This window comes from Grus americana, chromosome 6 (assembly GCF_028858705.1).
Source record: "Grus americana isolate bGruAme1 chromosome 6, bGruAme1.mat, whole genome shotgun sequence".
In the NCBI taxonomy this organism is placed as follows: Eukaryota; Metazoa; Chordata; class Aves; order Gruiformes; family Gruidae; genus Grus; species Grus americana.
This window is the reverse complement of record NC_072857.1, coordinates 18,651,130-18,762,600: the sequence shown is the minus strand read 5'-3', so window position 1 is coordinate 18,762,600 and position 111,471 is coordinate 18,651,130. Positions and strand designations below refer to the sequence as shown.

At 40.7% G+C, this 111,471-nt stretch overlaps 2 protein-coding genes across 6 annotated transcripts; both read left to right on the top strand.

Moving 5' to 3' along the window:
- Nucleotides 1-2,508: 2,508 nt before the first annotated feature.
- Nucleotides 2,509-39,164, top strand: ITGB6 (integrin subunit beta 6). Of its 5 annotated transcripts, XM_054830588.1 has the most exons (17): nucleotides 2,509-2,556; nucleotides 3,653-3,717; nucleotides 4,167-4,243; nucleotides 4,966-5,045; nucleotides 7,778-7,982; nucleotides 8,919-9,165; nucleotides 10,033-10,198; nucleotides 10,741-10,902; nucleotides 11,663-11,758; nucleotides 16,707-16,796; nucleotides 21,715-21,849; nucleotides 22,060-22,477; nucleotides 23,414-23,636; nucleotides 26,064-26,161; nucleotides 31,259-31,378; nucleotides 33,258-33,424; nucleotides 33,743-35,545. In XM_054830588.1, exons 3-17 carry the CDS (start codon nucleotides 4,183-4,185, stop codon nucleotides 33,860-33,862), a joined length of 2,388 nt encoding a protein of 795 aa, XP_054686563.1. In that variant the 5' UTR covers nucleotides 2,509-2,556; nucleotides 3,653-3,717; nucleotides 4,167-4,182; the 3' UTR covers nucleotides 33,863-35,545. The 5 variants fall into 5 exon arrangements, with proteins under 5 accessions (XP_054686563.1, XP_054686565.1, XP_054686564.1 ...); XM_054830590.1 differs by lacking the exons at nucleotides 2,509-2,556; nucleotides 3,653-3,717; nucleotides 33,743-35,545 and adding exons at nucleotides 3,946-4,062; nucleotides 35,556-39,164; XM_054830589.1 differs by lacking the exons at nucleotides 2,509-2,556; nucleotides 3,653-3,717 and adding an exon at nucleotides 3,946-4,062.
- Nucleotides 39,165-47,000: 7,836 nt separating this feature from the next.
- On the top strand, nucleotides 47,001-90,844 carry PLA2R1 (phospholipase A2 receptor 1). The gene is made up of 30 exons (XM_054829945.1): nucleotides 47,001-47,203; nucleotides 50,693-51,076; nucleotides 53,300-53,467; nucleotides 54,571-54,744; nucleotides 55,856-55,969; nucleotides 56,612-56,755; nucleotides 57,730-57,918; nucleotides 59,397-59,554; nucleotides 60,964-61,071; nucleotides 66,097-66,209; nucleotides 68,291-68,460; nucleotides 69,605-69,807; nucleotides 70,106-70,251; nucleotides 70,747-70,831; nucleotides 71,764-71,896; nucleotides 72,361-72,396; nucleotides 72,903-73,060; nucleotides 75,833-75,897; nucleotides 76,274-76,377; nucleotides 77,738-77,880; nucleotides 78,523-78,640; nucleotides 79,536-79,666; nucleotides 80,242-80,386; nucleotides 83,343-83,581; nucleotides 84,102-84,270; nucleotides 85,623-85,763; nucleotides 86,181-86,297; nucleotides 86,719-86,895; nucleotides 87,602-87,631; nucleotides 87,859-90,844. Exons 1-30 carry the CDS (start codon nucleotides 47,095-47,097, stop codon nucleotides 88,074-88,076), a joined length of 4,389 nt encoding a protein of 1,462 aa, XP_054685920.1. The 5' UTR covers nucleotides 47,001-47,094; the 3' UTR covers nucleotides 88,077-90,844.
- Nucleotides 90,845-111,471: the final 20,627 nt, after the last annotated feature.

Below are 111,471 nucleotides of genomic sequence, written 5' to 3'. Positions count from 1 at the left end.
AATATTCTGAGAAGCGTCTCAGCCTGTGGGACATTTAGACTTTAAATTGCTCCATATTTTTCCAGGCTGTCAGGGTGAGAGTGTGTATGAGAAGAGCATTGGGAATTAAGAGCTGGATCGTGTGTGAGGCCGAGAGATTGCTTACAAGAATTTCTCCTCCATATGGATAGCTCTCCAGCTTCTAATTAAAAGATATTTTCCTTGCTCTGATGAGCTTGGGACACACTGATCTCTTCTGTTGACTGATAAGCTTTCACTGGAGCTAACATGCCTCCTCTTCCAGGTTTTGTTTAGCAAAAAAGGAACTAATTGTTGTTTTCTCTTGGGCTGGTCTCCCTGTATGTGTAATTATGCTACACCAGTTCATACCCTATTTGCAGGAGAGGTTGGTATTTTTTCTAAAATGAAGTCATTTTTAGATTTGACTGAACCAATGGTAAGGCATGCTTCTGTGGGCAAACACTTCCCATTCTGGAACCTTTACAGACCCGTCACCAGGCTGACTTGTGGATTCCGCTTGGTGCGCTAGAAAAGATAACACCATTGTTCTAGAGAAAACAAGCCCACTGCTATTAAGGAAATGTAATTTGAGTCTAATGGGTTTTAGTTTATTTCTTATTCCCTGTCCCCAACATTAGTTTTCTTTCTTTCTGTACCTCTATATTCAACGTTTGTTACTTGCCAGTGGATTTGTTAAAAGTCGATTGGATGAACGGAATATCTTTCTGTGCTATCTTCATGTATTATGAGTGCCAGGTATGGAGGGAAATGCACTAAAGATTTTATACTATACAAAATTGTATTATCTTCTAAAGAACCACAGACTTACATTGTTCAGCATTGCCCATACTGAAAGATAAACAGCTGTTTCCTGCTCCAATGTGTCACTATAAAACCGTAACCCTGATTTAATTGAGACCAGAATTTGCTCCAAAATGAATATGTAGTGGCTGATGAAAACAATAATTGTGTTCTGTCTGTACTAGAAACTAGCTTTTTGTTACATTGTGTTGAATTGATGCCTCTAATTTGGGTGAACAAAACAATACTCTGTCTTACAAACCTTATAAAGAGGGGGAACCCTTGCTGTCAAACCAAGCAATGCCAGGACACCAAAGTTTTTACACGTCATTGTAATGAAAGTTACACCCACATCAGGGTGGCTACTCTGGGTTGCAATTCTGCTCTTCTAGCACGTGTGATAGTTAAAGCCAATAAAGCATGAAATTAGTAGAGGAATTTCCTGGTCAACTTACCTTTAGATATTACACAAGATATTTGCTGATGTTTCAAAACAAGAATCATCTGTCAGCTTCCTGCCTAGATTTTCTTGTCTTGCCCAAGATCTACTCTTGGTACGTGCTGTCTCCCTTCCTGGACCTCTCTTCACCTCCTGTTCCCCTATCAGTGAGGTTTTTTTATTCCCACTCTGTCCAGTCTTGTGAGCTTCTCATTGTGTGAGGTTTTTAAAACTCAAAACTGACCTCGATTTTTCTCTCTTCCCCCGCCCTGCCCCGGTGTGGTTTTTTGTTGTTTGTTCTGCTACTTTCCCTTCTCTGGTCTCTCTAGGCGATCTGGGGAGGTCTGTTCTTAATAATTTGCAGAAACTTAGTTATTTTATTCAGACAAGACTTATTCAGATAGTCTTTGGCAGCCATCCCATTCAGAGGCAGGCACTTAGCCTCCAGTCATGCTGTCCTTGCCAAGACCTATATAAAATATTACCACACAAGCAAATGGGGAACTGATAATATCAAACAGAATTTGTAAGTTTTCTGTAGGCTGTATTATTCATTCCCTCTACACTAAAAAGTTTGATATCTTGAATCTAAGAATAAGCATTTGCTAATTGCCAGCTGTTTAGCTGGCTGGTCCTCAATCTGGGACACCGCTGGTGTCTGGTACCTTTTGGTGGCTGAAGGACTGCCACCAAGTCCTTCGAGCACACGCTTCAAAGTGTTGTTATATTACCAGGGGCTGGTAAGAGCTACAGAGTGACCCCCTACTTTGAAAGGGAAAGCACTGGGGTTTGGAGCTCCATAAAGCTGTGGACAGAGCAACGATATTAAAGGACATGTACACAAATGTAAATTAAAAACAGGGAAATGACATGGCACTTACAGGAGGATTTTTTTTTCTTAGTGTGAGCAAACGTTTTCAGTTGACTCCACTTCTTTTTGACCTTAGGTAGTTACAGACAGTGCAACTTGAGTTGCGTCTTCACCAGCTGAGGGAACATAATCTAATCGATGCTTTTTTTTCATGCCACAGGAAATTGCTGTAGCTGAACAAGTGCCTTGCAAAGGACACTCCAAGGTACAGAAAGCAGTCGAAGGAGACTTAGGAATGTTGTTGTAAATAGAAATGTTAAGTTACAGTTCCACAACAACCTAAGCTGGGCTAAATTCAGTCTAATGTGTTCCCACCCTCCCTGCCAACTCTGCCTGTATTTCCTGCTCCCTCCCTTTTGACCTGGCTCTCGCTCGGGACTGGGCAGCCACATGATTCAAGGGACCCACCCAGGTGAAAAGGAACCCCTCACCTTCCCCACAGAAGGTGACTGGATTTTAATTGGATCGGTTTGAATCAGCTCGCTGTTTGTTTGGACATGTGTGCTGGTAGGAGTAAAGGGGTGGGAATGCAAGGGCAGGGCAAAAGTAGGCTTGACGTAATCCAGCTTGAGCTGCTATGAAACTACCATAGACTCTGTAAATACTAGTAAAATCGGATGTGCCTGGGAACATTTCCAGGCACTAGAATGAGATTGTCTATGCTATTAAACTGTTAAAATGCTCCCTGCCATGAATTTGACCTCTTCCAATTAACACTTTCTGAAAACAATTTCTAGGCACAATTTGGTGGATAGAATGGTCCCAACAGGCAATTTGCAAGCATAAACTCAAGTCTTTCTGTGCCAGTTGGCCTCAATGCCCAGGAATGTTTCCAGGCATGTTGAGTTTAACTAGTATAGACCCATTCCTACCGTCACATCCTGCCCCAAGACTGCAGCTACCACCAGTTTGAAAAGGGAGGTCTTATCCTGCCAGCTCTCTTGGTGAGAGCAACCTAGTCCTTATGAGCTGACTTTGGTAGGATTTCTGACTGTAGAAAAAAAAGGGATATGTGTTTTCAGGCCAGCAACACAACTGATGAAATTAGAATTTTATGCTGTAGTGTGTAGAGTCGGTTGCAAACCCTTGTGGTAAGAGAGGGCTTGTCCTGACCAAATGATTTTCAAAACAGACAATAGCAGAGTCTAGAAGATGAGAAGAGATTAAATCTACAAATAACAAATTTTATTTCCTTTAATAAGGTTGTAAGAAATACATATTTTTGCCTTCATTCCGGGTGGGGGGAAGAAATAGCAATAACTTATTATATTGGTGTGTCTGTGCTGTGGAATATTTGGCCACTTATTACACAGCACTAAAGCTGATATGACCTTTTTTCCAGGTCAGCTGCAGAACTGAGAGTACAATTATTCCTCCTTCTACATATTAAAAAATCCACAACTGCAGCATTTCCTTTTCAGTTTGCAATGTTAATAAAATAAATTAGCTCTGTATCTTGAATTACTGAAGCCAGATCCTCAATTCGCATAAGTGATTGCTTTTTTGGTTTTTGTTTTTGTTTTTGTTTTTTTTTCCCACAGTTGCATTTACAAGTTTCCCTCCACATCAGGAAATCTGAAAAAATGGGATTTTTACACCTCTCCAGGTATACTCACTTGGCAATCCTATGACCTGTCTGCCTAACGCACTCCCTCAGGAAACGATTAAAGGCATTATTTGAGAGGAGCCTTTTCAGAGTTGCTGTACGCATAAACGCCCGCTCTCTTGGCTGGGTTGCTCTAGGACCCAGAGCAACTGGGATTGACAGAAATCTTCACCTGAATGAATTTTCCCCTTATACCTTATAAGGAATCCAGGAAAACAAGGAAGTGATAACCATGTTCAGGTTACTTTATGCACAGCTTGTCCTCTTTACCTGCCCGGGTAGCCCTTGTTTTCACTTTTATTCATGGTCCGTCCCGGTAGGGTTGAAGTTTCCTCGCAGTCCGGTGTAGGTGACATCTGAAAACCTACCCTCTGGGAATGTATGAATTTTACGACATTCTACCTTTCCGCGGACGATAATTAACAGGCTAATATTTTTTTGTCACGCAGCCAGCACTGAAAACGAATGGGGATTGAATTGCTTTGCCTCTGTTTCCTATTTCTGCAAAGAAATAACTGTGTGCAAGGTAAGGCTCAGGGGTAGGGAAATCCGTTTCAAAACCATCTTTCCATTGTCTCTTGCTTGAAGTTAATACAAAATACCTTGCTTCTGTATTTAATCATTCCTTTCTGTTTAATGACTTTTTTTTTTTTTTTTTGACAGACTGCTGTAGGGCTACCCTGCAAATTCATCTCAGCTTTATGCGGTCATTACATAGCACACCATGTATGAAAGACATGGGCATTTGAGCGATTTTGATTATACTAATCGCTGTTTGATCCGCTGAGAAAATACTATACATGTGACTAAGTGTTTCACTGGTACTTGCACAATAAATTAAAATCATATCAAGTATCTACAGACCTGAGTGAAGCAATTTTAAGCGTGCAGAGTGAACATAAATCTGTTCTTTTAATATCCCTGGTTATGTTGGCAATGTCTGACCTGCACCATATGTGTAACGCTTTATCAGGTGCGCTGGAGAAAACAAGTAACATGTTCTCAGTGAATGCCATCCGTAAAACGTGCAGAAGTGTGTTAATTTCCAGCAATTGTGGGGTTTTAATTTTTATTAGAGAGTTAATCTTCTACCAATAGAAATACCTTTATGAAGGAATCTTATCAGTAATCCTAAATATGGCTAAATGTGTGCATTTTTCACCTCCCACATTCTCTAAATAACAAGATTCTTCATAAACTGAATGATTAAACACATTATTGAGGATCTTTTATCTTCTTGGATTTTAGGGACCTGTTCTCAGGAAAGAGCAGTGACTTGTGAAGATTGTCTGCTTTCCGGACCACACTGCGCTTGGTGTTTTCAAGAGGTAGAGTAAATGATGCAAAAAAAATTTCAAAGCAAGATTCAGAGTGTTTGTAGTAGCTCTGAGTGATGAAGTATTGACTTAATTGGGTCAGCCCGTGGTTTTGTAATGTATGCAGCGCTTAGTGAAGCCTTCCTGGGGATCAAAAACGGAATTCAGTCTAGACTTCATGGTCAATTATTCATTGGGGTTTTTTTGTTTTAAAAACAACCTTCCTCATCTAAGGCAGAAATAAAAGCGCTATTAGAGGGGCTCAAGTCATCAGCCTCAGGGCTGACTCACCCACAGCGCTGATGATGAAGCACCAGACATCAAGTCAGAGACCAGACTGCATCTTACATATTACGTGCCAAGGCAGCGTAAACAGAAGGTGCTCCAGTCAGTTTGCATATACAAATGATTAATCTGTGGTTGATTTTAAGTATGATGATAGTGTCAGTTTTATAATTAGTGTGATATAGGTGTAAATGTTTTGGTTAAAACATTTGGCTTTAAAAAGAATGTTATTTGTCTCCTATATATCTGTTGCAGACTTTCTGTGTAACCCCAGGCAAGTCACTTAACATCTCTGCTTTTAAAACTTTCACCTGTAAATGGTGCTAAGTAAGATCTCTCTACTTCACAGTAAATATTCTAGGTCTTAGTTCATTAATATTAGCAAGAGAGCCAGCTATCACAATTAAAAACTTGCCAGAAATAATAGAGAAATAAAATAAGTCTTTTTCATGATAGTTTCTGGTTTACACCTTTGCTGTTAAAAGTATTTCTTGATTTTTTTTGAATAGCAAAATGATACCTAGGATGGGACTAACACACTGCTTTATGAAGTAGCTGACAAAGACCAAACAGCACTTTTTAAAAAATTTGCTAAAAAAATGTAAAAAGTTTGCTAAAAATAATATATAAGTTAGCACAAATGTTACCATGGGAAAAAACACACCTATGTTAGTGTGTTTGCAGTAGTTTTTATGTTAACTTAACAACCAAAACAGGATTTTCTTGAAATGAAATTTGATCATATAATTTTGACTACTGCCATGTATTTTCAGAAAAGAAAAATGAAACATAATTTATTGTGGGGGGTTTTTTTGTGGAACTATTGAAAACTTCAGAGTAGTAAATGTGATTTATTTTTTTTTTTTTGTTCACAGGCTCATTCACTGGTTTGCTAGGGAACAGCGCACCAAGAGTGCAAAAGACATAAGAGCTTTAGTGTCAGAGTAAACACAAGTGCCTCCAAAGAAATCACTGTTTTCTGTAGGATAAAAATGCAGCTTGTAATTGTATTTGAAATATGAGTTTGCCTCTTCACACATGTTTTGAAAAGCCAGCAAGTCAAAGTGTGTAACTAAAGGAGATGTGAATCTCTCTGTGAAAGTTTTATAATGGTACATGATTTTTATGTGCACTGTATTCAAGAAGCAGTTGGCGAGAGTTTTGCCTGAGCAAAGACATCAGATTCGCTTTGAAGGATAATAAACCACTGTTCCCATCGAGTGCCTCAACCTTGCTTCCACCAAAATACATAAGATCCTTGGTAATTTTCAGGCACGAAGGGTGACATTTTAGTGGAAAGAAGGGTCCCGGTTCTGATTTTAATAGTTTTAATGTAAATTTGTTTTGCTTTAGATGGTAAGTTTTTCAGTGACTGAATTCAGAGAATATTTGTGGCTCAATGGCTGAAGCCCAGGTTGCTTACCCAAACCCAGGAGAAAAGAGCCACCCCATAGTATGGGCCCATCACCATCAGCCAGCAATTGAATGTTTCGGTGCCGGTTCTGCTGGGCATTGCCCAGGTTTTGGTCAAAAGGTCTTGCAAGCCAGAGCAGGTTCCAGCTCAGGAGGCAGCTGATGGATTTTAAGGATCTAAACTCTGGACATAGCTCTAGGAAATGGTAATAAGGCACAGAAGCCTCTTTTTGTAAAACTAACGATTAACTGCGCTGCTATGTGGGGGCAGTACCTACCCTGCAGCAGTGTTGTGGAAAGGAATACATATCAAGTGCTTTGAAATGATTAACAAAAATAGACTGCAAGTTATCCAACTGATATTGATAGGCTTGTGATTGCCTCCAGACGGGAGAAGGTCAAGTAGGATACTGGGTCAATTGTAACCAGAGAGACATGGGCATGCCGGGAGCCCCGGTGGTGCTGGGCGGTGAGGGAGGGAGGCTGTGGTGCTTGTTGGGCACCAGGCAGAGTAACAAGGACTTGCTACCTGCCTCAGTGAACAGGTTAAATGAGTGTTGAGGAGAAAGAGTAGGTCAGAAAAAAAACAGTGAATACTGGGTATCCCACCGTCAGTTTGTCACAAAATTTGTAGGAGTTTATTATCTGCGAGACCTCTTCTGTTATTAAATGATGTTGTTCCATCAGCAATTCAAAACTCTTTAGGAATTTGTGGCATAATCCTGTAATAGAAAAACGAGGGGCTTTGTATTATCATTCCCAGTTCTGCAAGAAGCCAAATGCAGTGAGTGGCACAATTCCCATTCCCCAACAATAGAGCACTTTCTCCCAGGATACCAAATCGGTGTAAGTTACATTAATTATACACCTGTGTGACTTGATCCATGAAGGGCAAATTTCGATTTCTGTGCCACCTAGATCTCTTTCTGCACTACTTTGCACTAACTTTCTCTCCCCTGCGTTGGTTTGACCTTTCATCAGCCAGGTGCTGGTGGCTGGGCAGTAAATACATTTAACTCATCCATTCCTTCTCCTTTTCGCGTTAGAATTACACAGACTCATCTGGAATTCATGGGAGGTGTGATACCCCAGAAAACCTTTTGTCAAAAGGATGCCAGTTGAATTTGATTGAATTTCCCATTTCAGAAGTAGAAATTCACAGAAACAAGCCCCTAACTGTAGCAACCCAGAAGAACAATTCTGATGTCACACAGATTTCTCCTCAAAAATTAACTCTCAGGCTGCGACCAGGTAAGTCGCTCAGTTCACAGATGTGGGATTTTTTTTTTTTTTTTTTCCAGCCAGTGTGATATACTGAAGCTTCTCAGACTGAATGATCTAAAAAAAATCTTGATAGATAGAATAAAGATAAAAAAACCTGTGTGGAGTCCAAAATTATCTGTTGACTCGTCAGATGAAAGCTAGGTTCAACTGAGTTCAAAATACTTTCAGGAGTGCTGGGTACATCATAAAAGTAAGGCTATATTTTTTTAGTTCTTCCATTCTGTTGCCAATGAGGTGGCAGTGAGAGAGTGGACACCCCCCAGCCCACCCCAGCCCAGCCCTGCGCCTCTCCCCCGCAGGTCTGGCAAACAGCATATCTCAGAGGCAGCATAAAGTCTTGCTCTGAGGATTTACAAGGCACCAGTAACATTTATGGAAACACTCCAGACCTACTCTGAGGTCCTTGAGATGTGAATTTTACCTGGAGAAAATCTGAAATAAAGAAACATAAGAGGCACCCAGTTAGGTCGTATCATAGTGTTGGAACTGAGAATAAAACCTGTGCATACACTCTGGTTTTCTTTAAATTTCTAAAGTATGTGGTATGTCCCATAAATGCTACCTTTAGTTTTAATTAGCTTCTTATCTAAATTTTCTGAAGCTGCATAGTGCCAAAGTGATGTTCTCATTTTTTAAATTACAGCAATCACTTGTAAATCTATGGTTATGGCTATACTGAAGAACAGTTTGGAAAAAAACAGTAGAACTGCTTTTAATTTTTCAAACCTCCTGTTTGACATTTTAGTTGACAGAGAAGTTTTGACTTTTTAAAATCATCAGTAGAATTAAAAAAACCACTACATAATTTTCACCATATACATAGGTTTATGAACAACTTGGTGTTGCTCACCGCTTCTATTTAGAAGTGCTGATATTTATCCCATTTTCCCGTGACCTTCATAGGACATGAAGAAACAATACAGATCAAGGTTCGCCAAACTGAAGATTATCCGATTGATCTCTATTACCTCATGGATCTTTCAGCCTCCATGGATGATGATCTGAATACAATCAAAGAACTGGGTTCAACTCTTTCCAAAGAAATGTCAAAACTGACAAGCAACTTCAGACTGGGGTTTGGATCTTTTGTTGAAAAACCAGTTTCACCATTTATCAAAACTACAGCTGAAGAAATAAAGAACCCTTGCAGGTAGGTAGGGAAAATACCTACCTCTCTTTGTAGGCCAACATTAAGTCATAATATTAATCTTTAGAACGAAATTCAATTCGACAGCCTCGCTGGAACCTCTGCCCTCTTCCAGCTGTAACCGAGTCATTTCGGGGAAACAAGATTTGTTTTTTCTAGTTTCACACTCTGATCGTTATTGTGTTGAGTCTTATTTGGAGAGAGGAATCTGGGAGTGATTCTGCTTTTTAGCTTTTGCTGCTAGTTACAAATGTGCTTAATGGGTTAACCAACAGGTATGCAGAATAATTATGTATTTTTCTTTGATTTGCCAGAATATACACATATATATACACACATGAATTTTATGACATTGCTATACCAAGCAGTTGCAAACTCAAACCCACCACAGAACAGCAGTTTCATTTACCCATCAGTTGTTTTCCCGGTTTTGTTTCCCCTTAAAGTCTAGCAGTACCCCCAAACCCAGGCTGCCCTGGCTCTTTCCTAACCTACGCGGAGGAGCAGCTGTGCTCTGCGGCCTGGTGCAGGGCTGCGACAGCTCTGTGGTGCTCTCTGAACGTCATTAACTACAGGTCCTAATGCGCTTCTGAGTATGAAAACAAGGTGCAGCAGGGAGCACGGCAAGGACCGCGCACTGATAACTGCCTGAACTACTCTGCTCCAGGCGGCGTTTCCCAGGCTGTACGCAAACCTGTTTGCATTGCCCACCTCACTGGATGCTCTATGATTCTCTTACGTTTTTCGCTAGATCTATCTCAGACACAGAGATACCCGAGTAAAAACTAATCCAGACAGGCCTGCGAAGTAGCCGTTGTAGTGATTTTTTTTACTCTGCATTATCCATAAGCTGTCTCACTTATCTTGCAGAAGTGTGCCATATGAGTGCTTACCCACCTTTGGATATAAACATGTTTTGTCACTAACAAGCGATGCTGAAAAATTCAATGAAATTGTGAAAGGACAGCGAATCTCTGCTAATATAGACACTCCAGAGGGAGGATTCGATGCAATTATGCAGGCAGCTGTTTGCAAGGTAATCGAAACTTCTAGGTATAATATTAACTATTCTGTATTTTACCACTTTTAATACTATATGGTTATATTTCGAAGAAGCAGATCATTATTTTTCAAGATTTTTTTTTTAATGCAGTCCAAGAACCTCATTAGATTTCCGTGAAAATACTTTTGGCTGTATCAAGTTAAACATGCATATTGCAGTATTTTAGTGTTTCTTTTTAAGTGCCAGGGATAAAAAAGAAACATGAACTGTATAATTACTGGGTCTGTTTTCTTGATTGTTTTTTCTTTAATTATTTTTGATTAACTATGTTTAGAGTAGTAAGCAGATTGACATGAACGTGGCCAGCCCATGTTATTAAACACAGGAATAGAGAGACAAAATGTTAGCCAAAGACAATGGAACGAACACCATCTCTTAAAAGAGATAGTTATGTGTGTGACGCTCCCTTTAAAATGATTCCATTTATTTTGAGATGCTATTCTCCAAATCTTTTCCTGCTTTTCTATATTGTGAGTGCAATACAACCTGCTAAAGTAATATATTTTAAATGACAGGAAAAAATTGGATGGAGGAATGATTCTCTACATTTGCTGGTGTTCGTGAGCGATGCTGATTCCCATTTTGGGATGGACAGTAAACTGGCAGGGATTGTTATTCCTAATGACGGGAACTGTCACTTGGACCACAATAATGAATATTCCATGTCAACGGTTCTGGTAATTTACTATTAATTTTGTACAACTCTCCTATTCTGGAAATTAAAAGACTAACATGAGCAACTTAGAACATTAATGAAAGTATACCTTCATCACTGAACTGTGTAAGAGTTGGGGAATCCAGATATATACTGTCATCTATTTTATTTGTAATTCCACATTTTAGTAAAAAGAGAACAGTGTGTTTGTATGGAATTATGATGGTAGCTAGGAAAAAAGAAAGCGCAGTCTTATTCCTGCTAACCTGGAGAACACATGGAACAGGACTGACTGGTATTTCCTTCTGCAGGGAAGGAAAATTTGCATTAATCATGTTCCCTGCGAGGGCATGAAATCAGGAGGAGTTCAGAAACTTGTAGGACACTGTTCATATAGGAGAACTTATCAGCTTAATGTTCAGTGTTCAAAACTAGTGAATGTATACACCACGGTGTTCAGTGTAGGACAAATAGCCAGTTGCTCTGGCACGGTGTTATTCTTTGGATTGTATACATAGATATAACAGATGCTACCGAGCCAAGTGTCCCAGCATGGAGGTCGGTACTGTACTTTTCTCAGAGGGGTTTCCTTAAAAACAAGACAAGGAAATTATATATACTGTCTCTTATTTTGTATACATGTAATGCCTAATTATAGTTTATACTATAGAGACAATACAGTATTAATTATGATCATTTGACTGTGTGTTTCATGGGAGATAATTAGCAACTGGACACACATGAAAACTGGATTGATGTGGCTCTCTTCTGTTTGTTTGCAGGAGTATCCCACAATTGGACAATTAATTGACAAACTTGTGCAAAACAATGTTTTATTAATTTTTGCTGTAACGAATGAGCAAGTTCACATATATGAGGTGAGCAAACGAAAACGTTTAGTTCTCCAGTATTTGTTTGAAGGTTCACCCTTTTTCACAGCTGATATAGTAATTCCAGTTCAGCTCAGCTCAACTCTGAGATAATGATTTTTTTCATCTGACCTGAGAGTTTTACTAATTTGTCTTTATTTCTGTGTCTCTTTCCAATGAGACAAATAGGGAAGTAGTGTGGCAAGATTAAAAATACAAAACATGATGGACAAAGTCCTCTTCCCTCATACATCATTCCTCATGTCCACTGAGGGAAAACATTTTATTAGAGGATTCGCAGGATCCTGTTCTATGAAGTCATTTCCTGCTCTATGAAGCCATGTCATGGGAAATGGGAGCCAGAAGAGAGGGAAGAGCAGAGGAGCAGTGGTTACGGGATTTAGGCAAAATCCATATTTTTTAATAAACTGAATATCATTCATACCTGCAGCTCCATCAGTCATCTGTGCAGGCACTTGTTGTCAGACTCCACAGAAATGAGCCCTCCTGAAGCCCTGTGTGGCTTTTGGCCTGTTGGTGTTCCAGCTGTGAGCTGAGGCAAAGCCACCAACGGCTGCTTAACTGCTTTTTGCAGTGAACGTGAGCAAAATCCCTCTAAGATAAAATAAGAAGGCTATTGGCAATTCTTATTTCCTTTTCTGTCCGGTCCTGCTGCTGGGAAGAAATCTTCACGTGCAAAAAGAAATTCTAGGTGGGAATTCAGTGAGGATAATAAGGAGGTTTGCTGCCTGGCCACATACTGCTGCGTGAAGGGGGACAAGGGGAGAGAAATTGTGACTTCAGATTGTTGACAGGGAGTCAATAAGGGTGGTCCTGCTGATATAAGAAGCTTGGCTTTGCAAAGGAAAAAACTTCACACAACATTCCTCATTAAAAGCCAAAAGTAAAGGAATGTGGTAACCACGTGGTAAATAGGAAAGAAAAGGTAGGGGAAAAAGGTCCTATGTTACAGCAGAGAGAACAGATGAGCCCTTGAGGTGCTCACCAGTATGATGGTTTTCTATTTTTATTCACCGTGTTAACCCAAGGAAAAGCCCCCCCGGTGCTTCTCCGACAGGTTCCAGTTGTAGAGTTGTCTTGAGTAAGACTAATACTCCAGGTGTTTGACAAAAGTTACAAGAGTCGCATCTTTCGTAAACTGATTCTCAGATTACAGCCTTGACAAGGGAGGAACCACTCTGCATCTTGGAGCACTGCCTGCCCGGCGTGTTTCAAGACTGTATTGAAAACTGAGCTGAAGCGTGGAAATTTAGATCAACAATAGAAGTCAATTGCTTACAAATGCAGTGGGATTCTATAGTTATAGCGTAGACTAGTTAAAATTTGTACATTAAAACACTTTTACTAAATCTCTTTATTGCTCACCAGTTTCTTAATAGGGCCTCAACTAATGACAAGTGAAATCTTTTCCCTGATTTTAATAGGACCTGCATGAATAAGGGCTGTTCTGGGAGGTAGTTTGGAAGTATCTCTTTGACTTAGAGCCTTATTTTATCCAAAGAAACTTTTCTCTTACTGATGGCATTATATTTTCCATTGGAAGTTGCTGGTGGTCACCTTCAGAGTTGGCCAACAGTGTTCTTATCGGGGGGTTTCTGTTTCAGTATCCCTGTGTCGGTGTTATACCAGTATCAAAGTTATCAAGTGGCACCCTTTGTTCACTGGGAACACTAACCGAAGATTTATAGCTAACAAAAAATGCAAGCTATTGTTAACCCAGCTGGGGAATGGGTTGTTCTTGTTACTTTCTTTGTTAGGGGAAAAAAGGTTATTGTCTGCTTTCTGTCCTGTAGGTAATGTGGGAAATCAGTCAAAGCAAGGACAAAAATCCTAAGTCTCACTGCAGTTTTCCCACAGTACAGCATACTTTCAAGGGTATATGTAGGACCTGCAATCAGGGCAATAATGTCATGTTTTCATCTGTGTGATTCAAATTTTTAATATAAATTTAAATAACCAGGTATCCGCGCTTAAGAATGTAAAAAGAACCAAGCAAGACAATGAGAGTTATTCTTGTGTTACGGCCACTGCTCAGGTCGGCTGGAAGAGCTGGGAGAGGACCCTAAACCGGCACTTGGGCACCACCCTTAAACACTCTTGTCTTGGTGTTTTACTTCTTTTTTAAAAGCCTCAGTGATGGAGATTCTGCAGTTTCCCCCAAAACCTTCTCAAACTTAATTATCCTTTGAGGTGGAAAGCCTCTCCCCAAATATCTCATCTCAGATCTACTTGAACTCAGCATCTAATTATATCAGCTCCTGATATTGACCACTGCTATTTATAATTCAGTTCTTAAAGACAAATCTACATTAAAATGACTGCGAGGATTTAGAAAGCACCTCTTTAAATAGACTTGATAGATTCCATTAGTCTTAAGTGCAATGTTCAGACTGTTAAATATATACTTTATATTTCTAGCCCTGTATAATCCCCAACAATTTAGCCCCAAGTAATTCAGTCATTTAATATTCTTGATGCTCTCCAACTGCATTTTCAGTTTATCCACTTACATGTATGTGTATTATCATCTAATACACAAATACTACGGATTGCACAAGCACAGAACACGTATGCTTGCACCATAGCTGGGTTTAGTTTTGATCCTTTGATGCAACCAAACAGCTACTGCACAGCAGTCTGAAGGAGGGAGAAGGTTTAGGGCTGATGCTCTCCCTGGCCACAGGAACTTTAAAAGTGGTCACGTGGAAACATTTTTAAGGCCACTAAAAATTAAATGTAAGAGAGGGGAGAAGTTCCTTACACTGAGTCCTGATAAGTGGAGATTATTTATAAAAAGGATATTTTTTTTCCCAAAAAACTCCACATTTTTAAAAATATATTCATATATTTCTAAATTCTTGCATCATTAGTCTCAACCGACTCTTAGCAAAGCAGCAGGGGAATGTTTTTATTCTATAAAATCTATTTCTTCAAAAAGCATCTGTGGATATTGCAATAATAATGATATTTTGACAAACTGTCTAAATCTTATTTTGCTATAAAAGAAAACACCAGTCTTTAAGGTTTCATGAAGTAGTTGTTGTTATTGTTGATACTATTTGTTTTCAAGCAGAATTCTTTAAAAAATTATTGAAACTGAGATGAGGGAAAAGACTCCCTCCTTAGTCAGGATTAAACAGCACTTCTTTTGAAACAGAAATTGCTCCTTTTTTGGACAAATTATTTCTTTTTATATCACAGAAGAATACAGTTTGAAAATTGGGTTTTTCAGACTGCATTTCACTGCTGAAAATTGAACTAAAAATATTCTAGTCTCCACACTTGTATGGAATTTCAAATGATTTTTATAAATTTGGCATGACACTATGGTGAAAATTCTTCTATCACGCTGCTAAAAGTGAGCACCCCACTGAACTCAAACGTATAATTGGCAAATTTCACCAGCACGTATCAGAGTATCTCTATAAAAAGGCAGTTTATCTTCTAATGAATATTTGCTAAAAGACTAAATTCCATTACATCCTTTGGATAGTTTTATGAGAGTAGCACTTCAAAAGCATCGGTCTGCCTCACCTTGTTAATGGTTAAACAGAAATATGTGCTAAAAGGCAGGGTTTAACCAATGGACTGGAGATGCACTCTTAGACAGGGCTTGCAACGTCGTCCTTGTATCACTGTGCAGAATATTTTTGTTCAAAGAGGAAAGATAAAACAAAGTCTTCAGAACAGTATATCCCTGCTGTTTGTTTTGCATGCCACAGATTAAAGGGTGCTATACTTTAAATTCCAGGTTTATCGTCTTTTCTTATAATTATCTCCTGAAAGGTCCACGTGGACAAAATGCAGAGTTTCAATATTCTAAGAATCCCTCAGAGAGCACTAATCACAGGAGGAGTCAGGAATGCAAAGTCACCAGCTGTAACACAAAATGCAGTTAATCCCGCTGATTTACAATAGCACTTTAGAAATCTAATGAATGATAAGTATTCCATACATAATATATAAAGTAATCACAGGGATTTTGGAGATGTAAAGTATAAGAGGGATGTAAAGGTATCAAATTCTCCATGTTTATTAATAGCTCTCTGGAAATTTTCTTTTTTCATTTTTATATTAAAACATATATAACAACATTGATATGATAAATTGCAAAGGAAAATGAATGTTACAATGTGTGTTTTTGATGATGAACGGTTATTATTTTTCAAAGGCATGGGTACATGCAAGAGAAGTTCAAGTATTTAACAATCAGGCAAGATAAATTTTAATCGAGCATATTTAAAATCTAGCTGTTAGATGTCACGTTAGCGTCACAATGCAATTTAATGCAAAAAGAAAAGAAAACTTTTCACTGAAATCAATTGTTAAAGTGGCAGTGCATTATTAACATAAAGTTGACATACAATTGATCATAGCCACAGACCACAGGCATACATGTGGGGTGTTACATCGATCATAAACCAGCAGCAGTTTTTTAGGGGCCTTGATAGAAAGTTCTTGTAGCCCTCAGTTTAAACTTCTCAACTTCCATGCCCTCGCTAACCAGAATTCAAGGTGCTCAGTTGCTTGCAAAGATAAAAAAGTGACTGCTCTTATTGAATGCAGGGTCCAAGACACTTAAATAGTACAGCAAGAGTACAGCAGCTGAATCTGGTCTTGGTTGTTTTTATCAGAGAAAAACACAACTGTCGATAGAATATATCTTCATTATAAATTTGAAAAAGCATGGCTGAAAAATACTATACTATCATACTTCGAAGCACGCAGAGGTGATTGAGCAATATTATGTACCATTAATTGTCAGTGAAACTAGCACTTCTCCATAGGACTTTTTCAATAGGACATGTGTTGTTGAGACTGCAATGGTCCTTGAAAATATCGCTATTATTTATGTTGGTTGGCTTCAATATATTTTGTTCTTTTCCAGATGGTAGCTCCTTGTCACCTAGTCTCTTCTTTATTTCCCCCCCCCCAGAACTATGCAAAGCTTATTCCTGGAGCTACTGTTGGACGACTACAGAAGGATTCTGGAAATATTCTCCAGTTGATCATTGCTGCCTATCAGGTAAGGTGGGTTTTTTTCCTGCATGTCTATATTTTCAAAATTAGATTGCAGTTTGGTAAAAACAAGGGTCTTTGATTCTTTTTCTGCACTGATTACAAGAACATCATTTTTTATGCTTGGGTGCTGACCTTAGCAGCAAAAGTTTTGTTCACTCTGAGGATTAAGTGAGCCCAGAAACAAAATTCCCGTAACCTTCTGTCATTCCTTAGTTCTGCTGGAATGCTAAAGTCACATCAATGTCTCATCTGTCTTGCTTTCTTCACAGTCCCGTATTTCACACCTACTCTTAAGCCTTCTTTAATACAGGTGTTCAGGTCTGCCAGCTCAATACCTCGACAGGGACTCGACTCTCTTCCCATCCGTAGCTGTCACCAGAGCTGATGGACAATTGCTCTGCAGGAATATCTGGGGGGAAAAAAGCACTATCATGTGCTCAGTGCTCTCCTCTGCTTTAGCAATTTGATGCTGCCCCTGTGAGGCTGTTCTGAGGTTTTTAAAAAGCAGAACGCAGGAGATGAAATGGGTTTGTTTAGATAATACCAAGAAATACTGTAGAGATGACAGGAACATAAATACAGTGCTGCTCTTCAGAGCTTTGTAAAGCACTTCCTGGCTGCCTGGTTCTCTTCTGTCAGGGGAATGTTTTTAGATAGTTTTACATGTCTTTACACAGATAAATTAATTTACGTATATGCTGATATACCATAGATTTCTCCCAGTCATCTCAGCCCCTTTTTATTAAAAACCTGCTCTACCAGCTGGCTATAATGCCAAATAACTCTTTGCAAAGAGCTTCTGTTTCTTTCCTTTTTTTTTTTTCTGTTCTTCCTCCTATCACCTGAATGATATGATCATCATTATGCCCAAAATTAGTTTGGTCTTGATGATAGGAAGGCAAACCAAATTCTTGTAACTTTTATAAAAGCAATACAATTGGTGAGTTATGAATTTTTAAATGAAATACAAAATACCAGAAGGTTCTCTATCCCATGGAAAATTAAATAAGCAAAGAACTTTAAGGTTAATCTGGGGAGTCTACATGCTGTAATAAATATGGGGGGAAAATCTTTACATGAGCAAAGCTATTGCTAAACATCCAGTGGCACCGGGATTTCCCTTCCCTTCCCTTCCAACCTGTTGTTAGTCACATCTGGTTCCTGTCAGGACTTCTTGAGGCTGGCACTCTAGCATATAGACAGAGGTTCCTATGTTTAATAGCTGGAATACCATTTTGTTGTCCAGTGAATAATGGAAAAACATAAAATAATTGTCCTGGTGCTGTGTCCTGCTGCCTTTTGCCATAACATCGTGTTAAGTGCAGAACAGTGCTTCCTCTAACTGCAGTATCATGGCACCTTCTGCCCTGCTGGAGCACTGGACAGGTGGAGAGTGCACCCTTGCTTCTTCCCCTTAGAGTTACCTATTGTCTACGATTTTTTTTTTTTCTACTCTCCTTTTTGAGCTTGCTGATATTTTCAGTCTCCATTGCCTCCTGTGGCAGAAAGGAGTTCAGTTGCACTGTGCCAAGATACATTTTTTTTTTTCTTTTTCCCATTTTAAGCTACTCCCTATGCTTTAAAGTTTCACTGAGTGCACCTTAGTTCTGGTGTTGCAGAGTTTGGTGAATAACAGCTCTGCATTCACCTTATCTTTACGTCTTTATCATTTCATAATATTTTATCACTGAGACACCTTCCACCCCTGCAACCTTCTCTCCAATTTGGACAATCCCAGTCTTTTCAGTCTTTCCTCAGCTGCTCTATCCCCTTGGTGACTTTAGCTGACCTTCTGTTTACCTGCCCTGACTCCAATGAGTCCTTGCTGAGATGTGGAGACCAGAAGAGCTTGCGGTATGCAAGGCAGAGCACACTAAGGTTTTTGCAGAGGCAAAACGATGCCCTCTGTCTTGTTCTCAGCATCCTTGCTTGTGACACCCAGGGCATTGTCAGCTTTTCAGGGGCCGCCTGCTGAGCAGATCATCTCCCAGAACTGTCAGCGGTGACCCCGGTGCAGCTCCTGAGTTGTTTTGGCCGGTGCCGGGTTCAGCCGTGCTGTGGGCAGGGTTTGGAGGGGGCTCTGAGCTTGGTGCTCACTCCCCTGCTGTAGCAGGAGGAAGGCGGCTGCAGGAACAGGGCTCCTGCCTTTGGGCCATCACTCATGTCCTCATTCAGGTACAGCGTGTCTGGACCATGCACCAGAGTCGCTCATAGGTTCTTAAAATCCCACATACGTTTCGCGATGTACAAAGTGCACAAGTAGCAACATGTCACGCTCAAAAATTACCGTAGCCCATTTTATTGCACTTAACCTTAAAGGTTAACAATTTTATTGCTTCATGATTTGAAAATCTTCCAAGAAGGAACCACCGAAAACCACCTTATTCAGTATAAGTGAAGACATCTGAAATTTTTTGGACTGAGAAGGGGGAAATGAGGGTTAAAAATCACATGGAAAACAGAAGATGTAATTCCATTTTTGTCACAGCCCTCTCATGATACTCTCAGCAGTGTAATTCACTGCCCAGTGTCTCTGTTTCTTTAACCACAGAAAAGGAATAAATAATTATTTGCCCCTCAACAGTAGAGTTAGGCTAAATCTTTTAATGCTTTTAAAGTGCTTTCGAGTCTTTGCTTGCTGTATAAACACAAGATTTGCTAATACCATTCACCATGTGTTGCTATCTAAAAGCTTCAGAGAGGAAGTAAGCAAGTTAAGAAAGTCTGAGCTGTCAAAATATTTGTTACAAGGAGTTCTCGTGTTCTTTCCAAGTATGATTCATTTTCTTCTGTGAGCATATTTCTGCCTGCTTTGTTTAACATTGAATTCTGCATAACCTTGTATTGCAGAGCTGTAGGCTAAATTGCATGTGACAGTTCTGGCCGTTTGATTAAAGTTATTCCAGGTTTTTAAAATTTCAGAAAAAGTCCACTCTTCAGTGCTTGATTCCCTTTTCACTCACAGGAAAATAAGACCAAAGAAATAATACATTAAAACAGGACATGTAACACAAGGGCAAAGTTTTTAACGCTGTTTGGCTGTTGTTTCTTTCAGAAAATTTTTTTAACCACAAATGTTTCTCTGCGAATGTCTTAAAGCTCACTAAACTGTCTGCTCTTTGTCCCCAAACTATGGCCAGGCAGCTAAGTAGATGTAAAACACCATTAGAAGTCCTCACGGATATTAAGATCTAAGACACTGGAGTTTGGCACAGTTTACGCGTTCATTTTCAGTGGTGTAAGGTGGTGCGTATTTTGACCTCTCACAACAGTAAGGCATGTTCGTAATGACCCAGCACAGGCACCAGGATTCAAATATTACGACTTGGTGTTCAGCAGCATTTAATTTTCTCTCACAGTGGCATTCTGGTTGAGCCTTGTAGTTTTGCAGCTGGCAGAAGAGGGACGTGAGCACATACCAACATTCACAGTTTTATCTAGAGGTTTGCTATATTTGGCCCTTCCGTGAGAGCCCAGCTATTGCAAACAAATTATTTTCTAAGAATCTCTGCATTGTTTCAACAGGAACATAAGTACCTTGCTCTAAAACAAACATGAAGGGAAAATTGGACACATCGAGAGCTACTGAGGTTACCAACCTGATGCCCTGTGCACAGTTTTACTGCTCTGGCTGTGTGCTGGAAAGAGGTCAGGGTATTACGTGCGTCTTGCTTTATTAAAGGACAGCAACACATCGTGCGCTTTGGTTTATTGACAAAGTTTTTGAAATGAAAAGACATTTAAAAACCCCTACCAAATGCAACCCTAAGACAAATTTCCAGGGAATCCAGGACATGTACAAAGGACAGGGAGTTGCTGGCTACACAGGTTTATACCTGTTCTACTTTTAGTTTGTTTTACCCCACCAGACCTTTACTCCAGTGAGTCATCCTGATGCTTTTACTAGAATGACTCACTGAAGTAAGGTCAGCGAGCTCCTCATGCTCTGATTGAAGTGCAGGGGGTATTTTTGTAAAGCAATTAAGTTCACACAAGCACAAAGCCAAGTCAGTGAGACTTTTGCTCAGCAACTGCTGAGGTACTTTTGAAAAATTTCCATTTACTGGATCTGCAGTCCGATGAAGTCATAGGGAATTTCTCCATGGTCTCCTTTAGGCTTTGGATTAAGGCTAAGTTGTGTAAGCAAAATTGCTATAAAATATTTTAAAGAGTTCAATATAAAAACCTGGGTGTGAGAGTTCAGGAAGTAAGATTTTCACTTAAGAAATGAAAGTTTGATTGAACAAGTAAATTTAATGAGTACATTGTCAAATACAACCTGAAATAGCGCCAACAGCTCGTGAAGCAGGAATTTCCGTCGGGACAAGAAAGGAACGGAGCGAGCCCCCCGGCTCCGGGACCCCACCGTGGGACTCGACTCTGGCTCTGGCCCTGGAAACACTGAGCTCAGTCATGAATGCCCCACACTAAGGCAAAACTGAGCTCGGAGCCTGCCTTGCCGTGAGAGATGTTGTGAGGTTTGATTTTAGCAGCAGAGATAAACAGGGAGCAATACTGATGTTGACTGGCTATCAGGAAAAGCCCAGTGTTAGCAATGCAATCAGGGACACAAATCCATTCCTTGGTAAGACCAGAGCTAAAGGAAAACCCGTATCAGTCAGCAGAGCACTTAGTGATGAAAGATGATTTAATAAAGACTGATTTTATTCTCCTGCAAGGGCAGGAAATAAGCCCTGTGATAGTGGATAATAAACTGATACCACCATTGCTTTCCACTGAAAGCTGGTTCTGTTGGCACTTTGTTTTGCTTGTTCTCCATTTTTCTTGCAATCTGTGCTAAACCCACAGATTTTCTCCCATGTAGGTCAGGATAAGTTACAATCCACATTATGCAGACGTGGAGCATTAGCAGCGCTTGGCAGTGTTACCCCTCCATTCGTCTCATGCATTTTTCCTTCAAGGAGCTGAGGTCCGAGGTGGAGCTGGAGGTCCTGGGAGAGACAGAAGGGCTCAATCTCTCTTTCACGGCCATCTGTAACAACGGGACCCTTTTTCCACATCAGAGGAAATGCTCTCATGTGAAAGTGGGAGAGACAGTAAGTAGAGAATAAATTCTCAAAATACACGAATTCCAGAGAATTTAAGACACCAAGGTAGAGAGTTTGCTCTTTACCAAATAATCTTCCTCCAAACCAGTTACAAAAAAAGCAGGTGGTATCTACAACCCTCTAGTTATGTCCTCTGCATGTGCTTCCAGAGTACTCTGCAGACCTGCAGCTCTGAACAGCCATCGTTTTCTCTTCCAGGTCTCTTTCAACGTGACTGTAAGTCTCTCGTCTTGTGAAAAATCCAGAAGGCATATTGTGATAAAACCAGTGGGGCTCAGCGACACGCTGGAAATGGAAATTCATCCCCAGTGCAGCTGTAACTGTCAGGCAAAGGCCGAGATGAACAGCCCAAAATGCAACAAAGGGAAAGGATCGTTCGAGTGCGGGGTGTGCGTCTGCAGCCCGGGGTACGTGGGGCCGCACTGCGAATGCGACGAGAGCTCCCTCGGTGCCAGCTCCTGCAAGGGCTCCGCAGAGCAGAGCTCCTGCAGCGGGAGAGGCGACTGCTACTGCGGGCACTGCGTCTGCCACCCGTCCCCGTACGGAAAGGTGTACGGACCACACTGCGAATGCGATGACTTCTCGTGTGTGAGACACAGAGGGCTCCAGTGTGGCGGTACGGTCCCTCGATGCTATTTTTAGTGTCTGCGTTTTAGAGCTTTATTGTCTCACTCTGAGCTATGAGCTTGTGAATCTGTATTTTCATCATGCATTCACTTGCAATCAATTCTGTATAAAGCGTAATTAATTATTTCTGAATGATCCTTAGACTTAAAACAAGAAACAATTTTTAACCCTGATTTCAAATTTAAAAATGAGACACCTTGAACCCCTCCATAGTTAGTCTAAGCTAGCATGGCTTTATTGGAGTGTATCAGCTACCATCACGCTGGGTCTGACTTTTAATGGCTGTAGATGATTGTAGCTCCAAGGAAGTTTAGGTAAGTATATTGACATACGCTGGTGTTAGTCAGTGTACAATTTCACTCTGACATAATTATCAAAGAATAGCAATCTTAATTAATCTTAATTAATTGCTTTTAGGATAATTCTGATATTTTTATAATTTTAACTCAGCAACCTCAATGATTCTCGGTTTATCTTTGTAAGATACAGTCAGAATTTGAGAACTTGTATTTATAATTTTTGTCCTGGGCTATACCATTATAAATCAGAAGAGATTCTATTGAAACAATGGGAATAGCATTAAATTGGCAGGAACCAGCCATGAGATTGTGCTGAATAGATAGGCTGAAATTATGCTGCTATAAATGAAAGAGGATTTACCCATTAGGGTGTGCACTGTCAGGAGATAAGATCCGTGTGGAGGATTCCAGTGAAGAGAATGGAGCTGTGCTGGCTTGCAGCCAGTCTAAGTGAAAATTTGATCCTCTGGCTTAAAACTGAAAACGCTGGGGGAGGAAGAAAGACGTTTAAGAGTGAGAAGCGTTGGAAAGGGGAAAATATCTGCTATTAAGGAGAATGAATTTAGAGGCCATTATTTGGATTCTTATTAAGAGACTGATGTGAAGTATAATAAATGTTTTTCCAGGCAATGGTGACTGTGATTGTGGGGAGTGCATGTGCCACAGTGGATGGACTGGTGAATACTGTAATTGCACAACCGACACCAGCGCCTGCATTGCTGAGGACGGGACGCTGTGCAGTGGGAGAGGCGAATGCGTCTGTGGGTCGTGCGCTTGCACCCAACCGGGGGCTTCAGGCCAAACCTGTGAAAAATGCCCGCTCTGCGGTGACCCTTGCAGTTCCAGGCGGTAATGTGCTGGTTTTATGTCTCTCATGTTTGTATCATCCTGGTATCTATTTCCTATACTGCCTCAGCAGCGTGCTTACTGCCGCTGCTGTAAATTGGATTTACAGACCAGAACCCAAGAGCTGGTTCGCCCTTTGAGAGGGGCGTTTATCAGCACTACTCTTCTACAAAAGAACTTTATGGAAAACAATTTAATCACCTTCAAGCAGCACAAGTAAAACATCACACTTCCACTGCTGTCCCTGGCTGGACAACTAATCAGAATGGTGACCTTATATGATAACATCAGACAAAACCAGATGAATCTCCTTCCCATCCACAGTACAGAAGGAAAACATCCCAGCATAGCTGCTACAGCAAAAATGAGGACTCACATTTGTATTACCGTTCTCATACATAGGAACTAATAAGGTCATGCTGTCTGCTCAACCTTTACACGTGTGCAAATTCATAGGCCAAATTCAGTTAAGCTTGGCTGAATTAGAGAGGCCCAACTATGATAAACTAGGTCATAGTCTGGGGATGAAATCAGTGGGTAGCTGTATGTCACGTATAAGTTGATGATAAATTGACTGTAAACGGTGAAGTGCATTCTGTTCACTGAGCATACAAAATTTATGTAACGTAAAGCTGACCGCTCTAAGCACACCCATGCTTAGGCTTGTATTACGTGAGCTTTTGCAGGACTAAACTCAGTTCAAAATGAGCAGGCTTCAGTAGAAATTTAAGCTAGAAGTTGAATCAGGCTTCATATAATACATGTTATTAATAACCCTGGTTTTCCTTGCTGAGCACCGAGTCAGTGTAAGTTGCATTAATGTTTCATGATGATGTCATGTCTACTTATTTAGAGTTGAGGCCCATTTCTCTTCCATACCAGCTCTCCAGCACTCTATTTTCATGCCTGACGTTGCACTGTACGCTATATCTGAGACAGAAGCTATTCTGAGGCGTGTGACTTCATCATCATTTATGTTAGTGATGATGCGGACCTACAAAACCAAGCCAAACAGTTTGTTCAAAGCTTTAAGTAAAGAGAACTTCTGCATGCAGCTGCTCTAAACAGAAAGGACAACACTGCTGCTTTGCTCTGCCCAGTTTGGCAGAGAATAAGAAATATAAAGTTACATGTTGGGCAGTACATTAGCCTATTTAAACATGTATATTGTATGCAGTGTTAGATCTCTTCTCTCTCTTGCAGTCACTTCCCTTGCTGAAACACAGGGCAGGGAAAGCCGAGAGAGAGAACGTTGGGAATACCTGGGTAGGGTAACCAAGAGAGCTCAAAGACCAGGTCAGAGGGGATTGAGATTAATGGCGAGGCAGCTGAGAAAGAGAGTGGTAGTATGAGAAACATGGCAAATATGACAAAACCAACAACACCACCCAATTTGTCTCCCTGAGATAGAGGCTATCCCGTTACACACTCGCTTTTACTATTCACCATCTCCAGAGCGAGTGACAAGGTCATCTCCATCCCATGAAGATAATCTCAGCAGCCTCAGCATATTCCCATGGATATATGTAACTCAATGCAACAGGAGATGGCCAGGGTTTTTTTGATGTTTTGTTGCAGTTCTCTTTCCTTTTCTTTAAGCAGTCAGTCCTTCAGGCTGCTTCTCAGAGTCTCAGCCCCTCAATCTGGCTAAAGCTATTTGTGAGGAATCAGCAAGATACATTTTGCATCCTATATGAAAATTTTTGAATTCCATTCATTGTTTCCTTTTTCCATGAATGAACTCTGTATTTATGAAAATCCTCACTGAATTTCTGGGGAGATTTTCAGAGACTTCTAAAGGATTGGTTTAGATTCTGTGTTTTTAAATAATATTTCTCTCATTCTACCATTAAATAAAGTAAATAATTTTCCAATAAATTGTATTAATGTAGTTAGCATCTAAGTAATTCCTGAGACAAGTAATCACATCCAAGAGCATCTGTAGAGATACCTGAATAGTGTTTTAATACATTAGTCAATAAACTTTCAACAAAGGAAGACCAGCTTGATCTCTCTGAAGTCGATTTCAGATATTGTTCGTCTGATAGGCTTTCCTTCAGCTGGTATTTAGTGTGAGCTTGGTTCAGGATATTTATTTTTGAAAATTATGCTATGTGTGAGTAACCCCATGTCTTTGATAGACCTACATGAATAATGTTGCCTGGGGTTCTGTCTGGTAGCTAATAAGCTGGGAGAGAAAGGAGGACAAGAGAGAGCTTATCCACAATACCTTTATTCAGGTGGGTTTTTCGGTTTTGGATGGGGTTTCTTTTTGGTGCAATACCTATCATATTTCTGAGAACTACTGTACCCATAGCACAAGAGCTTTTGTTTAGCTTCTTTTTAAAATGCAGATGCATACGTACTGGCTTTTATATTGTTCCTTTGTGACAGGCAGAGATTGATGAGCCGCTGAATTATTTTCCGCAGGAGCTGTGTGGAATGTCACTTGGCTTCCGATGACAAGTCACCAGGAGAATGCAGTGAAAAATGCAAATTGGTTGATGCAACTGTCAGCAGTGCAGAGGGTTTGTACACTCAGTCTTCCTTTTTCTGTGTGTGCGTGATTAGTGATAGTTTCCGCTTTCAGTAATTTTATAGTGGACGGTAGCCTTGGTTTTCTGCTGTGGAATTATATTAGGGATCATAAGGCAATTGCTGTCTGTCTACAGTTCTTCTGTGGTAGTAGGAAATGCAGATCAGGGCTGGTTATTACTCCTCCAGGTTAATTAACTCATCGGATTACGCCTACTTTCTAAGCAGTTTATCTAAGAAAGGATAGAATTTAATAAATACGGGTCCCTGCAAATCAGTGGCTGATGAAAGCCCCTGAGGTTAAGTCACGCCTGCACCATGAGTTCCAGTGTGGTTTCGTTTACCACGCAAATGCAAAACCTGACTCCAGTCCTTATGCAGACTCCTGGTTAGGCAACTAGACGCAGCCCTTTAACCTGTGGCAAAGACGTTCTGCTGCTTGTCAGGTTTTATTGAGATGGTTCTAGTATCCTAAAGGCTAAGCACGTCTTCAAAACTGCCCTCCATCAGTGGGAATTTCTGGAATAGGAATTAACCTTGAATAAAATAGTGCTCTCAGGAAAAATCCCCAACATTTTAAATGAAATATTACATCAAAGTCTTTTTCCTGTGGAGGAAGGTGCTTGCCTGTACAGTAGGCAGTCTGTATTTATTCCTATGGCAACTCTAACCCCATACGGCAAAATGCAATTGTTAGGTGAGGCAGGACGTAGGTGCGTTATATCCGCACCACAGATGTAAACATAAGCATTAAATGAGACAAACGTAAAAGTTAGGATGACGATGCAGAACACTCTAGGCACATCTAAGGATTGTGCCTGCAAACTGTTGGAAGCCCATCCAGAGCTGCATGCACACATAAATTTCGCTGATACACATCCTTCCAACAAAGTTACACCTTTTGTTTTTGATGACATTACTCCATAACACAGAGCTCAGAAGTTGCAAATATTGCCCTTGTAAAGAAAACTAATTCTAATTTTGTATTTTGAGTAAGATTATTATTATTATGCTTTGTCTTTCTAGACATCAGTATTTGTTTATAAATATAAAAATGTCTTTACAATCTTCAAAAACATATGAGACCTTTTAGTATATGTCTGTAGTTAAAGTTTTCAGGTTGCTATTGCCAGATGGCAGCTATTTGTAGCTAGGGATATATAAGACATTCTACTTTCAAATCTAATGAATACTAATCAAGAGCAGGAACAGTCACGTACGTGGCTTTGTTTCCACACGCAGAGGTCACAGGAACATGAGAATGACAACATCACCTCCTGTTCCTGCTTACTGCCTTTTTTTCATGTCCTGTGCTTCCCTGATTGGGACTGTTAGCTAATACTTTAGATTTAAAATGCATTTGCGGCCGTTACAGCAACTGCTGTAGTGACGGCTGGGTAACTGTTCCCACCCTATCCCCTCAAAAGAAAAAAAAAAAAATGCAAATTGTGTTTCTTCTTAAGTGCTTGTGTAATAGCTCAAAGGATTGGTTTTGGCATCGAGGTAGCTTCATTAAGAAGTCCTGAGGAGGGGGGGGGAAATCTTTAAAATAATAATTAAAAGAAAAAAAATCCTAAAATCAAACTGTATTACCTATACAAAAAAAAATTTTGAAAGTGGTATAACTAGACCACCACATAATATTTAAGATGGATTATTGAGCAACTTCATATGGTAGCATACTGCTTCTTTCTGGTTTATATCTCAGGTTCTTTAATCCTTCAAGGCTTTTTGAAAACTAGAAATAGCTCTCAGTTAAATAAAATATTAGCACTTAAAGATTTACTTTCTCTTTTGCATGCGTATGTTGCTACACAATGACTGGAACTGTGAAGCAATAAAAAAAAGCCCAGGCTTTACATTTTCCTGTTTCCTGGGAATGCCTGTTTTAGCCTCTGCTCCGGTTCCGGGGGTGCCGGGGTTTCTCTTCCTGCCCCCCGCGGCAGGGTCACAGGGCACCTGGCTGCTCCTGCCACCAGCCCAACAGGGACAGTTACACTTTCCTTGGAGAAACAGAGGTTTTTCCCTACCCCATAGTGTTGACGCCGCACAAATTCCCAGCACAGCAACAAAGCGGATGCTGGAGCCTGAATAAACTTCTGTATCAGCACTGCTCTGTTGTTCTGACTCAAAGTGAGGTGAAACTGTTAAACCCCCCCCCCCCATTTTGTTGAGCGAAAGACAAACAATAAAGGGCATAACAATCTTTAAATTTACAGATTTTTTTTTTTGTTGTCGTTGAATATTTTATCTAAGTATCTGTTAGGAAACAGTCTTTTGCACTTCAAGGGTCCAGCTTGGCAGCGTTACCCAATTCTTCCACTGTGACTCCTGTGATTTCAAATACCATTGAAATTAATGGAATTTGGCTGCGGGCAGATGTGGGAAAAGTATGATGATTCACTGCAGAACAGAGAAAATTACACAGGTGTAAATTAAAGGTGTAAAATTTACCTGCCTAGGCAAATTTTTGTGCTGATGAACTGGAAATAATCCATGCAATAGTGTCTCTTGGTGATCCCACATCCTAAAAATAGTATCTGAGAAATAAAAATACTAAGCATAAGTTGAGTTCTGAATAGTTTGAAGTGGCATCTTTGCTTTCATTTCTACATCCTTGCACGTCATCAGATTTCTGCTCCCCTTGGTCTCAAATGATGACATTAAAGTAAGAATTATTATTTTAAAATAACTAATATATTTGCAGTTACTGCCGTCTGGATGATATTTGGAATATGCTTGCAAGTTCTTTTTCTGCCTTCAGGATAGCTAACAACTGCCTTTTTCTTTCTTTTCTTTTTTTTTTTTATTTTTTTAAAAAGCAAGCCAATATTCTTTGGATCTGCTTACTTAAAAGAGTTGGGAAATAACAAATATTGCAAAACTTGTGATGTTACTGGAATTGTGACCTGGCACTGAGTGCCATTCATTGAGTACACTCAGGCTGCAGTTTGTGGTCCTTTTAACAAAACCAAATCTTGTTAAATCAGCAAGTCTTGCCTGCCTGTCACCTTGATAGATAACACATTGCTCTGCCACCAAGGACAGGCAACACGTTAAATACAAGATTATCACAAATCAAGAGAGTGTTTCCATTAAAATCCGACCAAATTTGATTCTTGCTTTAAAACAAGCAGAGAAGAGGACAGTGAGGTAGTCACCTATTTATACTTTCATATTCTCTGTGGTGTTTAATAGTCTTTTCTATAACTTCAAACCTTATGATAATAAGCAATATGCAAAAAAAAAAAAAAAAGTGAGCACTTATTTCTTTATGTACCATAGATTTCTTAAAAATCCATATTCCTATCATATTCCTACTTTATATTTCATTAGTCTTCTTGCTATTAAAGTTTAAGGACTTCAGATTTTTAGCACAGTTGCTTATGAAATTTCAGTAAGTTTTGACTGTGTAAGAAGTAATGGAGAGGTTAAAGTGACGATTATTTTTGAGGAAATGTTTGAGAAGTTTACTGGTTTTTCTTACTATCACGGTTTAACCCGGGTGGCAGCTAAAACACCCCCACAGCCATTTGCTCACTCCCCTTCTCTGCCCCCAGTGAGACGGGGGAGAGAATCGGGGGAGGGGGGGAAAGGTAAAACTCATGGGTTGAGATAAAGACAGTTTAATAGGACAGAAAAGGAAGATGATGATGATGATGATAAAAGATATACAAAACAAGTGATGCACAGCGCAATTTCTCACCACCCAAAGCTGATGCTGAACTTGTTCCCGAGCTGCATCCCTTCTCAGCCAGCCCCCCAGTTATGTACAGAGCATGACGTCATATGGTATGGAATATCCCTTTGGCCAGTTGCGGTCAGCTGTCCCGGCTGCGTCCCCTCCCAGCTTCTTGGGCACCCCCCACCTTCTCACTGGTGGAGCAGTACGAGAAGCTGAAAAGTCCTTGACTGTTTGGCAACAACTAACAACATCAGTGTGTTATCAACATTATTCTCATCCTAAATCCAAAACACAGCACTATACCTGCTGCTAGGAAGAAAATTAACTCTGTCCCTGCCAAAACCAGGACACTTGCCTCTGAAAATAAAAACCTAAGAAGTTTTACTAAAAATGTATTGAAAGCATACCCAGGTTTCCAATGCTCTTTAAATCATGGGTTATATGGAAACATAACAAGCGTCCAGCCACAGAGGTATTATTGCATACAGTTACAGGGTTGGATATTTTTGCTCTGTAAAAATATTATATAATGGTTAGGTTCCAAATTTATGGAATTTCTGGCTCTGGACCTGTAGTCTCAATTTTCAGTTGTCTCATTTGTTTTATATCGTCCCTCACAGCCAGCTTCCTCCTGTCTCCCTGTTTCCTTTGAATGAACTTTTCTCTGCAGAAAAGGTTTCCCAGCTAGGAATCATCTGGAAAAAAAACCCAACCTGATTTTTTCTGCAGCTCTACATTAAATGGAGAGACAAACTGGGGCAGACTGTCATCTCAGGTCACTTTTTGTCTGCTTCCCCTAGAATCACATTACAAAGATCCCAAAATCAGAGTTTTCTGTTATTAATGTATATTTACTCTTGCAACAACACTGGATGCACAAATCATCAACGGGAGTATTGTGGAAGAAATAAATGGCAGCCCTTTTAACAGTATCCGTTGCTGTTTGACGTATGTATATCGACTTCTGAAACACAATCTAAGGAGAGTAGGAGTGGCTGTAAACTCAAGAGAACATACTGTTTACTTTGTCCTCTAAGTGGGGACTATGACATTTCCTAGACAGCTGGTGGTGAAGTGGCTTGGAAGCACTTCCAAGGCATTGAAATTCATAGTACCCCAGATTAAGAAGGTGCACTGGATGGTCAGTGCAGACTGACAACACCTGGGTCAGTTCTCCAGAAATATAAGTGAAAAATCTGAAATGAAACAAAACCGGGGGGGGGGGGGAAACAACGTTAAATTTAGTAGAAATTCTGAGGGTATTTCTGCTTTTGTTTTTCACTCTTTGCCATCCATAGACAAGGCTGTGACAAACACGATGCCAGCAGTCTCTCTTGTTACTACACGTTAAATTTCATTTCATCTGACGAATGACTTTTTTTTTTTCTTTCCCCTCCCTCTGCAGATTATTCAGAGGATAAATCCATTCCTTGCTCTTTTCAGGGGGAAAACGAATGTATAACTACATTTCTACTGGCTATGGATGAACGGGGAAGGACAGTCATTCATAGCATAGAACAGAAAGGTAAGCAGTGAATATTGTTTTTTCTACGTGAAATGTGATTTAAAAACACAGGCAGGGTGACCTCTCTAGAAGCTGAGCTCTTTTAAGCAGCACTGCACCTCCTTGTGTTTGTAGTTTCCTCTGCCCAGCCAAAAGAGCACCTCCTCAAGTTCTTATTTAATGTGGTAGTAAAATAAATACTTGGCCTTTCATAAAAGATGAGCAGAATGATCCCTGGGTTGCAAGAGCAAGTTAATTTTTCCAAAGCCCTGTGCAATTCTAAGATGATGGATACCAAATGTAATTTGTATTATATTGGAAAATGATAATTCACTTTGAATGACATATATTTCATAGATGGACAAATATCCAAAAGACTATCTGATTGGGTATACCTGATGAAATTCTAAAATATATTTATAATTATGTTTAATGTTGCAGTATCATTAAGTTTTGAATATTTTGCATAACTAAGAGATATTCAACGGATCGCTTTATATCCTTTCATTTAACATTACTTCTTTATTTGCTGTTGTTTCACTACTGATTTTTCATTAAAGCTCCTAATCGTGTAGGACAGGAGAGAACACAGAGACCACTTTGCAGCTACCAAACAGTTTAGTTTCCAGGCAATAAATATGCCTTTTTTTTTTTTTTGCCTTTTTTTTTTTTTTTTTGACACAGCCAGTGTCTCAGTGCTAAATGTTAGTTATGTTTTAGGGAAAACTATGCACTTTTGTAAACTTGTTCTGTTGGCAGAAGTGGCATTTATTTTTTTAACCCTTCGTGTACGCATTTTACGTAGATATGGGGGGGAAAAAACAGTGAAAGAAATATCTTAAGGAAGGCACAGTTCATTAAACACTGTTTAGTGGCCTTCCCACAACTCTACAACAACCAGCTTTGCTGTCATCTGCTGTTCTGCTCCCAGGCCTTGAAACTACCGTGCTGTGGCAGCTGTGACGCATGCCAACGTGAACTGAGATGAGACCTCCAGAAATGCTCTAGAAATTGATTTCATGTATGGAACCAAAAGTCAAGATGGCACCAGTAGCCACAGCATTAACCCATTGCTCAAACCAGACCCCTCAGAATTAGTTAAATGATGACATCAAGCAAAAAAGTAACGTGAAATACAGTCATGTGAGCCAAATAAGACTGAAATGAATTTTTCAATGGTTCAGCAGAAATTTTTGTAAAATAGTAGTGCTCACTCACTTTCGTAAGCAATACTTTTTAATATTAATCAAACTTATTTGTGTTTTGGCAAAGCAAAACCTTCAGTTTTAATTTTGACTCTCTGAAATATTGTATGATAAAATTTATTGCAGACCTTGAAATGCAAAATTCCTTCAAATTGTTCAGTCCAACATTTTCACCAAGTCTGATGGATTTTTTCCTCATTGTTTGCATGAGTGAAATGCAGTTTCTTCTATTTTCTCAATATTATTGATGACTTTATCCTGATATAGATCTTGCTAGAATCTTTTCCTCTGCAACACGCTGAATATCAGTTAATTGAAGTAGAGCTTCAGCTGTAACATTGTAATTCATAATCTTGTCAACTCAGCCTTGTTTTTTAGAATTGTATTGACACAGATCTGAAAATAATTTTCTAACTTTTCTCTTCAGAATCTGGGTCTGCAGCTGCTCATCAATATGGTAAAAGAGCAGTGGAAGAAGTCAGCAATTAATTTTTTTTAACATTTTAATGCAATATTTTTCAGCCAGTTTCACAAACCCTACAGCAAGCTAGCATGCAGAAAATAACATGGACTTGAAGGAAAAGGCACGCACAGCTCACAGCAAAGGAGAAGCCCAGCATGCCTCTTGGCTGTTTTTAATTGCCAAAAATGTATTGATTGGATATTCGCAGTCATAATTGGTTTTGTTTCCACAGATTGCCCACAGCTTCCAAATATCCCAATGATAATGGTGGGTGTCACCCTTGCTATCCTTCTCATGGGCATTGTTTTACTTTGTATATGGAAAGTGCTGGTGTCAGTTCAAGACAGAAAAGAGGTGGCCAAGTTTGAAGCAGAAAAATCAAAAGTTAAATGGCAAACGGTACGTTAAATGCCTTGATTTTATATGAGGTTCTTTAATTTGGTTGCATGATGCACAACTGCCTTTAACATTCTGTATCTTGGTTTTGTTCTTTTAACTTGATAGATTTTACTCATAGGTTTTCATTACATTTAGTATTCTATAAAGTAAAATTATGATTTTTTTTAGGGATGAAAAATAGCTAGAGTTTGATCTCCTGGTTTAATTTCTCCCACGTGTAAAAGTATGTAGATAACATTTTTTATTAGTTGTTTTTTAATTAGTACGTCATCTTTGATTAATCTTAGCAAAGTTGTTTGCTGCTTATGTAATTACCAGAGGTGTACGCTTCTTCCCAGAATCAGAGCCCATTTTAGGAAAAAGATCATTGATGGCCTCTGTCATGATGAGAGCCCGCTCACGCAGAGGAGCAATGAATGTAAGCTGTCCAAAATGTAGGTAAAAGGGCAGAGAATTTCAGGACTTATCTTCTATCTATAGCTTGCAGATGTTTAACGCAAGCATATACCAATGTTCCCTTTTCTTCTTTCCTTTCTGCCCTTGACTTTTTTGCTCTTCTGCAAAAGCTTTAGAAAAAGAAGCATGTTGAGTAAGCGTTTCTGGTGGGTGTCAGGAGGACAGGCGATATGCTGCCATTCACCCAGATCCATTTTCGTAGAAAGCCCCATGATTGCAACATTTCTGCAAGAATGGACACTGCTGGCCTTTCAGCTTTTGAGATGGGATAAATCGGTTAGTTACAGGCAAGGCCTCTTGAGAATGTTTTCTTAATCCTTCAGGAGAGCTACATATGGTAAGAGGGAAGGGAAGGATACACTCGATAGAAGCATTTTAATTTTCTATTCTATTCTATCACAAGAGGAAATGATAGGAAGATTTGAAAGCTGGAGAGGGACTGTTTACAAGGGCATGGAGTGATAGGAGGACAAGGGGCAATGGCTGTAAGCTGAAGGAGGGGAGATTTAGATTAGATATTAGGAAGAAATTCTTCACTGGGAGGTGGTGAGGCACAGGAACAGGTTGCCCAGAGCAGTTGTGGATGCCTCATCCCTGGAAGTGTTCAAGGCCAGGTTGGATGAGGCTTTGGGCAGCTTGGTGTAGCAGAGGGTGTCCCTGCCCATGGCAGGGGGTTGGAACTAGATGATCTTTGAGGTCCCTTCCAACCCAAACCATTCTATGATTCTATGAAGTGAATGATGATAGGCCAGGATTAAAAACCCGGGTGGGACTTGCCTTTCTCCTAGTGCGCGGTAAACTGTGTGGCTCAAGCAAGAGGACCATGACAAGTCACACCTCACCGCTGAGACACTATATGTGCTTTTAGAACCCACAACATTTGATACACAAATTATATTTGGCATATTTGATAAAGTATTGTTTGAGGACATGCATTACTTTAATCCTGGAGGCAGATGCATAGGGAAGCATGTTCCTGACCCTACACTGGTTGGTGCTGCCTCATATAGACCAGTCTGAATTTCAGTGGCTTGGAATCTAAGTGAGCTGCTGAAGGCTATTCTAAAACGATCAAAGGTACAAAATTACCTCTGTATAAAGAATCGGCCAGACGTCCTCACTAGGGAAAAGAAACAGCAAGGTGCAGGGTGTGTTACTGGTCTATAAAATCATGACTGGGGAAACTGAAAATGGGACATTTGTTCACTGACTTTTCCCATACAAGCACAGTGAGATAGCAGGCTCCAAAGAAGCCAAAAGACATCATTACACATCACCTGCTTAGGGCATACAATTTATTTCCAAAGGTATTTTGGATGATAAAAGTTTGCATGGATTCAAAATGTCTATAGACAACCCCTCTGACTCAGGAGGTTTGTGAAATGTGTCGGCTTTTCCACGGGCAGCCTGCATCGCCCACTGTTGGGAACACATTGTACTTATGAAGTACAAATCATCTTCTTCTGCACGCTGGGAAGCAGAGTGGTACTAGCTGGTACGTGTCCCAGCCTGCATCATAACGCTGGGTCAGGAATCACGGACCCAAGCGATCCCTTTGCTGCAGAGGTATGCTCAAGGCAGTGGTGTGCAGCTACATCTGCTTGCAGCTGAAGCAACGGCAAGATGAGGTAAACGTTGCATGACTCCCATTTCTTGTGTTTGTTTTTTTTTTTAGGAAACAAATCCACTGTACAGAGGCTCAACAACCACTTTTAAAAATGTAACTTACAAGAACCAAGAAAAGCAAAAAGGGGCCACAGCTGCAGATTTCTATTAGCACCCCCCGACACTACAAACTTAGTTTTACTGGCAGGAAATCTAAAAGCACTTGTTTCTTCTCAGCTGATTATGTGATGTTTGTTTGCACGTTGCAATGGTATAATCATTCTGTTAGGGAAAATATATCTTTTGTTGGGAAAACTATAGATAACATATTAGTGGTAAAGGTTAATAGACATATTAAAAAAACACTTTAATATTAAAGGACCCCCCCATCTTAAAAGGGAAAAAAAAAGCACAAATATTTTTAATTTTCTCATTAATACTGAGGAATTAAAATTATCACATGTAAGCCTATTTTTGTGAAATTAGCTATATACAATGAGCTGTATACTACTTTGTTCATACACACAATCCCATATATTGGTGTTTAGGAATGTATTTGCACCAGTCTATTTGGTGGGCTGGTTTAAATTTAAAAGGTAATTTTTTTCATGAATGCTGCTTAAACTACTGAGGTTAGAGGTTCCTCATATCACCTGTGTGACTGAATAGTTTTTCATCAGAAACAAGTAGTGGTTTTGCCTGTTTCGGTGTATCTAAAGTATACAGGAACATCTCCTCTAATTCTTCTTTCTTGTCCTGTTTCTTTCTTTCCTTGTCCTTGTTGCTGTTTGATGTTCTTTAAGAACCCAGCCCCTGGGGTGATCTCAGGGAAAGCTAAATCAAGGCCTTATTCACTTGCAGAGTTGTTTTCTGTTCCAGACATAGACTGCTTTTTTTTTTTCCCCCCAATATTTGTAAATTAGAGACCCCAGTAGAGAAACTTTAAACCAGATGATTAATGGAACTCCATTTCACCATTTACATCCTCAAAATAAACCTCGCATGCTGGATCATTACGTGAACTGTTGCAGGAGCCCTTTACATGCGGGGAAAGTTCACACACAAAGACTCAGTATCGTACACAAAGACAGTATTCTTTTGTTGGTATATCCAAAATTGTGAGGTTCTTTCAATGCTCGGCAGCCAAACCACTTATTCATGTGTGAAATAATGTATTCAGCTCTTCTGGCCCGTTGTTGTTGTTTTTTTCAAACTAAGCAACAAATAGATCTATGGATTCCACTTTATATGCATTTCCATGTTGTTAACGAGGATTTTTAAATCTCAGTTTTAGCTAGTTACTAATGACTTGCCATAAATTCTGAAATTGTAATGCTGTTACCATGCATAGCACTAGGGAAAAAAACCCGCCCCAACAAAATCAGCTAACATGCTGGCATAAAAATTACAACATTGGGCTATTTTAAGCTAACAGTAATGTACTTTACTTTTTAATACCACTTTTCCTCTGCATTTTTAGTACTCTGGAACAGATGGTCAAAATGTACATATGAATATACTTACAAAAGAAGACTTAGAAATCACAGGTACATCGACACAGTCACAGACCAACAATGACGTACATTCCCTATGGTAAATCATATATTTGATCTAAAAAGCTGTAATAAATATTTACAAAGTCTGTGCAACTTCAGTCTCTATATCCTCTCCAGTTCCTGGATGCGAGACTGATTCATTAGCTAGCTCTGCCCCATGCCTGTTTTAGGGCCTGATCCAAAGCCACCTGGAGTCAATGGCTACAGATGAGGATCTAGTTTCAGTGAAACTATTAGTTTTGGTTTACAAAGATTGTTTTGTTTAAACAAACTGGTTAATGCTGTCTATTAGTGGATTAGAACCTATAGTATATCTTTCTGTGCAAAGAGAAACAGTATCAGATGCCTTTGGAAAGAAGGTGATGCTGTAACCACGTATTAAATACAAAATTATTGCAGTGTGAAGGAAATGATGGCTGTCGTTAAACTGGAACAGATTAATTACAGGTTCACATCTTCACTCTTCAGTATTCCTGCATTCCTGCATATCTCACAGTGGAAACTGCACAGACACAGCCTTGCATCTGTGGCCCTTCCAACTACTGGATTCCCACAGATGTCAGTGCAGGTTACACGTGGGACCAAATCCTGCTTCCCTGGCGCACGGATAAACTCACGGGAGGCAAAGCTTGCCCCTGGATTCTGTCTCGGATTCCACTCGGGTCAGGATTGCCTCAGGAACTAGGGACATCTGGATTTAGCCCATGTAAATTGTCTGTTACTCTTTTTCTTTTCATGTAGAAGTCATCAAATGACAAACTTTTGCTGAAAGAAATGAAAATATTTTTATTACTTTTAGAGTAATAAAAGTCTGTACTGTTTATTAAATACCTTTTAAGTTCTGTTTCTGAGAAGGCTGATTCTGCTGCTCAATATTAGGGCTGAAAGCCCTTCTTCTGTAGGTCATCCATTTCAATATTGAAATACACTTCAGTATTCAAATGTTATTAACAAAGTGGCGTTCACATTTCATATCAAACACGTGGTGGTCTACATTCCCTGTTCCTACAGGAGATTTCATTTCACAAAGCTACTCGCTCTCTTCCCATCACTTGCATCTTCTGATCATCAGCAAAGATCCAATTCGGTACGTAGAGAATGTTTACAGTCCAATTACTCCTCCTAGCAATCTCTCTCCAAACTATCAAAGATGTACAAAAAATCAGGCAGTACGTTTTGCAGTTTCCCTGCTGTGACTGACTGTGCTAGAAATGTTGTGTGCACCTTCAAAATTGTCAGGGTGGAAATCACTCAAAGAATTGTGAATTCATCAGTAGAGAGAAAATAGAAGGGCTTAGCGAGGAAGGTCTCTATTATTGAGGGATATCAAAGAACTAGGCTCATTCATACGAGCCATCCTTTTAACAGCATTAATTTAGATCATAAATTTTGACTAACTCTCCAGATTTCAAGAACTTTCAAGATCTTACTTGGCATTCACCCTAGAAACAAGAGTGGTGTTCATCTTTTTTTATTAACTATCTTATTTCTGTCTTGTAGCATTTGTATCAAAGTTCATCTTTTTTTTTTCTCTCCAGCAAATTATAAGTGGGTTTGTGTGTGGTGAGTGGGATGAAAAAGTCTTTCTGCTGTTTTCATGAATATTGTTTTGACCTGAGGCTGGACCTTGAGAGAGGCCAAAACATTTTTTAATAGTAATACTTCTATTCACTGAAGAGTTAAACTGAATAAAAGAATAATCATTAGCAATTTTACGGTATTTGTGTATCTTTTACACCCTGTAGAATCGTAATTTCAGTAATGTATGTTAAATGGATATTTTTTCATTTGATTTATAAAAGTTGCATATTACTCTGTATTGTGTATGCCCAGATTGCATTCAGCTTTGGTTTGTAGTATCGCTCGTGGGTAATGAGTCTGGGATACAACACTTGGCTGTCCAGTGCAATGCTCTCCATGTCTTCTCTGCCTTTATACAGAAGTTCAAGTTTGCCTGCAGTGGGCATGAGGGAGTTGTTGCCCCAAAACACTCAGGACACACAATCTAAAAGTCAAAAGAGACAATTTTTATCTTAGTCTATTTGAAAGAAAGAGGTAAATGCCTCACCATGTTTATGTAAAAAAGGAGTTATTTAACCTTGAATAAAGATTGTAAAACGGAATGCATTTTTGAATATGCTTTTATTGTTCTTTATTTTCCATTTTGGCATGTGTCTTTATCATTGTTTTCATATGATTTGATGAATCTTAGCAAATTTCTCATGCTCTGGCATACACTAGAACTTATTTTATAACTGCTCTCCCCCCTTTTTTAAAACAGCACGAGATTTAACGTCTGAATTTTCTTCTGTTTGTGATCCTTTTACTTTTCAAGGAAATGAGTTAATGGATGAATGCCGTAAGCAACCTATTTCTGGAACTCTGATTGATTACATATGGCATTCTTTTATACAGCGATCTCTAAATTGCACAACTTGCTTAAAGCTAAAGATCCATTCATTTTCCAAGTGTGACAGCAGTAATATCTTTTTGGAACTACATGGCAAAGTGCATATTATCTCTTTAATCTTTTTTTTTCCTCTAATGAAAAGTCATGTATTTTGATGTCTGCTAATTTCCTGCTCTGAGGAGGAGAACATTCCTCTGCACCCTTGACAGAACTGTATTTAAAGCCTATTGTATTCTCCAGGCACACAATAAGATCACGTTCTCTTGCGTTTCACAGTGGATTGTGAAAACCGAAACTGATACAGTTGCATAATGTATACTCGTGGCGTGTAATTTAGAATGTATTCTACCCTGAAGTCTATGCTTTTTTTTTTTGGTTTCGTGTTTGGTTTTAGGAATGGTTTGTGCTTAGAAACTTTTCTTCGGTTTTCACTGACGTACCTATCAGCTAATATCCGCAGATAGCAGCAAAAGCACAATAACGACAGGTGGTGTAGACAAATAGAAATGCTTTGGCTTTTCAAAGATCTTGGTAGATGAGAACTTTGTTTCTTGAAGCTGGGTCAGTCTCTCTCTTTTACCAGTCATCAAAATCTGATTTTTATTGCAACCTCTCCCTCGTGCTATTTACACTACAGTTTAGATTTATTTTAGTCAAAATGGGCAATTTAAAACAGTTTCAAGACATTTCTGTATTCAGATAGATGAAGTTCTCAAGGCATGATGTATTTTTTTTTTTAAAGCCTTTTTTCCACAGGGTAACTTTTCTCAACAGTGGGTTTTTTCATTGCTGTTTCCACATTTAGAATACATAGGCGTGTAAATAAAACCAAGGTCTTTATGTATGAAGAAACAGGAAATTTCTATTTAGTGTTCATCGGCTGGATGTTAGCTGAGTTTGGAAAGGTGCGTACCACCAACTTTGGGCTTCAAAGCTAATAACTCTAGTTCAAAGGCAAATTGTATCTCCTGTTGATCTTCTTAGGTGAGAGGTTAAAACTTGCTTTCTCTAAAACTCTCAACTGACTTAAAAATCAGACCTATAATTATAGTATAATTACTATGTAACAAACTCTCAGTTGCTTCTATTTCAGGTTACGGTAGATTTGAAAAAGGACAGATTAGAAAAAAAAAAAAGGAAAACAAAATAAAAACCCTCATGCTCCAAACCAAACAGGAAAAACAAAACAAAACAACCAACCAACAACAATAACAAAAAATCTGCAGTAGTCTCAAAGGTGATGCAGAAATTAGACCTGAAAATATATCAAACCAGGAGAAGAACAGTTCAAGCTAAGAGCCCTAGAAATCCTTAAAACCAATGAATCGTTACAAAAACTTTTGACACACTTCCCCCCACCAGTGTTTGCAGGGAGAGAAAGTCCTCTGTGGTAACGTGTCGTGAGCCAACACAAAGGCGACAATCAAATGAACCACGGTCAAGGAGGAGAATTTGGCTTTTTACAGATACAGCGCTCTGTACCTCTCGTATTCATCCTAGAGAACCCGCAGCTCCTGCTTCGAGCTGTCTGGGAGAGCAGCTGCGAGAAACCAGTTCAGCACCTCCCTCCCATAGACCACACGTTTTGGATTCCTATTTTGATGGTCTCTGTATCTGGCAGATACGGAGCTTTATGAGAGACAGAGGCTTCTCCCTGAACACAGTATTTACTGTGGGTGATCACTCAGCACCCCAAAAGAGCTTGTGGAAAGACTGTCCTTTAGGGTTTGTCCACTAGCGGCACTCGAGAAATTCATTCCAAAATACATCTAGGAATTTATTGTGGGCTGGATAATCCACATGAAAACTGTGTCAACAGCATTCACTTTGAATTGGATTGGTCTTAATCTAGTTAATCTTTATTCCAAAGTAAGGATGAGAGTGTCTGAACGTGTTTAATTCAGTTTATGTGATTTGCTGTTCAGTCACCAATTTAATTAATTTAGATTAAATTTTGAGTTCTTCCATATTGAGATTCTAAGGAGATAGAGGAGGAGGAGGATGAATAGGGAATTTTCCTGCCTTTCTCCATATCAAAGGCCAAGGTACCTGGCCTGACCGGTTTAATAGCATTGTGGCAAGTCATTCCCACTGGTTAGAAAGTTGTTAGAGCCTTTCAGTGACTCAAAGCGTCAACTCTATTGCAATTAAAGCATTTAAGGTTTTTGACTGCACGTTTGCATCTGATGATAAACTCAGGCCTCATGATAGTAAACAGAATTTCCCTGCAGAGAAATGATGCTATTCTCGCTAGCGTGTCTAGTCCTTTCACAGGAACAAACCACCAGCAAATGTTGTTCTCCTCCTACTTGAAATAAGCAGTGACTAGAGATCACTGGCTTTTATCAATCTAATTTAATTTCTTGTGCTTGTTAACAAATTTTCAATTTGGGCATGGAGGGATGCAAAGGAAAATTTTTTTTTGCTTTTTCTAGTGTCTTACCAGCATAAAATTCAGAGAGGAGAGCAGAAATTTTAACAAGTGGTTCCCTGGTGCCTACCCGTATGTGTGTGTGGATATAATATAAAATATAGAAGTAATGAAGACAGATTCTACCACTGTGTGAAGCCAATGGGAGCTGTGGCTTCCAGACTCTCTTAAATCCTGGTTCTTAAATTCTCAAATAAGAGACTGACTGTATATCTGATTCACCACAAAACAAAACATTGAAGATAACACAAAATAAATGTCTATGCATTTTTATTGAATACAAAGGTATCTAACACAAAAAATATTCCACCTGAGAAGAAACTGGTTAAAGGAAAGAGACCAAGTAAAATTACTTTTCTCTGTGTGCATATTCTCTAATAAGCACGGTAAATATTTCCCTTAGCTGTAGGATTTCTGAGTCTATATGTGTATACACAGCTGGAAAAAAGATCAGCTCTTCTGAGAAAGAGCATACAAGGTGCAAAGGCATCCCCTCAGCCAACCTGTGAAGTCATGTCAGCACTGGGTACACATCATGCCCTAGAATTTCTCCAAGCATTTATTCTTATTCTGAGTGTTACACCCAGTCACGGGGTTTTTTTCCGACTAGATTGATGGTACGTTGTTAGAGGTTGTTTGTCCTTCCTAAGTCATTGTTCTTAGTCTCTTACTAAATGACAAAGCTTAAGGTTACGCCCAACCCTCACTTCTGCCCACTCCAGTTTATACCGAAGCCAAGCCCAGCTCGCGGACACAGACACCGTTTAACCAGCAGATGCACCGAGAGACAACGGGACTCCCAAGGTGTTTTGGTGGTGGCCACTGGAGACCAGCAACTGCAGGCTTGGACGCCTGCTGAGCTGCCCAACTGCCACTGCGGGCTGGTGGGGCGGTGTGGGCATGCGGACGTGGAGGGAGCACACAGACTGAAGGAATTGTGCTTGCAAGCATCAGCTTTCCTGGAGCTGATAACAAGTGTCCTCGATGCTTCACTCTCAGAATCAATGTCCGCTCCTATTTTTTTTTATAGTGGAACCTGCTTATTCCCTATTACCCTGATTTATGAAGCTTCCTTCTGATAAAATGAAGAGGGGTTGTGCTTAAGGAATTGGTCAGCACAGGGCAGAAGACACATCTGGCGGAACAAACCAGGAATGGTTTCACCTACAAACCTGTTTGCATGTGATTAAGAAACACAGAAAAAACTATCAGTCTCTCAGGTGCATTTAAACCATGAAACAAAAGTTGTGAAAGCTTTATGGGATTTAGATTTATTCTAAAATGTCTGCTAAGCAGTTAAATGATGGCTTTATTGGTTTGTTTAAAAAGTACAACATTGGTTGATCGCAGTATGTGTCATTTCTGATATTGAGTACAACGAGTCATAGGTTTGTTTAGTAAACAAGTCTACAGTCTAATAGTAATAGCTTTTCTTGGGAACACACTCGGTACTCTTGTAGCAAAGCTTTGCAAAAATTGTCTTATTCTACTATTGATTTCACTATAATAGTACTAACCATGGAAGGCTCCCTTGATGGCAGCCATGTGTGCTTTAACCAGTGGATCAGCTGTACATTATGGCTCTGAACTCTGTAGGGATAGGAAGATTTTTGGAAAATATCTCTAGGCATAGGCTGTCTAGGCCAACAAATTCAGATGTGGGTCAGCTGGGAGCAGAAGTGGTTAAAAGCTGCATGAAGACAAAAATAGAGTTCTACTGCATATTTGCTCTTTGCATGTAATTCCCCTTTACAGTGCCAGTGTGATTTAGTTTTGCTCTACTGATCCAAAGTCCTGACCAAACACCGGCTTTTCTCAGAAGTTCAGTAAAAGGCAATCAAGGAAAAACCCAAAGCTGTTCCCTGCACAACATGGTAGTGTCCCTCCCCTCAAGGAGTGCAAGAGAGGGTGTTCAAACGGTAAGAGAGCGCCACAGCCACCTCCCTGTTTTCTCAGCGTTCCCTGTGGAGATGCAGTCGGCACGTCTGGGATGCTGCAAAGACCTCTCTTCACCCTCTATTTTACCCATGTCCTTCTGGCCCCACTGCTGAGAGGCATTTGGAACTGCAGCGTGTATAATTTATAAGCATATGTGTATTTTTGCTTTAGCTGCAGGTAGTTAAAATTATGTGAAACGCATGGTATTGGGGTGTGTGTATTAGTGAAATGAGGTTTTGCTTAAAAGCCTTGAATATGGGAAAAATACAGGTAAGGTGGGCAGATTTTGTATGCAGTACTGTACTGGGTAAGCATGAAAAGGGAACCCTCATGAGAAAAGGACAAGAATGGCAAAAAAATTACTGTCTTACATGGAAGGATGAATGACACAGCAGGTATGGGTGTGCCAAAGACTTTGAAGGGAAAGGATAAGGTGAAGATGGGCTTTGAGAAGCTAATGGGGACGGGTCATAGGCAGCTCTGGCCCCGTTAGCCAGTTTTGGTTTTTTGCAAGTATTGCAGTATTGGATTTTTTTTCCCTTAATGCTACATCAGATGGATTACACGAATGTCTGTCTGCTATTGAATTTGATACTACTGCCAATCAACAGCCAGCCTGACATGCTAGATTTATAGTAACAGTAAAATTCCTACACAATATTAAAGCATCTATACTATAACAAACTATTCTAGATTTGTGTCAAGTGAGCATTTACTGGGAGAGGAGGGATGAAGGGCTTGGAAAGGTGACGACACACCAGGAGGTGACTTGTGTGGCACAGTAACAGCCACATAGGTGGTTACTCTCTCCACTTGATGCCCATGCGGGAATAGCAGCTATCTAGCAGAGCTTTGGAAGCACAGGGCTGTATTAATGCTCTTGGTGTCACCCTTATAAGGGAGTTTTTCACTTTGGAAAAAGAAGTTTCTAGCCTAAAGCTATGAACAGCTAACAAATAAAACTTAGAGTCACAATTAGAAAAAAAACCCAACACATTCCGACCAGTGAACATCAAACTGGCTTTGCAACTCGGGATTTCAGTTAACCTGAAACTGGCCAGTATAAGCTGTTCCATGAGGGCCATGAACGTGCACTGGGTTCCTATCTGTGTATAGGTCTCATACAGAAGGCTGAGTTAATGTCTAAGCAAAGGCAGGAGAAGGTATTGAACATCTGTGTAGAGTACCTAAATAGCAAAGGCAGACTGGCTCAGACAAGTGCATATATATATATATATATATGGGTCCGAGTATGCACAAAGAGAACAGATCATCGACAGAGAAATGAAGAGAAAAATACTTACAAAAAGTGAGTTCCAGACACAAAATGAAATAAAGGAACTAAATCACTATAGCAAATGCCTTGAAGACAGACAGGTAAAGCTTCAAAGAAACAAACAAACAAATTGGAAAGTCATACAATTTAATGTGCAAGATAATATAAACTATGCCATCGAGTTTACTTCAGAAAATATTGCCAACCATGTTGGTTTTACAAGCCACTATGCCAATAAAGACGTCCTATTATCGTAATTAAGTAGGTATAGCTTAGCTATAAATACCCAGGCCAGTATAACTGCAGCTGCACTAGAAAGGATTTACCAGTTTAGTAAGAACAGAATAGATGCAAGACAGTAAAAACCTGTTTAGTCAAAGAGGAAGATCTGAATATCAAAGAAAAAAAAAAGAAGCAAGGAAAACTACTCAGAATTAATAAGTCGCTAATTTGCATTTAGTAAGATATTTACAACAACATTGTTGATATGTTCCTTATTAGGAATCTGTAATCAGAATGTGCTTACTTTGATCTTACTGAAATGAGCAGAAAAATCCACCTGAGGTGGGGCTCCTTCCCACAGCCCAGAGCAGCCTCATTTTTGCTCACTGGCACCTTTATTTTTAAATGTGGTACCACAGACACAGCGTGATCTCTCAGCGTGACCCAGAAGCAGGTTCTGGAGCAAGAGAGCCCTTCTGGAGCTCAGTACTCAAAGCAGTGGCCAAACACTCCTGAGGAGATGTGGCTGGATTTTCACGAATGGCTCATTAACAAGCTTTTCTCTCAGAATCTGAAATACTCTGAAAGCTGCAGCTTTCCTGAGAGGTATATTACAGTTCCTTGAGAGTTACAACCCAACCCTTCTGTCTTGCAAAGTCAGGTCACTCCTAGAACAGCTCGTTCAGCAATGTTTCCTGCTGTTTGTTCTCTGCCAGACACTTTTATCATCTGTTAAACTGGGAGAAACCCCTCCAGTTATCTGCTTCTTTCTTAGTGTTCGGCTTCACTCGCTTCTCAATTCCTCCTTCTACCAAACTACAAGTGAGAAGCTCCCCCCGAGCCCAGAGCTTTGTTTCCATCCTTGTATCACAACTGAGGTGGACACAGGGGAACAGAGCCTCAGTTCAGTTACGCTCCAACACTGTACATTTACTTCTATACATTTATGTATATTTATATACTTGCCTGCTATGCATAAAGAACAATGTAGAAACATGCTTATGCTGATTAAAAATGATGTGTCCTGCTGATTCCAGTAAAACTACTGTAACCCAGAGGTTCTGCTTTCGGCTTTCTCTCCCCTATTCATAGCTTTCGTAAGACTGAAACTCAACCCAAGTGGGGCAACTCCTGCAAATATTTGACGCAAGACAGGGATGTATAAAATGGAAGATGGCAATTATTTTTCCCCATGCCATAATGTAAAATGACTTCGAGTTGACCAGCTGACCCAGGTAAAAGAAAAAGTCTCTGAGTGAGGTCTGTGAAAGCGGGGATGCTCAGGGACGGAGCGGCAAACCTGTGAACACGGACTGTGCTGTCAATGGTCTCCCACCTCTAGTGTCTCTGTATTTTTGGGTTCTTTTTAGGATAAAAGCACCTGGAGTGCAGGCACGAGAACGTAAGTGTTTTCGGATGGAAAAAGAGATTAATACAGAGCTTTTTGTCCGCTTGAACCCACAACCCCGATCTGGGCAGACGGCCCGAGCTGCGTGAACGGCGTTTCCAAGCCCGGCCGAGCAGCCCCCGGCAGGGTCCCCGCTCCCGGCTCGGCGGGCGGCTCCAGCGTGACTGCCCCGGCCTCCCCTGCGCCCCTCCCGCGGCCGCACAGAGGCAGCCCGCGGGGCCTCTCCCTGGGGCCGGGCCGCCCCGCCCCGCCTCCCCGCCGCGGGGCGCCGCCGGGGTGGGATCGCTCCTCTGCCCTCCCCGGGGCAGGGCTCGGCGGGTCCGGTCCCGCGGAGCGGAGCGGGAGCGGGTGGGCGCAGTGCCGCGGCGATGCTGGGCGTGCGGCTGCGGCTCCTGGCGTGCTGCCTGCTGCTGGGCGGCCGCGGCCCGGCGCGGGGCGCCGCCGCCCTCAGCCGGGACGAGGTGCCCTCCCTTCGGAGTGAGTGACGCCTCCGGGGGGCGGCACGGGGAGGGAGAGGGGGGGCGGCGCGCGCACCCCGGGGGGCCCCGCGGCGGGTCGGGGGGCGCCCTCGGTCGGGCGGCGGCCCCGCTCCGGGCTGCGCTGAGCCCCCTCTCGCCGCCGCCCCAGCGCCGTCCCTCCGTGCGGGGCTCGCAGCGGTGGGGAAGCCCGCGGGCCTCCCGCTTCGGGCTCTGCCCCGCGCCCCCGGCAGAGCCCCGGCGGTTCTGAGCGCGGCCAGGACGAGTCAAGGCGGGGGCGAGTGTCGTGCTGGGGTCAGCGCGGCCCCGGGCAGGAGGGTTTGGGCAGGGTGAAGGTCTCGCCCCGCACAGGGCTGAGGGGTTGTGGAAGCGTGAGGGGCCGAGGGCAGGCACTGAACCCTACGAACCCGCCCTGCTGGCTGTGCCTTGCGCCCTTTTCGTCCTCTCCGCTCGTTATTCCACTGCCCATTGCTTTAGTTTCACCTGGAGCAAATACAGATAATTTTTTTTCTCATTTCTAATAAATTCCAGTTATTTTCTCTATTACCACATAAGCAATTCTCACTGCCGGGGGTGGGGGGGAAGGAAGTTGGAGGTGAGGAGGAAGGAAATGAAGATATCTTGTTCTGGTTTTGTTACAGCCTTTTATTCAGTATTAGCTGTGTTGGCCCTAAGTAAACGGGAATTGGACTTACCAGCTCTTCATCTGTGGTTTCACGTCAGCTTGAGGTTTCACTTCTGGGGGTTTGTTTCTCATCACCTTGTCCTTGTATGGAGGGGCTGGGATGGAGGAGAAGCGGGATATTTCCAAAGGCCTCCCTCCACCCTGTCAGCTCCTGAAGTATAGGCTATCTCCTTTTCTCCTTGAGTTCTCTGGGGCTTGCAAGCGTATAGAGCCCTTTGCACCTCTTCATCTGCAGGATTTTGGGCACAGAATCTTCCCCGACCCCAGGAGCTTTGTAACAAAACCCTTCTATGGGAGCACCTGTAAAGTGGATGGTGCAGCTTCGCAAGCTGAAAGGAGGGGAGCCCTAGAGCGTTCGCAGGGTCTTGGTGTTGCTCCAGTTGTCTCATTGCCTCACTTGAGGAGAGGGCTTAGCTGGGGTCTGTGGAGCTGTTGCTGAGCCTGCCATCTCTTGTCTCTTGCTTCTTCCTTGAGCTGGCAGTCCTCAGGCCAGCACAGCTCTCTTGCCACTTCCATTTTGTAGCTGGGGAGTGGAAACAACATTTGGAAGGGGGCTGTGTGGCTCCAGAATTATGGTCTAGCCAATCTTGGCAAAAGTTGCTGCAGAATGAAAAAGGGAAGTGTGCCATTATTCACAGAGATCATCCAGCTGGGTTATTTGTGTAGCCTATGTAAGACCCTTATCTTTTCTCAGCAGTCATTGCAACTCTTAAGAGCCTTGCAGATAAAGGCATTCAAAAGTTGAGAATCCTTCTATCTTTGGGTTGTGGTGTTGCTTCCCCCCCCCCCCCCCCGGAAGCTGCTGCATGAGAGCTGCTGGGTGCTGTGGAGCTGGATTGGGAGTTTGCATAAGTTTATTTGTGTGAATCCCGGTATCATGGTGAATTAACCTTGTTAATCAATGTTTACTGGTGCTAACAACATCCCAGCTTCCACTTATCTGGCAAATTAACAGTGTATTTTCTTGGTCAACCAAGATAAGTCCTCTGTGGGAAGGACATACCCTAGCAAAGGCTGAAACCCTTTCTGGCCATGTAGATAGAGACGCCTGCGTCACCCGTGGAGGATTCGATTGGAGAAGAAGGATGAAACCGGCACAACATGCACAACTGCACAGAAAACTCAAAAGCAAAGGGCCAAGCTGGGCATCTGTCACAGAGGGCCAAGCTGGGCATCTGTCACAGAGTGTTGTCTGGTGGTTTTTCAGTGAGCTCAGACACCTGAGAGCTGTAGAGATATGATGGATCAAAGGAACCTTGCTCTGCCCCAAGCAGTTAGTATGTAATGTAGGACAGCTGCTAGGTGCTTGGGAGATGCAATTACATACAACTGGCTGATTCTCACCTGCTGCTAGTCAGAAGGGCTTGCCTCTGCTAGGCTTGCCTCTGCTCCTGTGCCGTCACATAGGCACATGATGCCTATAGCTGTGTGGAAAACAGCCCATTACCAGCGATACAATCTGCACTGTGACTCTCTTCTCTGTCAGTCAGACTGCTTGATGTGTTCTGTGCAGGATCTGTAACCAAAACCCCCTCTGTAATCTATATTCCTCTCTGTTCTGCTTGTTGTGTGCACGTTATATTGGGGAGCTGATTTCCTCGTTACACAGCGCTGTGCCACTGCTGCTTGAAAAATCTGTCTTTCTAGAGCTACGCCTAAACCATATGTACTAAACCCAGACACAGCATCTGGATGGACCTTTGCATCTCATACTTTAGATCTGGGCTGTGTCAGTTTGAGAAGGTTTTTTTCTATTGCAGTAACTGCTTCAGGATGTTAGGTGTAGTGAATTACAGCAGCTAGAAGGCACATAGGGCAGAACTCATTACTGTAAAATGTCAAGGCAAAATGGAAATGCTGCTCAGGTTTTCAGTGCATAATCTCCCGAGGTATAAAATAAATACCTTGCCTATAATGTGAGAGGAACTCTCTGAGTTAATTATCACTGGATTTTGGAGTGAATGTAATAGCTGAGCTCTTACAGGTTTATATTTTGCTGATTTCCAGTTCCTCGGCTGCCCTCATTTTTTTTCAGTCTATATGCTCAGTTAAACATTTGCTCCCAAGACATTAAACAGCTGACTTTTTTTCACATACTTATAGTGTGATGTCACATAGTTCAGTGAATTTCTACGTGATTCCAAGAAAGCTGGGATGTCAGGCTAACCCTACAACATCTGCTGTGGTCTGGGGTAGTTGTGTACGGTTGAACAATATGCATCCAGTAGGGAAAGCATTCTTTAACCCTTGGCCACCAGCTCTCATGGTGTAGATAAATCCTACCCTTTCCTATTTACAATGAAAAATATTTTCTTTCTGCCTCTGTAGTTGCAGAGAGTGAAGAATGAGTATGGGAGAGAATATGGCAATGTCAGCCTTAAACTTTTTAGCTTTTACTTTAATTGCTCTCTCCAATATCCACCCCCCCCACCCCCAAGGATTATGTTACAATATACAATATGACTTCTCATAACACTTAAGCCTGTACTACATTACTGGGTATTTCTTGGTGACCAGCGAGTGTATTTTTTTTCTTTGAACAACTGATGGTTTTGGGCCACCCAATTTTTTTAGCTATCAAACTTGAGAAATATTACCTACCCTTGTTTTTGTGATCTTGCAAGTAATCCGCATGTTAAAAACAGTTGGCAGTAAATTTAGACCAGTACTCTTATTTTTTTTGAAATGCCAGTTATTCTGATGGATATTTTCAGTTTTCTTCCTAAATAGCTCCAACTGAAACATTTGTCTCTTGATCAATTGCAGTATTCTACAGACTGACACTTTTTTTTTCCCCCCCTACAGATAAAGGGATATTTATTATCCAAAGCGAAGACTCCAACTTATGCATTAAAGTGGACACCGTTGGCCTTGTTCTGGAAGACTGTGGTCGACTGTCAAAAGACATGTTATGGAAATGGGTGTCCAATCGCCGTCTTTTCAACATAGGCAGAAGTACCTGTCTGGGACTGAACATCAGTAGGCCAGAGCAGCCGTTGAGTATGCTTGAATGTGATTCAACTCAATACTCATTATGGTGGAATTGTGATGGAAGAGCGTTAGTTGGTGTATCAGAGTACAAACTAGCTGTTGAAAACAGCAAACGTATTGTGGCCAGAAAAAAATCTACTTATCATTGGAAGCAGTACATGTCCTATGATGAAGACCTTTGTGAACACCCATTTCAAGGTAAAAATAAAATTTTGTCATAGAAACGTAGATGGGAAAAGCTTTCAAAAGTTCTTTTGAAGCAAGGTCAGGTGCTTGTGATCACTTCCAGCCTCTGTTGTGGTTTGGGACTCAAAAGTTTTGTTTTGTTTTGTTTTTATATGCAGTGATTGAGGTGAGCATACCACACAATTGATTTTGTTATATGGACCCAAAAAACCACCAGTATCCTTGCAAACCAGGAAATCCTTGTTTCAAATCCTCTATAAAATAAAAAGGGGATCTAAGGATTTGCTGTTGCCTGTTCTGCAGCTTTCATTATCAGATAAACCCGAAGAGAGATAGTGAAGGATTTGGAATTGCCGTCACTGAAAATCAGCCTGTGATTGCAGCGTGCATGAACCGAATGTTTGCAGCATTCAGCACCTGAACGCTGAACGTGCCAGACTGTGGAGCAGAGATCAGGCTTTTGATTAATCCTGCTGTACAGCCAGCAAAGGCGTAGGAATGTATGTCAAGATCCAGGTCTGCAGACTTGAACAGTTTTCCGGGTATAAGGACTAAGATAAACCCATTGCCCACAGACCGTACCTTGACCCCTTCCTGGGCATTTCTGTAGAAGGAAAGACCTAATGTTTGCACAGCGTGTCTCAGGCTGGAGCTGTTGATTCTCCCCGTTTGAACTGGGTGTTTGGGTTGCAGATCTGGTCTCAGTGGTTTCCTCCGTAGGTGTAGCTGGGCCTGGCCTCTGCTAACTCCAGAGTCGTTCCTTTGGGAGCTGTGATAACTGGGAACGCACTATAGCGTCCAGCCTCTTCTTTAAACCTGTTGGAGTTTATACTTCAGACATAAAATATTTAAACCCACAAAAAGTCTCACTCATTCGCTATGTACACATAGCGAGATGAAAGTAGACCTGGTTTAGCCCTAGTACTGCGAGGTCTGGGAGATGAGGATCAGCCTTAGGCAGGCGCTTCTAGCCTAGTTTCAGGACCAAAGTAAGTAATTGCGTTGGCAAAATCTCTTCACCTCCAATTTTTATTTTCCTCCTCCTCCCTTAGCTTATGCACATGCAAATGCAAGCCAGCCTGTTAGCCCACCAGGTTGGGGGGGCATCTCTGCCTTCAAAGAAAAAATGTATATAACTGTGGTGAGAGGTCTATAACTTGAACTTCATTTCTTGCCAGGACCGAGATAATCCCTTGCACCTTCGTAGCTAGCAGCATGGTAGCGGGCAGACAGAGAAACAATCCCGATATATTTTTTTTTTAACTCGTGTTCTTTTTATCATCTGTTCATATCAGAAGGCTTTAAAGGGGATTTACAAAGTGTAAACTGCTTTTTTATATGTGTGCAGCCAGCCATTAACTCTGGAAACCTCTAGGAACCTGGCAGTGTGTACTGATTCTGTAGTTGAAGGACTTTGATCTTTAGGCTATCAACATGGGATCTTTGACAAACAATTTCATTCAAAGTGTGATTGTGGTTCTTTGACCTTTTGTAGAAACTCTGAGGTTGAGGAGATACTTGCTGAGGTAAAGCTTTTACAGCTTTTGGTTGCGCTGGTTTCTCTCGATATTTTGGTACTCCAAGTACAATAGAAAAATATTTAAAATATTTTGTAAGGAATTAATTGATTGTAATAACAGCTGGATGTAACATCAGTTCTTTAGCTAGGTTATTATTCCCCATGGTAGAAAAACTTATTTTTAAAAGTTTGTTTAATATTCCTTTGTCTTTCATATTTCCTTTCCCATAGAATGACAAAGAAAATGGAAAAAACATTATAAATCCAGTTTATAAAGAGTGGGAGGAGCATGGGAAATAATGCTAAATTGCTCGTCTGCCATAGACTAACAAATAAAAAATAAGTAGAGCTTGCATCTCAGCGTGTACTGATTCTGCTAACTATTGTTTTATGTAGTTGTTCTGAAATGTAAGTGCAGATTTTATATGTTAATTGTTCAGGTTTTGTGTTGGGTTTTTTTCAATTGTAGTAAGTTATCAGGGTGTGCATTGTTTCATGGTGACAAATTTCATAAACTATTATTTCCAAATTCTGTTCACTGAAGTTACGCCGCTCATACTTGCAATGCTGTGTTATCAATTATAAATTAAAATTAGAAAATAACTTTAGACATTTTATTTTTATCATTTCTGCTAAAAAGAGGAATACTGAAATATAGGGGCGAAGACATTTCTGTGGTCTGCATTCTTTTAATCTCTGCATTTTGTTTATTCCAGAAACATATACCTTGCTGGGAAATTCTTTTGGTTTCCCATGCATTTTTCCATTTAAATATAACAACAAATGGTATTATGAGTGTACCAGAGATGGAAAGGAATTTGACTGGTGTGCTACAACAACTCACTATGAACAAGATGAAAAATGGGGGTTTTGCCCAAATGCTGGTAAGATGTCGCTTGTCTTCTCTCTCCCCCTGCTCTCCAAGAGCATCTCTGCTCTTTATTAGTAATTCTAGGACACACTCTGTTTTGGATTACTTCTCTTCTGTTAGAGGGGAATGTCTCTTAAAAAAAAAAAAAAAAGCAAAAGAAGACTTTAGCAAATTTTATGATAATTTATCATGTTTGGCCTTTGGAGACCCAAGGCCTCATCTCAAAAGTAAAACTACAGGAGGTGAGCAAGAGGATGTTATTCTGCGCAGCCCATTGACCTTCCCCTGCAGCTGAACCTCTCTCTCCTCTGTCTCTGATATATTGGGACCTTCTCTGAAGCATGTGAAGTTGCTCTTGCAAAGTCACGTTCTGCTTTTGAACTGCATTACATCTTGCACGTTCCTTTTCTTCTGTGCACTACTTGGACACGTCTTGGGCCTAAACCACTTAGAAGCAATAGCTTTAAAAATACTTGCTGTCGGAAAGATTTTGGATGTATAATCTTCACGAATATTCCAGCTTCTTGCATAAACAAAATAGCATCTTCTATAAACAGAAGTCGTTTGGAAAAGCCCTGCTCAAGCTACGTTTCAGATCTTTATTCAAAAGCATCTTAAAAACAGGTGTAAATGTGTCTTTGTAATGGGGATTTCTGTGCCACCGTTATAATAGATGGCATTTTCAGCCTCGCTTATACTTTGTAATTACAGTAAGTTTATACTCTTGAGTACAAGATACAAGGAGATCCAGTGACTGCTCCTCCACAAGTTGGGTGAGGTGTTCATAGTTTGAATATTTCAACATTCAACTTTAGGAACAAATGATCATTTGGTATAAATTAAAACGCAGCTCTGCTGGCTTCATGAGTTGTGAAAATCGCCACCAGCTGCAGATCAGTTCCTGAGTATTTTATCAACCGTATGAAATATAGGGCAACATTTTATTCCGTTAGTGCCCTATTGCCATATGTTCTTTAACAAAGGAACATGAAAGGAGTTCATAATCCTGCTTCCATTGGGATGCTGCTGTCATTAATTAATTTAATTGCTCAAGGTGTTGTATTTCTGAAGAGTTTGTAGTCTTGGGCTGCTGGTGACAAGTCTATTTTTGAGCAGAGAGCGGCTGCGATGTTTTTTGGAAGAAGAACCCCGACACGCACCTTTGCTACCAGTTCAACCTTGCGTCTGTGCTGACCTGGCACGAGGCACGGGCTGCCTGCCAGCTGCAGGGAGGAGACCTCCTGAGTGTCACCGACCCCGAAGAGCAGAGCTACATAAGTAACTTAAGCAGTGAGTAGACATTTCTCTGGGGACCTTGTAGGAAACCTGTTGTTAGATTTCCTCTTTACCCGTGAAAAAGGGGTAAGCTTTGGAGCTCAATAGTCTGCGTGATGTCTCTCCCGTTGCTGCTTGCGAGGCTTCGGCACGTAACACGCCTCAGTAGAGCTGTTTGAAAAAGCAAGGGTGACGGTGAGTTACCACCTCAGTAACCTGAGTGCAGAAGTAGTGTATGTGTTATGTGAGGGTGTAATTGTCTTAATTCTCCCTCCCCACAGAGGCTCCCATTCATTCTTGTAGCTGTGGTTATGGAGTGGTTTTGTTTTCTTTGGAGAATTATACAAATATTTACCTTCTCTGCAATGTACCCTGGTGTCCCTTTCTCCTGTTAAGTTTTCTGTGCAAGCTGGACTTCACCAAATGTGAATGGCAAGAACATTTCTGCAGGCTTAAAGTAAATGTCCTGTATGGGAAAAATGCCAGCTCTGTTTTCATAACGGGATGGTATTCCTTCTCTGATAAGCCTTTTGCTTTCCCCTGTGCAGCAAGCATCTCGGACAAATTTTGCAGAGCCTTCTGACAGCATGGCTTTCGTGGGTATTTTAGCGTGCGTGGAGAGGACCAAGCGGAGGAATGGGCAGTAGGGCTGTGATGCAAAAGGCCGCCTCAGGTTTCTTGCCCATTGCTTCCCATTATTGCTGATTTTCAATTGCAGGATATAAGGTAACAGGAAGTTTTTAAAATTATTTCATTAGCTTTTTGACATGCCTGAGGGCTGTAAAGGGACTGGAAGTTGGTTTACAGAAAGCTGAAACAGGCTAGTGTTTGTGCGCTGCTTGTTCTAGATTTAACTTCTAAGGCCAGCAATAACTTCTGCAGAAAAGGTTTGCAGGATGAGTAGCTTTTGAAGGATGCAGACTTCTGAGTTGGTTCCTTTTCATCTCTGTGTTGATTAACAAAGTAATAAACTTTTTCTAAGGGCAGAAAAAACCAGCCTGAACTTTCTGGAGACCGATTGAAAGTTTTGTTTTATTCCTATTGTAACAAGTCAGGACATCTATACCTGTAGGTATTTTAAAACGTGGGGAAAGCATGAAGTATCACTTTATTTTTTGTGTTTCAGGGCAGTTAAACGCCACAGACATGATGCTGTGGATGGGTCTGAATCGCCTGGAGGAAGATGCTGGCTGGCAGTGGTCAGATGGAGCACCACTCGTGTTTGTGAACTGGAGAGCAAGTACTTGATGTTCCTCTTGGCTGTGTTATAGCAGCGTAGTTACATGCTCTCTGTAACAAGACTGCTGTTCCTACAGCTGCGTTTGAAAAGCGAATCAAGTGATTGAGTGTAGCTCTTTTTTTTGGTAGAAATATTTATTCATATTCATGAACTAAAAGCCCCATCTAGGGATGTAGCATCAGTTGAGATGGATCTGTTCAAAGCATTAATGATCTGGTCCTTTCGTCCTTTATTTTTAAAGTGGTTTTAACATTCCAGTTGCGTATTTAAAAGCTATGCTCTAGCTTGTTTCATGGAGGAGTTTCAATTTGTTTACATTAACATGCTGTAATTAACATTAGCACATTAATATGGACTTTGTGACTTGGTTTGCTGTATTTTGAGGTCTGTCCACCAGCAGATACAACATAGACACTAGAGCTTATTTCAGCCTCTCATCTGATAGCAGCAGCCAAGGAGGGATTGCCACACGTGTATGGTCAACGTTCAGCTGTCCGTAGTATTGGTGTAATATTACTAGAAGTTTGGGTGTGCGGGGATGTTTATGCATTCATTCAATAAGATGCAGAAACCTTACACCACCATTTTACAAGTAAGAACTGATTTTTTTGTAATTTGTGCTTCTCAAAAATGTGTTTGCAGACGTCTCTGATGACCGTTTTAGAGAAAATCATTGTGGAGTGTTTAATTCAAAATTGAAGTACGGCTGGCAAAGTTATTTATGTGAATCTGGATTGCCTTTTGTATGCAAAAAATATTTAAATAAGACAGAGCATGAAACATTGGGTAAGTCTCTCAATGTTACTGTATCTTGTTTGTGGGTGTGGAAGGGGAACAAGAGGAAGCCACCTGAACATAAAGTCAGCAGAACAGCATCTTAGCTGGACTAAATGTATAGGTTTGCTAGTTTGAGTACAGTTTACTTTAACTGATGTAATAGCACTTTCTTCTGTGTAAATGCAGTCCTGGAAAACATGTTGAGAGTCTTAAAACTAACAAATAATCTTAATATACATAGCATTTAATTGGTTCCTTCCATGATCAGAGGCTTACAGAATGCTCATTATCTTCCAGTAGAGCCACACTTTTGAGTTTAAAAATAGGTTGTCAGCTTCGAATGGAGTTAACCAGTGGCCCACAGAGAAGAAAGTTGTATAAATGCAACTCAAAATTTGCAGTTATTTTTATGTCATGCTGTACTTTCGATACACAAAAAAAGCATTGTACATATATTTTTAAAGTGTTTATATAATGAGCATAGGATATATAGTACATAGAATGCCTCAGACTCCCGCTCTGTGGGAAAATTTAAACACAGAATTGAGTTTATTAGAACATTAATTTTTGTTTTGATAAGAACAAGTTACACAGATTCAACTTCTTCCTAATAACTGAAAAGAAAGTTTCCCTACTTGTTTCAGATAATGAGGTGATGCATCTGAAAAAGCTTTAGCTGGTTTTGAATTGGGTTCAGAGGTAATAAGGGAGATATAAGATGTTTTAAACTGAATAGCAGATCCATTAGTGTGTTTGCACTAGTCTAGCAGCCCAAATGGTCGAATCATAAAATAAAGTGGGAGAAATTTCAGTTTGCTTGGTAGGCGATGTTCCATAGAGCATGTGTTTTGGCCTCAAGTCATCTTGGACAACTGTTTTCAGCATTTGAAGGTAAAAAAAAATAGCTCTGAATGCATTATGAACGTAGCATAACCTTGGCAATTCTATCTAATATACACAAACTTTGTATGCTTAATTAAAAGATACATGGAAGTATTATGCCACTCGTTGTGACGCTGGCTGGTACCCACACAACCGCAACTGCTACAGACTTCTTAAAGAGGAGAAGAGCTGGAACGATGCTTTTATCTCATGCCAAAGTGACAATAACGAGCTCATTAGTATATCCTCCATGGCGGATGCAGAGCTGCTCCTTAACTTGCTTGAAAGTGGTGAGTTTGGGGAGTTGATGTACTATGTGGCGTTTGTCGAAGCGTTTCGTGGCGCTCTTTTGTGCGGCCCTTTGACATTGTTAGCCACTGAAGCACTATATTACATGGCACACCCAAATGATGTTTACAAAAAAAGAAAGCATGATGCATGCTCCTAGGAGTCTTAAAAATGTATAACATCACCCTCTCCAATAATCATACTTAAGATAAAGAAATGAATCAACAAATTAAACACAGTGAGACCACAGTAAACACACTAGCTTTTGTCCTTTCCTGTTCTTGGCTTGTTCCTTGCAAAGTGTTTCACAATATTCAATGATCATCCTTATGCAAGAATTGTGCTTAGAAGCAACAACTATTCAGAGTATCTTTTGTTTTCAAGCTGCCCTTGTCCACACTGCAAAGTTGCTGCTGCTGGTATGTTGGCAGAGTCCCCTTTGATGGCAGCGGGGTGCGTCAAAGGAGTTCGGCTAGTCCACGGTGCCCTAAGAGGTAGCATAATTGCACAAGGAACTTAATGAACAAAAGCTATTAGGGGCAGCAATGCCAAGACTTTTGTTGTCATAACAGCAACAAAGACAAGTGAATATTTTGTGCCTCCAGCTGACATCGGCGTGCTGGCAGAGCTGCGCAGTTTGGCCATGAGTTTAAGCTTCCCAGAGCTGGGGCACAGTGACATGGTTTATCAGCTCTGTCCCATCAGCTGTGGTTGCAGAATGGTGCGCTACACTGGATTTACTGGACATCATCCATTATCATCCCACCTGCCACCCATCCTCTTCTCTGGCCTGTCTGTCTTTCTCCTGGGAGATTAACCACTGTATCATCTTCCTCGCTTCTATTAACACCCTCCATAGATAGCAAATACCATTTTTTCCAGAGATGCTGTAATGGGTAGATGTGATTGTTCTCAGCTTGTATTCAGCTTCAAAGTCTGCTGCTTCTGTTTCAGGCTTCCTTTCAGGAGAAGGGCTTGCGTGCCTGAAAGCCTGTCTGCTTTTTCTAGCTGTAGTAGCTGGTCAAGTAAGACATTACATCAAACCACAAGGCTTGTCATTCCCGTGTTTGCCAGCCACTGTGGCTACAACTGTGCTGTCACTGGAGCTTAGAAGCATCACTCAAACAAACCTAAAGCTGAGTGTGCCATGGGAGATTATCAAAAGAAGTCTTTCCCTTCCATGCCAGGCTTTCTGCCCTGTGCACTTCACAAAAAGTGCATATGTTCTTGGTCGGTATTTTTCAGGATTTCAAATCATATTATCATGTATGTTGTTCTGTTTTTCAAACAATGTAGCCTTCAAGGGCAGTAGAACATTATCTCATCAGTGAGGTTTTCTAAAGTTTATACAGCTTTTTTTTTTTTTCCTGAAAGAAGGTTATTCTTATGAAAAATCCATGAATAATTTTTAATAGTGGTGTTGATGTTACAGGAAAAACATGCATTATTTCTTCACCATTCTTCACTTATTCTTTTACAGAAAATGTAACTGAAACATGGATTGGGCTATACAGTAATAAGACCCCCGCTGTTTTTGAGTGGTCAGATGGCACCCCGGTAAAATTCTCTAACTGGCACAGCCAAGAACCTAACACCTTTCAAAGAACAGGACAACTCTGCGTTTCAGCACAAGGATCTGTAAGTTTCCTTTTATTTTTGAAAGGATTAGACAGATGCTTTTATTGTGGCTCATAAGAATTTATTTTCTCAGTGTGTGTACTTTTCTAAGCCATGAGCTGTAGACTTTGTCTTTTGATTCCTGATATATTCACGTTATGATAAACGCAGTGTAGCCTTTAGAAACCAATACGTTTTGCAGTGCTGATGCACAGAAAATTAATCATAGGTTTTGAGCTTATGGTCAATAAAAAACGTTACATACATAAAGCTTGCCAAATGGAAGAGAATAATTATGAGTAGGTATTTTGATAAAGACAAAGTAATTTAAAATCCAAGTAGTGTATATTGTAATTTAGGGTGCATTAGTCTCTGTCTTGGAAGCTTCAAATTCATGTTTTGAAAAACTGTGAGCTGTGCCTATTTTATCTTGCTGTCAATATTTATAAATTTCATGTAGTATCTTTCAAAACTAGATAGCAGTCTATATCTACTTAAAATTATAGAAGTTGACAGCAGTACAGTTGACCCCAAAATCAGCCAGGTGTTGTAAAACTGGGAGTAATGTTCAAATAACGCTATGTTGTGTCCAGTCACAACTCATGGCACTGTCAATTTTTACATAATTTGGACATGAATTTACTTCTACAATTAACAGTACTTAAATTCACTAATGCATGACTTATGTAAGAGGTACTATAATCCATTTTTTTTTGGTAAAGTATGTTTTGTTGAAGTGTGAAAACTGGATCAAAAAGAGTTTCTGTTGTCACTCCAGTAGTGGGTCCAGGTTGCAATCTTTATCTCATGGGAAAGCCAAGACACTTACAGTGACTTGGAAAAGTGGGTTCCCATTGCAAGCAGAATATAGAACTTTGTAAAATTTTGGGATTTAGATACACAAAACTTTATTTTACTGTTTGTAAGTGCAAACAAACAAATGAAAATGTAAGATAGAAAAGAAAAGAAAAGGAGGTTCAAAATATAATTCTTCAAGCATTATTTTTGGTACATGTCCAGTAAGTATAGATGTCTGAAAATTATATCATACAAACTTTGTAATAACTTGAGTAAGGACTGTTCAAATATAAAGGTTAATCTTACAAAGAACTACAATAGATAGGAAGAAAGTTCCTATCTATTCTGAAGAGTGCTCTGGCATGGCCATAGTGTTGGTTAATTAAAATGCATTACATCACAAAGAGTGATTCAAAGAGACAAACCCTTTTGTGTGATTGATTTCAACAGTCTGGCTGACAGTTGTTGGTAGAAATAAATGATCCGTTTAAGGATAAATAAATGGAGTGAGAAAAATTACTTGGTTTTACTGAAAAGTTAAAATAGAAGGAGGGAGTATAATCTAATGTGTGTGTATAGATATGCATGAGAATATGAGTGTGTACAGAACATTATTTCTTTTATTCCCTTAGGCGGGACATTGGAAAGTTAAAAAATGCGAAGACAGATCTTTCTACATTTGCAAAAAAGCAGGGGAATTTAATCATGTATCTCCTGAGCTGGAATCAAGTTGTCCAGAGGTAAGGGGTTTTGTGGGTTTTGTTCATTTTAGAGCCTTACTAATAAAATAGAATTATATAGGAAACCTCTAAATATAGCTACAGAACATATGGATGTAAACAGATAATTTTAGGTTTTCGTATTAATGACATGCATGTTTTGCTAGGAAAAATCTCATTGTTTGCCTTAAAAGTATGTAAACTAAATTTTAACGTAAGATTAAAAACTTTCCCAAGATGCCTTTCATGGCTCGTTGTGTTGTCAGCGGTTGTGACCCAAGTTCCTATTTCTTTCTAGATCAAAAGTGAAAACCCTTTTGTCCACCATCTGTGCAAATAATGGCTGTTATACGATGCCTCATCCCACACATGGTTTTCATACATTGAAGTGGAATGTCAGGGTGAAAAACAATCAGGTTCATTGACACGGAGAGTGAACTCTTCCACTCGTACATTAGCATTCCTTTTACATTCAAACAAAAATGGGAAGGAGCACAGCTATCTAAATAGGATATTACAACAGGTTTTCAGGCTTTTAGGCTCTGCATTCTGGAAGTAAAAGGCAATGTGTTAAAATAGTTTATTTACCATCGGTTCCTTTTCACAGTGTGAAAAGAACAAATGTAGACTTTGTGGTGTTAAAATTTTATTCAAAACTCTGGAGGAGTTTTGTGAACAACTTTTTTTTTTTTATCGAAAAAAAACTCTCTTCTCTAGCTCGTTTATCTTTTAGCTCATTGTCTTCCTTTTTTAATTACTTGTCCTTTTTCATAATAAGTCAAGAAAGACAACCAGTTTGGTTGAATTATAAGAAGGTCGAAGCTGAACTGTTTGGAGTTGGATGCAGTTTTTCCCCAGATGTACAGTGGTCAGATCCAGCGTTCTGGTCATACCATTATGGAGGCAGAAGTTACTGCTTGGTTCCAGCTTAACATTTCCAAAAGTTTAGGGTAACTTCGTTCGTTTTATTTGGGCCAATGTATTTCATCACTCAAGAATTCCATGTGTTACTAGTGTAAGAAAGGTTTGTCACAGTCCTGACCATGCGAAAAAAGTGCAGAGCATCGAGACTTCCAGTTGTGGTCAGGAGCTTGACAGCACTTCAGCTTCTGGTGCCCCACAGGATCGAGACTCAAGAGATTGAGTCACTGGTCATGGGTGGTTTGGTCTGTTCTGGCAGACTTCCTGCTCAGGATAAATTTCTGCTTGTTGATGTTTCACACCCTGTAAAAACATACGCTGAACCCTGTTATCGAAACCCTGGTTTCGATAGATCCTTTTCTGTCTAATGTGACAAAAGTTATATTCATTTCATCCGAAGAAGTCAGTACTAAGCTTATTCAAAGTTACATTTGATTTCAGACATTTTGTCTTGACAACTCACTTTCTCGTAACATTCAATGTATGTTCTGTTAGTTATTGGCCTCATTTTCCAGGGCTTAAGAGTTTATGTCATCCAGATTTACCTTTTTTTCCCATTTTTCTGTTGTTAACTTACCTTAAATGTACAGAATATCTACTGGTGTTTCTCACATTTGATCTTCTGCTTCGTTAACCTCGTTCTGTCATTCCTGTTGGATTGCTAGTAGATTCTCAGGGAGCTTTGGCCTCGGGCACAGTTGTTTGCTTTTCTAAAGCTTTATAGTCTTATGTGTTATTACTGGGCTTTCATCTCATGTTGATTTTATGACTTGTGCATCAGATGAACTAGCCTTTAATATTTTCAGTGGTTCTGCCGATTGCAGGTTTTGCAGTATGTCCACATCAAGTTACCAGAAACCTGAGCTCCTTTTTTCCTACACTTCTGTAATCCTAAGACATAAAAAGTGCTAAGCACTTTCTTCCCTTAGCAGGTCAACTATTCTTTTTTTCCTAGTCAGCAGGCTATTAGGAGAATAAATATTTCATTGCAAAGGTCAGATTCTCTGGGCAGTTTTCCCCAACACTGAAATAACAGGTTTTTAAACATTTTCTTTCAGCCGGCTTTTGAAACAGGTTGTGGGGCTGTCAGCGGCTTGATAATCGCGTTGGAGGTTTCTGTGCGCAGAGCTGACTGTATTTGTACTGGTGACTTTCTCCAGTCCTCTACACTTTAATTAGCGCATCAAAATCTCACAGTATAGTACTAAATTGAACGTTTGTCTCTATGGCTGTTGTAACAGGAGAGAATCGGACTTTTAAGAAGAGAATTGCTGTTACAAAACCACGTAAGGAGCAGGAGGGCAGCTGCTCAGAATAAGGGTCCGTTTGGCCGCGTGTTCTGCCTCCCGCAGCTGGCCTTAAAAGTATGTTTGGGGAAGAGCAGGACTGGGCAAATACAGATAAAGCTTCCCCCAGTTCTCCCTTGACGCGCCCAACCGTTCTGGGGATTTCCTGAGCCTTTTAAGATTTGTGTATCTAACAGCCCGCTTTGGATTTCCCCTCCAAGTGCTTGATGATTTCCCCTTGAACTCAGGCGAACTCTTTGCATTCACAGCGTTACTTGGTGAGGAGATCTATAAATCTGCTACCCTTTGAATGAAAAAATGCCACCTTCTTTCCATGCTGAACCTTCCTCCTGCTAGCTTAGCTTTGTTTGTCATCCCAAAGGTCTTGTACTGAAGTAGTTGCCCACCTTCATGGCACTCACCATTTTGTAGACCTGTGTCGTACCCTCCCTAAGGCATCTTGTTTTTCCAGGCTGCGGAGTCCCAGCCTGCTCAGTTACTGCTTATGTGGAAGCAGCTCAATATATTTCATCATCCTTGATGCCCGCCTTTTCTAATATCCTGTTCTGAGATTGGGGGTCAGAACTCCAAAAAATGGCAAAAAATGAAATTAAAAGGACAGAGTGTAACCTTCTCTGTTCTTTCTCTCCTCACAATTCTTAAGGCTTAATTTGACTTTTTGACTAAGCTTATGTTTCATGAAACTTAACCATCATAACCCCCAAATTTCATTCCTGCACGGTAGGAGTGAGATAGCGTACATTAAATGATTGGGTGTGAAGGGGAGATTCCCATGTGCATCACTTCGTATTTATCTGTACCAAATGCCATCTGCCATTTTACTGACCAATTGCTCAGCCTTTAAGTTGGAATTTCTCAATCTGTTCTTGCCCTCAATGCAAGCTTACTCGCCTTCAGTTACTCCACACTTTTATTATTTTTTTTTTAAAGTAAAGATTAGCATCAAATTACTCTCCTCCATTCTTCAGGCACCAAGAAGGCTTTAAGAGGAAGATTATGCAGTGCCATTTGCTCCAGATTAAAATTTCCAAGAAGTTAGGATGATTGTGTTTGCCTCATTTGAACCAGTGCATTTATCACTCAAGAATTCCAGCTGAAGGAAACCAGACGTTTGCTGTTTCTTACCTGCGTCCCCGTAGAGGGTTTTTTAGTCAATACTTAACCCTCTTCCAGCCACCGCCCCCCGAGTTCAAGCGCGCATCAAAGGGAAAGCAGCGTTGCTGCGCCCCTGCGGGACTGCCAGGAGCCCGCGGGGTCCCCGGGCACCGCAGAGCCCTCGGTGCCTGCCAACGCGTTTTTCCCACGGGGAAGTCCCAGCTCGTTGGTACGGAGATAGGGAAGAGCCTCCACCCGGTTGTTTATTTCTGTTTGCAAAGCCAACGTCTGAGCAATGCCTACGTGGCGTTCAGGTGAAACCGCAGGAATTGATCCTGCAGTTTGTTTTGCTTCTGTGCATTTTGTGCCCCGCTGCCTTCCAAGCACTGAGGAGGGGTGACAGTGAAAGGCAGCAGAGCTGTCAGCCACCCTGACAGCGAACGCGCTCCTAACTGGAAGCTGAAATTTGCCTCCCCAGATTCAGTAGGGCTGAAGGAGGTGCACGATGTTTGCTTGCTGTCCCGAATAGGTCTGCAGCATCTGCTTGTGCATTTTGTCGTACCTGAGGACGGATAGCAGAAAAAGGGCTTATCCCTTTCCCCTTTTCTCTCCTTTTGCTGTTAATGTCACCATCAAGCACTGTGTGATGGTGTCCGGCTGGGTGCTGTGCTTGCCTCTGGTTGTGCCGCTTCGTGAGCTCCTTGGCAAGCAGCAGCTCCCTCACGGAAGAGGCCGAGTGAGATCGGCCGGTTCTCCTGTCTGTGTGTGGCTTCAAGATAGATTGGACAGAGATGGTTTATCATCTCTTTATTATCTTGATTATTTCAAACACTCAAGCGGGAAGACCAGGCAGGTACGCCGCATGAACTCACACAGGCAGAACTCACAGCAGTCCTGGTAGCGTCTTCTGGACACCCAGAGGTGAATAATAAGAAATAAAAAATTAATAATAAGAAGAAATTAGGCAGGCTGACCACTGACTCAGTGTTCTGGCTCATCTGATAAACCATGAAAATGTGCCCTTTTAATTCTGCATTCTTAGAGTAGGACGATTGTTGATTTAAATTTTTTTTTTTTCTTTGGAAGCTCTATTTGAAAATGAGAGGGAGCTGAGAAAAGGTAAATAACTAGAGTGCATTGCTGTATGAAAGGCCAGCAATTTCTGGAATAAATACTTCTGTTTACAGTTGAATACAAAGGGCAGCTGTAATCCTTTTTAATAACAACTTAACTGAATCTGACATGGCAGTGTTTACCCTGCACTTGGGGTATTAGATATCAGCAATGAGTTACCACAAGTGGAAACCAACAAGTGCTACTACACGCTTCATGCAAAGAGATGGCTATCGGAGGGGACTGTGTACCTCCCCAAAATCCATCAGTAAAACAATATTCAAAGTATAAAATTGAAACAAAAGTAGTGTGCGGGGAGAGTGCCTTAACTGTCACTCGCATTTTTGTCATACCTGTTAAAGATGTTACCATGCCCGCATGTGTGTTAAGCCAGTTTTTTTGCACAATTTAAGGATTTAAACTTCAAACCTTTGTTGAATTTACTTACGTTTTCAGTGACCTTGAGGGTAACTACTCTTGAACCATGGTAGAAAGGAAAAAGGCTATAGGGACGTCAGCGATGGTCAGACACAAGGTACAAAAGGGGATCAAGTTTTTAACAACTATATAATAATTAATAATCTATAAAATAATGTTCATTTCTTTTAAGGGATGGGAAAGACATGGTGGATATTGTTACAAAATCGACAGTACCCCTCGAAGTTTTGAACATGCTTCCAGTGGTTATTTCTGCCCATCTGCACTTGTATCAGTAACAAACAGGTAGTTAATCCTATTAGACAGCGTGAAGATACCTCTAACAAGAGCTATTCTAACTTTAGAGAGTCTTGCATGGCAAAAGATATTACCAGTATGAAATAATACTTGCGTGAGAGGCGAGCATAATTACTAACATTGGCTAAAATCAAAGGTATGCTTTGCTTTATCTTTTAAGTAAATTGAAATAAATTGAAAATAAATTTAGTAAAAAGCAATTGTGAGGCTAATAAACACTTACAGCAATGTGCACACACGAGCATGCAGGAATCTAAACAAAGCGCTTTCTACAGAGGTATGTAACATCTTTAAGAAACTTTATTAGTGTACTTGGAAATTATACTGAAAACTGACTATATTTAATTTTTGTAATCAAAATATCTCAAATTTTAATCCAAATCAATTAATGTTTTATAAATGTTTCTACCGATGTATGCATTTTATGTGAGTTTTCAGCAGAGTGAGTAAACGTTTGAAAGCATTTGAGGTCTGTCTTCCCTTGCTTTGTTCCTGTTTACCTGTATTCCAGCTTCAGCAAAGGCTTTCTCCTCTGCAGATGTCCTGATGCTTGGGTTTTCTCTGATCTCTTAGTGATTTACCCTTTATGTTGGATTCCCATCCAAGTTTATGACATACTGATAGATATATTACATATGTATTTTAACCTCCACGTATTCATTGTTTAAAAAAACTCCAGAACATAAGGAGGAAATCTCCTCTCTCTTTAGGACAGGGGAAGTGCTGTAACCACCAGCAGTCAGATGAATGATAGCCAGGCATTTTAGGAAAACACAGGCTGCCCCACATAAGGGTGTACATCGATGGGGATCTGGCCTGCCGGGTGGTTTCAGGATCGTGCACGGTGCATACGGCACTGTACTGCAGTGCGACCGTAATCCTTACGGGGAGGATAAAGGACAAATCCGAGCAGCCGAGCACTTGCGGCTCAAACATCACAGGGAGCTGAGGGCACACTGCACATCGCTGGAAGCACATCTTCTGGTTTCTTTTTCTGTTTATTTCTTTTTATGTGATTTTTTTCTGGGCATAGCCATCACTACTTATTATGTTAATTCCCAGTTCCAATGTTGGAGTGGCAAAGGAAGCTTAGTTTAACTTTTTTTTTTTTTAAATTACTGCTGAGGTTTGTTGTTCTGGTGTGAAAAATGCAAAAACTTTCCACTGTGCCGATCCTAACGTATTCATTAAAAAAGTAGGTTGTAGAGGACAGAGAGTTGATGTGAAAAGAGAACATGCAGAGGAAATGAAAATTAAAGTTCTCAGTCACTCTCAGTGCTACAGATACATTCAATTTTTTACATTAGTGAAATTCTTATGGTATTTAGCCATTCTTTTCACAATATGTGAAACCAAGAAGCTGTATAAATCTATCAGCCTGGGACTTTGCTGTATATATTTTCATAGGAAGCTGATTAAATGTGCTCATAAACTGAAGCATTTTTTTGTATAATGCTATACCAATTATATCTGAATAAATCACATGTAAGTGACGGGTTACTGTATGCAACGATTAATACTTCCAAAAAGGTGTAAATCTCTCACATAACTTTAATGAGGAAATTAAGAAGGAAAAAGTGATTCCTTCTGTAGTCAGATCAGCTAGTGCTTTGAGCCCTTCAGCTCTGGTTTCTCAGGGCTGTTTTGTGTGTCTGGTTCTAACAGGATACTTCTGTGCAGAGCTGTTTCTTTTCTTTCTTCTGTAGCTTTTTCAGACCCTACTATTTTTTCTCCTTCGTACAAGGAGTGTCTTATTTTTATCTGTGCATCGTTAATATATTCTGTCTTTATATTTTCTAGTATAAGCATTGAGCTTATAAAATCTGAATCTACTGTTTTTTCCTATGTGCCCAAATGCTGGGCGGGGGGGAGGGCAAGAATAAGAGGGTAAAATTATGGTTTATGCTACAGACTTGTGCCTGAAATTCCCCACAGCATTCTAGAAAGAAAATTAAGTACCTCATATATTTTTTCTCCTCTTGTGTAATCATTTCATGAGAACGATTCACTGAAATACCAGTTGACCTGTTTTATTCTAATAAGCTTTTTGTCTTGATTATTTTATTAAGGTTTGAACAAGCTTTTATCAACAGCATGATCCGTAGCGTGGTAAAATCTGAGAGAACTTATTTTTGGATAGGATTGCAAGACCTTAACAACACAGGAGAATACTTTTGGCTAAGTGCAGCGGGGAAGAATCGCTCCATGAGCTACACAAACTGGAACAAGCACCAGCCACGTGAGTGCCGTGCTGATAAAGAAAAGAAATGGCCGGGAGGGGGGCGATGCGCGCTCTTCCTCCTGCAGTGGCTGAAGAGTCCCGGTCCTTTCCTCCCTGCCTGGTCAAGAGAGCAGAGAGAGAGATGCGTACGTTTTCTGTTGACTGTGTAACTTCCTTCCGTGGATTTAGGTAGATGAGTTGGACGTTGTGGAGAAGCTGGAGCTTCCTTCCCCGCTTCCCAGCCGGGCACCTTTATCGCAGGCTCCCCGGTTGTGGCAGGATGCTGGACGTCGCTCGTCCCACCCCTCTGCGGTGGCGGGGGGGGAAAATTAACATTTTCTCCATCGTCTGTCGGGAAGACAAAGTAATATAAAAACTTGTGAGTCTGAGAGTTGGAGGTGATCTTTTCAGCAGCAGTCACTAGGAACAGAATGAATCGGGATACAGATGGACTTTCTTTTTCTGTGAGATGTTTTTCATACATTTCTTCTCCTTTTCAAGGAGGCCATCAGGGCTTTCCAAGACTCCCAGCAAAAGATCCCAGAGAAGTAGTGAATTTTATTCAGTAACAGTCACAGTTTGTAATTTTGCATTTAATATGAAAAAAAGAGGGGAGAGTTTGTCTTAGATATATTTCTGGCAATAAGAGCACTGCGTGGAAGTTTTTTCTACATCCCCTTTAGTTTGCTGATACTTGGTTTGCTTGTTTGATTTTGTTTGTTTTATATTAATCCAAATGAAAACATTCCAAGAAAACAAAAATGAAAAAAATTAAGTAGTTGTTCATCCTTTGAAAGGTAAACCTCTTAGCGATTCCTGAGAATAGAGACGTAATAACAAAGACACTCCATTTCACTAATTGATTCTGAGTTTTGGACTTTTTACATTTATTGCTTTACTACTGCAGTTTGCAAAAGTACTGTTTTAAATTGCGTTTCATCTCCTGCATTTTGCGAGAGGAATCCTTTGTCGTGGTTCGTTTTACAAGCTCAAGTCAGCCAAGACAAGCTTAGAAACTTGTCGCTGACCAGAGAATTTGCTACTTTTGTAAGTTCATCAAGGTTTTATCGAGAACCTGATGCCAGTAAAACAGTCACTTCACCAAAAATTCACAAAATTCAGATGCTTTATTCTGACACTCAACACTTACTTGCATGTCTAGGTCACTCTGGAGGATGTGTGGCTATGCAAGGGCAGCACCCTGTTGGTTATTGGGAAGTGAAAAGCTGTAAGAACTTCAAAGCAATGTCACTGTGCAAGCAAAAAATCAATTCTTATGAAGAACCTGAACTTACTTTTCAAAAACATTTGAGTTCCTGCTATTTTGGGTGGGAGTCGGAAGCTAATCTGCTCAGCTGCTACAAGGTATGTGACAGGTTGCTCTGAATTTTTCTGACTCTACATCGACTTAGGAATAAGCTGTTCCCTAGATATTTTTGATAAAGCATTATTTCTTTTACTCGACAAACAAAAATCAATTGTTACCATCCTTCACTGTGTTTTAAAGTGAGCAAAAGTCTTAAGACTTGAATCAGAACTATACTTGGAATATACATGGCTTTATTGTAGGAAAAACTGCAAATAATACTTGATTTTTATGGGTTTCTGAAACAACTGCTATCGAAAATCAACTACGTTTATGGCAGTGTTTATTTTATTGCAGATATTTCACAACGAGAAAGTCCTGATGAGAAGAACATGGGATGAAGCAGAAGCGTTGTGCCGAGATTTTGGAGCACATCTTGCTAGTTTTAGCCATATATATGAAGAGACATTTTTAAACAATTTATTATATACAATTTTTGATAGGTAAATATAAATTTTTAATGTATATCTGTCTTAATCATACTAATATGTAAAAATAATCTACAATTTAGGTTCTTCCATCCTCTTTACAAGTGGCTGAAGAAGTCTCTACTCTTGACTAACTTGAACTTACAAATGGGTGAAAAGAAGTGTATTGGCAGCACTGTAATGTGATTCTTTTTGAAGGTGATCTCTGTAGTAGATGTCGAGCAACTGTTAAAGTGATATTCTTGTGAGTTAACATTCCCCATTGACGTGGAAGTTTGGCAATTTTAATCCTATTTTAAATGTTTTTATCTTTAAAGATATAATTTAACATTTTAGTAGGAAAACCAGAGTTTACTTCAAGGATACAAAAAAGTTAAGAAATGTATTACAGAATGATATACTGGATTCAAGAAGAAATGAATGTGGATATTTGCAGTATTTAAAAAGTAATCTGTGAACTAGCTAAGGAAAAGTGCCTGAGAAATGTTATTTTCTTTGTTTCCGTTGTAGGACCGAAGAAAGGCAGTTCTGGATTGGATTTAATAAAAGAAACCCGCTTTCTGGAGGGACATGGCAGTGGTCTGACAGAACCCCTGTAACTATCTGTACACTACATATTTCAGTAACCTTTCAGGTCATATCTGAGCATAAATTCACAAAAATAAGCCTTGTGAGCAAACGTTGGCCAGGAAAACTGTTTGTTTTTCACATCCATGTACTTCACTTAAAGTAATTGTTACAAGAGGATTAATAGTCCACCGCTATTAAAATAGCAGCCTGTGCAACTGCAAAAGGAATTTGGTAGGGTTACAAAGGTTTGCACATGTGTGCTTTCCTGCAAAGCACGTTGTGGTTAACCCAGGCCCAGGTACGTGCAGAGTGAGTGCCTATGTGTGTATATGTATACACGCATACGTTGGAAAGCCTTAGATTTGTGCTTACAAGCTTTATTTGTTCTCTGGCTGTTAGGTTCACGCCTGCATTCAGAGGTATGTCTTTCCTTTTTTAATACCACTTTTGATTTTGCATCCTTGAAGATGTTGGTGCCACTAACCACACTAATGGTTAGTACCTGGGATTTAAACACCGAACAACTGAAGAAGGGTCAGTTTTTAAACCATAATTGGTTTTCAGCCTTAAAGAACAGAGCCAGCTCTGCCATCTTTATTTAAGTCATTTCAGAACGCAAGTGCAAAATTCAATGTGTCGAATCGAAGCAAAGGCTGTTAAGTGTGGGCAACCACTGCTAATCATGTCAAAAAATTGTTAGGTTTCATAGCTATTCAATTATTTTTATGAAGGAGGAGTCTGATAGAAGATGGGAAAGTTGAACAGGACATTGTGAGAGCATGATTATGGACCCTATTTTTTGGATTTTACCACCATAATCTAGGTGGTCCTCTAGTTGTTACTTAGGATGTTCTTACCATACATGCATATCCAAATCCTTCCTTTTTCTCCATAACGAGATTTTGAAATGCTTACTCTTGGAATGTCAGTGAAAGATAATGAATGTGCTGGTTTCAGGTTGTATCTTCATTTTTGGAAAGCAAGTATGTTGAAGATGACTCAAGAAACTGCGGTGCATTCAAAGTAAATAGAACGGTCTTTCCAGCACACTGCAATGAAAAGCGTGAATGGATATGCAAAATACCAAAAGGTGAAGTTTTAATTAACTTACATTGTCTATTATAGCCATTACTTGCAACTCAGGAGAGACAAGGAAAAAAAAATCTAAAAGCTTGCTTTTTAGCCACATTTGGAGTTCTCCTCATTGGTTTTCTGCATGAAATCCTGGCAAAGCTGTATGTGGCCATTAGGGTTTGTTGACCAGTTAACAAGTCTAATATGTGCAGTCAGTGTCAAAATGGATAGCAATGCTTAGCAGTTAGTTAGCAGGAGTTAATCAAAGTTCTTATTTATAAAGGTTACTAAAAACATCATTTAGTAAGTGTGACAATTATTGTATTCTATTTTTAACTCCTTTTTTTGTCGCTGAATGAGAATAGCAATATTCTTCGTTATTTTGCTCAAATCCTTACCGTGTGGAGAAAGCAATTTTGGTGAAATACCTCTTTCCATTCTTAATCAGTAATATTTTAATTTATTTATGTATTTTTGCAGGTGTTAAACCAAAGAATCCAGATTGGTACATAGCTGGTATGAAAACATTTTCCTTTTTCATATCTTGAAACAGTATGATTTGGAAATATAATTTAGGCTATTGGTAAAAATAAAATAACTAAATGTTCTAAGTTGAAAATTTACATTAAGGAACTTGTTGCTACAAATCAAAATCTGCCATTCTTTTGTTTAGGAACACTGAGACATCAGATACTACTTCAGTTAGGTAAAGGAATGTTGCCAGTAATAAGCACAGGAGTTTGATAATCTCTCCGTCACGCTAACACTGCCTTTTTGCAAAGGCTGGGCAACCCTGTTAACATTAGTGCAGTATCACAGGATAGAATATAAATCCAAAATTTACTCATTGTTCATTTTTTTTTGTTTTCATAATCTGATATGCCAGATACGGTTCTGCTGTGAGCTGTGGTATATTTGTCCTGTGACGCGTGGCTGAAGGTGGACCACGGGGGTCACAAAGAATGAGACTTGAAATGAATTTTCACCGCTGCGCAGCACTGACTCTTTTGCTTGTTTTCTAGAACTGCCGTGGTCATATTATCAAGGAGCAGAGTATCTTTTCCATGTCAGTCCTACAGACTGGGAAACCTATGAGTTTGTCTGTGGCTGGCTTCGCAGTGGAATGGCGACAATAAATTCTTCTGGTGAACAAGCCTTTATTCAAAATAAAATTAAGAAGGTAACAAGAACTACCCCTTTGAAAAACTAAACCCTCAGGCAGTCACTGGTTATTTTCTGCTGCATCTTTTAGAATATCTGGCTGCCTCTTGCTCCAGGTAGAATCCAAAAGACATTTTACTTTAGAAATAATTCTCTTGCTGTCTTCATTTCCCACATCCCTCCCTGAAGCTGTGTTTAGCTAAGGAAGTCAGTAACATTTCAGAATCTGCAGTCATCTCTGCTAATGCGCAGGTTGGACAGTCTGCCTCAAAAGACCCAAGAGGAGCAAAAACCAGCTTCCCATCCCAAAGTTAGGGGTAAAGAGAATGGTTTGTTTCACATGTGGTGTACATCCTTCTCTGTTTCTTCTTGTTCCCCCACCCCTCCATGACCAAGGGGACCCATTGTGGTTCCTCAGGTGCTCACCCAGCGGTTCTGCATCCACCGGCATGTCTCCTGATCCCGCACAATTGCGGTGTTACACTCCGTTCCCCTTCAGTAACTTGCAGCTAATGCCGAGGGACATTTCAGGGGTGTATTAGCATGACGTGGGCAGTAAGTCCAGATGTTTGAAATGGTCTTCAGAGTTTAAATCTTCAGTGTGATGATTTGAAAGGTTACTCTTGGGGAGAGCTGGTCAAGAATGAAGAATTACCAATTTCTTTGCACTTTAATTAAATCTAGAACTCTAAACCATAGAGGTGGGTACTTATGACCATGGAAAATAGATTACATTTTCCTCTGTGTATGCCAGCACATTTGTATGATGTCTCCTGAATTCAACCCCTTTGTGACTATGGATATTTCCAGGGGAAAAAGGCGTCTGCCTCTAAATTCCCTCCTCTGGATAAAAGCAGAATTTCTGTAGAACCACTCCGATGTAACAAACAGATTTGAAGCTGAGAAATAGCTGCAGAAGCAGATGAATTCCTAAGAAACTAAGTCTTTTTTCTTTTAGATGTTCTCAGTAAAAGCAAAATAAGGCAAATAAAATTAATAAAAATAATACGTCTGCCTTGCTGCAGGTAAAATTACATGGCTGTAATGTAAAGGGATATCATAACGTAATCTTTCAAAGAACAACTAGTGCTGGGTAGCAAAGCTCTCGACGCACGCTTAGTTTTGCTTACATTGCGTACAGCCTTCTCTGCTTTTAACTTATAATTGGAAGCCTAAGTAGAATTGTGCTGTATTAAGATGGCGTTTTTAAGTTTCCAAGGAATTGTGCATCATTTTTATCTGCTATTTAAGTAATTTGTATTAAAACACAATGAACTGGATTTAAACCAACTGTTCATGGCAGAAATAGCTTATAATGAAAGAGCAGTGTAACTGGCTAGGCTCTCTTCTTCCACATCTACCGGAGACTGTGATGTGATTTCATTACTGCCTTACCTGAAACTGAATGTCTATGACTTAAAAAATGATATAACTTGAGAGAGAAGTATTTTTCCAACTTAAGATCACTTAAAATGGCTAATTTGGATGCTTCTTTACAGTCATGTTTACTTACAAGAGATCTTTTTAAAATCATTAAAATCAGCGGGTATTATGGCAGTTTGTGACCATGCAGCGATGAAAAAGCCAAGTTTACTCCCTTGGCGTTGGAAATCAGGTTAACTTCCTTGAAGTTTTGTCGCAGAATGCAACATACGCAGCTATTTTAAAGTCTGCTGCCTTTGGCTAAACTTTCCCAGTATAGCCAGGTGTGTCTCTGAGTGATTGTAACCGGTTTCCTGTGGAAGCAGGAGTAAGGATGGCAATCACTAAAATAATACTCAGCAGTCCAAATAGACTTTGCATGTGTCATTAGAAAACTTGGTCAAAATTTCTTAGCAGGGAATTTGAAATCACATTTTTCACTATTTCTTTAAAAACTGTAATGTGTAGACTGAGTGCCGTGATTAGAAATCTAAACTCTGGGGCTAGGCAATACCAAATCAGACAGCATTCCTGAGTCTCCTCTTGGTCAAAAAGATCTATTTTCTTCATTTGATATTGCTAGATAAGCTGTTAAGCTGGTGAAATCCTAACTGTAACTCCAAGGAGAGTGTGGCTGCACTTCAGTTCTTTCTGGAAAAAAATAAATGCTTCTCAGAGACAGGGTGGCTTTTCCAGTGTCCTGCACTTTTTTCTTTGGCTCTTTCCCAAAGACCCCAGAACTGTGGCTGTTGAGTGGCTAACCCTGAAAGCGAAGCCCGTTCATAGTTTAAGGCAGAATCAAATCAGCACAGCAACAATAAGTGGCTGTTTGAGTAACGTTAATTCTGTGACTTATCCATAATACTTCACCTTTTAGGACTGGAGGTCTAGAACCTTTCATGAGAACAGTCTGGAACGCATCTCTAGAAATCTCCTGTATGAGCTATACGAAGTCAGTACATGTTCATAGAAAACATTGTGGAAATATTGAGAACCAGCAGTATATTAATGCTAAAAGGAAATATTTGCTGTTGTCTATTTTTAGTAGTTGGGGAAAACCAAATTCTGGCCTAAGACTACAGTCCTTTTCAAGCCAGATAGGCAGTAAATTCCTAAAATGGTAACTTCCTGGTCTAGAAGATATATCAGCAATCTGGTGGAAACTGGGGGCTAAATCATGCTCTACTTAAATGAATAACCTTATTGAAGTGACGCAAAGTAACACGGGCAGGATTTAGCGCTTGTTTTTCCCCTTGGAACCCGATGGAGATGCAATTTGTCTGAATACAGAGTCTGACTTTAGGAGTGTGTTAATGCTTTGCTAAGAGGGCAACAACAGCTAAACATACGGCAAAACATTTTTTTATAGCTATCGAATAGTGATGTTCACTGGTGGATTGGATTGCACGCAGAAAACCTCAGTGATGAATTTCGGTAAGAATACCTATACTTCAGCTGCCGTGAGTTGTACTCGGTGCCCTGTCTGCAGGCTGCCGTTCAGTCCGATGGACTGAAACCGTTTGATGACTGAGTGGGATATTCAAGAGGCAACTTCAGTTCTCGTGTAAATATTCAGAATAGATTACCCTTAATTTCATGTTACGGTATTTCTTCTGAAAGGGTTATAAAAAGATACAAGGCAAAGACATGAATATCAACCTTGTTCTTGTTGGTTGTCTGGTTTTTTAACGCTTAGTTAATAAAGGGGCACTTTGTACCTTGTATCTGCTTACAAATGCTTTTAATGGAGGGTGTATTTTTAGGTAAAGATAGGAAAAAGTGTAACTATGCTCTTAACGTTTCTGTGCAGCTGGAGAGATGAATCACCAGTAACATTCCAGAACTGGAATGAAGGGAGGGAACGAGATCTGCAGAAACCCGGGAAAAGATGTGGCTTCATTTCATCACAAACAGGTTTATTTTATATTTCCTTTGGCTGCAGGGAGTTGCGACTTGATTCTGTTGTTGGTCAAAGGGATTATTATTTTTTTTTTTTTAAATTGCTCTCAAGAAATGCAATCCATATTAAAGTCCTGGTATATGGTTATAATTTGCATAGCTGCTTTTATGGTTAAGAAAAGAATAGTGAAATATCATTAATATGCTTGGAGACTAGGTTGTAGGATTTTAAACTATATTAATAGTTCCAGTTCTCTAATATCAAAATAAAAAGATTCCAGTGATACCAATACTTCAGTTTTACTTAAGAATCTCTTAACATGGCACAGCAAAAATCTTAATGCATTGCTGGTTTTCACAGTCAGTTTTCTCGTAACGAAATGAGCCAGAAGGACTGCACAACAATTTTTCCTACATTTATAAATTGTTTTTCTGGCAGCACACAACTTTAAAATACTCAGGTTTCTAGCTTATTTTTGATCCTATAGCCAATCTGCTGAGGGATTTTTTTGGGTGCCACGGTTTTGATGCTAGCCTTTACATCGCCACATAGCTCTATATTTTAGTACAGTAATAAGCAAAAATTTACAGTGCTACTGGTTCCAGTGATTTCTGTCATCTCACAGCCTCTGTTTTCTGAAGATCTGCAAGTCACAGGATAAAGTAAACATGTCAGGTTCCACGGAAAGAAAAAACATACAGCTTTGTATTTGTGAGAAAAGCTGAAAAAAAATCAACCCAGCTGCACTCTTGTAATCTCAGCCTCAAAAGTCAAACTGAAAAAATGTAAACCCTTCTTTTTTTCCCCCACATAATATCAGGGTTTTGATTAATGACTTTCAGATGCTTGAGTTTGGCATTACTATAGTTAGTATCGGATAAAAGGAAGAGACGCCCACCCTCCCCCCTCAGCTGGCCAGCAGATGGGAGCTGGTCAACAACTTGGTGCGTCCACTGAAAAATGTATTTTCCTCCAAAGCAGGTCAGCGTTTTACGTCAGTACCTGGATCTTGCCAAAAATTTTCAATGTAAGGAAGTCAAGCTATTTTATCTGGAAGGCATCATTTCTATACCTTTCCTCTTTTTTTTTGCATAATTAATATTTTTTTTAATACATGATGATACAGGCATATGTTATGTGACTCAGTGTAGAGGAATTGGTTTAACTCAATAAAATCAAACTGGGAATAAAAGCATGAGCCCCATGGACCATCAAATCCACTGTAATGCGATATGTCCAAATGTATTTGATGTAGAAGCTCATCTTACTCGACCATTAAAGGATATCCTTCTTAACAATATTTAAGCTAGCTAAGAAAAAAACCCTTTCCAGTTCCCAAGCCAATATCGAACTGTGTTTTTTCTTTTTACACAGGACTCTGGGGTGATGAAAACTGTACTGTCTCTCTTCCCTGTATTTGTAAACGTAAATTTGCATGGAAAATAGAGAAAGAGATTCCAAAAGACCAGAACCAGCAAGGAGTATGTCCGAAAGGATGGTTGCACTTTGGATTCAAAGTAAAACATTTTTTTTCTGCTGTTTGATTTTTCAAAATGCTTTCCGTATTTATGACAGAAAGTGAACTTCTTAAGGATTATTCAGTATTTGAAGGTTTTCTTCCTTTTTGAAGCAGGGCCCTTAGGTTTATAACTACCGGCACAGTGATACAAAGGTTTACAGCTACTAAAGAGCTTTGCGCACACAGAAGTTGTCTTAGGTGTCAAAAATTTTACTTTAGTTCAAGGAAGTGAGTACTCCTATATGTGTGCTATCTAAGCGTGTTTGTGCATTTGCTGTAAAAGGCCTGCTCCATGACAATCCCAAGTCTTTTATGGTCTCAAAACAGATCTCTGACCCCTTGTTGTACTGAATGGATCCCTAACTGCTGCCATCCTCCAAAAGATGCTGTTTCAAATAGAGTTCATCAAAGATAATTACAAACCGAAGTCTATTTGCGATTGAAGGTTGAAAGGCAATTCTTTCATCAGGCTTATCTTATACATACGTTCCTTAATAGCAACATGTATCGAGTTGGCCAGGTTTATCCTAGTGCTGAACTGCAGTGACTACGAGGATAAATTTAATTGTGTTTGCCTTTAAATAATTGATTCAAATCCGAGCCTGATAGCTTCTTTTTTTTTTTTTTTTTTTTTAAACAGTGCTTTTTGATACAAATTCCGAAGGATCCAGAGCATCTGAGAAACTGGTACTCTGCACAAGAGTTCTGCAGTAGCTATGATGGGTCGCTTGCTTCCCTCGAAGATGAACTGGAACAAGGTATTGAAAATATTGTTAAAGAAATAAAATTTCATCTTCATTAGGATGCTGTAGTAAAGTTTCATCTTGGATACAGGTTTTGGAAAAAAGATTGTTCAGATCCTACTTATGGTTCCACTGCTTTAAACAAATTAGTGGGTTTTTTTCCTCAGTTTCCCAGAATGTAAAGATTCAAATATTCACTGTGCTACATGACAGGGACGTTTTGAGGAGTAATTATAATTGCTTTTGTGCTCACTACCATGATTAGAAAAGCAAAAAAATAATGGAATACCCATTTAAAAATTTGCTGTGTAAAATTTCTACCTTATGAATGCAACATCACACTGTTATAAAAGCGATCTCATTTTTATCCTTTAATAGTACCTAAAATCTGATCTACAGTATAGCACGTAAGCATAGTGCTAGGCTGGAACTGTCAGAGAAATAAATGTCAGCGCATTTGGAAATATTTGTAATCCCTATTCATAAAAATCTGTGGTCGAATTTCATAGATTTGTAAAAACACTTATTTAGATGTAGGAGGAGTCTCACTGGCTATCTTCAGTTGAGACATCTTATTTTCCACTAAAACTGAGAGAAGCTTTATCAATGGTGCAGTACCCTCAACTAATACTTAAGTTGTTCAAAGTGCTGTGAACACTTCTGGAAGACTTACTAGTTAATGGACTAGATCCTAACCCGACTGAAGTTAATCAATTTAACTGAATTTATAGTTAGATGACATTGAGATGCCGCTCCTGTTCTTACTTTCTAGTTTCTTACTTTCCGTATTACCATATAATGCCGTTGATTAATAATTAAATTTTTCAGTGCTTTAGTGTGTTGGAAGAGATTTCATCTGTCCCTGAATGGTTACTAGTTAATTATATTTTATTCCTGTTTCATTTTCCAGCTTTCATTACAATGAATCTATTTGGGCGGAAAACTAGTGTTTGGATAGGTTTCCAGAGTGATGATTATGAAAAATGGGTAAATGAAAATCCCCCGATGTATTCCAACTGGTCTCCGGTTGAAGTAGTGCATGTGAGTATTTCCAGGGGGGTTAAGGACAGCGGGAAGTTGTTTTATCCATAAAAATCATGACTGCCACAAAGACAAGGCCTAAGTTGTTACAGCAACTTAGTCTTCTCTTGATTTTTGCAACTTCAGACAACTGTGGGCACAGATGTATGGGCATATCTTGAGGTAGCAAAAAATAGGGCACTATCGAGGCAGTTATTTATGTAATTTGTGGCTATAGTTGCATTCTCTTGCAATTGCTTTTAAGCACCAAAGTTTGAATGATGTGGTTAGTATCATATGCTGGGTCTGAGCAAAGTTTAGGAATAAGATTTTGAATTTCATATTTTAATATATTGTTCTACACCATGTGAGTCCATATTTGGCTTAGCATTTTAGTTTGTTCAGTGAAAGCTTGTGACTTTTTTTATTATCAGGTTACTGTTTCAAATTGCATTTATGGGAGTGTTCATTCTTCTACCTAAATATTTATAATAGTGACTTTCAGATAATTATTCTTCTGAATTTAATGTGATAATTATGCATTGTTTTTACATAGTGTCTTTTGTAATTAATATAAGGTTCTGTGTTGATTGCAGAGACAGCGTTTTAACAGTCTGAACATCCAAGAACAACTTCCACTATGTACATTAGTATCAAATAACCCTAATTTTTATTTTACGGGAAAATGGTACTTAGAAAACTGTCAGAAAAATTATGGGTTTGTCTGCCAAAAGACTCAGGGTAAGATTCTGTTTTGCTTTGCTTCTGTTTTCTTTCCTTACTGTATTGAATTAATCTTACTTTATTTTCATCTAGAAGCAGGTTGTTATAGGTGTCTGTAAAGCCAGAAACGTAACAGATTTCTAAGATATTTCTACTCTGATATTTAGACAGACTAGCTCTACGCTATTTAATAAATCAATAGCTGTGATGGAGAAGTAATTTCTAAAAAAATCCGTTGTTACTCAGTTTTCTTCCTAACTTTGAGCTTTCTGCTGCATATCTTAGATTCAGGAATAGAGATGAAATTTCATGATTTCTGTCTGTTACAGAGCAACAGCATGAGATTACAAAAGACAAAATTGAGGGTAACTTTGATTAAAATATGGTATTTAAAAAAAAAATCAGGTGGGATTTGCAATATTAGATCAGAAGAGACTCTAGAAAATGTATTTCTGCAAACAGCGCGGACCAACTCGCCGATAAAATAGAGTTTGGCTTTTCTTTTCACACTTCTCTATTTCCGTTGCCATAAAGTTCGCTTACCAGAAGCACGAAGCTTTCGTGGGGAAATCGCGCTGCTTGGTTTCCTCAAGCCACGTTCCGGCATTGCCTCTGGGACTGGGAGCCGGTGGCACCCCAGGGTGCTCCGGCAGCTTTGGAGCCCCGTCCCAGGGGCTGCCGCAGCTCTGCCGGCCGGGAGCTGCTACAGCGTGGTACCAAAAATAAACCAGCAGCAAATGATTAACCCTGAAGCAACGGCAGGGCTGTAATCTGAGTCTGTAAGGAGCGTCCTCGGGTGCCGGACTTACCGCGGGGGTGGTTTTACATGGCTCGGCTTTATGTACCGCCCTGGGTCTGAAGAGACAGTCCTCTCCTGCGGGCTGCCTAGGAGGCCAGGGAGAGAGAAGTAGAATAAACAAGTAGAAGCTTTGGGCAGTGCTCACGTGTGGTTCTAGCAAACTATAGCTGCGTTTGACATCACGTATTATGAACTGCAGTTGTGGGGAGTGCTGGAGTAATCCTGCACGTAGTGTAGAAAAAATAAATAAATGCGTTTTCCTGCTGGTTTGTTTCATTTACCTCCCAAATGTTTGTATTTTAACCCCTTGCTGCTGTTTCAGACAGATGGAAAAGGCATTAAAAGGCGGGAAGGGAAACTGTTGCCTTATGGCGGCCAGGCCGCAGGGCGCCTGCGGGGACTGGGGCTGCAGCGGGTGCTCAGCACCCTCCCCACGTTTCCCGGCCGGGTGAATGTGAGAGGGGCCCGTGGGCCCCGGCCGAAGCGTGGCGGGGCTCAGTGCTGCCCGCCTGCCCCGTGCACAGCAGGGCGCTCCTGGGGCTGAGGGGACCAGTCCTGCCCCCCCATGTGACACTCATGGCACTCTCCCAAACTGCCTGCAGGCAGGTCAGCTTGCTAATTCAGCAGAAAACTTTCCTGTCTTTCCCCCCCCCCCCTTTTTTTTTTCCTCCTAGTTGATGTCATTTTGTGCAGCTTTTCCAGGCTGCACCGGCTCAGTGCAGGGTCAGGCAAACGCCAGACGTGTCTGTGCATGGGAGAGGGAGAGGCAAGGAAGGGAGAAGTGAGACAGCCTCTTGCTGGCGGCAGTGAACTGCTAAATTTGCTCAAATGTCCAAATAAATGTGTCAATTCCTGGAAAGATGAGCTGGCGCTTTGCTTCTGCCTTCCTGTCCACATCCCATTTCCCCTTTTTTGGTTTATTTCCTGTAGGAGACTAAAATGAAATAAACTAGCAGGAGATCTGAACTGGGATCGGATCTTTTAGTGATGCTTTGAGTTAGGATTGTCTCAGCATTTTACTGCATTTCCTGCCTTTTTTTTTAAGCAGTGACACACACTGAAAGCTGGAACAAAATAGAGTGCTTCAGTTAGCTCAAGAGCAGAACTTTTTCTTGCCTAGAAATTTCTAATTTTAAATTATTTGTGAATGACAAATTAATTTACTATTTTAAGATGCTTGTTAAGCACTCCTCCTCTCTTAGTCGTAAAGGGAACCAAGTCTAAAAACACTCCACCTCATAGCAAAGCAACCTCTTCGTTTTGTAATCACAGAGAAGTTTTACAGGCAGGAGTAATTAATCCAAACTGACAAATGGGATTAAAACTGAGGAATTGTTTTGGTTTGGTTTTTTTTTTAATAGTCTTATTTAAAGTATACTGTGGGCATTCATACACATTAGCAAAGGCATTTGCCTGCTGTAGAAGAGCGAGCACAGCAGCATTACAAATTTCTCCTGGGAGACATTCTCTCTTTATTTCTTAAATCTAAAAAGTCTGCTTTTTCCTTTCATTTTTTTGGGCATTGCTATGTTAGTTTGTCATCAGAAAGAGATTTAAGTCTCCACGCACAGAGGATTTCTCTGTAAGTGCCAGTACTGTGATCTTCCCTACATTGGCTCACGGATAGTAAAGATGAGCTCAAGAAGCTCCCAAGCACGCACTTGTCCCGTGAGCCACAGTTTGTCGTCCTCTCGGTTGTGCCAGTACATTTATTTGTGAGGTCAGGCTTTGTGCTGTAAACTGATCTTGGAAATTATTAAAAATAATGGGTCACAAAAGAGGTAATCTAAATTACATGTGAAGTATCTGGGATAAGAGCGCCCTGCAGCCCGCTGCTGTTGGACATTTGGGATATGCCCAGATCCCAGGTGATTCCTTACTGACCTTCAAAGATCCAGTGAGGGGAACTAACTCGATCCAGGTTTTCCTTTTTTTTGTCATACATTAAACTCATTCACTCCTGTGATGAGTTTTGTATCGTGATGGAATTTCAGACACTGTTCTAGTAGTCATCGTCTTTTTCTTTTAAAGTCCACAGTGCCTTCTTGAAACCAAGGAGTTTGCAAATTTTTAGATTTGTTTTTAAGGATAGTTCTGATTTTTAGGAGTTGTTCTGCTATGTTCAAGCTGTCTGTTTTAAAAAACAAATAAATCCTTTCTTTCTGTTTATAACAGACACATCCAGACATGTCATCAATGCATCTGAAATGTACCCAGTGCCAGATACTTTAGAATATGGAAACAGAACATATAAACTAATACGTGGGAATTTTACGTGGTCTTCAGCTTTAAAAACCTGCATGGCAAACGGCGCAGAGTTGGTCAGCATTACAAACCAGTATCACCAAGCTTTCCTCACGGTCATTGTGAATCGGCTGGGATACAACCACTGGATCGGGCTGTTCACTTCGGATGTACGTAGTGGTCTCCCTGGCTATGAATATGATGCTGCAAAGGAGTTTTTCCAGTAACAAGCTAATGAGCTGTGTCATTCATTTGAAGTCACAGGAAGTTTGCATCTGGAAATGAAACTCTGGAAGGCTTGAGCCCTAACCATTTTTTTGCAACGTAACGTATAAATCTAATGAGGGCCAGTTTGGTGCAATGACTACTGAGAACTAAAAGCCATAGAAAACGTTTAAAAATGCACAAAAAAATCTCTTGTAGTGTCAGCATTGAATTTATGTTGTTTCATTTGTAGTTGCTCAATGGCCCAAATAACCCCAAAACAGCAGGTTAGATGTAGTTTGTGGTCTCCTAAAAGTAAGTTGGGAGGATCCTTGGATCTGTCTTGTGTAGATCCTTCTGGATCTATCCAGCCTTCAGAGATGTAAGAGACATTCTGTAATATCTGGTGAGGATGCCACCAGAAGAAGATGAGCTTGGATGGTGTTAAAGCATATCAGAAAGATAATTTGAAATCTGTTTTGGCAGAACGGGCTTAACTTTGAATGGTCGGATGGGACTAGGTCTTTGTTTACCTTCTGGGAAGACGACGAGTCTCAGGCCTTTGGCAGCTGCGTTTACATTGATACTTCGGGGCACTGGAAGAGTGCTAACTGCGAACGACTTCTGCAAGGAGCAGTTTGCCATGTGCCACCTAGTAAGTCAGAGGGAAGTCTCATAGTAAATCTTTGCAGCTGCAAATGCATGTATTGACAGTAGAAGTATGTGAAAGGAAATTAATTGGTTTGAGGTTAAGCGATGATGCTAGTATTATTCAAAACTGAAGTATATTTCTGGCATTTCCTTGCTGTATCTCTTATTTGTGAAACCATTTTTTCCCCATAAAATATTGGCCATCAGATCTCGTCTGTAGGAGAATGGAAAGAGAACTTTCATAATAGAAGAGAAACAGGAAAATTACTTAATCTGTCTCTCTAGTGAACACTATATTATCTGTGAAAAATGATGATTGCTAATAACCTAGCTTGAAGGGAAATAAATTCAGTTTGCTGCAATTAACTGTGAGATGGGAGAAGGGAAGCATTTAGAGCAAAGTGAAAAATGAGAGTCACATCTTCACTGATTGCACATAAAGATTTTGCAACTTTTTTTGCAAAGATAAGAATATTTTCCCGTATCCTAAAATATTTTGTGTATCCTGCCATGCTCTGCCAATTACCTGGGTTTCATTTGAATTCAGAATTCAGGTCTGGAACTCCATTCAGTCCAGGACTGCAGAGCCTTTGGCAGCATCCAGTTCTCAAAGTAGTTCCTGGTCAGTGGTACTGATCACCAACAGCTTGTTAGAGCTTTTGGATCTGTTGAGAGGAAAGCTGTTTTGGAATCCTTCAAGACAAAAATTTTTCTTTAGCATGGCTTTTGTAATGAAGCTGATTAGCTTTCTAATTTGTTTGTCAAGTTATGTAATCATAACACAGCCTAAGGTTTACTTAATGTTTAAAACGTGTGGTTCGTAGCAAAGTAGGAGGTAACGTAGCTGAGCCTACAGCACTGCCAAAAAGCGATGCTGGGTATCGCAAAGCGAGCTTGTGGAGCTGCCCCGAGTCGGAGGGACTCGTTGTTGCAGCACGTCGCGCGCCGGAGAGGCTGGCTGCTGCTCACTGATGGGAAACTCTCCCCTCTGCCACGGTATGTGGCATGAGTTATCTTTGCGGCTTAGTGGAGAGAAGCTCTGCAGTCCCTGGAAATCCCCAGCCCTCTGGGAGATGCCGGGCAGCCCGGAGTGCTCTGATGTGCCCGTAACTCCTTCTGCACATCAGTACTGGTTAGATTGTCCTGGTGTTGCAATCCAGCAAGGCTTTTCATCAGAAATAAAACCAGCTTTACTCTTCTAATAAAAATATATACAACCACTAGATTTTCACTTTGAAAAACAGAAGCATAATGCAATAACGTGCTTATTAGCATTGCTCCAAAACAGCGTGTGGAATGTTACATTAATGTGTATGTTGTTGTGCCAATAAAGCTGTGCTGTTATTTCTATCACAGAAAAGAAACTCACTGCCTATAAGGGCTTATGTTCAGAAAAAACTGTTCCCTGGATCAAATTCAAAAACAGTTGCTACAGCTTTTCCACAGTTCTGCAGGGCACAAGTTTTGATACTGCATATGAAGTCTGCAAAAATCAAGGTAAGTGATTATTTTATAGGTACAAAATGTCATCGTGATGTCTTAAAAAAAAATACATATTTTCTGAAATGACTGAAATCACGGCGTGTGTTTTCTCTAGATCGAGATAATGATAGCGAAGCTCATAAGCCAACTATGAAATTGGAGGCAACATACATCAAAAAAATGTTCCCTTCCATGTGAAAATATTGATTTCTAGAATAACACATAAAATTATTTTTTTCCCCTTCAAACTTGTTTTAAAATCGTGTTTTATATCAGCCTGAGCATTTTCACATTAATTGCAAATTTAAGAACTTGTATAACCAGACTTTTCCAGCTTTTCAATTAAGGCTCGTAATTTTAACTTTTTGAAATGCAACGTCACATTTTAATGGCATGGATTGTTTGAAAATTTGGTCTGTGTTTAATTTGTAGGATCAAATCTTCTAACTATTCAAGATGAAGATGAAAATGCCTTCATTTTGGAAGAATTGCACAGTTTTGGTTATTCTGTGCAAATGGTGTGGTTGAACATCCTGCTTGTTACAGACAGTAAGTTTTGGGTGGAAGAGAACTGCATGTAAGAATCTGTTTTGGTTTTTGGTAATTTTAATGCTTCCAAAACACTGTTATCTTCTGAGGGTTTTTTAGCTGCTTATTACCTGTTTATGATGTAGTAAAACCAGTCAAGTTTTCTGTAGTTGTTGCTTAGTATTCTGAATACTCAATATGTATGCATGCATGTGAATGCCTTTATTTTCTTCTTAAAGAAGCAGTACAGGCTGTCTTCTGTGTCAACTACGTAGGATGGTTTTAAATCCTTCAAGGAAAAAAAATAATATAGTGGCCAAACAGACAAAATCCTGGCATTCCATAATACAGTATTTTTTTATGTGAGGGTAAGTCCAACTGAAACAGAGATATTTATCAAAATGCTATGATATTTTTAATGATTCATAACTTCTGCCCTTAGATGAAACTGTCTTCTGGTTTGATGGTTCTCCCTTAAATTATTCTAACTGGGGCATCAGGGAGCCTGAATTTGATCATCTCAAAGGGAATTTCTGTATCAGCCTGAGGACCACAGACGGAGTCTGGCAATTATCTCCATGCAGAGAAAAAAAGGGATTTATATGTAAAATGGACACAGGTATGGGCTTCCATAAAAGAAGGCAGTTGTGTCCTTATAACCATTGTTTTACATGTTCCTTGTTGCTTGCTTGCTCGCTCTTAGTTTTCATTTAAATAATTATCTCCCTTGGTATTAGAAAATATACCTGTAAGAAACCCAAGCAGCCAGGGTAACCTCCTTTTGAGGAAGCCGGGCAGCTGTTGCGTTACTGCCGACTGCAGTAGCCTTTCCGTGGAAGGGGTGAGCCACGTGCGGAGCACCAGGCTGACCTTCACCGACCCTCCAGGACGGGCAGGTGCAGCCCGGGAGAGCGGCGCAGATACCAGGTCAGCAGGACCGCAGGGCTGTGAGAGAGCCGAAGGGTTTCCAGAGCCCACCCGAAACGCCCGAGTCACCGTCGAACCCGACACCTAGATGAATCTACTGCTGCACAGTTCTGCTCATGCACTTGTACTTTAAAAAGTGGATAAATACTGCTGCTCATCCTTGCACAAATGTCGATTAATATATTCCACCAAATTGAAAGGATTTTAGATAACGGATTAGGTCTTGTTTAACTTGGCCAGTTGGAATCCCATTGGCGTGAGTCAAATTAAACAAAGACCAGCCTGCTCTTGTATGGTTTTAGGGAGATTGTCTTTTCAGTATCAGTTTTACAGTGAGTATATATAGGAACTTTTGTTAGCTCTGTGGGTAATTTTGTGACTTCTGGATTCTATTTCAGATATCAATGCAACAGAACCCTCTGAAAAATGTAAGTTCCTTCTGTACTTTCTTAATTTTTTTTATAAGGAGTAATAACACATTTTGAGCTGATATTTTGTGAGGTAACATTTTTCAGTGTTAAACCTGTAATTTACAATGCGTAACATATAAGGAGTAATAATATGTTTTCCGTAAAGCATCTATATGTCTATATTCAGAATTATCTATAATTATAGCTATATTTGCTTAATAACAGTTTCTGTCCTTCCCTTTCAGCATCATACCGTGGGCTTGTAGCCTTGGCTGTGCTCGTGACATTGGTGATGCTGGCTGCCATTTCCCTTTTTCTGTGGTGCCTGTACAAACAGAACAACCGACTCTTCCGCAGCATACTGTGGGTCAGAAATGCCTATTTGCCACAGATCAATGCTGACGTTCCTGCTTTGGAAGAAAGCATCCTCATTTCTGATTTTGAGAGAAGTGACGACAATTAATAGATCAGAAGTAGCAAGTGGTCACATCTTCTGCGTGAAACTCCACGATCTGCAGTGGTTTTCTCCTTCTCGGGGGTCCCCTGGGGTACCCGTTCCCAGAGAAACCCTCGCAGCCATCGATGGGTATGAATACCGTAGGGGCTCCCTACCTTGGAGAGCTTTTGCTTTGTGGCAGGAGGAGGTGAGGATGCAAGGCAGAACCACGGGGAAATTGGCTCCTTTGGGACAAGCCAGGAACTGAAAATACTCCCACACCATAAACCTCCAGCCGCTCAGGTGGAGCCGTTGTGTCCAAGGCCCCAGAGCAGCGGGCATTTTCATGCAGCTTTTTCCTTTGGGAATGTTTGGGCTTTTGTATTTTGTTTTTATATGTCACAGAATCTGCTCATGAGCCAGCATTAAAATTTGGCCTTGAATTCAGGAACTCTGAAACATATTCCAGGGATTATGGGTTAGATTTTTTTTTTTTCCTTAATAGCCATTTTTTCTGCAAAATGAACAGTTATTTTTCAGACAGTGGATTCTTGCCAGGTGGATTTCCAAGCTTGCAGAGAGATGAAGTCACTTTTGACTTGAGAGTGCCAGAGTTTTGGTAGTTTGACCCATGATGCCTAGTTCATGTTATAAAATAAATTCGTCTAGAGATATAATGGCATATGGGCTTTGTCATCCTGAAGTTAATGTATTCATTTGAGATGCATCCAGCGTCCTGTTAAAGATCTAGCTATGTGATCTGTCACCTAGGTTATGTCAGAAATGGAATCCCATCAACCTCTTCTAAAGACATTTTTGGGCAATATCCATTTGAAGAAAAAAACCTGCTATAATCTTGCTGAAATTATGGTAATAAATTGCTTTCCTTTTCACCTACAGTATTTCTGCAAGCAGTATTTGTGTACGCTCTTCTGAGACCCTGCTCTCAAAAGCTAAGGACGATACGTGGGGCTGCCACATTGCTGTTCCCAAAAGGTGCTGTAGTCCTACACCCCCACGTAGCAGACCCTCAGAAGGACACTTTTCACTTTCAGTGTTCGTACTGAGGTGCTAACGAAGGAGAAGAATTTCACTGACCAGTTGGTCTGTGGGCTGATGGTTGTGAAGGACCCAGCTCAGGTCTCTGCACTACCTCAGTGACAGCGGCCCAGGACAGCGACGCTTACCCTCCGTGGAACTCCCACCACCCTAACCAGTCCTCCACCCTCGTCTCTGAAAGTACCTGGAAGTTTTTCAGGGATTTGATTTTTTTTTTATTTTTCTTGCAGTGTGGAAAAACAAATGGTTAGTCATGACGAGTTACTTCAGAATGGATTTACTGTGCCTTCAGTCGTCTCTAAAAGCTGCTGGAAGGGCTGCATTTATTGTTGGGTCTGTTGGTTTGTTTGTTTTAAGATGACTCACTCTAGCAATTTTGCAAGAGCCCTAAGATGGAGGTACGTTCCTCAGAATTAAGCAAGCAGCTAAGGCCAGCCGAAATGTTTTTAGACAGTATTTGTGCACATGCACAGGAATGTATGACTGCCTTTTAGTTAGATTTCACATGGCCAATTCTAGAAACAAAAAATTGCCTGTTCATGTCATAATTATGTATAGGGCTATTTTTAAAAATTATTTCATACATAGAATATTTCTGTGCTGGTTTACAGAACTGTTCAAAAATGTTGTCAAAGAGGCTGCAGATGGTTTTGATCCCAATATCATTTTTAACTTACTGTCTTTGATATCTTCTATGGGTGTAGCTATCACAAGATCTTAATCTGAGATTTGTCCATCATATAAAATATAAATAGCTTCTCTGTGTATATTTTGTCTAATGGTTTGACCCCATACATTAGTCTTCAGTAATGTTTTAAAAGTTTGGGTTTAGTCTTCTAGATTTATCTACGGGACTGTTTTTATGTGAAATCTACTATTAGAGTTTGTGGACTGCAACTTTTGAGTACAATTGCCAGGTAACCTGCTGTTCAGATGTATGACTTGTGATAGCTTCTTTACCACCAAAGGAAAAGAAGAAAAAAGGTTGTGACCACCTCTCCCTTCCACATGAGAATTTCACCTATTTTAACTGCAGTTGGAGGAACTTACACCAACACATCCCCTTCATCACATTCACTGACAAGTGTGCAATTGCTGCCTCCTTACAGCGAGCAGAGTGGCTTGGGGGGTGGTTTTTGTTCGGGAGAGTAGGCTGCATCGTCTCCAAGGACGTGTATTTACCGGGCTGTGGTGCTCATACCAAGCTATGCACACTCTCGTCAGATTTTGATGTGGTCAGTGAGGGTGTGTAATTTTTTCACAAAACTTGACATAGGCTTTTTGTCAATTTTCTTTGAGGTATGTTGTAATCATTTAAATATATTCAAAGGGCAGTGGTACAATAAATAACCCTGACCTCAAAATAGTGATCATTGATTAACATCAACTCTGTAGATGATCTTCGTTAAGGGAAAAATAGTTCAAGCAGTGTTTTCTTCATACTTTGAAATGGTTTTGAGGGAACAGACCCTTAAATATTTATTTTTAAATCTTTCATCATTTAACTTTTATAATTGCAGGTATTATTCACTCAAGAATGTAATCGCTGATTGCTTTCTAGTCCTTGTTCTGGATTTTGTTACCATAGCTTGTGTTTGTTTTCCCTTAATCAGAGGTCTCCCATACTATTCCTGATCAGAGTATGTGGTGACTATGTTTTTACTGCTGACCTTGATGATACTGGCAGCCAGGTTCACTGTATTATTTCTACTGGAAAATTAAAGTGTGAATAATAATTTTCTGTGCTGCAATTTTTCTTGACTCTTTCCGCAGCTTTATTTAGCTGCCAGGCGTTAGTGTCTGGTCACAGCAGTTCCCAGGCTTTGCACCGGGTCATCCTGGTAGGAGAGGGACAGCTCGCACCAGCCTCCTTTCTGGCTGCGTGGCTGGACCCAGACCTGGGCACTGCAGACGCTCCACACGTGTGGTGTCCCTGGTGTTTCCCAGAGCACGGATGAGGATGTCCCAGGACGTGCGTGCAGGAGGTGCTGGGAGGAGGAAGGAGCCACAGCACGGTCAGGGAGGGTGATGGATGGGAGCATGGCACTGATGCACAGATATTCTCCCAGTCTGCCCATTCCTGGCAGCCCTGGGAGCTGGGGCCGCCAGGGATGAGCGATGGGCTGGAAGAATTTTCCTGCTGGACTGTGGAGGCTGTGTTGTGTGGGAGCCCACTCCTTTCTGCCACGAACAAGGTGGAGATACACGGACTGCAGTGCAGTAGCTTCCATGGGTAGCACCAAAGTGCTTCCCATGTCCAAGAACTGGGTTCACCACAGCCTGAGCAGGCAAATGAATGTTGCATTTTCCTCTGCTGTGCCAGCTGCTCTGAGTGTGTTTACTGAAAGGGAAGTGTTAGATGTCTTCATACAACTCCCTTGCTTGGGGGAAGGATGGGTATCCCCACCAGAGATAACATACATTCAGGCCAACATATGACAAACCTTGTCTACCAGATATGAGGGTTTGGAAAAAATCCATGTGCTTACTTTTGCAGATTCCATTCCAGGAGAAAATTTACCTCCTGGTCCCTTTTGCAGTCCTTGCAGCATGCCTCTGAGGGAAAGAGGTGCCTGATGCAGCTGTCACATCCCAGCCGTACGGGAGTCTGCAATGGGAACATACGTATGCTGGAGATGTCCAGCACGGCCGGGCAGAGCGAAGGGTCGTGGCACAAGGCTGTAAGCGGGCAACGTGACTCCTAAGCAAAGCCCTTTCCAGCTGGGCCTCTCCTGGGTGCAGTGGTGCCCTTCCTTGTGCAGGGATCCTCCTCCCTTCTGCTCCCCTTCTCCCTTCCCCGACCTTCGCACACACACGTACACACTTTAGTGGCTGGGTCACGACAAGAAAGGAGCTCTGGGGCTGCTTGAAACCTGTGCAGTACAGTTTGGAGGGAGCGTAGGGAAAAAGTAGGTTTTTGCACACTCTGCGAGACTTGGCCAGCTCTGGTACCCAGGGCACCATGGCACAAATTCCCGTTTAATTTAGCCCCTCTTTTCTCTTTCATCATCTCGCCCCTCCCTTAGTGTAGTAACAGGCATCCTCAGTCTCTTGTAATAATAAACCCACTGTAATGAAATCCATGGCATACCCTTCCTCCAGGGCATTTATATATAAGCAGAATGTTTTGGTTAAAAGTTAAATTGCACGCATTCAGCAACTGGGCTCTAAATCTTCAGCTGAAAAAAAAAAAAAAAAAGGAGAGGCCTCTTCTTGAGCTATAATAATATTTCCTTTGGTAATCAGTGGAATGTTACCCCTGGAGGCCGGCGCACTGATCTCTTACAATCTGCTGCAGCTCTCATGTGTAAGTAACCATCAGGAGCAAATTCACAGGCGTTCTGAGATGGTATGAATTAAGGATCTTAGTGCTTGGAAACACAGTCAGTCTCGGTTTGGCCAGTAGATGGTAGTGGTGCACACAGAGCTGACAAAATGAGCTGTGCAAGAGAGAAAATCAGAGGGATCTGCTCCAGATCCTTTAGAAGTTTAATCAAACGAGCAGCAAAACTCCCAAGTTGCAGGACTGCAAATATCAGTGTCAGTTCTTAGCCATGGCCGCGACATTACAAAGCTGTGATAAGACGGCTTTCCAAGTCTCGGTGTTCATTCTCAACAACCTTGATGCGATGCACTGCAATGCTCAGCAAGGGGTAATGCAGGTCCTTGCATCGGTCTGTGGGTTTTTCTTCCGTTTGGTGAGTGATGGGAAAATCCACTTGGGTTCCTGAGTATTAAATAAATAAGTAAATTTATCTTTGTGGTATGTTTTGGTTCGGATCCCTTTGATGGAAAGATAATTCACTGAAAATGTTCCAGCCAGGTCTCTTTTACTGTAAACGGATTTGTTGTAATGTTTTATTTCTTCACTGTATCAATGCAGGCATTTACTTACTAATTTACACTGGGAAAGGAAAATGAAGATATAGAAATGAAAATTATTAGACGTTTTAGACATCCATAGCATAACTAATCATTCCACAGCACTGTTGAAAGCAGATTTATTTTCTCCTCCTCTCAATTTATTCTGTAATTTGCTCAAAGCTGATCCTTTTCTATATCCTTTCTTTTTATGCAGGATGACCGTGACTTGGATTGTGATCTTAGAAACTTAACCATAAAAAAGGGCATTGAGAATCATTTTGTAATAAAGCCTCACTTCAAAGTCTTAGTTTTTATAATCTGTTGCCTTAAACTGCAGCTCTTCTAGACTTTCCCCATCCTCCTGTGATGAAGCAACTGCAGCTGCCTAAGGAAGCGTACTAGACGCAGCCTGCCACACTGCTTCCGAGTAACACCATGGTAGTTCATAACCACTAAAGTGATTCTCATTTGCCATCGTTTCCAAAAGTGCACAGCTAGATAATAGCGAAAATACTTCTACTACCACTTCCTTTATTTCTGATGCTTATTTTTGTTCGTTGGCTTGTTGCTATTGTAACAAATCCTACTCTTTTCTTGAACCTCAGCCTACAGGCTAAATCTCCGCTGCGGCTCTCAGAAATAAATGCTTCAAAACATAGTTTTAGCGAGAACAACAGCTAAGCTGGTAGATAGAAGATAAATCTTGAAATGCGTAATGGGCTAAAAATTACTCTCCTCTACATGCTAGCAAAGGAAAATAGGGAAGACTCTTTGTCTGAATAATACACATAAAGGCCTCACTAACCTTCTGCTTTCCGTGGAGGTGGCCAGCCTGCCGCTAATGGTGGCAGTCACGGGGTGCTCAACTGAAGGCCATCCACCGCCACTGGCAGAATGCAGTAGCTGGGTCAATGTCTCGGACCATATATTGGAAAAAGAAAACCCTATCCCTGTATCTTTTCAGATTTTTATAGACCGATATTCACCTGAAGAAATTAAAAGTTTCCATTTATGCTGTAGAAAAAATCCTGTATTTTTTCTTTAGTTTTTTAGTGACTACGGAAAATTATCCCCTCAAGTACATTCCTCTTGTGAAGCTATTTATTGAGGTCATTTGTTCTAAATCGTGATCTTAGGCCTTGAACCCAGTCATAAGCTGATTAAATCTGCTTTGCCACTTCTTCCTGCCATAAACTTTGCATGCGTTGTAGGTGAGAAGCCCCTGGAAAGCCCTTGCTGGAAGCCAAAAGCAAACTTGCAGGAAGCTGATAAAAGACAGACTCTACCTCATCAGCAGCTTTGGGCTGCGTGGCTTCGCTGACGCTGGATTTGGGACTCCAGCCCAGAGCTTGATGCTTCCAGGTTCACTCAGGTATGCAAGCAGAATCCCTAACGCTGGACATCGCCAATGAGCTGGAGTACATAAACTTTTAATATAAAGTAAAAGAATATTGTGAGTCATGTAGGGCTTCATTTGTTACGGTCCTAGCACAGGTTATGCATCATTCTGCTTTATCTGTACTAGTTTCTTTTGGGAAGTTTCTCCTGATGCTAGCAGGTTTACCTATTATGTATCTGAAATCTGACACCTGCCTAAATGCTTACCTGACCTAGACATTCTATTTTCTCGTATTTAATATTCAGGAATATCATAAGGATTCTTTCTGAAAAGGTAAGAAGGTAATGTTTCTGCTGCTTCATAGTGTGTCCTGCTAGTCCTGTGATGAAAAGGATGTTGAGAGGCAAATTGAATTACTTTAAATATTGTTTCAAAAGCAAATATTGGAGTTGTACATATGGGACACATTGTGGCTATAAAAAAGCGGAAGGTACCGTTGAGTTGAATGTGGAAATGTGGAAATGCATCAGAACAGCTCCAGGAGGCTTTCCATCTGGAAAGAACAGATTAATAGAATACCTACAGAAGCAGCAGCTACTTTACCCTTGAAAATAGTTGTAGGACAAATAGCAGAGTGACTCTTCCCCACAACCATACCCAGGAACACAGCTGACGTCGTTTATATCACTGCAGGCTCCTGGAGAGCCTTGCCCCGCTGAGCACGGCACCTCTGGAGCGTACGCACCACGTGTCTGCTGGCCCGCTGCAGTTAAGTTATGGGAGAAGGAAGGAAAGCCAGCGTGGGCTCCTTTCTCCTTCTTGTCCTTGACCATCCATCCTCCCCTGACCTTTGTTGGTGATTTGGATTTTAACTATTGCTATTTATGTATAAATTTGCTTCCTTCTTGCCTGACTGAAAGAGTGTAAAGTGGAAGTTGGGTGAGTCTCAGCTGCTCTTACAGGGTGCTTGCCCACTTGCTCTGATGTAGCACAAAGCAAATCCTCATGGAAGGCAAGATGAAAGGAAGAGCTGATCACTGGTGAAAGCAAAAGTATAACGAGAACAGGGATCAGTGATTCCTGCTAGTTGGGAAGACTAGAACACAAGTAACTGTCTGAAACCACAGCAGGAAATATATGATAGATAACCACGGGAATAGCTGGGCCAAACAATAAGCAGCCAACACAAGTGGTAGGGTCACTTTGCAACGGCAGTGAGCGCTGTTAAATTGCGTAACTGTGATTTAGAAATAAACAAGTCAATCCACCAACACCACTGCTAGGGAATAGATTCACGACACCGCTGGATGGCTCTTTCAGCTCAGTCTGGGTAAAGATGAGTAAGCCTGACATGAAAATATTGGTGTGTATGTGTCTGTGGGACTGCTGATGCATCATCCCACTGCCTTCTAGCCCAAACCTAGCTTCTAGCCTTCTGAGCCACACAAGTGTTCAACAGCCAGAATTTATGATCTCTGTGGATGCAAATTCCATGCAGCTGGGATATGGGAAACACTTCGGTTAACTTTGTGGTCTGCGTCAGGACAGAAAGAGAGAGTTCTGAAATGCGTAAAGCTGAATCATCCAATCCATCTATTACAGCAGTCAGTGGGACACAGACACCCAACCTGCCCTGGGTACCTAAAATCCACATCTGGGATGGAAGCTCCAGAATCACTACATGAAGAGCACAAGAATAAAAGGATACATGCAAAAAAGAAACCTTTTTTTTTTTTTTTTGCTATCGTTTCTTCTACTGGTTTTGGTTTTGGTTTTGGTTTTCCCCCCAGAGAAGTCACAGACCCAGGTGATGGGACGCCTGATGATCTGTTTACTTGGGTTGTACTTTGAAGATATCCCTGTGATGTACCTTTGAGTGGTCCAGTTGCCTCAGCAGGTCCGGAGCTGGACCCCAGGTGGGGACAGCCTGCTGGGAGAAGCAGCAGCCCTCCCTGTGCGCAGGAGGCAGCAGTGTCCCACGCTCCCCTTTCTTCCTCTTTTGTAACACGCTCGTGGAAACAGCAACATCCTGCACAGCAACTGCCTGGTTCAAAGCACTGAGATACGACTGACTTACAGGGCATCTTTTGGCAGACTTACAAATATCTGTTCCTAGCTCCATGTGGGTCTGCTGGAGCGTATCTGTGGCCAAATCTGGTTGAAGAGCTGCTGGACAGATTGTAAAGCCCAGGACGTTCAAAGCAAAGCCATAAGCTGTGAGAAAGGGCAGGAATGGTTGACCCCAGTTCTACCAGGATCATAAAATCATTGAAAACTTCCTTCTTGAAACTGGATGCATTTAATCCATTTGGATAACAATACCAAAAAGAAGATAATGAATTCTGACATGGACATTCTTCAACGTTTCTGGAAATGGTATTTAAACAGAGCCCTAACACAGATAGGAGGTTTTCTGTTTCCCTCTGGAGACACAGGAACATTCATGGGATGCTGAAAAAAAAGCTGGAGCCCCAGAAAGCCCACGCTGGAGCACATTCCCAAATACAAGGACACCTAAACCAGATGCAAGACTTAACCTAAGGTGCACAATGTTATGTCAGTGCTAGCGTTTATTATTTTTATGATTGCATTTTAAAGCAATAGTTCTTTTGATTCATACTAACTGCTGGTCAGGGAAAGAAAAATAAAGTTTACATAGAAAATAACAAAATTTTCTGGCTGGAGGCCAAAACTTCACAAGAGGATACTGAAGCCTAATATGTTTTGTTTGACGTCTTTGTTTGTGATAGATGTTGACTGAATTCAGGAGGATGACGGCACTTTGAACAAAGGCAGCTGGGGAAGTCAGTTTGCTAATTATTAACCCTCTAGGGAAAAGATTGAATTGGAAATGGGCATATGAAACATTCTGAGAAAATTTTAAAAATCATGTAGATCTCTCTAGAAAAGAAGTACTTACACTGTGGCTTGTATTTTTAGCAGAAAGAGAGGAGACACTTTGAATTCCTCAAGATGGATCAATCCATCTTGACAATCCAGTCTTAGACTCATTTTCTCCTTGTAGTATGATTCAGCAGTGCTGAGGTTGAAATAAGTCTAACATTAAGGAATGACTTTGGGGAATGAAGAGAAGTTATACATTTATTGTGATATAAATCATAGATGGGGGGAAAAAAGACTGTTGTCAGCCTCTTGACCACTTTGCAATAAGGAAAGGGGGGTTTTTCAAAGCTGTAAAGAGGAGAGGAGCATCAAACTGCACACTGTGCCTTAGAAAATATTATTCAAAAGCTACTGTGATAAATATGCAGATACCTAATGTAAAAAATATAAATAACAAAAAGGAAAAAGAAAAAAAAAGCAGAATAGTCTTTGGACAGTAGGGTCTGCTGTGACATATTTACATCTCACTCTACCTGGATGCTCTAATCCGTCCTCTACAACTATAAAGAGGTGTCTATATAGTATGTGCAGGTATTTTTTCCCCCATTTCAGATGTTTCAGGGATAGGAGAAAGGAAAAGGTAGATATGGGCACTACACCAAATTCCAGTGCAGTTCAGTGTTTAACTGGTGGCCATTCTTAGCTATAATTATAGCTTGAAATGGAAACAGAAAAAAAAGAGATTAAAGGAAAAAAATATCCTGTTTTTAAAAAAAAAAAAAAAAACAAAAACAAAAACCAAAAGCCAAACAAACCAAAGATGGGAGAAGAAAACAAATTTAGAAACAACTTTCACCATTTACTTAACATTGGAGCTCTTTTCCTGCTTGATACATTGGTTGCAGCACAGAGACATCTGCTGTTAGCAAGTTAAGTGCCAAAATAGAAGTAGCAGAATGCATTATTGTTTGAAACAAACAGATCATGTGGGATGCTGAACTGATTTTTGTTTTCTTCCCCATAATTCAGTGTGTAGTCATTTTAAGTGTCAGATTGTTAGAGAAAAAAAATCTTATTCTTGTTAGGCAAGCTTTGTAAAGTTGAATTGCTTGACCATTAATTTAATATCAGAGATGTGCATATTTTTGACTTTTTAAAGCTTTTAATGGTACTACAAGCTTAGCTAATGTCCTGTCCAGTAGGCAATACAGTAGTTAGCAAAGTACCTTCTGAACTTGTCCAGTCTCTGATTATTTGCAACTCTCTTTAGTTGCTTTGATAGAACTCGTGTGTGTGTCTACTGACAGCTATTACAAATGACGAACTGGAGTGATTATAAAGCGTGCCATTTCCAGAATGCTGCAATGGTCCCTGTCCCTCCCAGGACTGATTTAAATTGCAACTGGTTATGTAAAGTGAACACTTACAGTATTTTTGACAGAAAGCATTAAGCTCAAGCATCCCAGAGTGATCGTGAATGAGAGTCTTAGTACGTTGGTACACTTCAAGATTAGAGGGGAAGTCCCTACATTTGCCCAGGAATTAATGCAAAAGGGACCCAACCCTGACTCCTGCTGGGGAAGTGCCAGTTGTATGAGATGCCTTAGACTGAGGGTCCTGCTGCTTTTATCCTGCCCTTGTGAGAAAAAAGCAAACCTCCCTCCAAGGAAACAAATCCAACAGGTGGAATATTCAAGATACGTGGGCATGCATCGCTGTTTCTTTGCTTGGGCAGTTACAATACTGATAACAAACACGTAGCCAAATGACATCAGAGCAATGGTCAGTCATTGAGTCCGTGAATCAACCAGTCTTTATTTCTCTATTTCAGAGAAAAACTGGCCAAAGAGAAGGAAAATCTGTGCATTTTACTGTTGTGCTGTTTGGTGGCAGGTACAGGCAAAAGGATTTGCCTGATGCTGGGAGCTGAGGAGGTCCAGGCTCTGTTTCCTGGCTGTACTACTATCACTATGTCCTCTTGGACAAATCACCTATTTTTTGCTTTCCACATATAAAATGGGGGGGAAGAAATTATTCTTTGGTGGTCTTCTAGGGAGAATGACTGCCAAGTACCACGCGGGTTGCAAAACCAGCACCTTGTTACTCAGGGGAAACCCCCTTCCAGGAACAGCGTGAAGTACCTTGTTCCCATTTCCAGACTGCTTCTGAGGCCAGATAGACACGTGTTTTGCCAGAAAGTTGTTGGTAAAATTTAATTTCACAGTTCCTTTTTCCAACTAGACTTGAAGTAACTTTTGCTCTCAATTCAGGCTAATAACATAACAGGAAGGAGTTAAAATGACAGTGTAATGAAATGGATAAACCAAGTCTATCTTCAGTTATGTATTGGGTTAAAAATGTGAGATTACCATCCCAAACTTGTTTCCTTACAACATTGTTATGGTGTTATATTACAGCATTAGCAATCTTTCAAAACCCATGATATTGTTTATAAAAATAAATTAATTGAAGGCAACTTCTGTTTAAAGTGATCTCTAGCACTGTGCTTGGGTTTGCTCATGCTTTCTTTTTGTGTCCAACGTATGTGTTTAAACATGTTAGATGAATAAAATATACTCTGACTTGGATTCTCCACTAACTTTTGCTTTTAAAGTCAAGACTCTTGGCTTCCCTTTTGCTTGTTCCTGCTTTGCCATGTCTGTCATGTCCTCTCTGGCAGGACTCGTGGCTGTAAAAGCGTGTGGGAGTAAAGGTTAAAGATAAATGCTAGGTTTAACAAATACAGTTATTGTTGCCATAAGGATTCACTTCTGAAGTTAGTGGTTGGATCATTCTATTTTTAAGGTAGGATTACAATTGCATTCCATATCCGTGCCTGAATTAAAGTTAAAATCAATATACTTTTAGCACTTTGTCTTTCTGAAGACGTCAGGTTGTCAGTTCAAGGGCTAGATTCATAAGGGCAACAGTCTAACCGTCGGACTTTATACTAATAAGTAAACGTTCAACAGGTCACAAAGAGAATATGAGTGAGACTGTGCTCCAGTAGTAGCAGTACTCATTTGTGGGGAAAGAGAAGAGCGAGGCGTAAATTCTGCTTTGTGCTCTAATCAATATTTCAGTGCTTTGAATAAAGTGGATCAGGTCCAAAAGGAGGCACTGAGAACTTGCTTTAGCCTGGTAGTTACTGAATTACTCTGGATCAACGTGGCTTCAGATTTCTCTTAGAAAATGGGATTGCATTTGAGTCTTTCATAGCAAAGATGCCCAAACTGTCCATGTATTTGTTTAAAAGGGGACAACAGCATCTTCTCTTCACCTGTCTGGGAACTTTCCGAGTGGATCAGTCCACTGACAAAGTTTAGAGGAAAGTGAGGAGCTGAATAGCTCTGCACTGTCAAGACTCCAGCAAGTGTATCGGCAGCAAAAGGAAGAGTAGGGAAAATGTGGGCCTGCTGCTGAGTGGGGTGGTGGTAGCAAAGGACATGGAAAAGGCAGAGGTACTCGATGCCTTCTTCACCTCTGTCTTTACTAGTCAGGTTTGCTTTCAGGAATCCCAGGCCTCTGAGACCAGTGGGAGCATCTGGAGCAATGGAGACTTACTCTCAGTAAAGAAGATCAAAACATTTAAACAAACTGGACACAGATGAGTCCATGGGACCCAATGGGCTGCATCCACAAGTGCTGAGGGAGCTGGCAGATGTCATTGCAAGGCCAGTCTCAAGTATCTTTGAAAGGTCACAGTGATCAGAGGAGGACTGGAAGCTCAACACAAATGTCATGCCTAGCTTCAAGAAGAAAAGAAGGGAGTATGTGGGGAACTGCAGGCCAGTCAGCCTTATCTCAATAGCCAGGAAGGTGGTGGAGCAAATAATTCTGGAAAACATTTCCAAACATATCAGGACCTGAAGAGGTCTGAGATTCATCAGTACGGATTTATGAAGGGAAAATCATGCCTGACCACCCTGATAGCCGCCTATAATGAAATGACTAGCTTGGTGGACGAGGAGAGAGCGGAGAGGATGTTAATCGTAGAATCATAGAATGGTTTGGGTGTGAAGGGACCTTAAAGCTCATCTAGTTCCAACCCCCCTGCCATGGGCAGGGACACCCTCCACTAGACCAGGTTGCCCGAAGCCCCATCCAACCTGGCCTTGAACACTTCCAGGGAGGGGAAATCCACAGCTTCTCTGGGCAACTTGTTCCAGTGCCTCACCACCCTCACAGTGAAGAATTTCTTCCTAATATCTAATCTAAATCTCCCCTCCTTCAGTTTAAAGCTGTTACCCCTTGTCCTATCACTCCATGCCCTTGTAAACTTTCCCTCTCCAGCTTTCTTGTAGGCCCCTTTAGGTACTGGAAGGCTGCTGTAAGGTCTCCCCTGAGCCTTCTCTTCTCCAGGCTGAATCATCTTAACTTTAGCAAGGCTTTCCTCACTGGCTGTGACAGTATCCTCATTAACAACTGCTGACTAGACAAGTGGATGGTGAAGCGGATTGAAAATTGGCTGAAATGCCAGGCTCAACAGATTATAATCAGTGACACAAAGTCCAGCTGGAGGCCAGTCACTAATGGTGTACTTCTGGGGTCAACACTGGGGCCATTATTTTTTAACCACCTCATTAATGATCCTAGATGATGGGACAGAGTGCACCCTCAGCAAGTTTGCAGAGAGTTGAAGACTGGGAGGAATGGCTGATACACCAGATGGTTGTGCTGCCATTCAGAGGGCTCTTGACAAGCTGGAAAGATCAGCCAAGAGGAATCTCATAGAGTTTAAAAAAGGGAAATGCCAAATCCTGCACCTGGTGAGTAATATCCTCACACATTACTAGGGGCTGGGGACCAGCTGGCTGGGAAGTAGCTTTACAGAAAAGGACCTGAGAGTCCTGGTGAACACCAGCCTGAACATGAGCCAGCAATGTGCCCTTGTGGCAAAGGTGGCCAGCAATATCCTGGACTGCATTAGGAGGAGCGTTGCCAGCAGGTCGAGGTGGGTGATCATTTTCCCCTACTCAGCACTGCCGAGACACATCTGGAGTGCTGCATCCAGTTCTGGAGTTCCCAGTGTAGGAAAGATATGGTTTACTGGAGCAAATCCAGCAAAAAACCACAAAGATGATTAAGGGACTGGAGTATTTGTCATATGAGGAGTGGCTGAGAGCTGTAGAGTAGGTTCAGGGAGATCTTATCAATGTATCTAAATACCTAAAGTTAGGGAGAGTAAAGTAGATGGAGCCAGACTCTTCTCAGTGGCATCCAGTGAAGGGACAAGAGGCAATAGGCACAAACTGACATACAAGAAATTATTTTTAAACAGAAGAAAAAGGGGTTTTTTTTTTTTACTGTGGTGGTGGTGGTCAAACACTGGAGCAGACTGCCCAGAGAGGTTCTGGAGTCTCCATCCATAGAGATACTCAAAATGCAACTGGACACAGCCCTGGGAAATCCGCTCTAGCTGACCCTGCTCTGAGCATGGAGATGCACTAGGCAATCTCTAGAGATCCTGTGATTCTTTGACTCAGTTACTTGGATTCATTTCAACAGCATCTGAATATTTCTTCCAGGTTCACTGGTTGTAAAGAGATTTCTGATGTTTCCAAAGTTTGTGCATGCCCATAGAACCCAAATATGGGCCACAGGCTCCTACTGGAGCATTTAAATACTGCCTATGGTAGATCCAGCCCCACGTTATTCTGCATGGCTAAACTGTTTCAGCACTGTGAAATACACACAAACCTTAAGAAATTTAGGGACTTCATAGAATGAAGTGCTGCTGTTTAATAGAAGATATGTAACAATTGATGTTTTAGTACTATGGGCATATTGTTGCCCCCAAAAAAGAAAAAGAAATGTAGATGTGCTCTTTAAAGAAATAGGGCTATTTAATTAAGCATGTATTAAATAGATTGCTAACTAGAACTCTACATGCAGTTGCATTTTCTTCAGTATTATCACCTTTTGTTAATTCTCCAATTTTTTTTTATAATTTTGTGATTTATTTAGGTGTATTGAGAATAAAGCCATATGCAAGTCAAAAAGTGATAATAGAACTGTTTAGTTATTTTTGTGATTGTATAGTATTACTATCTTTTTCCTTTTTTTTTCATTTAAAAATATAACTGCAGGTACTCATGCAGTGTTGTAAAGTAAGTCTTCCATAAGGTACCATAAAGAGTAGGCTTACTCCACGACAGCCTCAGCAAAGGAAAGAGAGTGGGCTCAGAATGAAAGCCAGGAATGGGTTCAGCTTGGACACGACTGATGATCTCTGCAGTGGGAGTACGTCATACAGAGAGGTGATCTCTGAAGTGATCCAACTCTGAAGGCTTTATAGCTTAAAATCTACTCAGAAGTTTCGTCTAGAAGCTTATTAATGGTTAGTGCATGTGCAGAGCACTGCAGATCTGAGTCATAAGGGATCTGTGCTGTTCTGTACTATCTTCGTCTTCTACATTCTCCCTCATATACTCTGCGTCAAGCACATGGAACCAGCTCACCAGCAGTACTTGTGCAGTGATGAAAAGCTGACAGCAGTAGTCTCTCCCTGATTTACCCATGGTGTCAACCACAGACAGAAGTTCTATAAACTCATTTGTATGCACTGTCCACCCACAAACTTTATCTCGAGTTGTGAGTGTTGAGTCACAGACAGGTAGTTCTTGTTCAAGTCTCAGCTTCATGTAAGCTGTGGGTAATAACAAAAACTCACTCTCAGAAATAATTAGAGTAAGGTACAAATAATTTCTTTATGACAAACACCCTTCAAATCAATAGAAAAATGTGAACAGCAAATTCCTGTTAGGAATGCCTGCTGATTTGTTCACCTAGTAGGAGCTTTCATCCAGATCAAGAAATTGCCAGTGGACCATATCAGCCAGATCACTCTTGTCTGCATGCTTGCTGACCTCGTCAAAAAGCTGTCTAGAGGCCTAGATGGTAAATACTACATGTAGAGAAGAAGGGTTGGCATCTGCGATAAATAGATCACGTTTATCCAGGCGCACACTAATTGTATCCTTTATCGCAGTTTCTACTGCTTTTCCTGGCACTGATGTTAGGCTTCCCAGCCTTTAGTATTGTCTCTCCTGTCCCCTCATTTCCTCCCTGGAATCTTTTTCAGAGCTTGGTGTCACATTGCCACCCTCCCGTCTCCAGGCACAGACAAAGCTTGAAGGGAAAGATAGGTCCATTAGCAGATCTGCTATTTCTTATCCACGCTCCCTTAGAAAGCTCAAGTGCCTGGGCATTTGTTACTCTGCATACTTTGGGTTACAGCCTTTCCCAGTTAGCACACTTTCAGGCAGAGTCTCTGCCAACCCCCTCAGCAAGGATTCCAGTATGAGTATCATCTGCTTATTCCAGTGAACACATGCACATATATCATTTAGCTTCTCTGGAAATGTTTTGGACTCTCCTCATTTTTACTCTGCAGTTGTCATTTGATCCGTCAGACTCCAGTGGGTTTCTTGGTCTTGATGTGTCTAAGGAAAGATTTAATATTAGCTTGGATTCCTTTTGCTAGCTGCTGCTCACACTTTTTTATTGTTGCTTCACTGTGCTTTCCTTTAACATGTCGGTTTACAATCCTTTCTGTGTTCTTCATCTGCAGATGACTTCAACTTCTTGTTTCTAATAATCTGCCCTGTGGTGAGATTAGCTGTGCCCACTTCCTTTTACTGGTTCTCAAGTCTTTAGTAGATGGCATACACTGACACTGTGCTGTGCATCCTTCAGGAAATTCAGCTCCACCTGCGAAAATTTACTGTTCCTAGCTGCTCCTATTTGCTTCTCTTCACAAGCTTTCTCATTTCTATGTCTCTTTTGAAACTGAGTGCAACTGCTGCAAATGCCTGGCCTTTGTCAAGCCTGGGGGAATTTTGAATATAAGCATGGGAACAGCAACCGTGAGCTGAAGATGTAGGACAAGATCTTGCGCGTTACTGAGGACCAAATGAAGGGGTACATCTCTTCCGTGGCTTCCCTCTCCAACTGCTCGGTGGAGCGGTATTGATGGAGTCTAATTTAATCTGTGTAATATTCCAATGCTGCAGTGTCCAGACAACACGGGGTTACCTGAAGTACAGTTTCGGTTGTATTTCCCCCCATCTTTGACCACCTGATCTCTCTCAGCATACCCTCTCTGTCCTTCTGCTCAGGAAGGCAGTCTGCAGACTCTATACTATATACGCTTAAAGCTGGTGTTTTGGTCGATGCAGATTCCGTGTCACCTGCTGGGTCCTTATTTTGTTCATTTGATTTGATTATAAGATCTCGCTAATGAATTTCACTACCCCATCACCAGCAGAGGTGACTCTTATCTTTTCTGTATACTTTATGTTCTGGTACTGCGATGTCCTACACGTGTCTAGCATGTCATTGTCTTTGCATAAGACTAGGCATTTGATTTCCTTCAATTTATTAATTGGATTTTTAGCATTTGTGTAAAAGTATGTGTTGTTGCAGTGTTTGTTTCCTTCTTCATCTCCCATTTGAAAGGCACTCTGTTTGTTTTCCATTCCTTATTTCTGCTCTCTGGCCTCTCCTGCACTCAGAAAGGCACAATTTCTAAGCCTTTGCTGATGGCATACTACTGAACTGTGTGTTCCCCACACCTGCTGCTCAGTTTATAGCTGAATCAATCACAACCTTTAAATGCCAGAAGTTAGCCCCCAATGAGTCCATCCTTTCCACAGAGGCTTTTTTTATTTCAGAAGTGCTTCCAAGTCCAGATCAATCTGAAATTTTGCTCTTCACACCATCCTCTCAGCTGCACATTGAAAGTTTGCCTCTTTCTGGTCACACATAAGACACAGGGGCATTTTGGGGAGTGCCGTTGGAGAGGCTCTTATCTTCATCTTCCCTCCAACAAGCTAAACTTTGCCTCCAGAACATCTGAAACTCAAAACCACAGGAACTTCAGCGCTTTTAGGGAACTGCTCTGCTTTGCATGTTTAAAGTAGAAAAAAAGCTTTTTCATTTAAATTTAAAAGCTCTTCCACCTGAATCAATTTTTATTTGCTTAAAATCATGCAACAAATGTAATGTGGTACGAAATCTGAGTTGCCAGCTCCCACAATCATAATTTGAGTAATAATCCTTCACTGGCACAGTAACAATGGAAAACAGCTTTGAGGAGATTGAGCATATTAACGCTGCCAGTAGAACTACTACACCGAGGCACAATTTCCATTAAAATTGCACAGTACAGGTGTCAGAGACCCTTTTTTAAAGTGCTACAGAAGAATATAATTTACCACTTACTTTACAATTTTGAGAGGTTCTCTGAATGTTAAAGTACTGCTTGTATTATTTTGTTGTTGTTCCAGGAGCACACAGAGATCCTAGCAGGAGTCAAACCAACACACAGAGGAAGACATTCTCTGCTATCAACAGACAAAGATGCAGGTGGATGTGTCCACACTCCTTTCTTTGTCTTATTTCTCAAACCAGTTTCTTGTATTTCAGTAGCCCTTGTCTAACCTGAGTTGGAATACGCGGTAGGACGGAGCCAAAGGCAGCACTACAGAAGTTGGCACTGTCGCATTTGAGTAGAAAAGGAAGTTGGTATTAGAATAAAGGTTTGTAATTCCTTTTATTATTTCTGGAAGTCACCTACCACGTTTCTATGTAGCGGGAGAAACAGAACAGTCTTTGAATTGCTACAATAACATCTAGCCTATTTATTCTGAAGGATGACACTTTAAGAGAGTTAAATGTAAGGATCCCTAACAACAATAAACCCTTCAAATGCAATGAAAAACTGAAAACCTTGGAACTTGTGCCAAAGATTCATATAGAGGTTGTTAAAGAGATGTAAGAAATACATAAAAATTCAGCTGAGAGAGTGCGTGATTTCATCTTAAGTTTGCTGTGCAATACAAGAGTTTCATAATGTGCTAAAAGGTTAGGCTCTGCCACTGAAACAGGAAATCTTAAGCAACAACAGAGAAAAGCCATTTTCCTTTGTGTTCCCTTTTTGCTAAAAGCGAAATATTCTTTAATGTTTAAAAATAATCAAGTCCTCAACATCCAGTGAAAAAAGCAAGCCAGCAAATAAAGTAAGTGTCCATGAAGAAGAGACCATCCAGGTGGAGTTAATGCAAAAACAAGTCCAAGTCATTGCTTAAAGACTTCTCCAGATATGATGTCTCTGTATCCAAATCAGTTGCTGGATGCTTGTCACCTCCTCTTTGAATTTTAGTGATTTTTTTTTTTCATGGCTCTGTATGGGATTAACTCAATCAAACCAAACTTGGGTATATGTCAAAAAAGAATCATTTGACTTTTAGCCACCCTTATGGTAAAAGTGGCAATTGTCCAGCTTTCTGTTGCATTAAACTATCTTTAAATGTGTCCAGGGCTGATATTTTAAATGGTTGGCAGACACTTTACTGAAACCAGAGCCGTGTTCTAATATTAAACTTAGCAGCAGAGTCTAGGTAGGACTGAGATCTTTGCTGGCTGCTTTGTGGGCACCATGATTTTCTTGGAGAAAGTCTTCTGCCTCAGGAAATAACTCTGCTCCTGCAACTCTCATAAGGCCTCATTTGTTTGGTGGGGTTTTTGGTTGGTTGGGTTGGGTTTGTAACTTTTCTGTAAGGTCGGGGGTATTGCAAGCACCAATGTTGCAAGATGGAGAAAGTAATAAACAACTAGTGTTCCCTGTTCAGATGTCACAGTTTCAAAATCACTGCTAGGGGGAGCAGAGAAGAGCAGAAATTACCATATCCAGAGCCTCTTCCCACTCTTGGGAGGTGCTGGAGGTAGCAAATCCTTTTCCAGCCTTCCCTTTGTGCTCCCTGGCATGTGGATGCGCTCAACCTAGCCAGAAAAACTGGATTACAATGTGTTAATTGTAAAAGAGGGAGGAAGGTTGTTCATGTAAAGTATTTGTTTCATGTGGCGAGCAGGAGAGAGACGGGGTGGAGATTTATGGATAGACAGGTGTTGACACTTTCTGCAGGTAATGCTATTGTTATAAACATACGGGCACAAAAGCAAAGAAGTTATCTGTTGATGAGTAAGAAAGATTCTTGCTAGAAGTACAAGGCTCTTAGTCATGATGTTGGCACCTCGAAAGGCTTTTTTGACTGGAAAGGCAAAGTAATCTGCTTGGAAGCAAGAGAAGAGGCTGCTTTGCATTACTGTCAGCTCTGCGGTGGAGTCCCTCCTGTATCTGCAATTCTGTATTTAGTTACCTCTGTAGGCATGGCTGAAGTTTGCTCTGCTATTAGTGCTGCTTTGCAATGAGTGATAGGTATTTATGGGGATGTGATAACATTTGTGATTTGCAATACAGAAATTGTTCACCGATTATGCTGCGAGTAATGCTGCTGTGCAGCTCACATTAAATGCAGAAGCCTCATTGATAATGCTAGGATAAATCTTTTAAGAAGTAGGCTTTGGCATTGTTATGAGTTTGATAAGCTTTAGTACAGAAGCACTTTTTGAGTTAACAGAAAGCTGTAGAAGACTTTCATAAGTTAGCACATGACATACACTGATTTTGATTTGTCGTGCACTGTTCTTTCCAAAATATGTTTGTTTGGTTGGTTGGTTGGTTGGTTTGCAGAGTGATTGCTCCCTTTACAATCATCTACCTTCAGGAAATATTTTGAATCCTCCTTTTTTAAATCTGGCACGATTAAAACATGAATGACAAGAAGAGGACAGTAGTCTTCCACAGGAGAGAGGCACACTGCTTAGGTCAGAGGATCAGCAAACCGGCAGAGGAAAGGTTGAGACTCTGGCTGTGAAAGCTGGCTCCGTTAGGAAGAGACATGTGAGAAATTTTCAGTCTTGTAATGAACGTGAGGGCTGGTGTTTCTGGGTACAGTCTGTGGATTTCTGGTTGAGCTCTTGGAATACAACTGGCCTTTGGGAACATCCTTCTGCAAGGAATATTTGCTCTAACCAAAGGATATTTTCCAGTGCCCAGATCCTTCTAACTCCTGTAGCACTGGTCTGTGCGTCAGTGTCCCCTACAGAGATCAGTGTTGTCACCGTGGGTTTGCCCTGCACAGGCTGCCAGGTAGACCGACGCTCCTTTGCCTTAGTGGGGGAGTGCACAAAATTTGGTTAGCCACAGAGGCACTGTGCAAGCCCACTGAAGCGTTAACAAGCACAACTTGTATGTTAGCTTTTAATTGATCATTTTCACAGACCACAAAACATTGTACTGCAACTTATCTTAAGAAGACAAAAAAAGAAAGAAAGAACAAACCAAAAATAAGTATTTGTGTTCAGGCTTTTTTTTTTTCAATGCTCTTGATATATATAAGCAGTAAAACTACCAGTTACATGTGATTTTCAATAACTTCCTATTTTTTAAACTCTGTCATCAAAACACTGATTTCTTGTTTTATGTGTGAAGCACTTTAACCAAACAGTTGCACAGGTGAGTCTATATACTCTTTACTTGTCTGCTGCCGGGGCAGAGGGAAGGGATGTATTTTGGTGGGCTCACCAGGGCTGTACATTGTTTATCGCCTCTTACATTAACATATGACAGAGTTTAAGTGTAGGGCACACATGCACACAAAACTGAAACTAAAAGGCATCAGTGACAACAGCAATCTTTCCTACCCTTGGGCATTTTTAATTTTTGAGTCAGGATCAGAGTTTGATCCTGTGTTATCTAGCATGTTATCTAGTATTTTATAAAAAGATAAGCGAAATAGGACTTCAAATTGGAAGTGCATGTTGGAGAGCATATATTATATGTGTTAAGACACCTTAAGAGAACCTCCCCTCTGTTAATATACGTATTTGCTGATACATATTCTGTAAATGGGATACTGTTAATTTCAGAATTACTGGTGTATGTTCATTAAATATGCACTGCACTCTATTAGTGTCAAAGTTAAACTCTTTACTACTCTCCATACCAAAACTGGGACAGTCAGTTAGTACATTAAAAATAGCACACATTCCTGGGGATGCAGAGTTCTCACCTACTGCTTCTTGCTATGATGTTTTATTTAAAAAGAGACACACCATCCTACCATGTATTTAATTTTAGTTTCAATAGCTTGCTTTTGTATCAGGCTCATCGGTGGGGAATTTCTTCCTCCCACTCTCTGCATGGAGACTTTTAAGCTTTGCTCTTCGAGAAAACAAACCTTTTCTGGAATCAGAGCTTCGATTTTGCTGCAGCTATGGACCCTCTCTGCCTGAACCTGATTTCTGATTTTTCAAAATGCTCCTGCCTTGGCAGCCAGGTCTTGCTCTGTGGTTTCCATTAGGAGAGAACATTTGCTCGCTTACAGATGCCTGGTTTTGTTCACTGTCTTTCCGCTCAATTCCCAGCCCGGCACACCCTCAACTTCTGTGTTCCCCGGGTGTCCACATTCCTACATGATGGGCACATTTGAAATGCATAAAACAGACTGCACGTTGTGCTTCCCATCTTTATGAAAATCTAGTATTTCTTTCCCTGAATGACTGCTCCTCCAAGTCTAATCAAAATAGATTTTCCTAGCCAAAAATTTTTGTTCTTGCAACTTTGCAAGCGCTTTCTTGCACAGCTGGGGTTCGAGCTATACAGCCTTTCCAGGTCAGCGCTGAATCACCCAACATGCAGCTATAAACAGACATGATTTTATTTTACATACTTTCCGTCAGTTTCCCTTCTTTCTCTTTTTCTCATTCAGGCCAACTGGTTCTCAGTGTCTTTGTGTTTTTATTTTTGGTTTCTTCCTGTAGCCAGCCTCATAATTTTCCCAGCAACAGTAATTTCAAATGCTCCCGATCTCATCCCTTCCTTCCCCTTCCCTGGCAGAAACAGATCAGACAATTGCAATTTTAGCTTCTGGCTACCAGAGAACTCTTAGAAAGTATGGCAAAGCTGCCCGCCCAGCTTCGCAGAGGTCCAGCTAGCCCCTGCGGGCAAATATGCCGAGGCAGGTCTGTAACGGGGAGGGAGGGGAGGACTCTATGAGGCCTGGCCATGCGGTCCCCAACACTCCCCGCAGTGGTGAGGGCTCTGGCCCCTGCCAGGCGCCTGCTGCCGACGACTCCCCGACGCAAGCACTGCTGCGGCACAGAGGGACCCTACGGTGAGGCCAGGCCACCTTGGCCACCTCCCCGGCATGGCAGCGACTGCAGGCCCTGCCCTGTGGGGATGGCTGTGCCCTGTGGGTATGGCTGTGCCCTGTGGGGATGGCGGCCCGGCCCCCACACTCAGCACCCTCACACCGGGGGGAGGATCACAGGGTAATGTTTAGAAATGTACTATTTAACCCGGTTTTAGGCATTTTCTTCAGTGTCTGCTATTATTTCTTATTTTTGGTTTATATTCAATTTTTGCTTTTTCTTCAGTTTTAGCACTTATGTTTTCCCTTTCTTTCCCAA

Bases quoted from the DNA above. Each gene is read 5' to 3' on its own strand.
- PLA2R1 (XM_054829945.1), top strand. From the start codon at position 47,095: ATGCTGGGCGTGCGGCTGCGGCTCCTGGCGTGCTGCCTGCTGCTGGGC. The intron at 51,077-53,299 runs GTAAAAATAAAA...TGTTTATTCCAG, and splicing joins TTGTGAACACCCATTTCAAG to AAACATATACCTTGCTGGGA. The intron at 69,808-70,105 runs GTATGTGACAGG...ATTTTATTGCAG, and splicing joins ATCTGCTCAGCTGCTACAAG to ATATTTCACAACGAGAAAGT.
- ITGB6 (XM_054830588.1), top strand. From the start codon at position 4,183: ATGGGGATTGAATTGCTTTGCCTCTGTTTCCTATTTCTGCAAAGAAAT. The intron at 7,983-8,918 runs GTAAGTCGCTCA...TGACCTTCATAG, and splicing joins AACTCTCAGGCTGCGACCAG to GACATGAAGAAACAATACAG. The intron at 11,759-16,706 runs GTGAGCAAACGA...CCCCCCCCCCAG, and splicing joins AGCAAGTTCACATATATGAG to AACTATGCAAAGCTTATTCC.